Source organism: Scomber japonicus, chromosome 14 (assembly GCF_027409825.1).
Source record: "Scomber japonicus isolate fScoJap1 chromosome 14, fScoJap1.pri, whole genome shotgun sequence".
Lineage (NCBI taxonomy): Eukaryota > Metazoa > Chordata > Actinopteri > Scombriformes > Scombridae > Scomber > Scomber japonicus.
Genome location: NC_070591.1, coordinates 27,887,003 through 28,031,181, shown reverse-complemented (window position 1 = coordinate 28,031,181; position 144,179 = coordinate 27,887,003). Strand labels below are relative to the sequence as shown.

Sequence of the window (144,179 nt, the reverse complement as noted above, 5' to 3'; positions counted from 1 at the left end):
TTGTATGTTAACATCATTCTGAAATATTAAAAAAAAGAAAGCATCGGTGTCTGCACCTCTTGAGTATCAACCTGACAACAGGTGTGGCTCATTAACCAATGAAACACGATCACACTGATGATGCAGCTTTCCACTGAAGCTGTATTCATTAGTGTGATCATGTGAAAAGAGATGAGACAAATTCACTTCTTAATACAATCCAGAGCTGCTGCCTCCACTGCACACACAGTTCAGTGTGACTGAAGTGTAACATGAAATTGCAAGGCTTTTCAATGTCTAGCCAGTTGAAGAGCATTTGACCTCTCATTCAGGGGACTTGATTGTTTATACAACTGCATACAGAAATGACATAAGCAGTAGTGACGGAGGGATGGTGATTGGATGCAGTGAGTACAACAGAACGCTTTATAATTTACAGCTTCGTGGACGATATGCTAGTCTTTTTATAGCATGTGTTTATAACCCTAACCTTCCTGTCCCCTCCTGCTATTGGCCACAACATGTGAATAACTTTCACTTGACACACTTCGGTTTGACTACACTTTAACACAGCGAAGTACAGAAGAGTTCTTCCAGTAAGACATTTAAACTCAATAAAAGGGGAACTTAAAGGAGAAAGGGTCATTTCAACAAACATTACATAACCAATACACAGTAGGTATAATGAATGCATGAAGGCCTGTCCAATGAGATCCTCACCCTACAAACTCCAGCACCAGTGACACATCCAGCTCAGGAGGAATGGTGAATATGGACTGGGAGACATTATCCTTCTTCTGCCTTTTCCCCGCAACAGGACCTGGAGGGGAGATGGTCACTGCAAAGCAGGAAAGAGAAAAGTCAGGAGATATGTATGATATATATATATGTTTCAGTGATGGGCTCTCATGCGTTTGCTGCTATTATGCTGAAAATTGACATCTTTGGAGTTCATGAAGTTGTAGATTTAAATCCCAAATATAATACAAAAGTTAAATGTTTCAAACAAATACGACACAACTAATCACTGTTGGATAAAACTTCTGTTTAAATTTCAAAAATACACTGTTTGACCAACAGATTGTGTTGAGCTTATCTTTAGTATAAGTGCTGATTGGAGCTTTGTCCTACTTGCATTAACATTTCAATTAATTTAATTAAACTTCCAGTGATGTATTAACACAAAAACAAAGTGAAATATAGCATTAGATTACACAAACTTCCACATATGCACAATCACAGCTAAAGCTAACCCAGGCTTGTTTATTTTAACTATGTTACCTGGTTTTGGCACATCCATTCCTCTCTCTTTGTAGAACTTGCAAATTTGTTCTCTTTCCACTAGAACCAAAAAAACAAAGGTCACATTGGAATTTAAATTATATATAATGCACAGTGCATGAATTAAATCAATCTGACTGTATATACAGTATACTTACAGTCCTCCAGGAAGGGAACCATTTTGTAAACAATATCCTGCAGTTGTCTGTCAGGCCTGCAGGGAAACAGAGGAAAACTTAGAGATTCTTAGACATTCTGTTTAATCCTAAAATCTGTTTTTAGGAATCCTCATGTTAACATTTCTGACCTTTGACAATAAATATCGTACATATGAGCAAATCAACGCATTCAAAATTTCTACAATAATTCTGTAGTGTCTGTAGTCTCAACTTAACTATCAAAACCTTGGGTGATAGCCATCTATTCATTTTACAGGTATATAAAGGTGAATCCTACAAGAACGAACAGACCTACCTGATGTTGTAAAGGGGTTGAGTTTGGTGGACTACAATGCTGCATGTGGGACACCTGTTGCTGTAGAAAAAATATTTCACGATGCAGCTTTTGCAAACTGGGAAGAGACAGAAGCACAATTTAAGGCACATGGGATAAGTAATTTGGGAGAATTTCAATTATCTTATAACTTTACATTTGTTTGTTAAAGAACTGTGACAAACAAATACAGTACGCAACATGTTTTGAAGTTGACAAACTTGTCTATCATTCCAGTTCCACTTCATATCTCTGACATTTCTGTGCTGAAATGTCTTGTTATGCATCTGATCATACCTATATACTATACAGTACCTGCCATAGGCTACTTTTGGCTGATAAATTGGCCTAGCCAGGTTGAAGTATAAGGTCTTGTTTAACTGTGAAACATATGGCATGGGGACATCACACTTGGGGTAAAATGTCAATATCAGTTAGGGGCTAGGGGGGATAGCATGTCAACTCAACATCCCCATGACATGTCATTCCTCATGTTTCCCTGCTGTTTCATTCCCTCAGGAGACACCCGGCCAACTTATGACGACTGCTACAAACTCAGTGATAAAGACAAATGGGTTGAATTTAACACCCAGTTCATTTGGAAACCCTTGAAAATCTCTCCTGATATTCCCACAGACTGGTACACTTATGTTCGTACTCACATGTGTGCAGGCACTCTGTGATGGTGGTGGCATCGATGAGGAAGCCACAGCAGAGAGCACATCGGATGTATGGGTAGAACTGATTGAGGGGCAGCTTGGGCTGTAGAAAACATATGGAAAGAACTATGTCAGTGTCAATGGCTATAGCCCCACAAGAGGCATATATCAATACAAGTGTGTCTAAAAACTAAGTGAAAAGCAACAATGCCCCACAACTATATAGTATCTAGACTACTGCTTACTAGAGTTAAGAAAAAAAGTCATCTGTGTTTACTTGCATATATAAAAATGAAATATTTTAGTTCAAAACATTGCAAAAGAAAATGTCTAAAATAATATGTACATAAGAAACACTGGGTGCAAAGACTATTGGCAGTAGTCAAGTTACAATGAATAGAATAATCTATATTAGAATTAAACATCCAGTGTCCAAGTTTTTCAGTCTCACAGGACAGAGACAGAATTCACACACTTCGGTTTGTCCCTCTGTGAAAGAGGACCTGCTTTGTATTCAGATATAAAGGTCTCATTCATCCTAAATGTTATATGTATATAAACATGTTTTGTTCGTTTAAAAAAAATCTGTATCCTATCATCTCAAGACCCCTTTGATTAATCCAGCGACCGCTTGTAGGGATCCCGACCCCCAGGTTGGGAACCACTGAGTTATTTCTTACAGGTGGAATATAATTTTAGTTTTATACTACAGGTAGGATATAATTCTAGTTCTATCCTACAGGTGGAATATAATTGTTAACGGGAAAGGGGTTTAATGACACCTGTAACATGATGATATCACCGTGTTTACCTCGTCCTCTGAGTCGCTGTCTGCTCGGTTTGACTCTTCATGACTCCTGGACCCATATGGAGGCGAGGACATCCCCAACGGCTACTAACGACAGCAAAACACCACTTTCTCTCCAAGTTACCACAATTAAAGTGTATAATTATATAATTCCTTCAAGCGTACAACTCAGCTTTAAACGACTGACGTTACTTGTAGTTTTCAGTCAACTTGTGGTTGACTTAGTTTGGCTAGCTGGCTATGGTTTAGCTGGCTAACGGTTAGCTTCAGTATTATAAGTATCGTTGGTACTCAAAACACCAACATATATATGTATGCGCTAATTATGTGCAGCTATCACTAAGTTACAAATGCTATCTAAAGTGGGTAAACTCGTGCCCCTCAGTCCGTATTGTTGTACGTAGACAACACTTGAGCGCGACATGAGTTAACTTCCTAACTTTATCTGCTCTGTTGTCTCTTGTCTTTCACAATAAATCATATGTCTAAATGTAGTTTATTAAGCACTGGCCCTGACGTTATCCTCCAGCTTTTATTTAATCTCCATCTGTGTAGAAATTAAAATACAAGCTCTCTAAGCCACGACCTGTGTAAATCAAACAATAAGAGAGCTGGATTCAGGCTACAGTACATGAAGCTGTCGATTCTACACATTTATTTTGAAGGTACGGTCGCGTATTTTCCCGCCTTCGTTTTCTGAGCTCGCGGAATCTTACGCGATGACCCGTCCTACTCTGTTCGTCATTGGCTAGTGCTGGTTGAGAAGTGAGACGATTGGATTACGGTAAGAGTAACAGCCAATCAAAGGCAGAGTGGGGCGGGTATTGGAAACATTCCGTCGCCATCCTAGGAAACGAAAGCGTCTAAAAGATGGAATGGGTATCAATTTAGATTACATTTTGTCAGCAGAGGGCGCTCAAACTCAAAGTATACATACGCGGTCAATGGAAGACTTTACAAATAAAATAAAATAAAATAACATTGAATTAAAAGATAAAGATATACATCGTAAAAGTACATGTAATTACAATTTAAAAAAGGCAATAGAAAATGAAAAGTTGAAATAGAATGAGAGATGAAGTACAACGGTAAAAGTTAGAATTCAGAGCAAGAAATGAATCAAAAGCCTCACAATTGATTCAATAAAATGCAGCAAACAGATAAGTATTCAGCCTTGATTTAGAATAAAGGGAGAGTTGCAGTTTTCTGGGAGTTTCTTCCAGACATGTGGTGCATAAAAGCTGAACGCCGCTTCTCCATGTTTAGTTTTGACTCCGGGGACACAAATAAAAAACCAACAGCAGTATTCAAACAAATCAATTCATAATCATCATCCCATAATCTAAACCAGTGAAACAAATTTTCCTGCAGTTCCAAGGAAAGACCAATCATGAGATTTAGGAATTTAAGAGAATGAATTAATCAAAAAAACACCCATCATGTATATGACATGCGGATGTGTCTGTTTTCCTATAATTGCGCATGGCTTAGTACAGTAAGCACTCTGATTAATTCTACAGAATAATAATATAATTCCTTTGTTGTAAACATCATAAAAGGATAACAATATTTCATAATAGAGCATACATGACATCTCTATCTTTCTACTAAGAGCTAACCCCACCTTTGTCTTTGTAGTAACATTTAATGTTGCAGTGACATGCCTGCTAGAGTTGGGACATCCCCTAACAGACAATCCCTGCAGCATGTCGAAGCAGCACAGGCATTCCTCCATCACCACACAAGAACTCATGATTTACATCATTTTGTTAGTGGGACACTGGGAACCTAATCACTGTCTCATACATTAAAATGGTTTTTAAGCTGCAGCTGATGTAATCCATATTCTTCAATTAGAGGTAATTGGCTCATGTTTTTCAGCTGGGGTGTACTGATAATGCTTTTTTAATGGAAGTACAAGGTTCAAATCCTGGTAGGTTTTTCTGGATTTAAAGCACTAAGTTTTATATCATAATCTGTCAAATTATGTGTGAATGATTTCACTGGCTCCAAAAAGAGTCCCATTGTATCTATGAGAAAATGACCATACTTCAAACTTGATTTATTACCTCAGATAACAGTTTTCTAATAAGTTTATGGTTTCAGTCGGTAGTTCCAAGTCTTCTTCAGTGCAGCATGATGTTCATTTTGTAAATTATGGTCCCATTTAGAGTAAAACAGACAATAAAGCAGGGTATGCTTTAGAGCAGAGCGTCATCAACCCTGCTGCTGAGAAGCTACTGCTCTGCATGTTTGAGGTATCACCCCACTCTAACACACCTGATTCTAATAATAAACTCATTATCAAACCCTTAACAAGCTTCAGCTGCTTGATAACGAGTTAATTATCAGAATCAGGTGTGTTAAGAGTGGGGCGATGCCTAAAACATGCAGAGCAGTAGCTCTCCAGGAGCAAGGGTTTCTGACCTGACACAGTTAACCAAAGACTGTAAATGCACAATACTAACCAAGCACAGTGCAGCAGTTAGCACTAGGGTCATCTCCACCCTCTCAACCAGACATAAATTACTATTTAGAGTAGAGTTTTCATACATCTTAAAACATGTCTGGAGGGGTTCTTTAAGTAGTCGTAAAATGTGTGTTCTAATGCTGTTTTAGCTTTGCTGAAAAATATGACGTTGATCACTGAAAGTTTGTAATGATTGACCTTGCATCTACGTGACTCCTGGGAAGTAAGAGGTAGGAATTACAATAGATTAGCTTTTACCATACCACCACAACACAAAGATAATGTAGTTTACACATTTAAAACATTGAAATGTTCCTTTTATGCCAGTAAAAACAATAAAGCACAATGTATTTTATGGTATATTTCCATGTAGGCAAACATTTGTTTCAAACTGGATGGATGCCTGGTTTGTTTTCTGTTAATGCTGTCAACAGCAGGAGTGAGAGAATCAGATCATGCAGGCAGAGGCAGGTTATCTTGTATCTGGTTGAGGATAAAAATCAGCTTTCTTGCTGACTCTGACAAAACAACACATAGTAGCTACTTAGACACCAGGCACACCTGGGAAATGAGACACTCTGTGACTGAAAACCCCAGAGGCGCTTTTGTTTGTACGTGGCACTAGATGGATGCAGAAGACAAGCACAATCAAACTACCTAATGTACACCGATGTGATCTTAATATTTATGTGTCTGATTTAAAAATAAATCCATAATGAGAGCTGTTAAATCTCAGAGGTTTAACGAAAGATGTCAGATCAGTCTTAGTCATCTCCACTCATGATAATCCTCTTTATCCTCCAAACACTTGATGTAATCAGCCAGTTTATGAGCAGAACACTGATATCTGTGACTTCCTCTGGTTGAACATTCAATGTTTAGAGATGTCTTTGTGAGCAAGTGTGGACTTCTTTGTATCTGAGGGGTATGTGTGGGAATAAGAGCTTATCACGTCTGCAGTGTTGTGTTTCAGGGAGTCAAATGGGATTTCAGCCTTTTTAAGTATTTCTCGTGTCTTTGGAAGTCATGTAGTTAGTTGTGATAATGATATAAGATAAGCAATCCTCAGAAACCTTTCATGACACACTCATTGTGTTCCTGTGCAAATATCCTGAGCGGGGAATTTCCAGACATCTGCTCGCTGTTTGTTGTGTCCCAGCTTTGTGTCTATGTATATGTGTGTGGCATTTTAGCAATCATGTGAATGCTTATATTTACACATTTCAGTGACACAATGATCAAATACAGATCATAAAACAGATCAAAAATGCTCATATGTCTTTTTGGAAGTCACTGACAAACTATCTATGTGATCCAACTTTCCTTGTGGAAATGGGGGAAGTCCCATTGAGAATTAGGTGGAGTAAGTTACGACTTCACTATTGGTTTAAGTTAAGCGGTAAATACAGTTCAACAATCAGTGTCTTTTGGGGGATTAGTGGAAATTTTCAGGGAAAGGGAGAAGACAAAGTTTTTCCACCTCATAAAACTGCATTCTGGAAACACTGGACAAAATGATGTGATTGGATTTGTTTTGTCTGGTTTCTGTAGGAACCTGAGCTCAATCTACCCGTGCTTGAACAACTGAAGGTTGAATAAAGAGAATAACCTTTCAGCTTTAATCGATATCAATGAGCATTTTTGTAGAATTTCACTGACCAGCCAGATAATATACCTGCTTTTAATTCTGAACTGCAGGCAGTTTTAGGGGCTATAAGATGGACCGAGATGGTTAAACCTTGCTGAAGTGTGATATGTTCAGATTGAGCCTTGTTGGCTTTGAGAAATGGGGCATCACCTGCTCCAGAAGATTTTATACTTATCAGACAGAATTGAGAATGTAGGCTGGCAGGACACTCAGGAGCTGAAAGAAATGAGGTTGCTGACAACATAGCTGAACTTTTCACGGATCATATTAATCAGCATTTGGTCACAAACTAAAGTCCTGGAAAAAAAACCTATTCCAGTGATGTTGTTCAGTCAAAGTCAGGGGATTACTTACGTTGCTAAGATACATCCTCTGGGAACCATGAATGTATTAACAACATTTTAATCACAATGCAATAGTTGTTTAGATATTTCAATCAAGGCGAAAGTGGTGGACTGATAGACCAACTAACTGTAAGATACCTTAATGGTATGTTAATGACTGTGGAGGGCAGCATTGTCATTGCTGAATTTCATTAGAAGACAACCATCTATTTCAAGACCAACCAAATCCAATCCACATAAAGCAGTGATAGGACACAACAGCACTATCTAGGTATTATGCAAAATTAGAAAAAAAAAGACTTGGATCCAAATGACCTTATTAAAACATGGTTATATTTCTTTTGATTTGAAATTTTAAAAGCATTTACAATTTACAAAGTACTCATAGTATATATTACATGTTAAGTACAGAGAAAGATGCTTTATGGTGCACCTCAATATTCAGACAACAAACCAGCTCAAACAGGCTCTTCATATCAGTGTAGCGTGTCTATTTATATCACTATAGTACAGAGAGGTTCTTAGAAATCAGAAGCTAAGATTTCTCTGTAAACAGGTTGGTTCCATTCTGTCCCTCTGGAAATGTTGACATTTGATTATTTGATAAATGAAAGTCAAGTGTCTTAGCATCACTGAAACACTATACCTTTTATTGAAAGCCAGTTACGATACAAAACACTCCTTTAGAAATAACTTAGAAACCATGTATATAATATGTTATTTTAGTGATTGAATCACTTAGGACCATAATAGTTGTTGTATATCTTGAGCAGGGATGTAATGTAGGTGTCTTTTATATCAGACGCCATATGACTGTCTCAGCAGTCAAGCCTTCACGTTCTTCACTCACAGTCTAGCAACTTGGCAACAGTAAGATGTGGAAGTTTACAGCCCAAACACACCATCCCTACGTCTTGTTGTTTCACAAGAATGTCCTGTTTGCTACATTGAACAGGCCTATCTAATCTATTTTTGATTGTTCCACAACTGCACATCTTTATTTACAGTCTTTGCCTTTCCCCTCACATTTGGGGCAAAAGAAAAGGGCTTGAAATGTTCAAAGCTTGTATCTGGTGGACGAATCTTCTTCTTTCCAGGCTCCAGGCTCTTCAATTGTGATGAAAGATCAAGATACATCACACTCATGTGGAGCGACATGTCATTTTTTGGGGGCAAACTGTAAACAGAGTTGCCTGGAGTTTGTCAGACAAACATTTCTCAGAGACAGAGGTGCTCTGGAGGCAGAAGTCATCTCATTAGCTGAGTTGCAGCATTATCAACTTCCTCAAGCTGCTAATGCTGTAAGTATCTTTTCCTTAAATGTTGAATTTGATTTTTCAGTCTGGTACCCCCGCACTCTCCGAGCTCACAGTAAGACAGCTGTTTTCCTTTTATAATTATATTTCATTCTTCCATATGTGGACAAAAGTTCCAAATACATACATTTGGTCTTTGATGACCAGGTAATGACAATATCAAGTGTGAACTATGTTGAATTAAGGGGGGCAGTGGCCGGCTCACGATGATGCCAATGACATGTTTTTGATGATATAACTAAGATTCTACTATCTTAAGAAGCATATTGAAAAAGGCAAAGAAAAAGCTGTCTTCCTCCTACGATAGAATAGAATATTAAATCATCCATAGCATTCAGAAATGGCATTTTGAAGCTTGTTAATTATTACCCAACAATTCTATATCTATCTATAATGAGCACCAAACTGGGTTTTCAGACATTTATGAAACATCATTGCTGACAGGCTTAATCTCTCATGATGGTATACAGTGCACATTCAGTGTGTTGTATTGTTTTTTTTTAGCAAAAAAGCAGTGTACGTAATATAGACATAACTACTTCATTCCATTGTGAGAGTTTCTGAGGGCATCACACCAAATTTATACTTTTTAAATTCAACTAAATTCTTCTAAAATGTTTTTTGCGTTGTTCTCCTTTAATATTTACTGGGGCAATCTATGCCTTGGTATTTTATAATCCAACAACTTTACAGACTGTCACCAATATGAAGTGGATATAGCTAGCTAACAGTCTATATAACTTAGTCTGACGCTGTGTCTCAAATCACACACTTCTGTTAGTACACTTCTGTGTAGTACACTGTGTACACTATGTGTATGCTTGTAAAGTGCGCACATTTTGACAGGTTAGTGTTGTCTCAAATCAAAGATAGCTGTTGCACACTTACCGGAAATGATGATAAACTAGTTAGTAAGCTAGCATTTATATAAAAAAAAGTCCCCCTTTAAGCAAACAGTGACTTGGCCACTTACAGAAAATTGTTGTTTGGTTTGAAAGTTTGAGTTGTTAGCTTACCTGACAATTCACAGTCAAACTTGCAAAGCTACAATCTGCTATCATGAATACCATGGTCAAAAACCAAGTGATTGGGTTATTATCCTCACACATATACAACCACTAGGAATGACGTGATCAAAGTGTCACATTTATGACGGCTCCATTAGCTGAATTAAGACAGTGAGAGGCAGTTGAAAGCTCGTAAGCGGATCTCTGGAGCTAGGATTATTTTACTCTTACATATCAACATTTATATTTTGAATGTTGATATTTACTTCCTTCACTGAATCACTAAATAACTGCACTCTGGTTCTTTGGTTGGGCACTTTCAGTTTAACTCTCACATTCATATAATTTGTGCTTCCACAGCAGCTCTGCCTCAAAAATGTTTGCATTACTAAAGCTACAACCTGTCGGATGGGGGAAACAGGACCCTCTATAGTGATGGGTGTCAATCAGCTGGAAAGCGTGAGGTGCTGTGTGACATGCTTTCCCCCCTCTCAGACCTCCAGGAGACTCTGTGGCCGCTCCGGAGCTTGTGGGGGGTCAGGCTGGAGGCGACAAATGGGCTTGTTGCACATGGGACAGACGCTACGGATCTCTAACCATTTTAGCAGACACCTAAGAAAAGCAGATGAGAGATAAGAGTATTAGCCGGTCTTGTCATTTCAAAGGAGCTGGTCAACGTATAAACTGTAACAAAGAGAAGTAGCAGACGTTTAACTAGCTGAACTGACAGTTGTTAAACAAGACTTAACTGACAGACATGCAGGATATTTGCACAGTTCAGGGACTGGTGCTGCAATATGTCCTTATAATTAAACAATCAAATAGGTTGAATGTACCAGACACTCCAGAACAACCAATTCCAAAACAAGTCACTTTAAAAAAATAATGATGTTTTATGGTGTAACAATGCTGTGGTTAAGGTCTGGTCACGTTTAGGCACAACAACCACTTGGTTAGGTTTAGGGAAAGATCACAGTTTGGGTTAAAATGACCACTTTAAACATGGTGTCAGTTAATGTTACTACTTAAAATTAGGCAACCTTTGCCGTCATGGTAACAGTAAACACAATTAAAATCTTGGTTACCGTTATTGAAAAACCATCCTGAGTCCCCACTTAGAAACATGAAACTCGTAGTTGAAAGCAGGAAGCAAGCAGTGGTCTCTTGCTGCTAAATCCACTTTTTGCCATCTATCTAACCATCCACCCAGCCCACCTCCTACTAATATGAACATTTTGTTGCCTAATATACACATCAACTTAACTGCATCACTTCTGTCGGTCGTAATTACTACGGCTGCATCATGTGTCGTGTTTGGCAACTGAATAAATGTCCTATACTGTCATTTTTGTTGGGAGGACGGGCTGGGTGATACACATGGCAGACTCAGGCTGTCTGAGGGGCACCTCATACATTCAATACATTTCCCACCATACAGGCATCTTACAGGGAAAAGTATCTCTTGTTCGTCACCAGAAGGGCACTTGACAATATTGTTCTACACCTTATGGCACACTATAGGGCACTTAATCTCTTTTTATTAATTGAAAGGGCACCCAATTCTATATTTCAGTATGTTAGACTTACAGAACCCCTAAATGGCATTTTTTACACTTTGTTTTTTTAAACTAAAAGGGCACCCATTCAGAACCTCTTTACAGGGCACCATCACATTTTCTTTAACTGAGAGGGCATCCATTTGTACACTTTATTCCAGATTGCGACATACAGATGAATTCTATAGGGCACTTCATCCTGATTTATTCATAACTAAGACAGGGATTACAGAACTATGTTTAGAAAGCAAACTGACCTAAAAGTGCTGCTGTCAATGTCACACCTTCACTACAGGGCAAAACAGATCTCAGTTGCATAGAGCATGCTCATGTTCCAACATGCAAGACATAGAGTGTGTTGTCAGGAATTTTCTCCCAGGCAACCTGCTGATGATCCGTTTCTGCCTTTCAATGCTCCTCTGACTGCTTCAGTTGATAAATGGACATCAAAGGTTCATCAAGATAACGTGTGAGTTCACGTCATTCCTGTGAACTGGTTAGTCAAGATTTCTTGACTAAAATACAGGCCAGTTATCTCCATCATTTCCAGTAATGGAGTATGGAAATACGGAGTCAGCTGTCCAATCTGATGGATGTTTGATAATTAATTACAAAGCAACACTGGAGGACTTACTTCTTATGAAAAGCGTGGGAGCATGGACACACTCCCAGCTCATCCCGGCTGCGAAACTCTTCTAAACACACTGCACATGTTTGCTGCAAAGGACAAAATAACCATGATACAGTTCAGTCAATATGCAGAATTTAAACAGTCAGAACAATAAAATAGTCATTCAACCACAACTGTGTTCTTCCTATAATCGACAAACCTCTGTTTGTGCAGTCATGGTTGTGTTGGTTAACAAACCTCTTTTTGTCAACCAACATAACCATGACCGCACTGCAGTAAGTCTATCACTTCCATATTGCATAATATTGTACAGTGTGAACAACTGATCTTAATCATTTGTTGTTTTTGCTTTTACTATACAATAAATAAGAGTGCAGATGTACACTGACATGTCTGACTGATACTTTAGAAGACTACTAGCTGTTTACTAAGTTAACAAACAGGCAACTTAACAATGAGAGAAAAATGATTGTGCAAAGACTTCTTACTTCTTTGTTCCGTGAAGATCTTTTATGCTACCACAGTTTACAGTTGGTTTAATTTTTTTCCTGGATAGCTCCTCTGTTTATACTGTGCACATTGTGTGACAATACTACACAGAAATTAAGCTAATTTAGTTTGCAGACTGACATATTTGATATTCTCACTTTTTCCAAACCTGGTTACTGTTATTATGTAGTATGGAATATGGACACAGCAGAGTATGGTGTGGTTAGATGGTATAGCTAAACCAAATGTCACAAAGGGGTTCCTAATTTTCTTCTTTTCTTCAATGAAAATGATAGCTTAGCTCTGTGATACTGGACTAGCTATTGATTTAGCAGATGAGGTTCTGTTCTTTTGTTTTCTTCTTCATGGTATAGTTCATGAACATCCATTTTAAAGGGAGATTACAATCTGCATTACTATCTGATAGACTTGAGTGGAGATAAGAAAGTTTTGACTGGGATGTCAGTGACTCGTGCAAAGTACATGTGCATTTGGACCATTTTGCCAACAATGTGGATGAAAAATAATTCCCTTTGTTGTAGACATCACTTTAATTTGCTACATTTTATACACATGAAACAGAATTTGTTTTTCACATTCATTTTGTCTGAATAGCCAGATCTAGGAGTCTTAGCATTGCTTATCTCTGTTTCTTTGAACTTTGAATATTGCTTATGCCTACTTACACCAAGAAGGCTGAGTTTCTTCCCCGCTCCTTTCAAAACAACCTGTTGACAAAAATGTATTCATGAAAATATGTAGAAATTGCAACAGACAAATAAATGAGTGAATATGTTCTGAATTATAACTGGATACGGCATCAGCATATTACCTCATTGTAGCCATACTGTTCTCTTGCACCTTGTCTGAGTCTGTGAAACACCACAAAACAAACTTACAATGCTGTAATTTAGAGTCATGAAAATTCTATAATGTGCCTGGCGGCTCCATATCTGTCTTATCTGGACATGTTTTGTCATGCTAGATGAATCAGCTGGGATAGTGCTTCAAGCAGTTCTGGAATTCACACAATGCCAAATTCAAGTAACAGCCTGTACATCGACATGAGCTATGACACTTTCAAGAACACAAGATTTCTGACTGAAATTAGGATTCATTGAGTTCATTGGAAGTTGTTAAAAGCAGAAATAGATTGAATTTGTCCTGGGTTTAGAGAAAGAATGAACACTTTCATACCTAATTAAGATGCAAAACATTTGAGAAGTTTGAAATCTATTGATAATGATTAAATTCACAGAGGAACCTTTGTCTTCACAGTAGCTGTTTGAACTATTCCTCTGAGAGCACACAAAAAGTCACCAACATGACTGATTTAACATATTCTTATTAAGCCATTTTGACTTTTGGCCTTATTCTCTGTCATCGTAGATATAGCTAAAAACAATATCCATCAAATCGTTCCCACAGCCTGCTTTTCCTTAACCCAAAGCTTGGCTATAAACCCAACTTTACATAATGCAATCCTAGAGTCAAATATCTGACTGACAGATATATAAATTAACAATGCTTAAACTCCTTGCCAAAGGTTAAACAGGTTTTTCTAGAAATCCTGGAGATTGACAACAGTACATTAACCTTATTCTACCCCGTGTGTAATTGCTTTAAACAGTGTTCACTTGAACCTTTGTGATTCGCCAAACAACAGACAATGCACCATGTATTTCAATGTAATACAATGAGTCCTCTGCATGGACAGATGACCTGAATCAACTGAGAGCTTCTGCAAGGAAATATTAAAACCCTCTTTGTGTAGACTAGTCAAGAAGATTTCTCAGAGCCATGAAAATAACTATCTGCTAGTCAGCCATTTAGAGCTGAATAGGTTACTTGAAAAAGTGAAACCTGCCCATAAATGTCATGTGAAAGTCAAATGATGCTAAATTGGATATATATGGATGAACCATTCACACTCTGCTAGAAACAGAGAGACTTTTTTTAAATGTTTGAGGAAGTAAATTAGAGAACCTGGGAGAAACTGACGGTTACAGGTTGATGATTTGTGACACTTTTACTTTAAGACAGGGCGAGGCAGATTTCACCTCAGGTTTGACATGTTGCTGAGTGAAATCTTCCCACAGCACATTTAAATGTCCTTTCAGACGTCAATGACTTTAACTGAACGATCATAATATCGCAAGTTGGCCTGTAAAAGTGCAAGTCAGTCTTTGTCGTTATTTCGTACCTGAACAGGTAGCAGCAGAAGATGAGGCTGAGCATGAGTATGAAGAGGCCAATGCCCAGGATGATGATGTAGACATTGAGCGGCAGGTGGAAGAGCTCTTCTGATGTCATCTTGCAATATGGGTCAGAGTTCTGCAATCCTAGGTCACACAGACACCCTACGAAAAACAGACACAATGGGAAAAGGAACACAAATATATGAATAAAGCCTTGTGAAACAGCATTGAGACTATCTAAGCTATCCATTGAATATGAATTTGTGCTATTATACATATGTGGGTGTGCATTATCACACCCACAAATAATATTTCTTAATGAAAGGTTGGTATTAGCCAAGCCTTAATTCATAAAGTGTTTCAAATAGTTCACACTGACGTCTGTCTCAGACTCCAATGTATTTTTGCACAAAGAACAAGACACTCATAAATATAGCCTACAGTTGTTGTCAATGCACATACACTGTCCTGTGTTCAAATATCTGAAAATACTATATGTATGAATGAAAACAAATGCGGTTATTTAACCATGAATTGCCACAGCACACAGAGCCATAGTGAGTTAATTGAGGTGAGGAATGTAGCCTACATAATGTGGCATTTAAAACCCTGGTAGAAATCACAGAGAATGAATATATGAATTGTAAAAATGATGTTTTATACATGGCATTTCAAGACTGTGAATGAATTTGTAACCATTAAGAGATTATGACACGTTATTTATTACACAGACAGAACATATTAGCATAAATGGTTGGCATAATATGTGCGCACATGTTTTTGCTGTTCTTCCCACTCATGATGTTGGGACAGGTTCACATATCAAAAACCTTGTTTCTACAAGTTTTACAAGTGGTTTTAAGTTTATGACTTGGCTGTAGGTTCCAGATTAGGTTTATATTTGGTTTTGAGTGATGATTAAAGTTGGGTGTGTAGCTCTGATAATATTGAAGAGAAATGACTGTATTTTATCCCAATTCACATAAAAGTGGTTGTCCTGACAATTTGTTATGCTAACTTTGCACTCTCCATAATATAGGATTTTGTTATAGAGATAGAGGCAAGCAGCATGAGCCTCCTTAGATTTTCCAATTACATGAATCATTTCAAACACTTGTAATATTGGCCAGAACAGATTAAACACTTGTTGTAATATATGTTTACCTCTATTGAAACATAATTCCATTATATAGGAAACGTTACATAATAAATTAGTACACAGATGAAAAGGCAGCAGTTTGGTTATCCAGCAAGCTGCACATAGCTACAATATCTTCACATATTGGAATGCTAACTCTGAATGGGAATAGAATCGAACACAGGCTGAAAAATACTGGAATTTTCTTGTAAGGAATGACATAATAAATAAAGTTCCCAGAAGGGTAGTGAGACAGGTTTAAGTGTCCATGTGTGTACTGTATCTTTCTCTTATAACAGTAAATTCTTTCACTCTTAGAGGAGAATAGGTCATTCATAGTGCTCTGTTGCTTCAGGTTCACTGTGGTCTCTTTGAGTCCCCTGGCTCTAACAGAACCACAGCCATAGACCTCTATACACAACCCTATCTGGCAGTCCCGCAATTTGCCTGTTTCCACCACCCACTGCGAGGATGTGGGGTTAGATTTTAGGAGGCATATGTGTGTGTTCCTATTGGTGTAACTTGTAAAGCTTGGCACACATGTTCTACACTGCATCTGGGAAGCTTCTTGTTTCAAATTGCAATGTAATACGGCTTAAAATGTAGGGATTCGTGAGCTGGACAAAGTTACTGGGCTCAAGTGAAAGTTTAGATATATGTTTATTACATGTGTAGAGATGGTGTGCAATAACAGCTATAGAGGTGCCTAATTTCTAATTTTGAGTTCAATTAAGGTGATTGACAATGTCTATGTTGAGCAAATAAACCAAGTTAAACCAGTTACCACCTTATTTGTATATTCAGTGTTTTTAGGGTTATAAATTATTCATTATGTAAATCCATAGCAATAACAATCCTATGTACACTTCAGAAGAATCTATTAAGGGAAACAACTCTTTTTTGTTTCTACCACTATTCGCTATCCTCAGGATGCTTACTGGCTTTACCACAAGGGAAACCTTACACATATTTACAAAATTCACAGGTCCCACAGCAAAAACTTCTCTCTAGCACTGCAAAGTACTTTCATGTGAACTTTTACAACCATCCTTGCGTCACACAGGAATGTGTTCCACTTGCTACTTGGCCCAGAAGTACTTACTCGCTGGAGTTTGGGCTCTGGGAGAAAGAAGTGTTTTCAGCCTGAGGGGCTTTAACATGGCACTTTTCATTCCACACAATGCACATCAGCTTTAAACTTCAGTCGATAACACTCTCTTGAGGTCACGAGCAATACGTTATGTTGTGGCGGAGACCTCCTGGTTCAAAAGTTATTTTCTAATGGATGGGGGACATAGCAGGAGAGTGCCATCTCAGTGTATAGTGGGGGGGTTTTGGGGAAGGTTTGACAGGAGGTTTGGGTGAAGGAGGAGGCAGCTGTAATCTTAGCACGATGTTAGTAAATCATTGATAGTGGTGCGCTAAAAGGTAGGCCACCTTGCAAATGGATGCAGGGACTGAGGGAGGATAGTACCTGAACACTTGTTAAACAGGTTGAGTTTTCACATTTTTTGACTGGAAAAAATGTGGTTGTATTGCAGCAATCTTCAGAGGATGTTTGAGGTCATATTTGACACAGAGGTGGTACAACACAGAGACAAAAAACACATTGTGATCATGTTTCTTGTTGGTCACATATATCCGAACTCTATATCAGGATTGGGTTGCATTATCTATTCATAGATCTATTACTAATTCTGTGTGTAAAATCCTTCAAGTTCTTTGTAACTATTTGCTTCTTTCATACTAGTGATTTACTAAATCATGTTGCACCATCAAAACTTGAGAAATATCTCACCTGCTAGGACATATCAATCAAAATCAATCAATTAAGCAAAGAGGTTGTTGCAGCAGCATCACAACTTGCAGCACAACTTCAGAAAATTACCTAAGGAGGGTTGAATCGAGGGTAACAGAACTAGAATGGTTGGTTTAGAAGTATCTAAAACCAGTTGTCCTCAATTCAACCCCTTATTGGGTAACCACCACCATAATTAAGGATCTTCACAAGCATTCAGAACAATAGTAAAATAATGCATACATGGAGAAATACACATTTCAGAATTAGTAGTACTTTTAGTAGTTTTAAAATCTGGGAAATAACATTTAAAATACTCACTATTTACATACTCTGATGTTACTTCTTTTTTTGTCAACATTAACAAGTTGTATATTAGCCAGTTAATATTTGTTTTATCAGTTGTTTGTTCGCTATGACCTTTAACGCCACACCTAGCAATTAATGAAAGTAAATATATAGAACCAACTGATTCCTACCTAACAGGTATTTTTTGTGGTGCAACCCATTGTAATCAAGTGTATGTTGTGTGTGAGCTTCCACTTAGAAAACCCTTTCCTTATACCTAGGCTACATTTGTATTTAGGAAAAGCTTCTGCAACTTACCGTTACACCATTGGACAGGATGCATCAAATGTGTGGATGTTCGGATGGCAAACCCAGGAAATCGTTGGGTTCTTGACCTCTCCAATATCACAAAGTCAACTTTGCTGAGATCTTGTCTCAGACTAAAAAGGACAAATTGAGACGTTTATGTCCAATACTTTTCAGGTTAAGGCTACTTGACCCTGATAGTTGATGGAGTAGATGGGCAGTGAGTTAAATCCTTGTGGCCTGGAGTTAACAGACCTGATTAGAGACTCTCAGTTCCTCAAGAAGACATCACACAAATAACCAGCAGCTCACTTGAACACTGACTTTTCTGTCAGCGGTGATGATTTACCCTAAAAAATTTGATACAAACATCCTTCTTGACCCAGAGTTAGACTCCAAAACAAGACAAAGAAATCTAATTCCTGTCTGTTCCCTCTGCATGACAAACACTAACAAACAGTCTTGAATCTGTGAGTCTTGTGGATAAAAAGACTGACAATGTGAGGAAATACACTCCAAATCCCAACCAGCACTCTGCTTTATGAACCTCTGGCCGAGCAGTCCCTGCTTTTTTGCTTTGTCTCCCCTTCAAAACATTGTCACGAGGCTCTCCCTCCCTTCCTCCTCTTCTTTTCTCTTCACTCTTCCTTTCTTCACTCTCCTTCGTCCTTTCCTTTTAGATCTCCAAGTCGCTTTCCTCCTCTCTGGCTGTGAAAACCTGCCGTGGCCAATTATGGAGAGACAAAGGGAAGGGACATGGATGGATTCCCCGGCAGCACAGCCAGGCAGGCAGCCTCAGTGTTCCTGTGGAAAGCAGCTCCTCATCTCTTCCCTTGCCTTTCTGCTCTCAACACACAACACAAGATGTATAACACAGGAAGACAATGCAGCTAATGTCAATTCAGATTCAGACTGACGCTCTTCTCTCTTTTCCTGTATTTTCTTCTCACTCTCACTCTCCTCCCCTCTCCTTCCTCGTCTCTCCTCTCCACTTCTCGTCTACAGCCCTCAGTTTGTAAACAGATCCATGCTCATGTGATTCGCTGTCTGCATCACAGCTCTGCTTTCACCGCCCCCTCCTTCCTCCTTCCTCCCCGCCTCCCCGCCTCCCTGCCCTCCCTATACCCCTCGCCCCTCTGGGTTTTTCCCTCCACACACACAAGACCCCCTCCCCTCCTTCCTTTGCAGCTGCAAGCTATTATTGAAGTAGCAGCTGAGCAGATGGCAGACAAGCAGATGTGGAAGCACTCAGTGATATGATAGTTATGATGTGGTTTGATTGATTACATGCTATTTGTAGAATTGATCAGTACTAGGGTTAACACTGTGTTTACAGAAAGATTAGAACCTGAATGGATTCACATGGGGAATATTGATCCATTTCCTCTGAGGCTGGACTATCAACAGGGCAAAGCGAACAATGGTACCTGAGCCCTAAACCCTGAGCAGGACCAAGGCTCCAGGTTTTCCATTTGGCAATTAGTTGTGGTGCTAATTAATTGCAAATGATTTTATTTAAACTGTGTGCACCACAAAAGCAGATTATAAACTGAAATGATAGGGACCCCAAAGAATCACCAGCATTATATCCAATCATGAATTGCCATCTTCAAGTTGGCCACAGAATAAAAATCTCGCTTAAATGGCTTTATTATTTCAGTATGTATTGGGTTTATGTGGTACATTTTACTAAATAATGTTGTGCTTAGCATATTGTTGCCCCGAAGCCCCATAGTGAGTTAATCCAGCCCTTATTTCCATTCATGTACATATTTCAGTAGTATCTTTTCTCAGAGGACTTCTCATGCTGATATGAATACAACAATGAGGTGAATGAACTGTGACAGCCCATACTCTACACCTGTAGTGTGCTTGGAGTTAATAACTGAACTTTCTTTTACATTTTCAGTGTTTTGTCCGTGTGGAAAAGGTACTGTCACGACAAAGTAGCATATTATTAGCATGCTAATATGAGTGTTACGCACAACAGCAGCCTCATTGCTGGCTGCTAGCTTGGCTGTAGTTGTGTTTATTGGTACCACATGGTACAGGGTTACTTGGGTACTTGTTCAGTATTAGTAGTAGAATTAGGAGTATTATTAGTAGTATTTACATTTTATGCTATATTTGGGCAGTCAGCAATGGACAATTATGTTACAATTAAGTAAATATTGTACTTTTTACCCAATTTCATTTATCTAGCTATTGTTACTATATATGTTGCAGATTCAGATTTTACATACAAAATACATGTTTATCAAATATTATACATTTCTATATCTAACTATTCAATATCATAAATCATAAATGTGTTTAAAAAAGAGCTTCACCTCAACCAGCTACCACCACATTAAAATGCTGCTTACACATTGATATATCAGTGGTTAATTCATTACTTGTTGATGTATTTTTACTTAAGTTTTCAATTACACAGAGTCCAAGTACTACTAACATTCCTCATATGTACAAAATAACACTGTAACTGGTAGGTTGTATTATAAATCATTAGCATGTTTTGTGATTTTGGGCAGAAAAGTGGTCATATTTAAAGAGAATCAAGATGATACTGCCAACCTCGAACCTTGCTCGACACTATCTGAAACGTCATCAAAAAGAATCAATATAAGATATCAGGAAGCCAAATCTATAAGAACATAATTCATAATATATGTGTATAGGGGGTGAACATCTATGCATAGCTAAGTGTCAACCAGAGAGAGACAGACAGAGATGTCTGCGGGATGTTCAACAATATAGGTGAAGAGTAAAGTAGTCTAGCACTGCTTTGAGAGATAGATGCTAAATATATAAATAAATGATCAGTCTGATGAGATATGAAGACGTGGAGACAGCATGACAACTGGTATTTGAGCTTGTTTATCGTAGCTTCCTTCTTACTGTGGTTATTTGTTTATTTGCTCTCACCTGATGACGGAACTGAGCCAAGGCAGTAAACACTCCAGAGTTCAAATAAACCACTCCACACACACACACACACACACACACACACACACACACACACACACACACACACACACACACACACTTGGTGTGAGTGTGCCCTGAGGTTATGGGCCAGAAAAACTGCATATCTTGAAGTCTGCCAAGTGAGGATTAACTAGAAAACAGTGAGTTTATTTCTTCCTCTTGAGCTGCTTCTAATGTATTTGTGGAACTACAACTACAACTTTCTAAAAGATTTGAGTCAGTTTAATGTAGGCAACATACATTTTCTCTAAGGAAAGAGATGCACTGTATTATGTATGCAAAATATGCTTGGTATGACTAAAATGATATGGAAAGTGAATGGAAATGTGGTAGTAATGTGAAAGTCTGAATAAATGAGAAGAATAAAGAAAAAAGTAACATATTATATAGATATTTAAGATATAAGAAGTATTTTGGGGAAGGCTGTAGCCAAAAGTCTAAAAACTAATAATTATAAAGTTAGAAGGGAATTGATATGAATAGAAAAAGCAGCCAGGTGACAAATATGGGTTGAGAGAATGTTTCTTACATTTTCTTTACTTGAAAACAACTTTCCATCAATTAACTTTTGACAGAAACTGAATTTTCCAAGATAAAACCCTAACTAGTGTTGAAACAGAATGTCAAAATGGTTTAGTGTTTACAGTTTTTAGAGCAACCAAGGCGCCACCTACTGCTTGATGTGCGGAAGTGCAGCAGTCAGGAAGCAGCAGCAATCTTTCCCATTAAGCCAGAAAGCACAAAACTCAACTTCAGACACACAACATTGACTGTGTGTTGCATAAAAAGACCAGCATGATGCACCATTAGAGGTTATTAAGGCTTTTAAAGGCTTTACCACACATTATACTGCCCATGAGAGAGAGTCAAAAGGTTAGTCTTGAATCACAAGCTGTCAAAATAATACTGTGTTTGCAGTATGAATGATATTTGTTCTACCTGTCAAACTTTTTTTGATTCTGTTTTCTTTTCACATATTTTTGTTGTCAGTCTATTGTTGAATGTATTTTTATATACACATTGTTTGCTGTATGTAGTGTAAGTGCAAACATGGTTGTAGCCTATGTATTTTTAATGCAGACCCATGGAAGAGTAGTTGTTGCCAAGGTAACATCCCAATAAACTGTAGGAATAATTCAACGTATAAAACCCACACACATGCTTTCTTGTTTTTTTTCCACATTTGCATGTGTAATAGCTAAGGTGTTAAATTCAAGTCCCTGCCTACAATATGGCGCTGTGACATTTTGTGACAGTTAGATGTTATGACTCATATGAGGGAAAACATTTCCAGATGTTATGCAAGCAAGGTCTGTGCCAATTGGAGCTTTGTTGATCTTGTTAAATATAAATGGGTTTATTTTCAGTAGATTTTTGATTATTCCAGAGCTTCTTTTGTTCCTGATTGCAACAGTGAAGGGTTCTGAATGAGCTAGAGGTCTGATTGCTGGAGATTTCTCCATAGCAACCGCTGCTGGGGTTAACACATACTGTAGTGTCATCTCCACATTGAAGGAAAAATGTGATTTCTCAGAAACAAAGTTAAAACAGTTACCATTCATAAATTCTAGTAACTCTGATGTATTATTAAATTCAGCAGCATTCTGTATTTCTGTCTTAAGTAATATTAAGGCCTCTGTTAAAAGTAAATGTTTAAATATCATTCTGAATTCAGGAGCCCAAATGAACACTAAACATGTTTTTCTTGCTGTAATCATTCCTCCTGTTCATACTCACCATTAGGAGATCTCTTCATTATGAACTTACAATGAACATATTTAAAAGTGAATCTAATGCTAATATGAAGCTTCAGCCGTCCTTCTATCTTTCAACGTTACAGTCTTTTTAGTGCCAAGGTCTCTCTTTGTGTTACTTTACTTCCACCACAGTTCAACAGGGAAACACATAGAGGGAATTTGATGCTATAAAGACTGTAAATGTGTCAGATATCCACTTGATATTACTAACTCAGACTGCTGAATAGAAGCTTCACATCTACTTTTAAATGACTGTATGGATCTTTTAATAGTATGAACAAGAGGAATGATTACAGTGAGGAAAACCTCTTTCACTGTTCATATGGACACCTGACACACTTGAACCTATCTTTTAAATATTAAAGTCCTGAGTCAAAAATACAGTGTTATCAATGGAATATCTGAAAGCTATACATATTGTGTTATTTTTCATGGAGCCATATTATCCAATTTTGTTACCAGTTTTGTACTTACAGAAATCTGACTGATTATAGCAAGTGTGTTACCAAGAACAAAAATCTGTATAAAATTTCAGTCCGTTTTGATCATACTTGTAAATCTATACTTCTTATGTTGCTCAGTCTTAAGATTTTCTATTTATATAATATTGCAATAAAACACCCAACTCATTTTCTGCAGGGATATAAGTATTTATTCATATTTTAATATATATCTGTGTGTTTTGTAACATGTGGAATATATTCTTAACTGGCTGGCTTCTCAGTCTCAGAGACCCTGCAGTACAAAGGGGGTTTAGAGCAGACCTAAGTACTTTTGATGGCCTATTCTGTGTGCTGCTCTGGCTGGAGACCAAGTCACACTTCCATATAAAAAGGAAACACACAGATGTCTGGGGCCTTCATAGAGACCATTTAAAAATTCCATGAGCCGTAACGCCTTGGGGGTGTCAGGAAGCATCACCAGGGCTTTTCTCAGCTCCACCTGTGGGATCATAATGTCCAATTACATGTTGGAATCTGCAGCAACACACAACATCTCAAACTTGTATGAAGTGACTTGAATTGACAGGTTAGATACCTTCTGCAGGATTGCATATGCAGGGAGGAGGCTGAACAGGTAGGACGTTTCATTTATATGTCGGGGCAAGTTACTAATTTGAAGATACACAGGCTGACAAATAGAAACCGCTCAAGTTAGTCTAAGCACTTAAAATGCACCACAAAGCAGAAAAAATGAAATAAATCAAATACAGTTTCGTGGCTTGTACCCAGCTGTAATCTGGTGGTGTGTAAGGTAGATGCCATATAGGTGGTGGCATGGTCCCGAACTCATCTTCTAGGGGACATGCACGTTCACTCAGAAGTTTTGGTCTTTGGCTCTCACAGGTCTCTCTGGCTTCCTCCTTGCATAAACGCCCCACGAAGAAATCTGTTCTGCCGCTCAGCTTCACCATGGCCCTAAAGGCCTCATCAGCCTTAGAATAGGTCACCACGCCACTTGTGACTCCATCTTTCACTATTTTCTGAAGGTATGAGAGGAGAACATCTTGACCTCAATGCTTAGGACGACAAAATAAATTCTTAAGCTGTCTGTGATAAAGTTACCTGAACTCTAACCACACATCCAAAAGGCAAGCAGATGTTGAGCAGATCCTCAGCAGTAAATGTGGTGCCGAGGGTCACATAGATTTTTATACTCTGTCAGGGGGAAGAAACAATGGCTCAAAATTGACATCTGACAGCTTGAAGTGGTTAAGATGAGATTTTCAGAGTGCACTTGTGCGTTTTTCAATCCCTACCTGGAATTTATCCTCTGTACACATCTCCTGAGGATGTCTCCTTTTAATGGTCAGTGGTGTTGTAGCTGATAAGCTCATAGCTGCTGTCATTCTTGATTTTAAATTGATATTCACTTCCACAAGGAGACTATGAATGTTTTAGTCTAAACTGCAGCTTTGTTTTTTTTAAGGAAAATGTTAAATATGTACAAAACTTAAATAATTAAAAGGATATGCTTATGATTAAATAAACGGGGGGGGGGGGGGGGGGTGTAAGTGTAGACAGTTTTAGTTTCAAACATAAATATTCTAAACAGGTCCAAGTTGATTCAAACCAAGCTGTTACCCAGTGATGCAGTTCCACTTCCTGCGTTTGTCTCCATTCATCACTCTGACAGCACTATCTAGTGGACAAATGATCTGCAGAGTTCAAATTCTGTCAAACGGGGAAAAACAACATCTGTCAGGTTAAAGGTACATGATTAAACTCACTTGTGGAAATATGTGTATATCACTTCTGTCACTGTTCCTTTGGAGTTATACATTCAAATAATATCTCCAAAAGCTTAGGTCCAGTTTTGGAAAGTGTGGTATTGGTACAGTATAACATATGCAGAGTTGTCTTTAGAGTTGGTAATAAACAGTTGAATAACAGTTTGGTAAAGTGCGTAGTTGATAGAAAGAAAAACCTGAGCCCAGGTTTAATTCCATCATATAAGTGTCGGTTGGTTTTTAGGTCTGTGGTCAGAAAATGAATTAGAGTATGGTGTGCAGTATACTTGATGAGAAAATGAAATGACAGCTTCCAGGAGTTGCAGAAGATATGGTTCAGACTACTTGGGTCATTATTTTGAGCTCAATTTGCTATACTTACTGAATGGTAAATGGACTGAACATATAAAGTGCCTTTCTAATCTTCTGACTACTCAACATGGGTTAAAATACATGTCAGTACTCATCCATTCACACACACATTCAAACACTGATGGAAGAGGCTGCCATGTAAGGTGCCAACCTGCTCATGAGGATCTAATCCAATGCACGTGCACACACTCACATACAGCTGGTGCAACCATTGGGAACAATTTGGGTATCTCAAGGACACTTTGACAGCTACAATTCAGATTCAATGCATTTGAAGAAAATTGGGAAAGAAAACTATGTTGCATTCCTTTCCTTTCAGTATTCTGTGATATTGAGATGTTTGAAGATTTAAAACTTGAAACTCACGCTTATTTTCTTGATTCACAATGACATGATGATTGAACTAAACCTGGTATTAGTTCCTCACTTTTCTGTTACTGTATACAGATATACACTTTACAGCCATTATTGTTGCTGTTGTATACATCTTTTTTTCTCCATTTCAAATGTCTGCTTATCCAAAGTAGTTTGAGCCCTGAGGGTTTGTGTGCTGCCTGTAAGCTGCCTTGTAAAAGTTGCTCTGCACCACTTCATGGATTCAATCCAATTCAGTCAGTATTTAATGATGGGTGAAAATCTATTATAAATCCACCTGGGGACATGCACTTAGGCAATCCAAAGTACTGCAGCTGATGGACAACTTGTATAAAATAATATAGTAGTAAAATAGTATTCTGTATATTCAGTCAAAAATGCTTTAAAGAGGTCTGATCCTAATGGTGAGTGATACACTGTTTCATAAACATGTGCCTGTAAAGATGAAGAGAGAAGAAGAGAAGAGAAGATGCTCCTACTGGAAGCACTGTAATCAGCAGAGCAGGGAAAACGCTGGCTGTAGTGTTATAATTGTACCAGGGGTGTACCTTCATTACATCTTGTCTGCTCAGCTGTGTTGTGGTGTGGCAGTCTCACTCACAACACCACATTTTAGGATGAACTCTGAAAATGACTCTTCTCTAAATGCTATAGGATCTATGAAGGGACAGACCATATAGTTTTACATTGTTTAGTCTTAAATGACCATTAAAGCAAGCACTAAAACAATTTGTGTTTTGACTGTATCACCTGACAATATATGGAGCAGTTATTATGACAAATTACAATATTTAAATTTGTATTTATTTCGGTCTGCAATCACTAACAAGGTTCAAGATAATTAGGTCATATATATAAATATACACATTTTTATACACACACGCACCCACACACCCACACACACACACACACACATACATAGATATATAAAAAGGAAGAAGATACTCAAATTCCACAGTTGAAAATGACACAATAACACAAATTAAAATGCTGCTTCCAAACTCATCAACAGTAATGCATTATCATTAGTAATCCAAAAATATAAAACACTGCTATAAAACACTTTGAAGCTAATACTGTTGTACTTCCACTCAACTCAAATCTTGAATACATAGTTTTTTTCGAAATTGAGAATTTTTACTACTTATTATTACTATTACTACTAGATATTACTACTTATGTATGTACTTTTACTTATGTAAATGATCTGAACATTCCTTCCTCTGCCTTCTGAGATAACCCAGTGATCCATGTGGATTTTCTAGTTTTCCTTCCTAATTGGGCAACCATAAGTAAAATAATAAGTTGTGTTTATTAGGCTTAAAATTTGTGTGATAAACTATATCTTAAAAAATATCTTAAAACTGAATTGAACAAGGTACATCATCACACCAATGATGCATCTTCCCATACATAATGTCAATTTTCAGTGTTTGTTCACAACTTATGAAGGTGAGTAGTAAGGCTGAAAATAAATACCAATTCATATGATAAAAATACAAAATAAGATTTAAAAAACCCCACCTTTGTTTAATTGTGAAAACAGGTATTGAAACAAAATGAATAGTTACTGTAAATCTGAAGCAAATAAAAAACAACATAGCAAATATGTTAGGAATATACTATATATTGCCTCCAGAGTTTTAAAAAAATATGGCAAGTCATAGACAGAGCAACCACTAACTGAAACCCAGAGTGCCTTTGAGTGTACAGGCCAATTCACAAGTTCACATGATCATCAGAAATACACAGATCAACTATTTCAAGTGAGAAGTACAACAATTATCAAGGTATGATTTAGATGTGTAATGTGTCCCAATAATGAGTATACAGTTCATCCAGTACATCTAATAAATGTTTCAAATCTTATTTCAGTAATATTATGCTTCCAATAATACATGGCTGTTATCTCCCCAGCAGAGGGTGCTCCAGGATTGTATTTCACATGCAGCAATTTGTAAACCCTTGAGTTGCAGAAGATGGCGCTGTTATTTGTTTATATAACGTCCTGACTGAAGCATGGGCTGGAGTAGCAGGCAGATCACAATCACTACTGTTTATTCTAGTCCTAAATGAACAGAAACTATCCTCACATATCAGCACATGCAATGATTTATATCACTTTAAACAGTCAAGGAAACCTATTACATGACTATTTTTCATTCAGTATAAGTAGATTGTGTAATGCTTCTGTAACTGTGCACCAATTTTCATTTCTGCTTTTACTATTATAGTCTTTTACTCTGAGGCGTTTCGTTCAGCCGTTACATCAAGAGTATTGTAGCTGGCACGACAAAAAAAACATAAGTTTTTTTTAGCTTATTGCCACATGGAGGTCAGCCCCCCTGGTGTGGTGCAATGATAATATATGTAAATGGATGGACTGCCTTGCCCCGACCAGACAGAACAAGATTTAACCAGCCTACGCCTGAGTGAGGCTGCTTACCCCCAAACTTCACACGTGCAACAATAAATTCCAGCACTGCACTTAGAGAGGAGCTCAGTTGTGTCGGCAGCGAGAGAGAGGCCGGGAGGCAGTTGACTTTTTGCTAAACAGAATGACACTCTGAATAACATTTCATAGTACTACATGTTATTGGATAGTATCAGAATGATGTAAGCCTTGTGACGTGTGGCTTACTTTGAGTGAAAGGAGTTGGGTGAATGGTATTTTTGAATGACTTGCATGAGTTAACTCACCTTTTCAAATCACTTCACTGCCAGTGACCATTTGATACATTGATACATGCAGATTTATACTTGTAGATTTATATTCATTTGCGCTACACTTATGACTAAATAGGAGGGTATTGAGAAAATGATGATAATAAAATATGCATGAAATCAGACAAGTGTTTTACAAGGACAATATATAAAATCATTATCATAGATAGACATAACAGTGCATGCTTATTTGTTTGCAGTCATGAGACAAAGAAGCGTGTAGACCTGCAGAATATCAACATCTCTCAGCCCATATACTATGTCTGAAGTTGAACTTCAGGGGGCAGCTCTTTCCAAGACTATTGTGTTCCTAAAAAGTGAGCTGACCAGTTTGTGTGTGTGTTTTTTTTACTTTCTCTTTTCTTTAGAGTGCAGAGGATTCGAGGAATGCGACGGTGTCGGAGTCCAAACCAAATGGCATTCATGAATCAACACATAGATAATAGGCTTTGAAATCTTGTTTGTTAATAACAAAAGCTCAGATGTAGGCCAACTGCCTGGAGTGTGAGGCTGATCCAAGGACGGTGACACACCAGCGGCACACATGTAGAATAGGTGAAATTAAAGGTAACTTATGTAATGGGAAATTGGTGTGGGCATTATTAAACTGTGCTGTCAATTAAATGCTTAAGCTTTGGGATCCCACTTTCCTTAGAGAGAATTAAAAGTCCATGATAAGTTTATCACACAACTCTGCACCTGAGCATCATTCATGTATATGATAATGAGAAATCCACCTGCCATGCAATTCAATATGACATTGAATTATGGACTTAACAGCATTTTCTTTGAGCTGCATGATTACAGTGCACTTATTATAATGACTAGGGTGCAACACTATAACTGAGGTAACACCGGGGTTTGTTGCAATTACACATTTTCACCAAATGGTCCATTTAAAACATGAAAAAAGGACAAAAAAGAAATTTCCTCTCCAGTCCAAAATGCCAAATGCGCTTTAAAAAAAAAAATCACAAATGACTTGAAAGGAACAGCATGTCAGCACCAGACTAGTTCATAGAACACCAAATATGACCTGTACATGTTTCTGAGGGGTCGCAGAGACATTAGAAAATGAGTGGCAGACAGTGTTGCTGGGTAAAGACTCAAACGCCCTTCGAAAAATCCTCCCTGAATGACTTTACTGGGTTGTGTACTGTCTCCACTACACACCAAATCCAGTATTTTTCCATCAAGTAGCGCGCTGGACCACGTGACCACAGAGAGCGAGAGGGGGGGGGGGGGGACGCTGTCATGTTTGCATCCTCAATTGACAGCAGTGCACACTTTTATACGGCTCTGAATTAACATGAAGGTGGACAGTGCGGCTGCATTTCTAGTCCCTGCTGATGCTTACACTATATATTAATGAAGTCCGCCGTGCACTTTGATAGTGTTACAAATTCTCCTCCAGGTCGTTTTTCTAACCCCGTGCGCTCATGATCATGTAACCACTCCCACTCGTGGCTGGTGGAAAATTACCAGCTTTACAAGCAACAGGCAAATGAATGGTACTTGCAACAGTGTACCTGCATGAGAGGGAGAGACTGTACTTTATGGATATGTTGCATTAAAAAGTGGTTTAAGTAACAGAAAGGGAGAGTCTAAGTGGATAAAGGCGTTAATTGACATTAGTTTGACGTGCTGTGTTAATGCGCGTGTGCAGTCACGTGAAAATGAATTGACGTGATTAAGGGTAACATGGAGCTTTAACCTTAAAGAATAGCAATAAAAGTGTGTGTTAATCTCTATTCTGATAACCGGAGTCATGCAGGAGTCCACTCTGCACAGTATAGTCTGCCCTCCTTTTTCCTCTCCGGGCGGAGTAGTGGCGTGGGTGCTTGAGCGAATTGAAAGAAACTGACAGGTGGATCATCCAATAGGACGCCAGCTCGGTAGTCTCCGCTAACGCTGCAGCCAATGGCAGCGCGGATGTGGGCGTAACCCCAGTCCAAACTTTACGCGGCGCCATCGGCTGAAAACTAAACCGAGATGGAATCTCCCAGTCTGAACCGGTTTCAACCGGTTGCGAGTCAGTTGCTTGAGAGAGGAGAGGAGGCGCAGACACACAACCTCCATCCCGCCCCGCCGGATATTTATTACAACAACGAATTAATGAGTGAATCAAGGTTGACTTTGTTTCGTAAAATGTACCGGAGGGACGTATTCCTAGGTTTGCCGCGGTAGTAGTTTTTTTGAATCCACATCAGCGGTTGTTCCCAACCAGACATCTCTCTCTCTCTCTATCACTGCTGGAGCTGGAGATACAGTCAACGCTGCTCAAACCTTTTTTTCTAACCAACAGTGATACTCAACTACTCAATATACCTTGTAGCTTCTTTTCAGTCAGAGACTCGGACTTTTAGGTAGGTAACTAGCCCTAAAAGTGCAAAGCTGCAATGCTTTGCTGTGAATAACGTGTATTTATTGGCTTAACCTGTACAGGAAATAAAATGCTATATTTTTTGCTTTGTGTGTGGGTAAAAAGTTGTGTTCATGTGTAGTTTACATCGCTTGTCACGGTGCTACTGCTAAACCAAGCACGCAAGTAGCATCACTGAGATAACCAAGTAGCATGTAACTACTATACTTAATGAGGATTAGCTAGCGTTTGCAGTCCATGCAAAGTGCTTTAGCCTTAACCTGAGTTAAAAAAAGAGTAACTAACAATATCTAGTAACGTTACGTGCTACGCTGCGGATGAATAAGTAACCAAACAAAGCTGTACGGTTTTTAAATCCGTGCCTCTCCCCGCAGCATCAGCAGTGTGCGTGATGTGAGCGGCTGGCAGGTTGATGTAGCTAGGTGCTTTAGCGTTACCTGGTGTTAACTTTATCGCAGCGGACTGTTTAAAAAAGAAAAAAAAAGTAGCCTGAAAGTGTGGCAGGCAAGGCAGCACACACACCCCCTTAAAAGCGTCAACTTCCCTCAACATGTAAGTTTCACAGTGAGTAACATGTCCTTGGTGGGAGTGGTTGTATCGACGCACCCCATGTGAGCTGTGTGTGCGCGCTGCTAGTAATACGGTTTATCTGCTAGCCGCTGTTAGCATGCTAGTCAGTGTCAACACAGCCGTAAATCGAATTTAATGGTTAGAGTCTTTAAGCCCCAGGCTGTTTGCTGTACCTGTGAACTCAGCCACTTTTACAGATGTAAACAACGTGACGTCGACTAGCACATCCGGCACGTGGCTCCGTTAACCTTCTTAATATGGTCTTGTGAAGAAGCGACTGAGTAGTCGATGGTCGAGTGTGTGCAGTGATTTGACCGTGCAGTAACTGTGCTGGTATCAGTGTTTTCAAAGATCGATTTGACCCAATCAGTGTTTTAGTTAAAGCAGTGTGGTGCCACTCTGGTGAAATCCCTCCAATGAAATTGAGGTTACCTGAGGGGTTTGAGATAGTTTTACAGTTGCATTCAGGTGTTGCCAACCACTGGGGTGAGATTATAATTCACTTAATTTGTCTTTGCTGTAAGAACCCCCTTCCTCTACCAAATCCTGACTCCTGGGGTAGACCAGAGAGCTGTGCCTATAATTTAAACACAATCCAACTGGACAACAACAAAGCTTTCATTTCCTTTTGTAAGCTTTTTTTTTTTTTTTTTTTTTTTAACTGTGGCACAGGCTTGTGGCACCAACTACTTAGAATGACAGGCCACTGTTGGGCCGAGGGGATGTTTGTTACGTGGTCAGCTGTTTGGAATTGTTTCAAAACACACAGTTCACATGACTTTGCCTGTTGAATGTGTTCGGTGCTCTCATGACCCCCCCCCCCCCCTTTCCCCTTTCTCTCTCCTCCCCCTTGCTGTCCTTGTTGCAGAGCTCTATGCCAGCAATTATGACAATGTTAGCAGACCATGCAGCACAGCAGCTGCTGGACTTCAACCAGAAACTGGATATCAACCTGCTGGATAATGTGGTGAACTGTCTATATCATGGGGTGGGACCACAGGTAAGATGTGAAGCAGATGCAATGTTTTATAAGCTGTGTGACACTAAATATGGTTTTAAGCTTTTGTGCTTGAAAGAAAAGGAAAAGATTTCATTTTGTCAAAGATTTTTTGAGCATTTTTTTTAATCCATACCTGAACTTAAGTGCATTGTTTGTATATTTGCTCAATTCCTTTTAACCACATCTATCAATAACCATTTCATGTAATGTTTATCTGTTTGCTTTGGCGTCAATACTGCAATACAATCAAGTCTAGAAATAACTGCCCCCTCCTTTTTTTTTTACAACAAGGATTTACAAGAGTCTTCATGGCACCTGAATGTTAAATCTAAAGTGTCATCCATATTTGTGTTGCAGCAAAGAATGGCGCAAGAAGTGTTGACACACTTAAAAGAGCACCCAGATGCCTGGACAAGAGTGGACACCATCCTGGAGTTCTCCCAGAACATGAACACAAAAGTAAGTTAGCTCCAGCCCACAAAACATCAGTGGGAGGAAAAAAGAAAACTTTCTTGTGCTTTGAGGAAGAAGTGTATGCAAAATTTGTGAAGAAAGAAAAGCCATAAGATTACACAAAAATCAGCGGTTTGCAGATACAACATACTCAAAGCAGCTTTCTGTACTATTGTGTGTGCACACGGACCCAGTAGAAGTTGACTACGTAGTCCTGGTGGCATTTGCGCCATGCCCTAACTCTTGAGCTATGTGGGACCTCTGTCCTTCAGATAAAATGAATTCTGCTGGATCTGAACCTACCAGACGGACAATGGACTTTGCCTGTCAGCTACTGGTGGTAATACAATACAACACCAAATATGCCTTTTTAAAGTCCTGACCTGGTGGGAATGTGCTTCTATTAGTTACCTGATCTTCCGTAATAATAGAAATCTGATGTGTCACTATCGTTTACTGCTTTCTCTAGATATTTAGATTTTTAAGTATTTGACATGTAGACAATCTTGTAAATTAGGTAGATGAATTATAATGAACACATGTACAGTACCAGTCAAAAATTGGGATACATCTACGCATCCTCTTGAGTGAGAAAGTGTGTCCAAACTTTTGATGGTGGTGTATATTTAGTGAGTCATAAATGAGCAGTTGGTTAAATGACAGCTCCTGTGCTGCTTGTTATTATTTAATAAATGGAAATGCATAATTTAAAAGCTTAATTCTGCACAAGTTTCATGCTTTGCTGGACATTATTTCGATATGAATCAAAAGCAGAGCTGCACGTCCCACCCATATTGTAGTGGTTCAAAATGGATTGGACCTGCAAACGCCAACGCCACGTAGAAAAATGAAATGCCCTGCCCCCATACTCTTAACTTTTTATTTACATATTTAGGCATATCTGTGTGATCAAGGGTGAAATTATGTGTAGGCAGTTTCTGGAACTTAGTGTCTGTTAAAAGAAAAATAGATGCATTGGGTAAAAGTTTTCAGCTCACCACCTTCATCACGTATATCAGCAGCAGCTTTTCTTGTCTTATAAAAAAAAAGCTGTTGTTGTACCCACACATGACCTGTGATCACAGTTATCACAGGAGTACCAGCTTTTTGGTGCATGTCCGGCTATTGAAAAAGTTTCACCAACACTGTTGCACCATTGAGCATATGTCAATCTATTCTTAATTGACCAATGTCAAAGTAGTGATTAATTGATTATTAATGAATCATCAGCATCCTCAGTGTTTGAGGTTTTGTCTGTTACAGTACGTCTGCTGATAAGTGTGCACTGACACTTGATTCAGTCTTCAGACACATGCAGAATATTGTATGGATGCTATATTTATAATGATTAAGTGTAATTCCATGTTCAAATAATAAACAGCAAGTGTTCACATGAAGTCAAGTGCATTCACTACTTCCTCAAAGCAATTGGTGACATTTGCCTTTTTTCTTTGTTGCTTGCCTGTAAGATTGCTTTTAACACTGACATTCATTACTAATGTATCAACAGTACTTTTTTTTTGTAGCTCAAAATTTGTAATTCTCTAAAACTAAAACTAAAACTAAAAACCAGGGATATTAGAGGAAAAGAGGAAGCAAAAGGTAAACACCTCTTGAATTCTGCATTTATCTTGTTTGATTAGTCTTATAAGTGCATACTATTGAGAGCACTTTGAGCATTTGGCTTGTTATTCATGATTACAGTGATCATATTTGAAGAAATGTAATGAATTCAAGCTGTGACTATTTGATGTTAATGACAATGTTCCATTATGTTTATGGCTTGTAATAGGAAGAAAAGGGGTGTGTCATCCTGTGCATCATGACACAGCTAGGCTTTGACGGCAGGCCTCCACAAGGTCTACCCTTTTTTAAATTCCCTTTGACTGAATTCTGTTCATCCGTTTCTATTGCATCTGTTTTATTGGACAGAGGGAGGGCGCAGGCAACAGTCACTAGGAACCATAGTAGAGACACAATCTGTCGACGACTCGATTTCACCTGTAGGGATCATGGCTCAAGCTTCCCGCCTCTGCCTTTCTCTCCTTTTTTCTCTCTCCGGTGCATCCTCTTCCTCCTCCCTCTCTCCTCTGTCCCCACCCCTCAGTTCTTCAGCCAAGACCCCCCCTTTTTTTAATGACGTGCTTTTGCCAGCAAAAAGAATTGCAAAACATTTGTCAGGCTTCCTGCTGATAATTTCTCTCTCTCCACCTCTAGCGGTGGTTTGAGCACAAGCGTAGCAGTTTTATAAAGGTGAAACAAAACAAGTCAGAAATGTGACACCTGTCAGCGAGCCAGCAGCCACAGATTTCCCCTCTAATCTTTCCAGCATCCATTGTCTGTTTTACGCTTTGATAACATCCTAAACTACAAGCCACTCATGACTCTTTTTTTCTTTAGTTTTGTAATCATTGTATCTTTTTTATTATTATTGATGATCCCTACAGTTGAAATAGTCAGTTGAAGTAACACTAGATCAACAACTAACTTTGAAATAAAGTTTTTATTTTTTTTGGTTTTGACTTCATGCTTCACTATAGAGCGCCCAGAATTGAAAACAGGGGCGTAAACCTGTGGTTGGTCTTGCTGTTCCTTATGACACACCAGAGATATATACTCTGTTATTTTTGATTGAACCATAATCTGTGTTTTTTTTTTTTTAGTTGTAGGATGATTGAGTCACATGGGTTCAGGGTTGGGTATCGATGACTTTTAATTTTTTTATTGGTTTGAATTCTGCTTTAATGATTCTGGTTCTTATTAAGTTGATTATGCTCATTTAAGATTGTTGGCATGCTCTTTAAGTCATAAAAGAAGCCAAATGATGAAGGTATAAACCACCTTGTGAGGAAAAAAAACAAGATAAAGATCGATGTTATTATTCTGGGACGTGGCAGTATTAGGTAATTTTAGGGTGTCACGACTACAGCTGCATTCTTAGAGGGCATTCAGACCAAAACCAGCCTGCAAACTAAAAACAAACAACAACAAAAAAACCTTCAAGATGCCACATTCCTTTCAGAGAGACGGTAAAAATACAACCCAAGAGGTCCAGTTCATAAATCCATGTGTTTTCGAAGGATTATCAGACAGTAAATAACTGCACTGCTGTTTACTTCCTTGGAAAGTTGTCATGGCGACAATGACTTTTATATTTAGTTGTGATGCAGAGTAGAGTAGAGTAAACTTTATTGTCCCTGAGGGGAAGTTTGTTTTGGGCACAGCGCTACAGTCCGTTGCTCCATATATAAAAAAACAAGAGAAACGTTTGAGACAGGTGCGTCACATAAAAACATATTTAAAAACACGAGAGATATTTGACTTTAAATATCATATAGCTAACTCAACAGCTTTTAAAAGAAATAAGAATTACAGAGCTTGTGTGTTTATGGTACTGAGATTTAGCATTAGAGTTCAGCAGGTGGACGGAGGCTGGAACAAACGATGGCTCGGAGCGCTTTGATTTGCCCTTTTGGCACGCACCGTTTTCTTCGTATTCAGAGAAAAGGGCACGTTTACAGCCCGCGGTCATTTCTGCCGCTCGTTTCCTGACCGCCTGCTCGTACAGGCTCAGAACGGGATCATATTCTTTCTTCCCCCGTTACCTTCAGAGCCGCTTTGTGCATGCTGGCAAAGCTTTCGTTTCAGCACTGTTTGGTTGCCAAACCGTGCTGTAATTCCATCTCTAATGATGCTCTCTAGGATTGCCCTGCAGAACATCAGCATGATCCGACCGCTCACTCCAAACACTATCGATCACCTTAGAAAGTAGATAATATATAGAAAGTAAACCTTTCATATAGATTAGGTTTATTCATTTACCAGGAGTTTGAGCTTGCATGTATTTGATTGGCTGGAGCCTTGCAGGATTGCGTCACATTTGCAGTGCGACAAAAGTTAAGTCAGATGAACTTTTGACCAGGCGACCCTCTGCGTTGACATTAACACCAAAGTTGGTGTGAACGCTGTCTGACTCCCCCTCTCGCTAAAGTTAATCCTTCACTGTGCCACACCGAACTTTTTCTTGCATGTGATTCTACTTCTGTGATTCTATTTCACTGTATCAAGAGTCATTCAGCAAAATCACAAAGCATGTTTCTTCACAATAATGATGATACACTGGAACCAGCTCCAATTCAATCAAAACCAGTCCTCGATGCCCAACCCTGCATGGTTTATGTAGCGTAGGTAAAGAAACATTAACACAGACCTTGTTATTTCTCAGAGCCCATTAGACTCACCCTCGGAGCAATCAGAGCTCAAAGCCGACTAATGGATTGTTTGATTTTTTTTTTTCTGCTGTCTTGTCTGGTGTGACGCTGGGAGAAACAGCAGGACTTCTGCAGCGTTCCAGCTTAATGCTTGTAGAGATTTATTCATAAAAAACAACACAAAAACATCTTAAAAGTGAATTTTCTGCATGAAATCTGTGGTTCAGTCTGATGTTTTAATTTAGAAAATACAAGTTATTCCAGGCTGGCCCACTTCATAGTGTTTTTTTAGTTTCATATTAAGATTACACTGTTTGTTGTTTCAGCATGTTGATGAAGGCTTTAACCTAATGCTTCTCCCTCCTTGCATATTACAGTACTATGCTCTTCAGATTCTGGAAACGGTTATCAAAACAAGATGGAAGATTCTTCCCAGGAATCAGTGTGAAGGTAAATGATTACCGTGCATCACCACCGTGTTTATACCCTTTTCACCAATACTCCAATTCTACACCGCCCCCCCCCCCCCCCACACACACACACTTTAGTGCCTTTTTTTTCCTTCTTTTTAATGTGTTTAAATGTGACGTGCGGTTGCCAAGTTGAGGAGTACTCCCCCACTAAGCGCGCTGATTTGTTTTCTGCTCGACTGGCTCGCACTGGCTGCTGCAGAATGGTTTGGATCTGGACTTGAAGCAGTTTTAGACAGGAAACAATAAAAAAACAAAAACAGCCCAGCACTGATTTTTAAAGCTTTGAAGAAGTAGAGAAACTTTAATTTATGACTTCTCTCGCTTTTAACATGTTTGTGTCTAATTTTTATGTGATTGTATGTTTGAAATGATTATAAATGCATGAAAAAAAAGGAGATGGTCCTAATGAAAATCAATGTAGTCAGCCTGTTTATTGTACCTGTGGGGCACAGCTGCAGGGGGAATGGGCATGCATGTCTTTTTTTTATGCTACCACTAGGCGCCGCCAAACTGAGACATTCAACTTTTACACACAGGGGCTTTAATTACATATTTTCTGTGGAAAATTTTAACGGATTGTAACTTCATAATTATTCAACTTTTTTAAGAAAAGGTGATTGGAAGAAGTGTTGAGGAAGTATTCTGTATGGATATAACAAATGTAATGTTTGAAATCCTCTGTAATTCTCACTTAGTTACTGATTCTGCTTTAGTTTATCTCCACGCTCCCTTGTTTAAAAACAACAAAAATTGAATTAATCTCAAAACATTTTTAAACAGAAGATTGTGGTTTGAGCAAATAAACAATAATTCTGAAATAAAATGATCAATCATGTGCAAATCAGTTGATTCTGCTCCCTTCATTCTTCTATATTTTGCTCAAAATTCATTTTTTTCCATTGACCTAAGACCTTCCCTACTTCTGACCGTAGATGCCTGAATTTTGTTCAAGTGGCAAACCCCAGTGCAGGGCGACCGGCAAGTATGTCTTTTCCCCCCTTGTGTCAGAGTATTGCCTTGTTTTCGGCTCCGCTCACTACACCCCACCACATCAAGTATTCAGACAGTACAGCTACAGCCTTAAAAAAACAGATGCGAGGGAGCTGAAAACACAGTTGTTTAAAAAAACCAAAAAAAAACCCCATGCTCTGCTCACATTGTTGGCTTGTTGATGAAAACAACTCGGGGTAATGTAACTTCCACTGAACTGATCAAAGATTTTGCCACCCCCCCCAATACAAGTTCAGTGGTAGTTTTTTTTTTTTTTTTTTTTCTTTCTTTTAATTAAAGAAGGGATATAGTGGGATAAGATTGGCAGATTAGTTACGAGCCAGCAGACTGTGTAGACTAAGGTGCTCCAGGCAACTCGTCATGTCAGGATATGTTGAGGTTTACACAGTGTACTGTTGCATGCTAACAGCGCTCTCCTTCTGATATCGTTGTGTTTTCGCCAGGTATAAAAAAGTATGTTGTTGGTCTCATTATCAAGACTTCATCAGACGCTTCAAATGTGGAGGTGAGTAACACATTACACTTCAAAAATCAAATAAGAGGGGTAGCACTAGCACACATTTAGTTCTGAAACATCCACTTAATATTAAGGCTTTATATGTAAGTTATTTCTTTCTATACTTAGTCTCTGTTCAATTACAATGGGCAAAGATTTCAGTGTGAACTTTACACTCCTTTGACTTGGAAGGTGTACTGACCACAACCCATATTAGAGAGTCCACTGTCATTTCTCATAGCCAGTCTCAATATAGCCATGAGTAATGCTGGTCACTGTAGTGTTGTGTAATTCACAGCGAGTGTGGTGACCTCACTTGTTTTGAAAGTGTTTTTTAAGCCAATTAACCACTCAAACAAGTTAAGATTGAGTTTAATGAACACTGACAGCAACCAGGGAATGCAGTTTGGCGACTTAACAGTTGTTTTTTTTATTTTATTTTTTTATTGTTGAGTGATTTATGAGCAGTCCACCTGCAGACACACATCTGCATAATTGAGGCAGCAAGTGTACAGACAGCATGTGGTTCTGTTGTACAATGAAATGAATAGGAATTCAAATGTGTTAGTGGTTACACACATTTTGATGTGCACAGTGTGTTTACCACAGGTATGATTCTAGTGTATGAACATGACACAGCAGCAGGAGCCCATGTTAACTCTGTGTGTGTGTGTGTGTGTGTGGACAATCCACTTCCATTCATATTGTGTGTTATTACAATTGATGAAAACATGCAGAGACTGAACAAAACTAAAACTCATTTCCAGACATAAAAAATGAAAGTGAAGTGAAAAGTCTCCTGAAAGCTAAACTGGAATTGAAATCGGAGCAGAGCGCAGCACAGTGTGTGTTAGCAGCTCTGTGTCATGAGACAAACATGTTTGCTTTTAACCAGAGGACGACTATTTTCTGGCTGATGCACGTAAAGTGACAGACTGCTGTTAGCAGCCAAATGAAAGCGCTGTCTGTCTGTCTCTCACTGATAGGCTCATACACTTCCACTCAGCTTTTAGGATTTAATATTTGACTTCCTGCTGAGAAGGCAGCTTTCAGCCATGTTGCAGGTGTTTGCATCATTTTCAAGTATGATCAAAACTTTACACATTCAGTCTAATTGCAAAAGGTTGACCACATGTTTTTTGGCGCACTGAGTCAATTTAAACAGCTCTGATTCCTTTTTAAATATGAAATATAAAAGTTATGATCACTTTTTGTTCATTTAAATTTCAACATGTTTTTCTGTTAAATGACGGGACATGCTGCTGTCTTTTAGAGCAGTGGATCTCAAACTTTTCCCATTAAGGACCCCTAAACTGACCCGCATTAGACCACAGACCCCCATCAGATTAGATTTTGTCCCAAGGTCCCTTATCTGATAAAGGTTTTGCTTTCAGATGTTTTATTACAGTAAGCGTATGAAACCAAATGATGACCGAAATAGTCATTTATTCTGTCACTGTATTGCTCATAATGGAAAATAAATGATTCCCTTTTTTAGCTGGGAACTGCCTCAGGAACTCCCAGAGGTTCCTTTGACAACCACTGTTTCAGAGTGTTTGCTATTGACATTGTTCAGTGTTTTAAAGGCTTTAGCTATGTGTTTAAAATGTGTCAAGTTTTAAATAATGGAATACTAGTCATGTGATGAAATGAAAGAAAGCTTTGACATGATGTAATCAAGATAAATCATTTTGTGTTTATTTTTACTTTTCAGAAAGAAAAGGTGTACATTGGGAAGCTGAACATGATTCTTGTTCAGGTAAGCTTTCAAAACATCTCCCAACTCACCGTTAAAGCATCGCTCAGCTGTTTCTAAAGCTCTCACTGTCTGTGGCTGTAGAATGATAAACACTTGACACTGTTTAAACCATTTAATACATCACATGTGTGAGAGCTGTCTGTAAAACAACAAACTTTTTAACACAAAAGATGCTAAATTGACATTATTGATGTGTCAGTAAAGCATCTGGTGGTTGTGTGTGTGTGTGTGTGTGTGTGTGTTCAGAACAGGATTGCAGCGGTTCAGATACCTCAGGCCGGTCTACAAGCGTTTTAAGAAAAAAGTGTGTTTATATGAAGCTTGACCATTATTGTAACCCATCACAGTGTGTGTACAGCAGCGGTCAGAAACGGCTCATTGTGTCCCGTTACAATGCTGGAATGTTTTCCTCTCAACCTCACACTGCTGCACGCGAGTGAACCGTGCAGTGGCACAAAGGAAGAGGCAGCAAACAGTTGGAATGAAGATATCCACACTGACAGCAAGAGAGCACACCGGAGCAACCAGCAGCTCACACTCACTCACTGAAAGAGTCCTGGCAGGTTATACTGACAACAATGAATAATACACACTATACTGTACAAAGCAAGGCACATTGATTTGTGTAGCACGTTTGAACAGCAAGGCAATTCAAAAAGCTTTTATATAAAACATCAAAGGCATCAATACAGGATATAAAAGCAACACATGACAAAATAAAAAAGACATTTCAATACAATTGAAAGGGTTAAATTGGAAATACCATGAAGCTAAAACAATTACGGATAAAAACAGGAGAATAAAAAGTTTTGAGATATTAACCCTTAAATTTGATGATCAAAAGTAGTCACAAACAGAGAATGATTTGAAAAATTCCCGGCTGAGACATTAAAGTAGAATTAATATCATTATTTAGTTTAATATTTACAAGAAGATCATATGGTAGATTATCATTGTTTGTATTCTAAACAAATATAAAGTATAATAAGCAAAATGCAACATGATAGCTGTATGGATCCTGTTCTCTCTCACAGGTTAACTGTAAGCTGGATATGATTATAATAAATGAATGTACAGTAAAAGACTATAAATAGATGAAAGAACAAATGTAAGCTACCAGAGGTGAACTTTATCATTGCATCGGTGTGGATAATGAATCCTGATGTTTCTTTCTGTATCTGCAGTAAGAAACAGTAAACACTGTATTAGTCTCATCACCCTCTCTCCCTCTGACCGCTTAGTTTAATGACAGTTGAGTCATGTGACACCACCCAGCGCGCATAAACAGAAACTGATGTGTCAACGCACTCCATTATCCTGAAAGAGCGTCTTCCTCCTCCTCAACTATTCCTCCACTTTTTTGTAATGATCCTTTTTAACCTGAAGATGTCACTCTCAATTAGACTCTGAACCCGGTGTCACTTCTGCCCTCCTAGCTCCTCCATTAAATATTCAACTAAATATTAATATTAATTCTACTTGAGCAGCTGATGGTTACAGAGCGTTGCTGCGGCCTCGTGACTGGAAACAGGATCATCTCAAAACATTAAAAGCTGCTTTCTAATTGTTTATATTAAGTCAAGTCATTATTGATGTGTGTTTTAGGTTGTTTTTTTCTTTTAAACAGCAAAGCGGGTCATTAATAATGTCATTATTTAATAAATGGTGTCATCGCTAATCCCCACCCCCCCACCCCTTCGCTCCAGGAAAACACAGAATCCTGCCAACACTCAGCTGTAAGACGTAAGCAGCTCCGTCTCATCAACGACGCAGCGACGTGTATCAGAAAGAGACAAGACACATTCATGTCTTCATTCTGAATTCTGCCTCCCAATGTGAAACAGTTTGATACCATCCCTGTGTGTGTGTGTGCATGCGTATGTGTGTGTGTGTGAGATGTATATTCACAGGAGGGAGAGAAATCAGCTCACCGGCTACACGAGTGACTTTGCATTAATGCCAGTGAGAATGAGTCACTGCTTGCGTCAGCCGAGCTAACATCATTTTGGCCTTCGGGGGCCGCGGAGCTCCAGATTCCACATTCGTCCTCAGGAGGCTGCGTTTTTTTTTTTTTTTTTTGCTTTCTTTCTTATTTTTTTCTAAATAAATGTCTTCACGCATGTTTGCATTGGTATCTCTGCAGGGTTCGCTCGTATCGCTTTGTAAACACACTTTAACAGTCTAACTGCTCTACTGCTGTGTGATTTATTTTTAAGTTCTCCTACAAAGAAGAAACAGGGGCACACGCTTGACTTGAGATTTGAATGAGGGGCCGTTATTTATAGCGAGAGTCACAGATTCATCCCCTCAATACTTCACACGTCCTCCTCGCTTTTTGAGTCAGCTTAACATTAATGTTTGTGTACGTGTCCCCCCCGCCCCCCTTGTGTCTATAGATCTTGAAGCAGGAGTGGCCCAAACACTGGCCCACCTTCATCAGTGACATTGTCGGAGCCAGTCGAACCAGCGAGAGCCTCTGTCAGAACAACATGATCATTCTGAAGCTGCTCAGCGAGGAGGTCTTTGACTTCTCCAGCGGCCAGATGACCCAGGTCAAAGCCAAGCATCTAAAAGACAGGTCAGCATCTTATTAACCCCTTCCCCCCACCCCTCACCTCTGAAAGCAGCAAGCTCACTGTAGGAAATGTCAAACAATCAGTATCGCTGGTTCTAAGTGTCAAAAAATGCCAAAAGATTTTTAGTGGAATAAGACTTTAAAGTGAAGATTTCTAAACAAGCACTTATCCAGCATCTGCCTTTTATTAAGATCTACAGATTTATGAGTTTGTCTTACTCCAGCACTGTCAGCATTACAAAATATGTCATTGTGTTGGCATGTGAAAATACTGCAGCAGGCAGTTAACTCAGTGATGTAATGCTGTGTGTGATCACTATCTAACACGCTGGAAGACAAACTGGCCTGTAGCTGTTTACACACACTGGACAAATCTATCAGCATCGTTATAACTATTATGTAACAACTTCCTTAATGCTGTCTTAATTAGGGGAAGTTTATGTGTGTGTGTGTGTGCGCACAGCCTGCTTTTATATATATATATATATATATATATATATATACTTTGATATAAATAGTTTGACAAGCTTGAACTTGAATCTCTCTCAGTATCCATTAAATTGTACATGAATGACTGAAGTTGCACTTTATTATGAAGGAACATGATGTGATCTAACTGGATAAACAAGACTTCTAGTGAAGGGATTTGAACTGTGATTGGATCATCCCCCCACAGTCAGGGTGAAGCCAATAAGCAGCTGTAGTGATAGATGTTAGGATTTTATCTTGTCAGCGCATTTCTTTTATCATAACTAAAGAATTGTTTGTTTTTTTAAAATCATTTTTAGAAAGAATAAATTCAGAACAAGATAATATTTGATTTATGTTTAAAATACAAATCTCTAGTCACTATATAAACTCAATAATATATCAGTACAATGAATAATACTCCTGACATCACAGACATTAGTCAGTATCAGTCACTCCTCCTGTCCTCTGTCCTCCTCCTAATGCTGCTGTGATTCACTGCTGCAGGTACTGCTGGTAGAGAGAGAGAGAGAGAGAGAGAGAGAGAGAGAGAGGGAAGAGGGGGGCTGGTTTGTCTCCCGTCAAAAATAGACAGTGCTCGTATGTTTAGTGGAGCGGAGAACAGCTTCTGGGATGCTTCTGAATGGCTGCGGCACATCTGGTTAGATCACAAGCATCGACTAGACCGGCTGTAATCAGCCTCGCCGGCTGCGCCACGTTCTGGCTGTGCCGCCGCCGCCACAGCTGATTACAGCCCGGCGGGATCAAGCCTTCAAGTCTGTTACTTTACATAAATTTGCCAAATTTTAAGATTTGTGACAAACTAACAAACAGATTACATACAGGCAGCTTTCGTTTCAGCTGGTTTGTAACAATTCCTTTAGTTTAATCAGCGTGTTGTGGTCGTTTGAAACATGTCGACTGTGAATGAAGACAGTTGAACACATGACTTTTTAAAAACTTGTTGAACAGCTGGTTTAATAAAGTTTAATATTGGCGTTTGACTTTTTTTTTATCACACTCACAGTAACGAGTGTTGATGTCGTCAATTTAGGTAATCTTTGAATTATCTTCACTTCACCTGGTTCACTGTGTCCACCATGACCTCTGCCCTGGTGTGTGTCTGTGTCTGTGTCTGTGTGTCTGTGTGTGTGTGTGTCTGTGTCTGTGTCTGTGAGGACAGAGCAGCAGCACAACCATAAATGATAGAATAGAAAATCAGTATGTGGTGGTCAATTGTGATCTTAAATAACTGAATCAATGTATGAGAACAACTTCTTTCATAGAGAAGAAGCCACATGATAACAGGATGAGGTGATTGTTGCAGTCAGCTCAGAAGATGACAGGGATTTATCAGTCACACGGGTTGTTGCTCAGATGCAGGTTGTGATTGTATCAGAAGTTCCTATTAAATAATATCATCTTTTATTTCTTTCAGCATGTGTAATGAGTTCTCTCAGATATTCCAGCTCTGCCAGTTTGTTATGGTAAGTACATCTTGATCTTCACTTTTGAGTTTTCTGGTTAAAATATGCTGTTGTGTTAGTCCTTCAGCTGTTTGTTTTCTTATCTGTCTCACCTTTAGGAAAATTCCCAGAATGCCCCCTTAGTCCACGCCACTCTGGAGACCCTCTTACGTTTTCTCAACTGGATTCCTCTGGGCTACATCTTTGAAACCAAACTGATCAGCACACTGGTGTATAAGGTGAGCACACACACACACACACACACACACACACACACACACACACACACATAATGTCATGTACCAAGTTTCACATGAAAAATGAATCTTTATGAATTGTTTTTTTTCCAGTTCTTGAACGTCCCCATGTTCCGTAATGTGACGCTGAAGTGCCTGACAGAGATCGCGGGTGTGAGCGTGAGCCAGTACGAGGAGCAGTTCGTCACCCTCTTCACACTGACCATGTGTCAGCTCAAACAGGTGAGCTCGTCAAACACACTCGGATAAGACAACACCGACCTTTTCCCTTCCGTCTGCCTCCGTTCAACAATTTGATCTCTGTTCAGATGCTGCCTCTGAACACCAACATCCGTCTGGCCTACGCCAACGGGAAGGACGACGAGCAGAACTTCATCCAGAACCTCAGTCTGTTCCTGTGCACGTTCCTGAAGGAGCACGGGCAGCTCATCGAGAAGCGGCTCAACCTCAGAGAAACGTTAATGGAGGCGAGTCACAATCGCACTTTCTTAATACACCGATCAAACGGATGAATCCACAATCTTACGCTTGTCTTTATCCTCCTCCAGGCCCTCCACTACATGCTGCTGGTGTCAGAAGTGGAAGAGACGGAAATCTTTAAAATCTGTCTGGAGTATTGGAACCACTTGGCGGCAGAGCTCTACAGAGAGAGTCCCTTCTCGACGTCCACTTCCCCTCTGCTCTCCGGAAACCAACACTTTGACGTGCCGCCACGCAGACAGCTCTATCTGCCTGTTCTCTCCAAGGTACAAACAACCAATCACAGTTACATCAATTAATAAGAGAGTTCACACACACACATAATCCTGATTGACATGCTTCTTTTTAGTCACATGACATTTTATTCGCTCTCAAATTGACATAATATGACAAAATAATCTATTTTTAGGACGTCAACAAGCTGACAAACAGTTTTCTCTGTATTTGAATTGATAAGCATCACATTTCAATGAAGTCAGATATTTCTTAGAAGGTAGAGATGGTGCAGCAGATGAAGAACAGTGTCAGTTGAAGTATCAGCTTGCAGACATGCTAGAGTCAGTTGGCAGCCGTCGAGCAACAGGTGGCTGCCAAACTGCTGCCAAAAGAGTCGCCAGTTACAACCAGAACCCTCAGCCAGCAAAACAGAATAACTCCTCTGCCGTAATAAGATGTCACACGCGCACTGTGCGTGTGTGCGTGTGTGTGTGTGTGTGTGTGTGTGCGTGTGCGTGTGAGAAAATAGCCTTGAGACAAGCACCTCGTTGTATAATTATGCCCACAGAGGCTACACTGTGAATATGAGAGGGGGGGGGTATGTGTTATTCTTCAACGTGTGGAAGTGCTGATGGTTGTTTATCTGTCGCGACAGGTGCGTCTGCTGATGGTGAGTCGGATGGCCAAGCCTGAGGAGGTGCTGGTGGTGGAGAATGACCAGGGCGAGGTGGTCAGAGAGTTCATGAAGGACACAGACTCCATCAACCTCTACAAGAACATGAGGGAAACACTCGGTATGGCTCAGGAATGAATCAGAGCTCTTATTTCTTTAGTGGCCTGCATGTTCTCCTAGAGTCAGTGCAGGTTTCCACAGGGGGGCTCCTAATTTTGTCCAAAAAACCTGCAGGTTAGAGGAATTGGAACCTGTCCAGGAAAAAAGAGCTCCATCGGCCTGTGACCCTCAGCAGGATAAGCTGCTCATAAAACGGATGGATGTAGCTTTGATATTTATATTCTTGACTACTGGATGCTTGTATCAGTTGGCTGAAATGTAGTAATCCTGATCGCTGCACTCATAGCAGTGACCGCAGGCTCATAAAACGGTAGCAGTAAAGCCACTGACTGCTGGTGAAATAGTTTTTTGATGGATATATTGATCAGCCACAACACGCGCACACACACACACACACACACACACACACACACACACACACACACACACACACTTTGCCTCTGTTTAATGTTATGTCCCGTTCACAGCTGTACAGAGATGTTGCTTTTTTGTTTTTTTCCCCCTCTGATCACACACTGACTGATCCTCTGCCGTCCCCCCCACAGTGTACCTCACTCACCTGGACTACGCAGACACAGAGCGCATAATGACAGAGAAGCTCCACAACCAGGTGAATGGCACCGAGTGGTCCTGGAAGAACCTCAACACACTGTGCTGGGCCATCGGATCCATCAGCGGAGCCATGCACGAGGAGGACGAGAAGAGGTTCCTGGTCACTGTCATCAAGGTATTAATAAAAATCTTTTTTTTTAAAAGGCAGCACAGAGCATGTGGTAGAAACACAACCGACATCATGCTCATATTTAAATATGAACTAGAAAAGACCTGACTCTTGTGTTTGTGTCAGGATCTGCTGGGTCTGTGTGAGCAGAAGAGGGGAAAGGACAACAAGGCCATCATAGCCTCCAATATCATGTACATCGTCGGCCAGTATCCACGCTTTCTCCGAGCGCACTGGAAGTTCCTCAAAACCGTGGTCAACAAGCTCTTTGAGTTCATGCACGGTGAGAGATAAAGATTTTTAAACTTTAAATGCATCAATTTGAGTTTGGGAATGTTGGATTTATAAATAGCATGCTCTTGAACGATTTGTGTATTTTGTCTTCTCTTCATCAGAGACCCACGACGGAGTTCAGGACATGGCGTGCGACACGTTCATCAAGATCGCCCAGAAGTGCCGGCGTCACTTCATCCAGGTGCAGGTGGGAGAGGTGATGCCATTCATCGATGAGATCCTGAACAACATCAACACAATCATCTGCGACCTGCAGCCGCAGCAGGTCAGCACAGAGACACTAATCACTATTTCTTTCACTGCTTGTTCCCCAATCTAGGTTTCCCACTGACAAACTCTTTCTTTTACCAGGTGCACACGTTCTACGAGGCAGTAGGTTATATGATCGGAGCTCAGACAGACCAGGCTGTGCAGGAACACCTGATAGAGAAATACATGCTGCTGCCCAATCAAGTGTGGGACAGCATCATCCAGCAGGCCACCAAGGTAACAGACTAATACAATAAAGCAATCTGGATCATTATAATAAAGAGTTGTGTGCCATTGAACACATTAGCAATATTGTTAATACAGTACAGTAAATGCACATTTTTTAGAACTTGTTTAGCTGTTTTGAATATTATGTAAATTCATGAACGATTCAAATGGTCTTTAGAGTGAAGTCGCTAAATTTTATTGATGAAACTCCAAACTACCTTCAAAAATCTGGCTGTTTAATTTAGCCTCCCTAGGAAACATGTTTTGTGATTGTAAGTGCCCTTTCTTCAGCATTAAATGGTTGACTTATTATGTTTCTAGTAAAATGACATTAAACCAGCAAGCGGTGCGTGTCAGACCACAACACAGTAGGGAAGGACAGATAAACAAGATCCATGTGTCTATCTCTCTACCTGCAGAACGTGGACATTCTGAAGGACCCGGAGACGGTGAAGCAGCTGGGCAGCATCCTGAAAACCAACGTCCGAGCCTGTAAAGCCGTGGGACACCCCTTTGTCATCCAGCTGGGACGGATTTACCTCGACATGCTCAATGTCTACAAGTGCCTCAGCGAGAATATCTCTGCTGCCATTCAGACAAATGGTACGGGAGGTGTGTGTGTATGTGTGTGTAGATGAATCTCTTTGCTGTTCACACTGTAATGTCACTGGAGACATCCTGTATACGGCCTCTTTAACATCTCCCTGTGTAGGATATAAACATATGAGTCCTCAACACTGCTGAGTCATAACTGCTCCTCTTGTTTCAGTTGTTAAATCTACGTACAGTCGCTCCATTGTTGTTCAGGCACATGCCTTGTCCTCTGTGTGGACAAGGCATCGTGTCAGCGTTTCTTCTTCACAACAAATACCCCAAAAGCTTTAATACCCCCGTCTGTGAAGATCACTCACTGACACACACGGCCGTGTTTTTCTTCTCAAACGAGTCTGTCTCGATGACTCATCTCCGAGCTGCTCTGTGTCTAATTGAGAGGAGCGATGCCGTCTGAGGTGTGTCAGTAACGATCATGTATCAAGGCCTTTTGCTACTAATTCTCACAGTACACACCAGTGACTGTCTGTGCTACTGTCACCATGATCTATGTAGGAGGAACAAATAGTGTTGCTCTCTGAGCTTTGGTTCTCTGCTGGTACTTTGATACTTTTCTGTCTAGAAACAGAATCAGCAGCGTGGCAGAGATTCACCCATATTGCTGTGTTGTCATATATGTGTGGATGAGCTAATCTAATAAATAATATAACTGACAAATGAAGGTAATTCATTAAATTGACACAAAAATCCTGTAAATCTGCTCTTGCTATAAAGCAGCCCCGCTCACCGATTTGCAACAATGCCAGCAAAGCCTTGTACAGTTGTAGATAGAGTTGCAGCACCCTGGGAGAAAAGATTTAGCAAAGGGCTTGACAGATCTGTCATCTTGCAGTATAAAATTTCGTATCACCCAGTTTTGTGTGTGTGTGTGTGTGTGTGTGTGTGTGTGTGTGTGTGTGTGTGTGTGTGTGTGTGTGTGTGTGTGTGTGTGTGTGTGTGTGTGTGTGTGTGTGTGTGTGTGTGGTGACTGTGTGTGTGTGTGTGTGTGTGTGTGGTGACTGTAATGTATGGCAGATAAGAGGATAAGTAGATCTGCCTATGCTCTACAGTGGCATTCAGTTGAGGTTTCACACATCTTCTCAAAACTCAGTCGCCTGCACGGGTGTAGTGTTCCCATGATCTGCATATGAAAATGAGCTAACAGAGCTGTAAATGTTATATTATTCATGCGTCTCCTCTTTGCGTTGCAGGTGAGATGGTGACCAAACAGCCTTTGATCCGGAGCATGAGGACAGTGAAACGAGAGACCCTCAAACTGATCTCGGGCTGGGTCAGCCGATCAAACGACCCACAGATGGTGAGAAGTTGTACTCCAATGAAAATAAAGGATGTGGTTGTGTGTCACTACATCAACATTTTCAACAGTAAACCTGAGTGTCAAAGTTCATCGTTGACCTTTCCTAGATTCCAGTGTCTTCTCAGTCACACCAGCTGTTGTTAAAGACTGTTGGATGTTGTTGAAAGCTCCGGCTGAAGCTTGTGAGCAGATCTTGAGTTAGTTCTTTAATCTGTTTTGAGTGTTAGGATGGTTATTAAATTCTAAATTCATTTGAGGAGAAGGTGAAGTGGTTTTGAGCCAAAAGTAGTGATGTATTTGTGTGTGTGTGTGTGGGTGTGCGTGCGTCCTCAGGAGATACCACACACTGATGTTTCATTGATGGCCACCATCAATGAAACAGTTGACAGTAAAGAAGTAAAACTAATCCAGTTGGTATTTTTAGATAACAAAGATTTCATTTCCTCGGGGCCGTTTCTGCCCTCAGTTGTATTTTTATCTGCATCACAATTAATATTCATAGCTTCTCTGTGCACTCGAGTTTTAAGACATATGCAATATTTTAGCTGCACTTTTGTAACGTAGCTGTCAAAACTAAAATCCTCACTTGTATGTTTTTGTAGCTCATGTTTCTCCTCCCTCACCGTTCATCTCTCTGGTTGTTTTCCAGGTCGGGGAGAACTTTGTCCCACCGCTGCTGGACGCCGTCCTCATTGATTACCAGCGCAACGTCCCCGCCGCCCGCGAGCCAGAGGTCCTCAGCACCATGGCAACCATCGTGAACAAGCTGGGCGGACACATCACCAGTGAGATACCCCAGATCTTTGACGCCGTCTTCGAGTGCACCCTGAACATGATCAACAAGGTACTGTGTGATCTGTGGATATTAGTGTTTTACTATTTTTCTGTGTGTGTGTGTGTGTGTGTGTGTGTGTGTGTGTGTGTGTGTGTGTGTGTGTGTGTGTGTGTGTGTGTGTGTGTGTGTGTGTGTGTACTGTTTAATGATGATTAGCACTAGTTAAATACTATAAATTGATCTTATACCGCCTCAGTGAAAATCAAAACATCTCCAGTGTAGTAAGGAAGTAAACATTTCAGTCATTAAGAACACAAAACATCTGACTAAGCAGGTTTCATTTGCTCACAGATCAGCAGTCTATCATGTGGCTTTCACAGGAAACTGTTGGACTGATAATGCTTGGGCACATTACAGGTCCTTGTTAGTAGAAAAGCAAGATAAAATGCAAGTAAAGAACCAATCAGCTGACTGCACTAAAATAAAACTAATGGACAATCTAATCAGAGGATTATGATTATCTGTAGAGTTGATTTGATTGGTCGAACACTGTAATTGTACAGAAAATTGATCTGCAGCTATTTTGTTTTAGTCGTACCATATTTAAATCAAAATGCAACGTTAGCTGGTTTCAGCTTCTTAGATAATACTAAACTCAATGTGTAGGCTTTGAATTGCTGATGGAGGAAAGTAATGTCATTTTGGTACTTTTAGCTCTGTGAGGCACATTTTTCATGGAGCCTTTACAGAAAGAACTACTGATGAAAAGCTGCTGCAGGAACATCAGCCATTTGAGTTTCTTAACCGTTTGCTGGCGATCATCTCTGATGCCACGAGGCAAACCAGTTGCAAGCCTTCAGAGAGCTGTTGCAGAGAAACTTTCCCATGCTCTGTTATGTTTGAAAAAAACAAAAACCCAACATGAATAGAATGACAATCACATGTCCAAAGGAATAAAACATTCTGAGTTATGCTTTGTGTAGTCAGACTTCAGCCACATGTAGGTCAGACTGGTCATCTTCTTTTCAAAATAAGCCTCAAAATAAGCCTGTTGTTTTTTCTGTTAGAACTTTGAGGAGTATCCTGAGCACAGGACCCACTTCTTCTACTTACTCCAAGCTGTAAACTCCCACTGCTTCCCTGCATTCCTCGCCATCCCCCCAGCCCAGTTTAAACTGGTGCTGGACTCCATCATCTGGGCCTTCAAACACACCATGAGGAATGTGGCCGACACCGGTAAGACTGCTAGGAGACTCATCCCCATTTTACTGCTTTTATTAATGTTCTTATTGAGCAAGAACGCTTAGAGCAAGAACGCTAAGTGATGTAAAACACAATTTAAGTGCTTTGTTTTATACCATGACCTCCTGGGGATTGGGGACACAGGTGGGGATATTATATATAATACAATGTTGCTGTTATGACTAATGTGAGTCGTGTCTTTGTGCATCCAGGACTGCAGATTCTCTACACGTTGCTGCAGAACGTGGCTCAGGAGGAGGCAGCGGCTCAGAGTTTCTACCAGACATATTTCTGTGATATCCTGCAACACATCTTCTCTGTAGTCACTGACACATCTCATACTGCTGGTGAGTTCATACAGATAACCACAGAAGGCACTTTACTTCACAAAAACTGAATTCATTTGAACGTAGATATTAGAAAGGCGATTCCAGAGGTGATCATTCTATGTGAATGACAGCATGTATAGTAATTGTGTTTGTGTGTCCTGCAGGCCTGACGATGCATGCATCCATCCTGGCCTACATGTTCAACTTGGTGGAGGAGGGGAAGATCACCACAACGTTGAACCCCAGTACCCCAGCTAACAACCAGGTGTTCATCCAGGAGTACGTAGCCAACCTGCTCAAGACTGCCTTCCCTCACCTACAAGAGTGAGTAAAATACACACAATGAACACACAATCTGCACTGTAGTAAAAACTTGTTTGTTATCGCTGTTGAGTTGTTCTAAGCGTTTGTGTGTCTGTCTGTTTTTAGTGCTCAGGTGAAGGTGTTTGTGACCGGGCTGTTCAGCCTAAACCAGGACATTCCTGCCTTCAAGGAGCACCTTAGGGACTTCCTCGTCCAGATAAAGGTGAGTTTATCAGCGTATAAATGGCATACAATTGCTCTATTACACTCATTGAACAAAACCATTGACTGCTGCGACAGTGCAGCTGACAACCAGGGAAGCACCTGTTGATGGCCCACAGAGCAGGGCCGGCGTGGGCTAGCAACTCATGCCAGCAGCATTCATTGCTCGTAAGTGTGTTGTATCCACTTGTCTATTGCTACGGAAACTTAAAGTCCATGTAAAGTCAATTCATTGATTTACTTCTAAACACATTATACACGTTGGAAAATGGTTACAGAAAACATGTGATAACATGCTGATAACTATGCAGTACTGACTTGTGGAGATAGAGCCTTAAACTGTTTTTCGGCCATGCTCACAGCATTTGGGGCAGAGAAAGAGGCTGATTTTTACACAACTTTGAAGCCTAATTTCATATATTTGGCAATTTTTTTTTTTTTTTTAATCATTCAAATTTGGCAGGGTGGTCACACTTTTCTGTGGTATGTCAAACTCAGAACACATTTATTCTTACTTTACACGGACTTTAAATACAAAGAATATCCCTTGAGTCGGTGAGAGTAGGAGTGCAAGATGGCACACTGACCAACCATTCAATAACAGACCCTGGAACGGAAACCGCAATGAATGAGACGGCCAGCATGTCAGTTGACAGAGCAGCAGCACCATCAGGAAAAGCTGCAGAGCTGCACCTGTGGCTGGACAAAGATAACATCAGAAAAGGGTCTCAAGATCCACTAGGGCTGGAAAAAGTGCAGGACAGGACAACTGCAGCCCACAGGGTATCACAGCACCCCAGGCAAAATGTTAACCGAGTACAGACTCACCAACAGACAAGAGTACAGAGCACAACCAGCCATGGCCAACTGAGGAGGGAGGAAGATGGAAAGCCTCAAATCATGAAGCCTAACGAGTCCCAGAAGCAAGAGTGGGAGACCATTAACCTAGACCTCATCCATCTTCTAGAAGGTCTGAGGGAAGGTGTAGAAAGAAAAACTGTAGAACATGGGAGACACCATATGAAGCTATGGGGGGAGATCTGGGGTGATGGAGAAGAAACAGATGACACAGAAGGAACATTCAGTCCAGCCCAAGGTCAGGAGACAGCAGGAAATCAAGACTTGAGAAGGAAATAAGACAGCTGAGAAAACAGTGGAGGAAGGCCACAGACGAAGGAAGGAAAGCACTTAAGGCACTACAGGAAGAAGTAAAGCTGTCCATGGTAACGCTGCAAAGAGCAGAATTCATGAGAAAGCAACTTAAGAAAGAACGAGTGAGAACAGGCTTTTACAGAGTTTGTCAAAAGCCTGTTTGTTGAGGAGAAGAACAGGATCCTTAAAGTAACTGTAAAGTAAAGTAACTGAGGCATGGTTAAGAGTGGGAGGGATCGTAATGCCTAAAGTAAAGAAGTCTTGCTCATGTAGAAGAGCAGATTTCCTTTGGTGTGGTGGCCCAAAGACACAGCAACAACTTTTTCAATACATCAGTGCAGAAAGCAGGGATATATGGTTTCTCAGGATGTCAGGAACATGCAAATGTCATCTGGCACCAGATACAAACTTTTCCTAGATCTTTACAGTGTCGTTGGTCGTTGGCTCACGAGACTCTGTGGACAGCTTTCAACCACACAGCTGGTCAAAACTTACTTCTAGTATCTTCAGTTCTGCGTCACAACATATGACAACACCACTGCCTGCAGCCCCTTGAGACAGGCATTATGGTGGGCTGTACCATTTGTGAACTAGCATTCACGATGGTAATGGAGCTCATCATCCAAGCATCACAGTGGATGGTTGAAGGGAAATACTTACAAACCCACCAAATCCTGCAGTATTCCTGTTGTCAAAGGCTGGCTCACCAACGAATGGTTCCTTATCAAAGAGCCAATACCAACAGTCCTGGAGAAGCCCGTCAAAAGCCTCGGACGATGGTACAACGCAGAACTCAAAGACAGCAGTTGGAACTCATGCAGAATACAATCAGCAGCCCCACTGCTCTCCCAGGGAGGCTGAAGTTTGGTGCTTTCTATTCAGACTGCTGCCCTGACTTGTGGCCAATTACCATCTACAAGGTCACTCTATCTCATGCCAATCAACTGAAGAGACTGGCAAACTCACAAGTGAGGAAGTGGCTTGGGCTAACCGAGATGCCTCAGCAGCATAGGGCTTTACGGGAACATAGCCCTCTCGCTGCCAATCCCCAGCCTGGTGGAGGAATACAAATGTGCCCAAGCAAGGCTGAACATGACACTCACATATGCATAAATCTCCACTTAGTTATTCTAACTCAGGCTAAGTTAGAACTCAAGAACAGCTGGTGTGACCAGATCAAACGTCACAGGAAATAAAATTGCAAGTGCTTCCCTCACTCACACTTTCTCTGACGCTCCAACAGCTTTCAGCCATTAAACCCCAATTGACACTTGAGCTGAATTTAACTAATTTCAACATTTAAACGTCAACTGACATTTCAACTGGTTTCTTCTTACTCCTTAAACCACAATTCAACTCCTGTGATGACTTCAGTTTTTACACTCAAACTTCTTTCAGCGCTTCCATCATAACTGCTATTTCAGCTTCTTTCAGTGTTTGTGTTTAGACTCCAACAGTTTGTTTTTCAGCTTTCATGTTCCAACAGCAACACTTCAGCAGGGAGCAACTAGCCTTTTTTCTAGTTTAATGTAATATATCTGAATAGTTTGTTGAAGAAGCAGTACTAGTAAGACTTCCTGGTCTTCATGTTGTTGATCATGTACAGTGTATTTGCAGATAAGCTGAGCTAAATTGAACAAGGCCCTGCATAGCTCTGGCTTTGCTGTTTGTTGTCTGTGCTGCGTGGGCTTTGTCTGTTCTCATAGAGGTTATCAGTGACTGCATAGCGAGCTGCTTAGCTGTTGTTTCCATAAATAACATTTTTCCTACATGGCCAGGCTGTCCTTTCTAAGTATATGGAAGGTTTGTGGTTGCTGTGCCAGATTTCAGTGAACTTGTGCCCAACATTTTGGCTCCACAGTACTTTTATGTTTAGTTCACTGATTGGTCTGGTTCTCAGCTGTCAGGTGCCATTGATTCACTGCTTATTTTCCTGGCAAAAATCTGGACACGGAGGTTAAAATGAAGCTTTACAGATGTAGTGAGATTTAATCGGTTTGCTTCTTATCTGTTGCTGTTCCAGGAGTTTGCAGGCGAGGACACCACAGACCTGTTCTTGGAAGAGAGGGAGGCATCGCTCCGTCAGGCCCAGGAGGAGAAACACAAGATCCAGATGTCGGTCCCAGGTATCCTAAACCCCCACGAGATCCCAGAGGAGATGTGTGACTGAGCACCAGCTCATTCAAACTGTACAGTACTCCAAACAACAAACAAAACAAATAAACCCTAACCACAGCAAACACAACAGAACCCAAGAAAGGCACTTGAGCGTGGTGGGAGGCCCCTCACCCTGTGCAGAGCGGGTCGTCCCATTGGATGTTTGTTGACCAAAACAATGCCAATAATATGTAAATGATTACCGCGTCACCCTGTGGCCCTTTTTACATAATATGCGTTTTCTATGGAGACTTTTTGTGTAATATCTTTCCAGAACTGTTAATCCAAGCTTACGTTTTGTTGGTCTCTGGCCCACCCAAGACCTGCATGATGAGGTTGTAACGATTAGGACAAGTTAACCATCTTTGTTTTTGTTCTGTTCCCTCCACCCCCCATGTTCTTTTCTCCCCACCATATATTTGTTTATATATAAATATATTATATATAGTCTGAGCAGGGTTTTTGTGAAAAACGGCATATGTGTCAAGTCTGCATAGAGGCTTCTAGACCTGTATGTGACACAGGAAGTGGTAAGGTCTTTTAGAGGCGCACGCACCGCTTGTCTGGTGCCCCACGGCACTGTGGGAGAATGTGAATCTAACGGATAATGAATGAAGGCTTGAGAGATGCTGCTTCATGTATCAGCATCTCTTGCTCTTGAGTTAAGCTTAACCTAAAGAAGTGTTTGGCTGCTGCCGGGCCAGAGGGTTTTTTTTAGGGAAAGCAAAACCGAATATGTGCATATCATCCCAATTGTATAGCATCTTTAATACCATGGGAACATTTTTTTCCTTTTATTCTATTGTTTCTTTTTGTTGTGGGTGTGTGCGCGTGTGTGCTGTCGCCTAGTCGACATCAGCGTTTTGTTTTCCTCTAAGAGGATTGTTGCTCATTTGTGAGCCTTCATTAATGGGATGTTTTAAGGAAGTGGCGGAGGTATTTATGGGTTCTTGGTTGGTTGCATCTTTATAACAACTCCTGTTTAACTCAGATGGCTTTTAAGATTTTGAATTGTACTAATTTAGATTGTTTACCATGCAGTAGTGCTTCAAGACACTACCTTTAGAGCAAAATGAAAATAAAACTGGGTTTACATTTAATTTTGTATTTTTGCATTTTTCATTTGTACCTGTTTGAGTTCTGTCCAAATAAACAAAAGGCTTTTTGTCCACAGAGCAAATACATTGCCAACGAGTTTAATTAGGAAAAGAATGTATAAATCCAAATAAGTACCCAATCTCTAATGGCAAATTTCCCTTCTCAAGGTGTTACATTTGTTGTGAACTTTTTGAATTGATTAAAGTTGAGAATTTTATAACCCTGCCTTTGCTCAGATTTCTTTATTTCACAACAGACTCCTTTCCCTTTTAACTTTTTACAGTATAAAACTCAAACATGTTCCTAGAGGCATGAAGACAAATGGGTAATCCATCATGGGGTATTTAAGTCAGGACAGAGGTGCAACATCATTGACTTTCATATTGAATTGGTCTGGAAGGTTTGGACTGAATGAACTTTTAAGTTTGGCAGTTGGCCTGAAAATGTATTTTTATCCTGAGATATGGACAAATGTTTTATATTCTAGGCTTCTATCCATCTTGATTAAGAGTGGAGCAAAACATCTTACAGTGACACTCTTGTCTTGTTTTTCAGCTTCTGACACACAATAGTACAATTACAAAGTACACTTCAGATTATAAACATGTTAGTTGTTAACCATACTGTGATTAAAAACATTTAATTCATTTACTGCATAAAATGTGTTTTCAGGCATTAAATCAGAAATGTATCTTATTACGACAACATACTAATTTAAGAGTTAACGAATTATGATTGAATTAATGATAGGTATTGTAATGGCCATGTAAGAGAGTTTGGGATATAACAAGATGGACTAATATTTTGTTACAAGAAAATGACGTATGATGTAAAAGGGTAGTAGATAGATAGAGATTTTTTTATCTTGTGCAAACAAGTTTATATCTTGTTTCTTCAGGAGCTATGTAGTACGTCATAAAAAATTATTATCAAGGCGGCAGAAATATGGCAAATATTTAACCTTTTTACACCTGTTTGGTTCACAAATTTGATTCCCGCCAAAATCCAAGCGAGTGAAATCTGAGTGAAATCCTTCAAGAGGATTTTCTGTTTGATTTACTTAAAGAATCGTATAAACTACATACTGTACACTGACACCTGGACTGGCCTCGTCTCATGTGACCCAGCTGTCTGCAGGTGGACGATGATGGATGTCCTCTGTCACACACAGCACTCCTGTGGTATCCGGCCATTTCCGCTCAGACATCTTTGGCCTGGACTGCTGCTGGGTTATCCGACCCTGCCATTAATCCCTGTTAACATACTGGTATTACGTTAAAGGTTATGATGACGATCTGCCACTGAAAGCTAAAACACTCATCTGACGCAAAACGTGTTAACTCCTACGCAACCGCAAAAGAAGTCGTTACAGATCCCCGTATTTAATATTCACACCCCCCCCCTCTCCTCATTGAAAGTCAAGTTCTTGCTGATAGAAGTTATATTTTGCACGTCTTATAGTCTTCAGTGCAGTCAGCATATCTTTCATCTGGCGTATTACTAGTTAATATTTCTGCTTTGATGCTTTTATATCTGATCATCTCTGCGGGACCATAATTCAGTCCGGCTGTAACTGGACCCCCTTCCCTCTTCCTGACCCAGATCCAGAGATCCTCAGCCATTCTCGGCATCTGCTGTCGAGGAGAAGAGGGAACAGCTGGGGTAGACCCCCCTGTACTAATGCCCCCCTTTTTTTTTACGCCCCGCTCTTCCAAAACTTACACTGGCAGACGAAGCAGAGTTATTAATATACCCCTGTGCTGTGAGTGAGTCAAAGAGGAAGAGCCAGGTTAGCCCACCCCAGTGCCTCTCAAACAGAGGAAGGTGGATGACCCTCTATCCACCCGGTGGCACATACCAGGACCCCCCGACCAGGACTTTCTCATCCCATTTCTGTTGTTTATTTCACAGCTTTCGTTTCAATTTCGTTTTCCTATGATTCGATTATGACGTCACCCGGCTGACAGTTGATGCACAGGTGACAGGTTGTGGTCAAACTGGGGCAAAGTTGACCACTGAGAGCCCTCTACCTGCTTTGAGGTGATATACTGCCACCTGGTGGACAAAAAAACCCAAAACATGTCAAATAGAGTACAGTCATGAAGTTCATTCATGTTTATTGGTCCCAGTATTGAACAGTACAGTCACAGATAGGAATGACTTGAACTATATCTACCAGAACTGTAGGGGGCAACGTGTGTAAATTGGCATTGGCGGAGAAGGTTAATACAAGTCAGTTTAATGCAGTGATGGGACAGTGATCAGCAGGTTACCTGACACAAGCTGAACTGTGTCAATGCAGTAAACATTTAACGTTAACTCTTTCTAATCTGAAACTAGAAGTCTGTGAGGTTAACTGGATCCAAACCAAGTCGACATTGTCAGGTAAATGTCAGTCTCCTTAAACAAGCATTTCCTGTGTTGTCCTCTTGTCTGAGCTCCAAAAATAAATCCTAGAGAAACACTCAACAAGTCAGTCGAAGTTCATTTCCTAAGAGCTGGATCTAGATCCAGAAAGCTGCTTGTTTTTTTTGTTTTTTTTTTGGACTGAGCACAGCTGCACAAATATAATTTAAAAAAAAAAAAAAAAAGAAAAAGCCTAGCTGAGTGATGCGGGATGCAATGGATGGTGATCCGTACGTAGTCACCTGAGTTAAGCACAGAGGGGGAAGGAGCAGGATTGGTGAGGGCTGAGGGTGTGGGGAGGGTCCGTGCTGGGTGGGCTGATGGAGGCTGAAGCGCAGCTGGGGGTATGGAGCTGGAGCGGCGCGTGGTGCTTGGAGGCACTGCCCACGATATGTTACTAAACCCTCCCAGAAGAGTTTTCCTGCTCATCCTTTAATAAAAGTTCAGCAGATTTTTTTTCTCTCCTCGTAGCATCTTCTAGGTTGTCCGGATCTGAGCGTAGCGTACTTTAGTTCTGTTGGGGGTCAGAGAAGAAGAAATGAGTTCAGTATTGAATGGAAGATGAGGATATAGGTGTGTGTGTGTTGATGTGTATGTGCAACAGTATAAGGAGTACCTGGGTGTCTTCTCTGAACTCTGTCTGGCGTTACTTTTGAATTGCACTTCCAGTTTGGAGTAGATTCCCCCTGCAGGCTGTAACCACACACACACACACACACACACACACACACACACACACACACACACACACACATACATAAGGGAAAAAAGAAGCTGCAAAAACTAGGAAAGGCCATGATGTATATAAATCCTGCAAAAAAAACTACATTTATCAGTTCCTTCCTACAGGAACTGATCATACCACAAACCTCCACCTGCTCCAGGCCTCCAGTACTAAGCCACACACCGCGGGGGCTCGACCCTTCTGCTCTGCTGCACCACACATGCGGAGCAGCCTTTCAAACCCCAGACTCTTTCTTCTTCAAAAAAAAAATCTAAAACCTTTCTATTCAGGAAAGACTTTGTCATCTTAACTCTTCTTAATATTCTCTTTATGTAGTCTGTTTTATGTTATTAATACTGCAGCACTTTGAGTTTCACCAAGAATGAAAAGTGCAGGACAAATTCAATGTATTTATTTATTTATTTTTATGTATTTCCAGCATCCTGAAGCTAAATGTCATTTTGACTGTCCCGTATCGGTCTATCGTATTTGATTTGGTTTATTTTATAGTATTTGGTTAGTAGGAGTAGTCAGTAGGAGTGTCTGAACACTCTTGTGATTTTGGGTGTTTTTGGGGAGAAATAAATTCCTGAGGAGTGAAAAAGTCATCAGTGTCTTCCAGCATCTTTACTGCACAAATAAACAGAAACATCTGTCAAGTAGTTGAGAATTACTGCTGTCACAGATGATGAGCAGAACTCCAAACTGCTGGAGAAAATGATTCTGAGTGCTTCCAAGAGTGAGACTATGGGACAAATGTCTGATTTACATCATGTTTTAATGTCACTGTGTTATTTCATTTCTTCAGGACAAAGACTTTAAAGATGAGGACTCTTCTTTTTATTGGATTAATAGTGACTAGGGGAAACTTTCCCAACAGGATGAGTGTGTAAAGTCTTTTTCCACAAACAGCTGTTAGAGAAGGGTGGTGGGGTTGGGAGGGGGGGGGGGTTGTCCTGTATTGGGGTCAGTACAGGATATTAGTAGACACTCACCTCTTTAGTATCCTTGGATTTACTCTGCTCCTGATCTCCAAACCTCATCTTGGTCAAGTAGCCGACGATCTCCACCATGCGACGCTGGTCTGTTACACACACATATATATTATTTAAAAAAAAGATATAAACACAAAGAATTATGTGTTCATTTATGTTAAGAGCACTTCAAGTGTGTCCTCCTTCACCTTCTTCTCTCTGAGCGTCCTGGTTGTACCGCATGGAGCGAGAACTGTCCCACTTACTTTTCTGAAGGCTCACCCTGCAGAACACACACACACACACACACACACACAGAAAAAGGTCAGACACACACAGATTTACATTCAAGATACTCCAGTTATATCAGCCTGAGTATGAACATGCAGAGTTTATGAACAGACTCACGTGAAAGGTGTGTTGTCTCTGGACTGTGACTGCTGAGACAAAAATCAGATGTAGAAATCATAATCATAACACAGCATCACATCTGTAAGTATATTTCCTCTGTTTCTGCTCTGAATATGAATCAAATGTTGACGACATCATTGACTCACTTTCTCTGGTTTGTCTCTGCGTTGGAAGTTTGGAGAGGACAATTGTTTTTTCAGAGGTCTGTGGGCCTTCTTGGCCTTCTTAGCAGCTGCAAATTAGAGGAAAAAAAACAGCAAAATATAATGAGTGTATAGAAAGCTTCTGATGCCATCTGCTGGCCAAACTCAGCAACTGTTTTATTTTCTAGCATACAGCGTGAGAGGTGGACATCTCAAAAATAGAAATGATGAAAATCCAGAGTGTAAATAGTGAAGTCAGTGTTAGGATGTGCTATAAATAAAGACGAGTTTCATTATCTGTCTTCACTTCATTTATATCATTCAGTCTTCAGCAGTGATAAGGGTCAAATTCACTGAAACATTTATTGCAAATAAACATGACATTTACTGGGATGATAAAATGACTTGAAGGCATCACATGTTAAAATGATACACAGCAGTCTGAATCATGCTACATGTCTTCTTATGAAAAAGAAAATGTATTATAACAGAATCAAAGTGAACTTTTTCAAATATATTCCTTATGATCACCCTGTTATCTATATTTTCAGCATCAATGCAGTCAAAACTATTAAGACTTTCAGTCTCTGACAATCATACCAAATATTTGGCTAGAAAAATGCTAATATTAGCTTGCTTTTCTTTATTTTAGCTATGATGATTTTTTAGGGTTATGCTAATCAAACATGATTTTCTATATTTTTCTTATTGTCAACAAATCTTATGCTCAGTGTCATCTGCCTTGTGCAGAACTGCTCTCTGGAGAGTGAATATGTGAATGTTGTTATTAATCTTTGGAACTGTTTCTGCACAAACTACCAGATTTGTTGACAAAAAGACAAATATAGAAAATTACCAATCTTATCCTTTAAAGGACTACTACCACATTTTTTCAGGACATAATTATTTGCTTACTTGCTCTCTCTCTGACAGAAGATAAATGTCTATGTGCTGTTACTGTAATGTGTAATGTACAGGCTCTGTTTAAAGAGAAACATGCAAAAAACATGCCTGTCACTTATCAACATGTTGCATCTCTTCCTGCTGTTGTCATGGTGAGGTTAGGCCTGTTTATTTCTGAGACAATATATCGTTGAATAAAAGTATAACTACTTTTATTCAACGATATATAGATTGCGATAAACAATATCATTGTCATTTGAAGATAATTTTATACCACTGATATAATGATAATATAATAGCATAATAATACAAGGGAGACGGGGTGGGAGTGGAGAGTGGGTGCTACGCTTTTTATGGTTGGCGAGAGTTATTTACCTTTAATTCTTCTGCAGTCTCCACTCAGGACGTACATAGTGAGGAATGAAGGACACTACTTGCTTAGTCAATGTGACATGAATAGAGTCTTAGCTGCTAATGTGGACCTGTGACAGGTCGGGTTTGGTATTATTGTGTCTGTGCAAACACTAAAACCAAAACTTGCTTTTGCTTGTATCTGACAACTTGTGATACAAGCAGAGACAATGCTCACATGTGCGGGACAGATGGAAAATCTGTTGTTTGTGTAGAAAATAGTCTCCTCATGTTCCTCCCACTAAAATCACAGCGTGTCATTGTTGTGCATTTGTTTGTGTACAGAATGTGTTAATTAGTCAGATATAAATGTGTTGGTAGATGCATTTCAAATCTACCCATCTCACTCTTTCTCTGAACTTTAACACAATTTGGAGCTGGAGACTTGTTAATTAGTTACGCAATCATTTGTCAGAATCAATGACTATCAGACTAGTTCTGACCTCAACACAGTACTGAATGAGCAACTACCAACGTCGTATGTCACATGAAGCTGCTCAGCTACTCCACCTTGTTTCTTGGACAGCTCCTCTTCATCCCCCACCTCATCTTCAGTGACCTCTGACCCCGTGGTGTACTCCTCATCCTCTGACAGCAGAGACTGTTGCCTCTGGAAGGGCAAAGCATCATTTACAGTTTGCACACAGCTGGATCCAGAACAGAATATAAGCAGATGTAATGAAGCAAATGAGAGGAAAGTCCTACCAGTTGCAGACTCCAGTTTTTCAAAAGGGAAAACTGGTTGAGAAAAAATAAAAGAGAGAGCAGCAGAAGTCAAAACCAGAAAAAGAGACTCGTAGAGGTAAAAGACAATCATCAGATAGAAAGAGAGAGAGAGAGAGACTTACTGTGCTGCTGTCTCCCCTCAGAGGTCTGAAGAGGGTCGGCTCCAGGAGAACGTCACAGTCCTGAACCTTCTCTGCACCGGTCGGACTCTCCTCCGCACTGACACACACACACACACACACACACACACACACACACACACACACACACACACACACACACACAATCAGACAGTATTTCATCAGAACATTTAGTAACAAGTGGTTGTGTGGTTGTGTAAACCTGACACACACACACACACACACACACACACTGATGCTTACCTCTCTGCAGGCGGCGTGCTGGACAAACACACAGCGTCTCTGTGCAGCAGCAGGTCGTTCAGGACTCTGGTCTGAGCCAGCATGGCCTCGTCACAGTTCTCCTCATCCGGCATGTTCACTATGTGGTCTCGCATCTTACAGCCCTGAACACACACACACACATTTATACTTACTTATTTACACTAATCTGTATTTCACTTCTGCAGCTTTTTTAATTGTTTTGCGGTTGTGTTTCGCCCTGTTGTTGCACATTATGATATTATCACACAATGTGGATAAAGTGTATGTGTGTGTGTGTGTGTGTGTGTGTGCGTGTGTGTCCATACCTTGGGCATACCAGTGGGGTCAAATCGGAGAACTCTCTGGTTGCAGCAGGGGTAGATTCCTGCACCGTGCCAGCCTTTCTCTGTACCCAAGCCGGGGTACAGCACACTGTCTGGATGGTACTTGCAGTGGGTTAGCTCTGCACACACAAATTCCTGCACACACACACACACACACACACACACACACACACACAGAAACTCAAACATGTCACATTTACAGAATCAACTTATTTTTTCCATCTCTTCTCAGATTCCCACTGTTATATTTTTGTTATTTTCTCATTATGTAATACACAACCATACACACACACACTGTATATACTCTCTAACCTGTTGGCATCGTGAGCAGGTGAGATAGTTGACTGTACCCCAGATTCTCCAGTAGACCAGGACCCAGGATTTGAGCTCCTCATACAGACCATTGAGGTAATCATGCACATCCCAGTTCTTCTGCCTACACACACACACACACACACACACACACACACACACACACACACACACACACACACACACACACACACACACACACACACACACACACACACACACACACACACACACACACACACACATACACATACACACACACACAGATCAAAAACTCAAACAAGTAGGAAGTGAAGAAGAGAATGTTACAAAGGCTTTAAAAGGTTTCCGCTCTCTACTGTTTTAGGACCAAATCAGGTGGAGCAATGGAGTGCTGCAGGATTGAGTGGAGGTGTGTGGAGGTGTGAGGGTGTGTGTGTTTGTGCTCCGTTGTGAAACCATCAGAAAATAACATTTTATTGATCTGATTCACCGGCTTTCGCACTTCCACCAATCCCTCTCTTCAGTCACTCTCTAGCTCACTTGACTACAGCTGTTCTCTCTCGGTTTCTCTCATATTTTTCAAAAAATGAGTCAGGAGCCCAACGTTACTAATAACATTATCAAATGAACAGAAATGTCCTCCTCTTTTCCTAGCAGTGTCTTTGTCCTCCCTCCCCTCATGGAAGGGTTTTACAGCTCTGAGTAGTCTGATCGCCGGCTGTGATTGGCCACTGCAGCATGATGTCAGGTTACAGTTCTCCAAAAAGTAGACCATAGTGGCCGAAACAGCGGCAGAAAAAAACGCCTCATCCCCATTGAAATGAATGGGAGGACTGGCCTTACTGCTGCCAGCTAAACAAACACAGGAACCACAAGTAGATGAATGTGGTCTGTGTGCAGTACAGCGCTGTGAGGTGGAGTCATGTTGAACAGCTGCGATCATACCTTGGGTGTGTGTAGATGATCTCTCCACGCGGGTCGATGTTGATTTTCCCTGGAACGCAGGAGATCTTGCTCTCTGTGTCTTTGGTCAGTATTTTAAGGCACAGGCCACACCTGAGATAAAACACACGGAATATATATAAAAAAATAAGACGGACAACAAGAGGAAGAAGATAAAACAAGCAAACAGAAAAAATGTAGTTCACCAAGTTAAATTCAAGACACACTGCAGCTTAATACTGAGGCCTAGCATTCCATATTATATAACACTTTTCAGTACTTCTCAGCAGCATATAATAATAATTCCTTATGATATAATTCATTAAATTAATGTGACTTGAAGCTGGACAAGCAGCAGAAAATAGATGGATTAACCACTGACCAATTCATTTAATCCTTCCATACTGTTCATATTCTGACCCGCCACAGCATTTCCTCATAATTAGTCTCCATCATTAACACTTCACCAGTCACAGATAAATGGCCGGTTAATCCTTCATGAGGCTTTCAGAGAGCAGAGTTTACTCTTTGGTTTTATGCTTTTTGTTTATTGAAAAAAACAATCACAATCACACTATATAATGTAATTGTCCTTTAAAAAAACAAAACAACATAAAACAGGGGAATAAAATGATTGCAATAATGTGAAGAATCCAACAACATGTTTGAATGTCTTTAAAAAATATGGGTCAAACAGTCTCTACAGTATAAAAATATTTCCTCTTGTGTTTATCCTGGGTCACATGAGGAGAGGTTATCAAAAAATTTGACACTGAGCAGTATGAATATTTGTTTTCTAAAACCAACACGAGCCCATAATGAGATAATGAGCTTCCAGTGTTTGCGGCAGATGTGATGATGACTGAAAAGCCACAAAAAAAGGAGTAAAAAGTGCACGATTGCATTTTTAATTAATGGGTATATTACATCTCCTGAATCTTGCATCTGAATACAAAAACATGTTCATTTAACTGTAACTTCATTGCCTACAGCAGAAAATAGACAGGTGTTTGGAGAGCTGTATACAGCCTGTTTGTACTCACCGATAGAGAGAGGAGGCGTTTCTGGGTGAATCTCTGCTCTGGTAGTTTGGGTCGAAGAGACGCTCAATTTTCTTTTGAAACAATTTGCTTTGAAAGTGAGAACAAGAAAAACAGGATTTTTTTTTAAATTTTAGCACTTTTATGCTGAAGTGAATTAAAAAAATAAAATTCATGTGTAAGGATGACATCATCTCTCTCCTCAGCTACCTGTATGGAGTTCTTTTCCTATCTTTATTCAAGGCCACGGCATAGCAATTTGAGAACATGATTTATTAATGCTTGTGCAAAATGCACCCCCAAGAAGGCAGGGATAATTTGATTGGTCAGCAATACACTTGGCCTTCTTTTGGTAGGGGGATTTTGACAGAGTTGTTGCACAAAAAAATCTGCGAGCAGAGAAGAAGAGCTGAAGCTTGAGTGCAGGAAATCTGTGCAAGCAACAATATAACTGAGTGCAAGCAGACAGTTTGAGCAGAAGCAGCTAATTTAAGCACAAGCAGAGGCTACTGGAGTGCGAGGGCATGGTTTTGAGAGATAATATTACAAAATCTGAGGGTGAAATCAATAAACCATGCTCTCAAATTGATATACCACGCTCTTGAATAAAGATGGGAAAATATTTCTGTGCTCCCTCCCTCCGTTCTCACCTCTTGAACTTGTCCTTTTTATCCCTGATGTCGTCGGCCTCGTTGTGGTTGAAGAGCTCGGCGATGCGCGTGGTCAGGTTGCTGTTGATGCAGTTCATGTTGCAGGGCGTGGACACGATGGCACTCATGTGTTTGTGGCAGTACTGGATGCACTCCTCCACCTGAGTGTGGACCAACGACAAACAGCTGTCAGCGGACCTTTCGCACTGAGACGCTTTAATTATGCACGCACACACACACACACTGATCAAACACCACTGCTACAATGTTACTAATAAGACTTACTAAATAACTTAACATCCATGCAACAAAGCTGTATCTGTGGGCCTCTTGTTTTTTCCCCTCAATTATGAGAAATGATTAGTTTTAAAACAGAAATTCATTGTATTATAATAGGCCTGTCACAATAACTACTTTTGTTGGACGATATATTGTCCCACAAATAATCACGATAAACGATATTATTGTCATTTAAAAATAATTTTATACCACTGATATAATGATAATATAATAGCATAATAATGCAAGGGGTGCGGAGGGTGGGATTAGATAGTGGCGCTACACTTTACACTGTAAAAACACAGACTGCCAGTATAGTTGGGGACAGTTATTTACCTTTAATGCTTCACTCAGGAAGTGCAAAGTGAGGAATGGAGGACACTACTCACTTAGCCAATGTGACATGAATAGCCTCTTAGCTGCTAATGTAAAGTGTGGTTATATTGAGGTAATGTCCATGTATCATATGATAATCCATGTACAGACATGATGATGTTGATAATTACGTTACTGTACAATAAGTTGATAATTATTGTGACAGGCCTGTATTATAAATCTAAATATAATCAGACATTTTAACTACACTCCAAGTTCTCCTCATTACTTTGGGAAAAACGAGGGGCCCCCCCGGAACCACATCACCAAAACCAACCCAGCGACGCACGTCACAACACTTACTAACGTATCCATCTTCAAGAACTCGGAGGAGATCAGGATTGAGATCACATTGCTGGGCTCTGTAACCGACAAACACCACGTGACCAACCAAGCAAAACCCGACACAACAACAACAACAACAACAACACAGAACACGCAGCCAGTGACCCACCAAACACACACCACCACATCGGGTGAGCGATTAAAATCAAGCACCGTACACAGACACACACACAAGTAAACGTTCAAATGTGTGACTTCTCAGGCATTCCCGTGTGTAATAATGTCATATCTGTTATGGATGTTACACTACTTCCTGGGTTTTTACCGAGCCGGGGTTTGTCCTTGTTTCCCTCTCCGGCCGAGTTCCTCCTGACGTAGTTCATGAGCCAGTCGAAGATCTGGACGTCGCAGTGGACCGAGATGTCCACCTCCTCCCACCTCTGGGCGTCTACGGACAAATACTCGGCGAAGTAGCGCATCTCTTTCACCAGAAGATCTCTGGGACAGGTGAAGTCCTGCTTCAGGTTCTTGGTTTCATCGCACACGTGTATGACCATGTTAGGACTGTGTGGGAACATTTTACATGACTGAGTGTCACTTTAAGACTGAGGAGACTGTTGTGTGGAGAAGTATGAGAAGTGTGTGTGTGTGTGTGGGTGTGTGTGTGTGTTTGTTTGTTGGCGTCACCAAACTTACTCTCTAGGTTTCTGAGGTTTATCATCCTCCTCCACTGAGGCTCTTTTCTCCCTCTTCTCCACAGCACCAGTCCTTCCTGGCCCTGTCGATTTGGAGCCTGTTGAGACAGAAAATACATGAAATATAAATAATTATAGGAGCACCCACACCGCTCTCTCCTCAACATATTTTTGAGCAGTCTACTCGACTATTCTCTGGGAGGAGATGCAGGGTCTGCTTGTGCAAGTACAACCGTTATAAACATTAATTTGTCACTTTATCAGTAAAACTTAATAGCTGCTGGAGGACACAGAGGCAATTAGATACCGGCTGCTCTCCACTGTTTCTGTGCATCTTTGTAAAGCATGTAAAGTGATTATATTAATTATCAACTATCAAATTAATCTTAATTATTTTATATTTTATTAACTATTTAGATTTAAAAAAAATAAAAGATAGATAGATAGATAGATAGATAGATAGATAGATAGATAGATAGATAGATAGATAGATAGATAGATTGATTTCTGGGGTTTTTTGTCTTTTTTTCAAAAATGTCCAAATTCTCTGATTCCAGCTTCTCAAATATGAACATTTTCTAATTAGTAGTAGACTAAAAGAAGACATAGGAAGGCATCGTCTTGGACTTGGAAATGTTTCACCATTTATTTTACACATATTTTATAGTGCGAACATCTAATCAACTAAGTAAGAAAATAATCAACAGATTGACTAATAATGAAAATAGTTGCAGCCCTAGTGTTGTTTTCTAGTAGCTTGAAGGCATTTCTGGTACTATGTTTCATTTGAAACAAGCATTTATTGAATGAAACATTAACAACTGCAATCAAATAAATAAAAACGTTCTAGAAGTTGAAACAGATGTTTAAGTCAATAATAAACAGACATTTTTAATACCAACCTCTAAAGCAGTTATCTCCAACCCTGCCCTGCATGTTTTAAGTAGCTCACCACTCTAACACATTTGATTCTAATAAATAACTCATTATCAAGCAGCTGAAGCTTGTCAAGGGCTTGATAACGAGTTATTTTGGTTAAACTGACTGAATCAAACAATCTATTTAAGGTGGCTCGGACTTACCTGTTACTTTGCTAACGCTCTGGCTGCTTCCTGTCTCCACCACCTCCCCGTTGTGCAGCAGTGTGGACAGCCCGTCTTCAGGCGAGGTGTTTCCCTCTGTCAGGTCATTACACTGGTTGTCAACGTGAGGGAAACCCCCGGTGCCTTTCAGCTCCTCAAAGCGACGGGCACACTGCAACATCACATCAATGTAACAGTATTATTTCTAATCAGACCTCACACTGTTAAACCATGACATGATAGATGGATGGAGGAGAAGGCACTGACGGAGGAGTGGATGGATGGAAGCACTCATAGTTACCCAAGCATTCCAGTTACCTCCTTTGGTGTGAATCCTGGAACCAGCTTGGCTACGTTGTCCCAGTTTATGGGTTGGGGCACTCCCCACAGAGAGCCCAACACCATGTCCAACACCAGGACGTTGTTGTCGTAAGGGAAGTTGTTGTTGTCCGAACAGAAGCGGCTCATCTCTGCAGAAACGGAGGACAAGACACAAGAAGTCAACAATGAGCTTAAACGATTGGTCAATTCATCAAGCAACAGAAAACTGACATGCAATTGTTTATTTGAATCATTTTCAAGCTAGAATACAAAATATTATTTTGTTTCAACTTCCTTAATATGAGGATTTACTTCTTTTATTGATTATATAGGTTGGGCCACTTTTTTGTGTTTTTCTCGCTGTTTATCTATCGAATGATTCATTGTTTAGCTAAGAAAATAAGCTGCAGATGAAACAACAATAAAAATACTCATTAGTTGCAGCTTTAATCTAAATTATTACTGATGCTTAAAAGACTACTATATCCTATCTGAGGCTAATTACAGCACTATTACTCACACACAAAATGATAAAATCATTATAGGAGTATTTTTATTATTCGGCTGTGGTCACAACTGAGGATGTAGCTTATGGAAGGCAATTACTCTGACTTAGTTTAGCCAGTTTCCATAAAGTTTAATTCAAACTGTCATCCTAACATAGTCCCTAGGAGAGAAATTAACAGGCAAAATCACAATAAGTGACCTAGTTTAAATGAGTCTGGTGATACAGTAATGTCTAGTGATACAGTGATGTCTGATGCTATCACTCACTGGAGGTCAAAGTTACCACCATCCTTTCCTGCCACTAAATACATCACTGCAGGACATATAACATGCTGAAAGCTCTGCAGAGCTTCAACCAAACAGTGCTGGTAACAGAGGATGAGAATGATTTCTATACACATTTTCTCATATATAGAGTAATGTTATATAATATAAATTCTACACAGTAAGTCAGTAGTCTCAGAGTAGTGATGCTAGCACAGGCCGAGTCGCTCTGTCCTCCTCCCGGCCGCACCAACATCCAACGCTTTTAGGTCAAATTAAACGGTTATTTAAAAGCTCTCTGCGACGTATATTCAAACAGAAAGAAAGAAAAAATACTGTTAACATACTTATCTGGTGTTGGAGATATCCCTCTCCTTCGTTTCGTACAGAAAAATAAAGTGGTGGGTGTTTTATGTCATTGTGTTTAATGATGCTGCGGTCTTCTACCGGCTAACTGCATCCACAGCTACAGGATGTGCTGCCTTCATGTACTCCTCCTAATAATCGTCTAAAGCTACACTCCCTACTAAAAACGTGCTTACTTTTACCAAGTGTAACGCACGACTTTGTTGAGTCAAGTATGATATCATTTACGGAAATTGGAAATTAGTAAATACACCTTGAGCTAAGACTGTTTGTCATACTATATTCATGGTCAAGAATCAGTTCAATACAATTATCTTCCGTAAAACAAGAATTTACGATAGTACCCGAAGGCAGCATTAGCTTCAACCAGCTAGTAGATAGCTTCATAAATATACATATATTGTCTCACAGTTGCAGTGAGGCAAAGTTATCCACAGGCTGTTGTGTCATAAAGTTTAAGCTGTTAAATAACTAAGTAAGCTGTTACATTTAAGTATAATTTAACAAAAAGAAACTCGTTTTGTGTGGTTCGGTCGGTAGAACTTAGCGTTGACTCGTACTGTCGCAGACTGCAGCAGGTGGATCGTAACTAGGCGTCCCGTTGCTTAGAAACAGCAGCCGTAAATTTAAGGTTTCTATCACAAATCATTCCCCAACAGTCTGAAACTATAACTGCAAGAAAAATACTTATTTTTAAAAAAAACTAAATTTACTATTTATGTTAGACTTTTCACTCTTGGCACTTTGTTTATATTGGAGTTTTTTAATTTGTAAATTAAGCATTTTTATGAGGAAATGCTTGAGTAAAAGGTTGTAAGCAATGGTTATTATATATTGGTAAATTAACCAATGGATTAATCTACTAATCAGAAAATAACCCATTAGACTAATTAATTAAAAAAATAAGTAGTTGCAGCAACAAATTCAATTAAATTAGCACCTTGGGTTTAAGTTTGCTCTTATTGAACTTATTCAATCTTTATTTATATATCGCCAAATTACAACAAAAGTCACCTCAAGGCACTTTACACATACAGCAGGTCTAGACTCATTTAATTTAGAGATCCAACATTCCAACATGAGCAGCACTTGGCGACAGCAGCAAGGAAAAACTCCTAACCTTTTTAATTGGAAGAAACCTCAGGCAGAACTGGGCTCTAAGTGGACTGAAGATATCTGCAACTGGACAAACCACTGATTTTTGAAAATATTTATTTTCAAAATAATTATATTAAATATTTACAAAATTACTTTGCGTAACTAATGAACCTTTGAAAATGTGCAAAATCAGCCAGCTCTCGTTCTGAATGAACCATTGTCATATTCTCTACAAGGAAAACGATACACACAGAGGACCAAGCCGCTTACCATCCAAATACAAGCTTACATCATTAATGACATTATGAAACAACATACTCTGGCTTTGTTGCTTTCAGTATACAGATGACATCAGTGCCATTCATTCACTTTGACATGAACTAATCCTTGTTGCCGAGCGATTTCTAAAAGTTACATCTGGTATCAGACGTGATCTTAAGAACAGTGGTGCACCATATTACCAGCTCTCTGACTACAGAAATGTAAAGACTGAAACATGCTGCTTCTAAATAGATCACTCTCTAAACCATTAAACCACCGTCAAAAGTGTGTTTGAAGACTGAAGTACTTTATATAAATATGGGAACTACTTCGATCGATTCTTGAAGATGTCCATGGTGTTCCCTTGAATATCTACAGTCAGCTGTTTATTAGTGGAGCTTCAGAGTTAAACATTTCAAACGCACACACAGACTTTGCATACAGAGACGTACGCCAACATCACAGGTCTATCTTCTCTGGGATGTTTAGCACTGTGCTGGAGGGCAAAGTGAAGCTGGCTGAAGCTGGTGTTTCTCTGTACACAGACTCCAGCAGCTCCTCTGAGGAAGCAGCGGAGGCTCCTGGAGTAAAGCCCGGGGTGTTGTTGGGCTGTGCGGGTGCGGCCGAGGGGGGCTGGGTGGTCGGCTGGTTCTCATGCCGTAGCTCAGCGAGCCTCTCCATCTCTGCGTGTTTACGGCCCCTCCTCTTGCCGAGGACCTTCACGTAGTTGGCTGGGACGAGTCCTGAGGTGTGACCGTCCACGCTGGCCATCAGCCAGCCGCGGACCCTGGGCTGTTGCTCTGAATGCAAAAAGAAAAGGAGAGAGATTAGCATTTCAGCAAGTAGGAACAACTTTTGTGGCACAAGTTAAGCTAAGAAAACTGCCACAAACAAGCTCATCACTATCTCTGTTCAGTCTGTTCTCTTTCTCCATTACTGACTAGTTGTTTCATAATGAAAGCGTCACTAAAAATAGCTGTTTGACTGATGACATATTTGCACAGCTGCAACTGATGATGTAGCAATTATTTTGATAATTATTGTTTGTTATGTAAAAAGAAATTGCTGTTTACAGCTTCTCCAACGTCATGATGTCATGCTTTTAGTTGTCATATATGATTGTAAAGTGAATATATTTTAGTGGTGGATTGTTCAGACAAAACAAGACATCTGAAGACGCCACTTTCGACTCTGGGAAATTGTAACAGTCATGTTTCATAATATTCTGCCGTTTTATAAAACAAATGATTAATCAGTTAAGGAGTGATATCTCACTTCTCCCTGCAGCTGTCTGACTGTACAACCAGCACTGCTCCCAGTACAACCAGCACTGCTCCCAGTACAACCAGCACTGCTCCCAGTACAACCTCACACAGCCCTGACCTGGACAATTGGACAAACTGCACTTTTTAATGTGCACTATTGTGTAATGTCAGTATTTCAATAACAATATCAAACTCAGGTATATTAGTTACATCAATATTATTCTATTATTACTATATTTTTTGTAACTATTATTCTTTTTGTTGATGCTCTTTCTATTTTTACTATCCACTTGCTGCTGTGCTGTAACACTGTACATTCCCCCACTGTGGGACTAATAAAGGAATATCTTATCTTAATCAAGGACATAATCAGCTGATGAATCAATAATGAAAATTACTTGCTGCCTTTTTATCTTTGCAATTAAAATACCACATGGAAAAATAAGAACAACAATGTTTCTTAGTATCTCATTTAGCTGTTACCTTGGTTACAGCTATACTTCCTGGGGTTCAATATTACATACGATAAACAACACATATTTACACTTTGACTACATTCAGTGCATTGTACAGTTCACTATTACACCAAACACAAAATATATTAAATCCAAACATATGATATACAAGACTTTAATTATAACTCAAAACAAATAAAATAGAAATTTTAAATTCTGTGATAATGCAATGAATCTCAAATCAGACGGATGTCACTTGGTTATCTATAATATTATGTGTTTATAGAGTATTTTAAAATGTATGTATACTGTAGCCATGTAGCAGTAGCAGTAATGATATCCCATATAATCTAACTGTGAAACAGAGTAGCAGGATTATGTTTTATAATTATAAATAAACACATTTCTGTATGAGCGTGTTGATGATAGTGTAAGTCTCACCTTTAGGAGCCAGGTTAAGCATGTCTCCAGCACGCAGAGAAATCTCCTCCTCAGTCGAAGCTGCAAAGTCGTACTCTGCTCTCGCTACAACATGGTCATCCTCCCCGCTGGCCCAGTTCGTGGCTGAACAAAGAAACACAAATTATCTTTACTACCAGTGCCATTAATACATGTATATTCCAGCTCTTTCTAACATTGTCATATTTGTAGTTTTTAGGCATATAGAAGAACTTTTGATGAATTATTGGAGGAACACTTGCATTAAACAAATCCACCACTACTTGTTGACATACATCAGTCTCTTGGTTCTCGTCTGTTTGCCACTGAGCCAGCTTTTATTCCAAACATGGAGTCAGTTTATTTTGGTGGAAAAACACTGGCACAGTCCTGTGGAAGTTCACTATCTCATCTTCGAGTACTAAATCTTAAATATAACCAAATCTCACCGCTTTCCTCAGATGCAGGGCTAGAGCTCAGCAGTTTCCAGATGAGGTAGGGTCCACCCAGCACTACAGCGAAAAACAGGATGATGGGCCAGGACTTAACAGTGGGATCCTCAAACCCTGCTCCCTGCCCTCTGGAAGCACTCGTAGCCAGGGCGTCATTAGCGCTGTCTGCCCACAAGTCATCCACCTCGGCGTCTGACCTCCGCCCCAGCAGCCTCTGTAACCGTCTGTAGAGGTACCTCAAGGTGCGCACCAACGCAAACGCTGACAGAACCCGGGTGAGGTGAGCTCGCAGCCTTGTCAGGTGGTTGGCCACGTCCAGCACGGCTCGAAAACTGTTATACACGGCTGAGAATGTAGCGTCCAGCATCATGCTGACTGAAGCGAAGGCTTGGACAATGCTCTCGATGGACTGGAAGGCACCGCGGCTGCTCTCCTCTGCTTGCTGCACAAACCTGCTGGGGGCGACCTCTTCCGTTTGGGGTAATCGGCCGTACCCTCCGAGACTGTGGACACCACCGTAGCCGCCGCCGTAGCCGCCCCCGTAGGCACCCCCATAGCTGTAGGGGCTGTAACCTCCGTAGATGGAGCTCCCATAGGGGCTGTACGAGGAGGTGAGAGAACCGTAGGACGGACGGTAGGACTGCTGGACGGGACGAGGAGGCACTGGGGGGGCCATCCTGGTCAGGACAGGGGGGCCGGTGGACATAGAGGAGGAGGCAGATGGGGCAAAGTCTGTAGACCTGTGAGGTGAAAAGGTGAAGACAAGACAGGAGATTTAAAACATCTGGAGTGACTTTTTAAATATACTTTTATGATAAATCAAAGCTCAAGTGTGATCTAGTGCCAAAGATCTAATGTTTAACTCTAACTTTTATGCTGGTTGACTCTTGAATGGTAAGCTTTGTCACTAAAAGATTTGTCTTTAGTTTATGGTGGGGGGGGGGGGTCTCTATAATGATTTATTAATTCCAAACCTCTCGCAAGTCATGATATGCTGTTTTTAGCTTATTTTAGTACTAGTTTCTCTGTGTATTTCAATATGTTCTTATGTTTATGGTTTTATTATTAGTATGTTGGGCTACATGGTCCCAAACAAAAAGGGGCATTATTTATTTTCACTGTAACTCCATCAGTAAGTAACACAATAACAAATAGAGGTCCATGGTGTAATTTGTGTCAGTTCAGTGTCCTTGACGAGATCACGTTTAAAAAAACACTGATTTATCATAACGACACTGCTCACAGTCACAAACAGTATCTGTATTATCTGGAACCTCACACACAGTAAAGTTCAAAGGTTACAAAAACACTTGTGTCGGTTTTCTTTGTAACGTTACAACTGTGACATGTTTTTAAGTGAAAAATTACATTTAATGAACATTATGAGGGTTACTCTATTCATAAGTACTATGACAAAATGTGTAAAATTTTAAGTGAAGTTTGGTGAGAGAAGGATACATGAGAAGGCAGATAGGCCTCGTTGGGCCCAGCACAGCTAGCAAGTTTTACAACCATTTATTAACTATATAAACTGTCTTTAGGTGGCTAGAAGTGACGAGACAAATGGAAAACAGTTGGAAAACTGTGAATAATTTCTGCCACTTGTCGCTGACTTCATTTTTTGGCTGTCATATCATGCTACGACATTAGCAGCAGAAGCTAACAGCAGCTACGACGAGCAAACACACAGCACTTATAAAGTGTTTACCTGAAGTTCACAGGTGCGCTCATTGATCCTGGTATCCGCCGCTCCCACGGCTTAGGAGGAGGATGTGAATCCATCGCAAATGTTTCACCAAAAAGTGTGAAAAATAATGCGGAAGCTATCCTGAGCTGCTCCTGGATCTCGTTACTACTCCTGCTGCCTTCACGTACGGTTCGTAATCTACGTCACTCAAAGTCAGCTTCCGATTCGTTGTTAAGGGGAAATCGGAGAATGATAAATAATGATATGTTCCGTTTTTCTCCACAACTTAAATTTCGGAAAAACTGTTATACATCGTAGAAAAAGCCTCAATCCTGCTTCAACCCACTTTCAGATTTGTGAATCATTTATTTTGCTTATGAAAACACAAAAGGGGGCGATTTCACTGATATTTAGGTATATTATACTATACTTAGAAATCTGAACTACATTACAAAGGAAACTCCAGATACTCATCAAAACATTCAGATTTGTGAAAGCTAAAAAAAAATTTGTCTAATGAGGTCTGGATGAAGATATATATATGAATGTTTTCAGGAGCAATAATAACCCCGAATCGGAAACTGACTTCAGCGTAATTTACTATTTCTGATGTATTAAACTCAAGGGGATGAGGATGAATACAATAGCCCTAAAAGGAGTGATTATAAATAAGATGATATATCATATTATTTAGTACATATCACGTTGTTTATTGGATGTTAGCAGGGCTTTCCCTAAAGAGACCTAATAAGATTAGGTTTCCAGGAGCTGCTAAATCTGAAATATCCCGACAGCACCTAAAGGCGCCAACATCAGGCTAGACTAGAGTAATCGAATCAAATCTATTTGTAATATTTTTTTCCACATACGATTAAAACGACCTGGATTATAAACAATAAGATGTACTTTTCACTTCTGCCCAGCAGAGGGTGCTGTAAGTCATGAGAAAAAAAGGCCTGATATATCTTTACAGTCTACAATATTACGAATAAAAGGGGAATTTCCCCCCTCTGAAATACACAGTGGATAAACAAAGAAGCCACATTGTTAGTTAGCAGTTTACAAACTAATGTTCAGTTAGTTTAACTCCATTACTTTTATATTCCCAGTGACAATGCTGAAGAAGCACATTGACACTTTCCCGAGGTTTGGACTTTTATTTGGACAACCTGCATTAGGTGAAATGTGACGTGAGCTGAATGAACAGACCTCTGTTATCAAGTCAAAATGCTGCAAAAGAGTCAGCCATCTGCATACTAATTCCCCTTAATGATTTTCTCTACTGACTACCTGGCTGTAAGGTGTCATCTGCAACAGCTGCTCTCTATTTAATTAAAAATCCATTCTAAAAAAAAAGACATAACATGTAATCAATCTTAAACATTTCATCATTTCACACAGTCAGACCACTGACAATCAATGGAGACTTTACTTGAGGGGCAGAATGCTCATGAATCAAAAATATATACAGTGAGTATTAAAGCTATTGTCTAGACTATGATGGTCTCATTTTATTGTTGACATAGCAGCAGACTATATAATGACGTGTGAATTGTATTTGACGATGGATTCCCCTTTGTGCTATCATCAGCTCTTAAAATCAGGTTAAGTGTTGTTCAGTTAACACTGTACTATGGCTGTTGAGGGGGCGACTGGTGCTTACGCTGCTGTAGGCGTGAGGAGAGCTCCTCTTGAGCGCAAGCACTGAGTGCAGAGGTGTACTGTGGTTTTAGGAGGGAGTCCTGTGATGTCAAGTGTTGTGTGGGGGGGACTGTGTACTGAGCAATCACATCAGATTCCCTGGGGTTAGGGCTGCCTAATAAGCCTGTGTGATGCCGCAGTGTAGGTGTGTGAGGTTTAGGCTGCCGTTAGTGACACGATGGTGTCAAGTATCCCGCACCAAAGGTGGGAATCCAAAGTGTGGCCTGTGATGTCGCTGTGCGTGGGACGATCTCATTGCTGATGATGGTCCTGGTATTTGGGGTTCATGTTGAGTACCTGTGACCTTTTGCACTGCAATGACATATGGCGGTCAAAGACAGTATAGGATTATTACATTTACGCAAATATGTAAAGGTCAGCTTGTTAACACACTATCAAAAGCGTGATGATACGATGTTAGTGAACATGCAATCTGCTGCAAACAACATTCTACAACATTGTGGAACGCGGCTGCATAAATTTGCTGCAACACAAGAGAACTAATGAGGTCGACCACTGATGTTGGGTGATAAGGTCTGGTTCGTATAGTTTAAGTTCGACACAAAGGGTGTTGGATGGAGTTGAGGTCAGGCCTTTGCAGGCAAGTCATGTTATTCTACATCATACTAATAATACCGTTTCTTCAGTTCACTTTCGATAGCTGAAGGGGTAAAACAATAAATCTGAGGGATTGAAAGGTGATTGACAAGATATTGCAGCAAAATTTTTGTCCTACATTTTTTTGCTTTTTCTTTGACCTTTTCATGTCTGTACAAACTGTTAAAATGTAACCTAAGAAGGGAACATCACTGGTCACAACTCATAGACATATAGAACCTATAAAGTGGGGTCATGCGTAGGCATGACTTTGGTATGAAGAGCCTCAAGCCAATTAAGTTGGGAGCCAGTAGTCTCAAATGCCATTGTGTACTGAGAGCATTTAAATAAAGGAGCTGAACATTTTATTTGAATTCTTAGTTAGATAAGGTAGATAAAGTTAGATAAGGAAATCGATTCCTCTAACGATCTCGCAAAGAAAACAAAGAAAGTGCCTTTCCCAAAATGTCAACTGATTGAAACTACGGGCCTGAGTCAGACAATTGAAAACACTGATCCCACGCAGGGGAATTGAAGAATTTAGCCATATGAACCTCTTCATGCAAGATTTCTCAAAACTTCCTGAGAGAAACAGTCCGATTTTCTCCTGCCACGCAAGAAATCACCAAGACAACGTTGAACCAAATGAATCACATTGGTGTGCTTGCTGTGTATTGCACAAGAAGTCTCTCTAAAAGCTGTCAGATATTTTTGGGATCAAGGATTACCGATAATTGTCGCCAAATCTGAATGAAATGAGTAGAACAATTTCTGGGGCTGCCACAAACTTACCCTGTATATTCCTGTGTTTATACATCTACAGTTGGTAGTGATCATAAGACTCTTTGAAAGAATCCCTAATCTTTTCCTGCCGCCCCATATCTGTCTAATCTCTTTCTGTTTCTAAGTACAAATTTAGTTTGCTGGTCGGACCAGACCTATGACATCACTCTAAGGCAACATTCCTTCTTTCGCTCTGAAATTCCAGTCTTCCTAACTGGTTATATGCTGTATTTTTGCTGGGCAGCACGCTGGATTGGCCGTAAAGTGATGTGGTTACTTTAAGACCCAGTTCCTCTTTGCCCTACGTATGTGTATGTGTGTGTGTGTGTGTGTGTGTTCTCTTTGTATTGCGTATGTGAGTATTGCATGAAGTGTACTTGACGCAGTACAAAAGTGGAACTGTCGAGAGAAAAATATTGATGGAACGTACAGTTGATGTTTTGTGTGTATTTAACACCTGTGTGTGTTTACATAGCTATTTGGCTGCTTGTCAAAAAAATGAAATAGAGAAACGGTCTTTAGTGATAAGCTAACAACTGTAATGTCCATTGTAATGAACATTGAGGAAATTTGGTCATGTAACAGTGAAATTGAGAGGAAAGGGTTTTAAACTTGAAGGGTAATTAGTCACAGTGTTTAACTTAATTTTATCATATTTCATTATCAAATACTGAACTCTGTGTTTGGGCAATCTAAGTAGCAAGACTACTTTATTGGGTGTTACGTTTTCTCCATTTTGATAGCTACTGTCTCATTTTTGTGTGGTTTGACTACCTCAATAACTGAAATGTTTCTAAGATAATTTTTCAATCAAAGGAAACAACACAAAAAGTCAACTCCCGTTAGTTAAAGTTAGTCACCACAGTTCAGCTTTTACCTTTGCTTTATCGTTCTTGCTAATTGTAAGGTTAATTACAACTTTAAAAAAAAAAAAAATGTCAAAACCCTGTCTTAATGCAACAAATACATGTGTAATTGTTGTGTTTTGGCTTTGTACCGTAGTGTATATGTGCTGAACAAGTGGTTATGCAGCTTATTCCTATCCACTTACAACATTTGCATAAGTCAACAGGGAGTACTCACTCATCTATAGAAGAAGATTTTTTTTAAAACAATGCTGTAACACACAGGTATACGCTATTCTGGTCAAACATTCACAGTAAGAGCGTGGTGGGATTTTCCCTTCTCTGAAACATGAGTTAGGTCTTGCATGAGGAGCCTTGCTAGCTACACACAAGGTACAGTACCTATAATTAAAATGTGCTGCAGGAAGTTTGCAAATTGTAGGATCAGGGAAATTGCTCTCAGAGAATGGAAGTAATAACTGTTCTCCATAATTCATAGAGAGGTGTTAGCTCAGTGATCTTACAGGTGGAAAGGATGACTATATGAGGTTATGACTTTGTTTAGGCATCATCTCACGAGTTGATCCAGAAGTAGATAGATAGTTTTGTTCCTGAAAAAGGTGTATTGCTGTATGCAGACCTGACATGTGATAAAGAAAAAGAAAAAAAAGAAGAACAAAATTATGTATTTGAATCCACGGGGCAGATATCATATTATCCTCATTCTGGTTTATATTATATTAAAATCACTGCAAAAGCTGTAGGTTACATTTCTGTTAATATGTGAATACATACAGAAAATTCACTTGAATGAGAAAACTTTTGATTGGTACAGTTTATGGGTGATACCATCAGATAAATCACTTAGTAATGATTTTAAAAAATAGAGGAAGCTGACAAATACCATTAAAATCTAATTTGCTATTGTCAGTGCAGTGTCGTTTGATTGCATCAATGCCAAGCCTAATTTGGTGAGATAGTGATGCGTTCATTCAGATGCAGTGTGACCGGATGCCACTGTTTGCTGCGAAAGAGGGTTTCAGAGCTTCAAAGGTAGTGGAGAGAGGGGAAGGAGGGGAGTGGAGGGAAGGGGGAGGAGACAGAGCAGCAGAGGTTGGGCATTACTGGAAATAGGTGGCTAAACAGGTCTAGCTTGCCTTTTCCAGGACATGGTTAGGAAATATTGCAAGACACACACTGCATCGAGTGTCTAGAACAAACTTTCATCATGTATACACAGAAGCACAAACATGGCTGCACATTTGGACACATCACACAACATACTGAACCTGCATGTGCATCCACACACTCATGCAGTTGGTGACAACTTTCTGTCTAACCCTACATTGATAGAGTGGAGTTACTTGCAGAAGGGAAATGTCCTGACTGTGGGATAATTACTTCATTGTCTTTGTGAGGACATGCAGTCCTGTTAACATTTACCAACACACTAAATGTATGCTGCAATACCTTGTTTCATTACATAACTCAGTGCTGTCTTAAACTCTTAAACTTTCACACGTGCATGGACTAGTAAGCACTGGGTTAAGGGTTCACACTTAAACATTGAAGCCCACAGTTAACAGTTTCATGATGCTATTTTAGAAATGAACCTGAAAATAACTCAGCTGTGAGAAAGACTTTAGCTAGGCTAATGATAAATGTGGGGCATGTTGCAAGTCTGAAAAGGAATTGAAATCTCTAGACTGAAACTATTGCTTGGTCATGAGTGGCCAATGTGTCCACTCATTAGCGGGGTCCTCATGGAGCCTTGTTGCCCCTCTTATGTGATGGCGTTGTTGAACATGTCACATTTAATTCCCCTCTCTTGCCCTTGTGTCTTGGGTGTATTCATTCTTAACCTTGGTATTGCCATTCTTTCAAGTGTACGACGTGGAACGAGCTGAACTGTCACGTAATGCAGGTGTAGTAATCTCACAGATCTACATCTTGTCCCTGAACCTTTGAACTGATGCTCTCTCTGAACTGAACTGTCTGAACTGAATGTCAAGAAAGACATTACGCCAGCGAAGTTCAGATGTCAAAACAATGTTTTGTCAAAAGGTTAGTTTAATAATCTACAGATTAAATGCAACAAAAGACCAGGAAAACATTTGATTGACCACTGTGAACACTGGTACTTTCTGGTGGTGTTTTTGCTTATTTACAACAGATAACTTTACAAAATTTACAAAAAACAGGTGTCTTCCCTTTGACCAAATGTATTTGTGTAATGTGTAAGCAGTTTTAATGTCTTTCAACTCATTTTTGTTTTACTCTTTCCAACCATACCGAAAAAGTATGTATGCTACATATCAAGACTAAAAGGTCTAACGGACAAAGTCTGCAACTAGCTGGTGAAGAGAGCGGAACATTTAGCAGCTAAGGCAACCGATACATCCTTTTGAGATGGTGGAGACCAAATCAGAGCAAAAAGGAGTGAATAGGAGTCAGTGCAATGTTACTCTATGTGTCTTGGATAGTTTGCTAACATTAGCAACATTAACATTAGCCGTGTAGACTTTTTAAAACAATGTAAGTAAGTACATTGTTAGCTTTTTTGTTGTTGTTCTGACTAAAAGTTGCTTTGTCTAAGCTATTCTGTATTAATATTACTCCAGACATTAGAGATTTGAATAACTGATTATCAAGGTCATTGGGGTTCTTTCGGGTTTCGGTTAAACCAAGACAAATACAATGAATTGAAACTTCAATAACAACTGCTGTCTGCAAAGAAGTCGGGACGAGAGAACCAAAACCAAAAGCCAGTGACAAGATTGTACACAGTATCCTGTGCGCTAAATCAAGGTTCACTGTGGTTCTTTTCAGACAGGAAGGAAGCTACATACAGCATTTCACCTCAGTCTCCCAATACAAGAGAAAACAAACATCTCCAATGTAGCACATCCTGAGTTCCTTGGTAATGACGCTTCAGGACATACTGCTTGTAAATGTGCGTTGTTGATACAGAACACAGAATTTTTCAAGAAACAAGATTAGGATCAAAATATACACTTGAAATCAACATCCATCACCTTATTGTGAAAATGTGAACAAGACTGATGTGAATATGAAACTGTACAAACAAATTCACGTCGTCATCACCATCATTAAAAAACAAATTTCACCAGTGCAAGAAACTTTTTTTTTTTTTGCATTTGCAAGAAAACAATTTCCTTGTCAAACATCAAAACTCATAATATAATAGAAAGCCACAACATGATGACTTATAACTTTGATGTGTATTCAATCTTCACATCTTCAATAGTCAAAGCTAAAAAAAGGCACTTCAAAAAAAGGTGTTGGTTTTCTAGTCTTTTCACTGTCATGGGGTGCAAAAGTTATAAGAACAGCAGGCTAAATTCAGATTTTTAAATGTAATAATACCTTGCATGAATAGTAGCTCCACTGTTTAGCTAAACATAGAAATGTGTCACACAGGTAATCTAAATATCTTTTAACATCAGTACGTTGAGAAAATAAAACCCCTAAATCTCAGCATGCTCCAGCCGCAGACTTCGGGAAGATATTTAACAGGTAATTCTTCATTACTGACACAAGACTGTTAAAACCTTGAGGTGACTATCAGTTTCACATGTGTCAGAACGGCACGTCAATTCATGTAAAATGACGTGCAAAGCATCTAGCTCAGTTTGATGTCCAGTGTTGAACACAACAGGAGATGACATAATTGCTTTCTTTTCCTAGATTTGATCAGTTATTCATGTAAGTCATAACAAAAGCATGAGGTAGATAATCATCTGTTTGTGGCTGCAAACATGGGAACATTTCACACAAATAGAAAATGTGAGTTGATTGATTTCAAGTAAGTTGTTCTGTGATATGGTATTTAAGAGGAACTAAAAGGAACATCTCTAGAGAGCAGTTAGGCGTGTCTGCAAGAGTAATACAGACTAAAGGAAACAGCCCTTTGTTTGGTAGTAAACATGCAGCTGCTACTTAAAGCCAGAACACCTGCATGTATTTAACTCTAATATTAAATGTTTCTTCTAGTTGATTTTAATATTAAACATAGAAGAAGAAATCAAATATTTAAACATGTGATTTGGTATATGCTACAAAGTATGTTTCATATATAATGTATCTTAAACTTCGAAATAGAAACTAAAAAGTACATAAGAGGAAGCCTTGTTAATAATAACAATGTAGAAGTTTAAGAAGTATTTGGGATTGACACAGTATCCACTTACTCAACCATTATTGCTCAACACTTGCAACTATAATTGCTACCACATTTCCTTTATTGAGTAACTTGTGACTTCTAGATTCAGCCTTGTTCTACACAGAAACCTGATAAATCAGAACTTAAAATAAAAGTTAAAACACAATTTTCCCACAAGATATTTGTCTCTGGCATAATAGAGGACACATTATCTACTGTAATTGTATCCAGTATTCAAACTTCTACAAGATTCTCCTGTGATTGCTTTTACTAGAAGTCCCACCCTCTAATAGGTAGTTAATAAGGATTTAGGATTTGCTGAACATTTTTGATTGTGCTTAAGTAGTTTAGTAAGTTATTGTATAGTTTTGATATCTGGACTGATACTGTTTTACTGGCACTTCAGCTTCTGCTTCCTTCCTTGGGCAGATTTCTTGCCAAACTTGATGTGGCACAAAACATGAAACACAATCTTGAAGGCAGCAGAGGCTTACAAATGTAAGACTCAAAAGTAAAGTAATATTGTAAACATGAGTAATGTTAAAAGCACCTATCACTTTTCACATTGGTGCATGGACATGAAAACAATAGGTTTCACAACTGTACTAATCAAGCGACAGTAAACAGGTTTCAGTCTGGCTTTGGATTTTTTTATGTTATTTCGCCTGATTGAGAAGAAAGGGAAGATCATGTTTCACCCATGACCAAAATAATCATGCTGAGAAGTCATCTGAGGGCAGGCCCAATGAGGCTTAAACTGAAAGTGCAAAGTCATGGGGCTCAATGTACTCATCACTTTGTTTAGACTTGTTTGAGTCAAAGTCATGAAGACATGCTTCACTGTCAGGCTTTCAACACCTTATTATCTCTAACAGAAAAACAAAACAGAAAAAAACAATACACCTGACAGCCAGAAGTGCCTTCAGAAGTGCATTTTACACACTACTACACACATAAACTATTGTCTCTAATGTGGTGGTATTGTTTACTGTCTGGGAATTTAGCTTCAGTGTAATACATGGCGAAACACCTCACGTACACCCATCCCACAAATGGGCTTGTTTTCTGTATTTGATATTAAAATGACATAAGTCATGGCCTAATTAAGGTTCAGTGACGGTATGTGATAGCTTCTTGTAAGGGAAAGTGTGTTGTATTAATTGATGACGTCATATAGGTCAGTATATACAAGTCACAGGTACCTTTCAAAAAATAAGGGAAAATCCTGTTAATACTACTGGAAGCTGTAACAAAGTAGACCTTTAATAAGTCTAAATATTCATACCGAAATTATGACTAACTAGGTGAAACTAGTTAGTCTCAAATTTAATGTTGATATAACGGTAAGTCATTTAGAACAACATTGTATAATTTTTCAAAAAGTCAGGTATTTGAGATGTCATGGATTTTGGTAAAGTTTAAATTATTATGCATTTAGACATGAAAACCAGCCACAATGAGCCACAATATCTTCATATGATAATTTAGTACAATGTTATTATGTATACGAAATCAGTATGTGAACAGATCAGTCATGAAAAAATGCTTTGTTCAGTGGCACGACATATACCGTATATATATATATGTAACCGCACTCTGGTGTCCAAATATAGAAAATAATGCACTCTATCATTATGATCTTCTATCAGGACACATTGTTGTGCTTTATCACTTACATAAATGTTATGTATCTGTGCCTGGGCAAATAATGTACATAGTGTAAAAAATATTGTATACAGATAATTATTAAATGACAAAAGATCTGGAATAAGACAGAGTACATTTATTAAAAATTAATCCTGTAAGAAAAACAAACAAAACAAATCTTACAAAGTCGTCATCAAAATATTTACTTTCATTTAAGACCAAAAAGGATCCTGGAGGGGATAGAATTAAAATACATCACGTTAGGATGAGCTAGGCTAAAGATGACAGAGGAGCCCTGCAATAGAACCAGTGTTTGTTCATCATCAGCCTTGTGTCTTATCTAAATGTCCTCAAGCAAGACGCTCTGTGAGGCTGAATGAATAAAACAATAAAATACAAATCTGACATATGTATCTATAAAACATCTGTTAGAAATGCTCTGAGAACTCTGAATAGCACATGTGATCACTGGTATGACATAGTCATTACAAAGGAAAGACACCACTCAAAGTGCTTCCTCCCACTTCCTCAATGGAAATTTCAGTACTTGCCAGTTCTTGAGTGCTTCAGCATGGTTGTAGCTTTCACTCTCAACTATGGCTAACATGTATGTACAGAGCACACTTAAAAGCAAAGGCTCTGATAAAAAAATCAATAAAACAGTAGCACAATTTAACTGATGTGTAATATGTAAGAATCCTGTACAAAAGCAATGAAAAATAAACCCATAACAACAAGAAATTTCTTCTGATGTACTTTCAATATCCCCAACATCCAGTTACCCACATTTTACTATTCAAGATTAAACACCCAACCAAAACATACATTACTATACAGTATATTTCACATGAATCCAAAATGAGAAAGACAAAGAAAGAAAGTACTACATTCACTTCTTCAGCACGTTTGGTTTGGAAACCATCAGTGTGTCCTTTGAGAGATCGTAATCATCACAACCTCACGCATCATTAATTGACATACAAATCTTAACCTTGCAGAACTCCCGTGAACTCCGTTTTCATGACTAGCCTGGAGAGCATCTACAGACAATCGACTAACACCAGCAACTGGAAGCTGAACCAATCAGTGAATTAAGCAGTGTGATTACAAAGATCGTTAAACTTTCTACCTCTTGAAACAGCCCAACAGCTGAGATGGTAAAAAGTTGAGGTGGAACTTGTACAGAATTGAGTTGTAATCGTGAATTAGGATCACAAACAAGGCATCCTTGATATGAAATGAAACAACATTGTGAAACTGCACGTTCTATTTGTTGTCTCCTATTTACCAAGAAACCACATTTCTTGGAGAAAGGTGTCTTTCCAGATTAATAATTGGTAGCAAAGATCAATAAAAACACAGCCTACCAAGTGCCAACTTTGCCCAATCAAAGGTAGGAAGTATTCTTGGTGATACCTTTACAAAAGAGGGAGTAATCAGTTTTACCACCTAGAAACTAGATGGTTCTCTGCTTGTGGGTCCAATTGGCTGCAAGTAACTTTGGCAGGAATTTACTAAACCAAGCAAATGTCCACAAAGCCTTAACAAGTGGGCTAAAATGTATTGCCTTAACAAGACCAATGTAATCCTTGGCACTGCTTCTGTTTATTTCTTGATGCCAACAATGTCATTCCTTGTATTCACTGTGTCGATCTGCTTTGAGCCAGTCCGTCAAAGTTGCATAGTGGCCATCGGGGCCCATGCCATTGTGTGAGTATGGATTCTGAAGATTTTTAAGAGACTGGTTGTTTCCACTACCATCCATGTTGATGCCGTTGCTCATAGTACGAGGAAGCAAGTTGATGTACGTGTTTCCTTGGCTTTCTCTCGGGGACTGCATGAGGGAAGCGTGAGACTCCTGCCCCACTGTGATCTGGGGCTCTTGCTTCAGCTGGAAGCCAGTCTGAGGAATACCTCCCACCAGGTTCTTTAGAATTTCATGCCCCTCCATTCCCTCTAGAAAGGGAAAGGAGGAGCCCAGTCCCTGTGATCCTCCTCCTCCTCCTCCTCCTCCTCCTCCTCCTCCTCCAGACCCATTGAAGGTGTTCTGAACTGGATTGGAGGTGCCGTAATTGGACCACATAGTTTGGAGACCCTGGTTCTGACTTCCTAGGTGGTTCTGGACTCGGGTGTCAGAGATGAGCTCTTCTCTTTGCTGCTGCATGTGGAAATGGTGCTGAGACTCTGACTGGCCCTGGGGGACTGTGTCCAAGCACTGCAAGTCCCTCATGGAGAGCTGAGGGAGGACGTTACCCTCACAGGGGTTGTAACCAGAACCTGATGTTGGCTGCTGTTGCCTACTGCTATTAAGACGTTGCAAATTGCTCACGGCACCAGAAGGGTTGATGGTGACCGTATCCATTGAGAGTCCTGGGTTGGAATTTGCCCATGTATGGTTGACTGACACACTAGGAGCCTGTGATGCCATCATTACACCTTGGGGGTTTGGTTGGTAGGATTGGCTGAATACAGGAGGTTGTTGTTGCATCAAAGGTTGTTGCCTTAGGTACATATTGCTGAGGTCTGGAAAAAATATAATGGCTTTGAGTGTGATAGCAGGACAGGATTATCCTAATTTGGATGAAATGTTGTATTTGTCTTAATATCTCATTATTTGATAATCGTAGGAAATCCAGTATAAACCAATTACCTTTCTGCATGTGATTCATGGTACTGTGTGCCACCGCCTTTGGCCTGTTCATTGGCAAACCAGCAAAATGGCTAGCTATAGGCGTAGAAAGCAAATAAATCCTTGTTATAATACATAAATGGGTATTGACGTAACTAAGGATGTGCGCATACATAAGGTGAATAGCACTTTACTATATTCAGTATCATAACTCTTACCTGACATCTTCATCAAGTTTGATCTTCTTCGCTTTTTCTCATTATTGCCATAAGGATCTAAAGGAAACACAAAAATGATCACATATACCGCATATTGTAATCAGTATGAAGGACATGTGGTATAAGATCTACCCAGTTGTACTACCATTGCTAAACTTTCCACCGATCAGCCTGAAACTAACTGAGAAACTGGCCTTTCTTCCTGGATACTATCAGACAAAGAGAAGCCCAAGTTCTCCAGTCACAAACTGAAGATGATGATCACCGCTTACCTTTATCGTCGGGCAGATATCTGAAATCCAGTGGTTCACTGACTTCCTGATCAGATGGTCGGCGCAATTGCATGTGCACAGTAAAAGAGTCTGTTATTGAGGTGTTATAGAAGGGAGGAGTCTTGAAGACAATGGCCACTTGGCGATGAACATCAGCTTGGGAGAAGGAGCCTTTGGCCTCCCAGCCATCGTTGGAGAAGAATCTGACCTCAATGTCATCTGGAGGAAAGAGGGACGATGGGATGACAGGAATGGGATAATGAATGAACATGCAAAGAAATGAAGCACTATAGCTGAGAAAATGATTGGATAAATGGATTGAATGAAGAAGAATAGAGATAAAATAGAAACAGAATAGATAAGAAAAACCTGATTACATTTTAAAGAGAGCATAAAATGCTTATCAATTAATTCCAAATGCATTCAAGAGATCATGTACCTTTCTGCACTTTGTCACACAGCAAGAAGATCTCATCCCCTCCCTTTACACAACCACTGTTCCTGTTGACCCGACAGATCCTCAGTTCTGCTGTGTTTGGGGCCCCTGATGATGCAGAAACACATATTACAAACACGCAACAAACCTCAACAACAAAGTCAAATTATACTCAAAATAAAGTGAGACTTCATTTTTTTCCAATGTAGGAAATGTCAGAATCTGCCTTTACTTTATCTACTTTGTTAATGTGTTATGATGACAAATGGCTGAAGTGGCTGGGTGGAGTTGGTTTTAATATCGGCCTCACCAGGTTGAGTCACATGTCACATGCCTGCTCTCAGAAGAGGAAGTACTCCATGGTAACCGTGTTGTTTGAGCGTTAACTTCCCCTTTCTAGATGTTGTGTGAGGAACACTAAACTAGTTCACAGTGTGTGAGTGCAACACTTGAAACAATGTTGAGAGAATATTGACTGGACACACGCACTGGTCTTACAAAAAACACAGGTGTTCATAGACTCTGCAGCTCTACAGGAACACACTGTACACTGCAGGTGTGTGATCACAGTCATGTGCGTCACTTGCACTATTGCATGTTTTATTACTATTATTTCTAGTAGCAATATCATGGGGTTCAATGGCAAGTTACAGTGTTTTGTTATAGTCTTAATGCTGCTTCTCTTTTAATTTTAACTAAATGTCTTAACAGTAATTCTGGGAAACATGCATGGTAATTGGTCCAATTAAAGTGTCGAGCAAATGTACATAATCATAAAAGACCAGCTATTTGCAGCTTTAATTAATGAAACATTATCATCAGCTCCAACATCAATTGAACTTTAAGGTGGACACACCTAACCTGAGACAGCCTGTATTCCAGTAAGGGCAATTATATGGCAATTACATGATGTTCTCATCACTAGTAATTGCCTAATGTGAGATCATTATGAGCACAGTTTGTTGCGGACAGATTTCAGCCACTCACTGTTGTCGTAGATGGGGTTGGTGACAATAGGGTTGAGCGCTCGGGTGTAGTGGCCTGAGTCGTCTTGAAGGGAGACCTGAATACACAGGCGGACCACGTTCAAGTCGTATTCTTCTGTCTGCAGCAGCTGCTCTTGTGGCACTGAGGTCACACATACACACATATAGAGACAGGTGTCATTATAAAAGCCAGATGAGAGCGCAGTTACACATGTAAAAACCAAAGTTGTTTACAGTTCAGTACTTAAAAATAAGTATCATCATCAAAATTTAACTAAAGAAGTAAAAGTTCTTGTAATGTTAAAACTATAATGGCCTCAGTTTTAATGTATAAATATCTATATATATAGTAAACAGTGAATCTACAAAAATGCATCATATTGTATTTTATATTTAGATGTTTACAGTGGAATAAAAAATACATTTCCTGATTTAGTGTAGTAGATGTACAAATATGCAATACATGTACTAATACACGGACCTGAAGTTTGTACTCATCAACAGCACTTAAATAAAGTTGGTTACTTTCCACATTATTATTCTCTCGTTATTGTGAATAATCCACAGACCCTGCAGGAAAGGATTTTAAATCTAACTACTTTTAACTGAAATGATAATCCCTATTAAATAAGGTAAATGCAAAGTCTGTGAATTATCTTCAGTAACCAGAATACTGTTTCTGGCAATACAACTTATTTTGACCACCTTAAACAAATGAGATGCAGATGTTTTAAAGATGGATATCTCAGAAATGTATGAACTGTCCCTTTATTATCTCTTACGCTCCAATGGAATTTTCTGGGTTAATTGGGTTTAGGAACAATATAAGTATGCAATGAATATAACTAATGATAATAGATCATGACAGAATTCATATAATAAACCACATGTGGTTAAAAAGACACAGATGACTGACTAATGTTCTCATGTCATGGCCGAGTCAGTAAAACCTGTACGCTGGCCCCAAAACCTCAACTTTGGATCAACATAAACACGTCACAGATAAGCTTCTACAAGCGTCCTCAGCCTACATTCTCATCTGCACACACTCACATACATACACACACACACATACACTTTCAAGCGTCACACATACCGCCCCCAGGGGCAACACACACAAACACACACCTTGCAGGGAGAGCTTTAACTGAGAGACGCCCACACCCGACACACACACGCACACACACACACACACAGACACACCAGGCTTTCACATCTGCCTACTTTCTCTTCCTCCATCTCTCAATTCTATCTTTTTGCTCTCACGTCGAGGCCATCCCCACCTACAATTTGTCGCCACGGTGACGCTAAAAGCGACGTCACCTCGGGGTGGAAAGAAGTGTGTGTGTGTGTATGAGAGTCTGCACAACATAGAGGTAATAGTTGAGACTCCCGACATGAGTGACCATGGTGCCTCCTGACGTGTATGAAAGTGGTGGGACAGGTTAACTAGTTAAATGACAGGTTTTAAACATAGTTGCATAATGGCTTTCTCCTAAATGTAATTCTGTTTCAATATGTGAACCAACCCTAACCCTAACCAATAGCACAATATTAAAATGTATCTTTTACTGTTTCAAACATACTCCATGGTGATAATATGTGCATATTTATAACACAAACACTTAAACATACAACAAAACACAATGCAGTCACACATGAGATATTGGGAAACTCTGACTCTTTACTGATTGTGTTGATTGACATGTTCAGTACAAACATTTTCCCCTTGCTTTGTCTCTGCTTGTGCTTTTGGCACCAGTCATTCTTTCTCTAAAGATTCCAATTCAAGTGAAGTCACAAGTCATTAGTGTTTCTGCTTAGTCAGAAGTGATCAAAATTGTGTTTACAAGCCCTCATATTAGATCAAATTTAGTCAAAACATGTCCGCCTAGCTCTAACTTAGATAAAAGTACTCAAAGAGCTAGCCTGGCGCCAACAGTTGATTTGCCATATCTCATTGGTTATAGAAGTACAAAACTGAAGTGTAAAAATGCCAAGTTGCAGTTTTTATGATGAGTAATATGCTGAATTCTTTGCTGACCAGGAGCAGTGACTTCCTGAAGATATACAATAACCCTTTAAGTCTCAACCACAAAGCAAATTCACCACATTTGTGAACTACTTCTGTAAATTTAAGTACTTGAGAGCTTTAAAAGAGACTTCTTAATAGTGCAATCTAAATCATTTAAAGAAGTACTGCGTGTAAAGTATGTAAGAGTAAGAATATGTAAATTCACGATATGTCATTACTGGTGTATGCAGCATTTACCGAATAAGTAAATGAGTTCCTTTTATGTTTCAAAGAAATGGCTTGTCGTTCTCAGATAAGAATAACATAGCTTTACATCACACTTCTGAATTCAGCGATTGACCGAGATAAACACCATTCATCACAAAATCAGCACTTCATTCTTATGAGGAAGTGCCCGTTTTTTTTTTGAACAGCTGCCAAACAATCTCATACATAAATCAAATTATTATATCAAACCATAGCAGGCGCTTGCTTTCTAACAACATGTGAATTATTTAATATAGTGTCATTTGCCCTGAAGTATGTATGGCTGAAACTATGTCTTACAATATGCAGAAATGCTCATTAAGTGGAGGAGTTTGAATGTCTTGAACAACAATGATGCTGAGAGGGTTAAACCTAAAGTTCTGGAGGGGTCTTATGGTCTCTATAACAGTAAAATCATGCTGCTACTGCTGCTGCTGCATGCAACTCTTTTCTATTTCAGATTTCTGTTTGGTCATCAGGTTTATCTGCTGTAGGTGGTGCTGAGACAAACACAGTGGAGAAACTGAAGGAGGAAGAAATGAAGGCTTGCTCGTGTATGAAAGCGGAACTCTCGTAGCAGAACACCCATGGAACATACTAAGTTGGTCTACATGTGTGCGTGAGTGTTTGTGGAGTATGTTATTAAGCGACACAGATGCCGGACAGGTGCAGGAAAGTAGGTTGGTAGGTAAGAAAGAAGGTAGCGATGGTGAAGGAATGTATGTGTGTGTGTGTGTGTGTGGGCCGTCGGAGTCATCGGACAGCTTTGGCTCCAGCTGCATCGGAAGAGACCATTGACTACGGTGGTAAATGGTAAATGGGGACAGTGATAGCTCCGGGTGGTCGGGAGTGGGCGACTGGGGAAGGGGGGTGGGGGTGGGGGTGGTTGGTGTGAGTGTCGGAGCAGAATGTGAGAGTGAGAAAGGAAGGGGAGGCAGGTGCCATACCTCACCACAAACAGCGTCTCCACTGCATGACTCACAATTTAACCAAGTTGACATGCAATCTGATATTTGCATGTTTTACTGAAGCTGACAGAGCGACTCCTGAATCATTATAGTTACATAATACATATAGACATTTACTACACTGTAAAACTCATACGTGTAGAATTTGGAAATCTGTAGGACTACTTTGACAGCATATAGGGAATTGATGTAGAAGTGTTCTGGCAATGGTAGCTGATACAAATACTAAAAGGTCACTGGAAAAACTACCTCCAACAAACAGAAGAACAACAAATAGTGATATCCGCTTTGCAAATGAGAGCATTTAGTTCTACGGAACAGTTTTTATGGAACTTGCTACCTCTACAAATACCACTCCATCATTATCTCATATAGTGACGTGACACAATTTTTGATAGCATTATTATACACCTACATTTTTGAAGCAGCTTTGGACTGCTTGCTCAGAAAGACTTCTGGACTATTACTAACTTAATACTCAGTAATAATGGTACTCTCTCTTGGTTGTACTTGCAAAACAGTAGTGGTGTAAATGAAAGTGCAATAGTACATCATGATAATATTCCTCAACAGCACTGTTCAACTAGCACCCATGCAGCTCTGACTTTAAGGTGGTGGCCAGCAACATCTGAATAAAAATAATACATATGTATGGGTTCAAATGAGGGTTAATAACATTTGGAGCTTGTGGAAGCTGAGAAATGGAATGTCTATCAGCTTTTATTAACCTGTGAAATGACTGAGGAGAAAGTGTGTGAACTCTTTAAAGTGTGTCTAGCTGTGTAACAGTGTGAGGAGCGTTCAGCACTGTACTCAAAACTACACATCCTCTCTACACCGTCACTGACTTGTATTTCTCATGCAAGTCTATAAGTGCTTTCACAGGTTTACAAAGGAGCTCTTTTCACAGGTTTACTACAGCCACAGGCTGCTTCTTTTTTCAATCCGGAAGCAAAAAATCTTTTTGATCCTTATTTAAGCCCATAAAGTAGCATCACTCTCTTACTCTAATATATATATAGGTTATGAAACTGCTACCAACTGTTTGTTCCTCTCCTGATATGAACAAACATTTGCAAGGTGGTAAAATCTGGTAGGAATAATAAAAGAGCTTTAATAATACGTCACGCTTTGGGGACATTGTAGGCGGTCGTGTGTCATCGCTGGCACAGGTGAGATCAGACTCTACGTTTAGCTATCTACTAATAGCCAGTGATCTCATCCAGTGTGTAATCTCATTAGACCTCAGATTCAATTCAAACCTGCGAGTGCACCGATGCGGCTCGGTAGCTTGAAGAGAACGAGGTGTTTGTGTAAAGGTGGTGCATGTGTTGTTGGGGGTGTGTGGAGGGTTATGGTGGAAGGAGAGCAGAGGGGGGGCGGGTGTGTGTGTGTGTGGGGGGGTACTTATCTCCCCCCAACACAGGAAGCAGCTGAGTTTCACAGCAGAAGTGAGCTAAAGAGAGGGGAAGGTTTGAAGCTATGTGGAAAAAAAGCTTTCAATCACACAGTGTGTGGTGATAAAACATTTGATGGGTGCCTGCTGTGGTGAAGCATGTCTACCTGCAAACCTGACCAGCAACTTTATACCTTACACTTTGCACTACAGCTGTTTTATACCAATTGTGAAGACTTTCTTCGGCTTGTTTGCAATGTTAGTTAATCTAGAAATTAAAGCTTATTCGCTCAGTTTGAATCAATCAGACCAAAAAAGAAAATATAGGTTGTCTTTATCTAGCTTTAAACTCAGTGGCCCCTTTCCAGTCATGCTGGATGACGACGGCGAAGTTCGATTACCAGAAATGACTCTTCTCGGAAAATAACATTAACAAAGATTTCTTTTATGATCTCATCTATGTCGGAGGTCACCGCTCTTGTTATCTGCTCACCTCAGACTGGCCTGTGCTCCCTTTATAAATAAAAAGCTAGAGAACACGCCTGAGAACACGAGGATAAGCACTCAAAATTAGGAAGTCTGACCTATTACTCACACTTTTGATTCATCTTATAAATTCCACTTGTACTTGTAACTTATAAACACAACCGCTCCATTAAGGAGTGGCGGTAAATGTTGCTACAAACACATCCAAGTAGGTAAATGTGCATTTTGTGCTCTTTATATGCAAGAAATCTAACATTTGCTGTTAGTCCCCAAAAATGAAGCAGCGCCAAAGGGTCATTCATTTTTTCTAGCTTCTGACTTTGGAAGATAGTAAATATCGAAGACTACAGCGATCCTGCAGAGCAAAGTTTTTGCATGCTCTAATACAAAAGTAAAGCAGGGTAACGCTTCTTTAACTGCAACTTGTCGAAACTCAAATTAGTTCCGTAAATCTATTATAGCGAGCGGATAAAGAATAGAGATGTGGTTATCTTATGGTAAAGGCCAGAAGTCAGAGCAAGAGACTAAAAATGTCAGCTAGACCTACGGGTTAACGTTGCAAAGGAGCTTTTTTATGTTTCTTTTGAGACTTTTAGACTCTGTACTTTTTTGGCTCAACTGAAATTAAAGGGGCACTCCACCTGATTCTATACATGAAGATTAGTTTACCTGTTCTACTCAACCTGCAAAAACTGTTGCATAATGCCCTTTGTGGTTTTAAAGGGGATTTTAAAAGGTGAGACAATAACTCTGATGATGTCATCGGGGGTTATCTCGGTTTGGGCTTGAGATGTAGGTTTGGAGGATCTACGAATGATGCAATTGGACATGCATTATGGGTAATGTAGGATCCAGCGTTTTTGGAGCTTGAACTACATTGGGGACTAAAAATCTGGATATGCTGGCCTCTGCTGCTCCCTCTTTGACTGTTCTTTTTCAAAATCTGTCTAAGAATGAATGATGCAAAATAGCCGCACTGGCCCTTTAAAGTGGAATGAACACTTTTGCAATTATAGTAGGTGATGGATTAAAATAAATGAGTGGAATTATAAATATGTCAAATCTGTGTGATTTACAGGAGACTCTTTTGTTAATAAAATTAATTCAAACAGTTTCAGTCACCATTCATCGACATTCAGACCTGCTAACATGCAAATTTGCCTAGTGCAAATGTAAAACTATGCAATATAGTGTTTCATATCTATAACTACATATGTATGGATCAAACCTGGTAATAAAACTTCCATTCCTTCTCTGCTTTTACAGACATGTAAAGTGCCAAACCCTACTTTTATCATCATCTCTCTGAGAGCTGGGGAACCCCCCTTGGTTCACCCTCCCCCTTTTTAATGAATCCTGCATTCCCAGCTCTCACGTGGCATCCTGCACTGTGCTGAATTGAGCAACTGTGACCAAGAATGGGGAAGTAGCTCAACGCCTGTTTGTACACGAGAACCGCTGTCTGTCTGCACAGGAGGGACCGCAGAATGAAAGCGCTTAGAGGAAATGGCAATACTGTAGATAGTGCGGTGACAAGAGAGCGGATTTTTGACTTCATGTTAGGAAAATCTTCTCAACTGCCTGAGAACTGGGTCAACTAAAGTTTGAAAGCAATTCTTCTGAATTGTTTTGAACGTTTTTAACTGTAACAGCAGGAAAAGCATCACCAACACACTGACTATAACCAACAGCAACAGTAACAACAACTCTACCAATAACAAGAGAATGCACTTTTTCAGATATTTTACTTCAATATGCATCCATGCTTTATAGGCTTAATATTTATTCATATTTGACCCTGTTTTGTTATTGGTTTGCTGCTCTGACCAAACTGTGGGACCCTCACACACACTAATGTTACACAGGCCAGTAAGTTCTGTTACATTTCTGACTAAATAAAGAAATGTACCTTTGCCAATTTAACATTTTTGTTATATTTGTGCTGTTATTCAATTATTATTTAATAATAATAATAATAATAAGCTAATTTAATAAGTAAAAAGAAAGTCATAAGGTTAGCAAATTGGCACAACTATGCCAGTAAAAGCCCTGAGCAACTTTATTGTTAATAAATATAACTTCATTTTTAGGACTAAGATTTTATTATTTCCCTTTTTCCCCCAAAGTTAAAGCTGGTGTTATATGGTACTATATAAGCAAGTCTAACTATAGAGATGGCACTGTCACTACTAAGTTGGTGCATCACTTCCCTCCCAATTGAAATATCTGTACAGCTATTAGATTGGTTGCCACACACTGCACATACAGTCCTGATCATTGGTGGTGTGTTAGTATGGTACATTTATTAATATGGGAGTTTGGAGTACTCACCGTTGAAGGGATTGATTTTTCTGCCCACTCTCTGTAGGATCGCATCCTTCACCTCCCTCCTCCTCACGCACTGGATCCCCAGATTCTGGAATCTGTTGGGAATAATAACACAAACATGACATGAGTAAGTGACACCGCTGCAGCAGTGACAAGTCATATCACACAGTGTCACACGCTACATACTGAGACACATGTGAAAGTTATGGTGCAACCCATTCTCACCCATCTGGTTTTGTTAGTTGTATTTCAATTTTACTGCTTTACTACTTCGAGGTCCATGAGGGAATTGCAAATTATACACGCACACACACACACAAAAAAAACAAAAAAATACTGACTCATTCACACTCTCACACACACACACACACATGCTCAGGCACACACACATACACATATACACATTTTACACACACACAACCTCTGTTTCTCTCTCTAACACACAGAAAATATGGGTGATGTCATTTGGGGAATTCCCATATTGCCAGTCTCATCAGAGACATGGTTTGACAAATATGCTTTGTGTGAGTGTGTGTGTGTGTGTGTGTGTGTGTGTGTGTGTGTGTGTGTGTGAGTGTGAGTGTGAGTGGGCGTGTGTGTGTGTGAGTTTCTTCCTCTGTATCTGAGAGGTCACCAATTTACACTCCTTTCGAAACCGCCAAGTGAAACACGAAATACTGTTAATAGAGAGCACATTGATTATGTTTGTGGTGTGAGTGTGTGTGTGTGTGTACGTGTGTCAAGGGGTTAGCGTGTGTTTATTTATTTCAATGACGCGATACGCTGATTAAAACCGAGACCGAGGCGATAATGAGTTTAAAGTCAGTGAGTGATATTACAGTACGTTGTTGGACAGAGGTGACTGTGGGAGGTGTACTCACGCGATCACTCTGCGGTCCGGGCCAAACTCCGCCTCATAGAATCCGTCTTTACAGTCTTTCCCCACCAGGTCGTGCGGATGCGGCCGGTAAGGCTCGTTCTTTGTCACCAAAAAAACACGAACCTTCCCCTTGCCGCAGTAATTCAGGATCTAAGGATGGAGAAGAGGATGTGGTTTTAATTGTCATGGAAACAGAGAATTGGCTGCATCTCTATACTCAAGTGACTCTTTTGCTGTTTTAGATGCTGAGGTTCAAGCTGGCTGACCTGCAGACTTGGGTAGGTCCTGTTGTTGTCAGAGCTCTTCTCACCGGGGATGCTGCCAGCAGAGCGACCCTCACACTTGTACCTGAAGCGCATCCCCCTCTGCTTGGGCTGCTCGAAGATTTGGATATTTGGCTCAGCCACTATAGAGAGAACAGATGATGGGAACGGTCAATGAACAGATGTGGAGAAGAAGGGTGGAGTGGATGGGGAAGTTGGAAGATGATGATAAAGCAGAGTTGAGTTGAATCAGCTAAAATGAGTTTCAAGCCAGTTTCAAGCAATACCTCCCTCAAGTTTTCTGTAGATGTGTCTGATAAACTAGGTTTGGTTGAGCTTGTTCTGTAAATACTGATTCTCCAAATGTTTTTGTTAAAACTGGATGAAAAAGGCCTTTTGAGGAAACTTTGAAACATCACAGTAGGAGAACATAGGTGTAAGTGATGCACATCATTATTAATGTTATTAGTAACACCTGTTGCTTTTGAAGTGAACAACCAGAAACCCTCTGCTTACTCCCACTATCAACACCCCATAACAAACATGACTTATTCTGTTCTTTAACTAGAAAGATGAAAGATGAGGCTGAAAAGGAAAGAGACACTGATAAAAAGCTCTTTTTTTAACTCATGCTTCTTCATTTCTCCTTTTTTGTTTTCTATACTAAGGGGGGTGTTGGCGCCAAAATGTGTGATGAACTGTACCGCTATGAATGTCTGCGTTCAACTGATGACCTCATCCTACACCACCTGTTGTTCAGCTTTGAATGATTTGAATGTTAAAAAAAGTAAAGGTCACCTTGACAACTCTGAAGAAATGTTATAAGACTATATTTAGACTTGCATACATTTACATGTAATATAAGACTATAATAAGACTTACATATAGTTACATGTAATAAGACTATATTATAAGACTATAATAAGACTTACATATAGTTACATGTAATAAGACTATATGATAAGGCTATAATAAGACTTACATATAGTTACATGTAATAAGACTATATTATAAGACTATAATAAGACTTACATATAGTTACATGTAATAAGACTATATTATAAGACTATAATAAGACTTACATATAGTTACATGTAATAAGACTATATTATAAGACTATAATAAGACTTACATATAGTTACATGTAATAAGACTATATTATAAGACTATAATAAGACTTACATGTAGTTACATGCAATAAGACTATATTATAAGACTATAATAATACTTACATATAGTTACATGTAATAAGACTATATTATAAGACTATAATAAGACTTACATATAGTTACATGCAATAAGACTATGTAAAAAAGGATTTTTCAAAGTAAAATTAAGCTTCTCATTGAAATTGTTTGCTAACACTGTTGAAACTACAGTTAAACCAGCAATCAGCAAATCAGCAATTTAGTTCAGTCGAGCCTCAAAGCCTCCAAAACAAAGCACGAAAATCAGTTTTGTCAGTCAATCTTTGATCCTTTTGCACGAAACTAAAGCTTGCTCACATGATGTCTGTGTGAGAGGAACTAAAACTGATCCGGGAAGTGTTTCTGTTTTTGCTGTACAACACAAGTATGTTGTTTTGTGGACTATGGCGGTAAGAACGACAAGGCACTGCAACTAACCTGCGGGGCCCTAACACACACACACACACACACACACACACACACACACACACACACACACACACACACACACACACACACACACACACACACACACACACACACAGACACACAGACACAAACACACTCACAAATGCTATATAGGTCAATAAAGAACAAGTCTTGTTACATATCTGATATAATTAAGAAATGTGCCCTTGCCAAAAAAAGCAGCTCAGCCATGTCTTGCCCCTTCTCTCATTTTGCAGAGAGGAAAAAACAGAACTGAGAGATGATGCAGCACACACACACACACACACACACACACACACAGAGAGAGACAGACAGACATTTTTAACACACTATAAAGCCCTTCACCACAAAGATGGTGTTCGGCTCTCACAGGTCTGAAAAAAGCAACAGCTCTTGCTTACCAATAAAACAAAAAAAAAATGAGGAAGTGCAAACACACACTGCAAACACATTCACTGATGTTTTTGGCATTTTTTGGCGCTTATATTCTCTGACTTGTGGAGACAAGCAGCTTATTTTGACACAAGCCACATCAAAATGTACTTACTGAGGTGTGGATCGTCCCCCAGCATGGAGGGCATAAGAACTGAGGAGGAAAATGTTGACAAATAGGAACAAATGAGGCAAAATCAACTCATGAACATGCATAAGGTACAAAATCCTAAAACATAGTGGTGATAAAAACTTTAAAAAGCGATAATGTAGCTTTTGAAGTGGTTTGCATAATCACTGAGTTCTGCGAAAACTGTGCTATAGATACTGACTCTGACCCCAATAACAGTCAATCATTGTAACAAGGAGAAAGTTAAAATAAACCTTACACATAGTGCCATATAGTATCATTTCACTTAGGAGTTACTATTCTATATTTAAGCTTAAAATGAATCATCCATATGAATTACAAAGTTACATATGAGTTATTACATGTTTTTAAGCATCACATGCATGTTTACTGCTATTTCATTCTATCTTCACTTCTCATTCTGCTATTCAGCATTGTTACTCTAAAGGTAAATAAAGGTGTTGGTACTCACCGTCCATGGTACACACTCACACACACACTCTCACACTCTCAGATGTATCACAGGTTATTGTCTCTTGGAGAACCCCGAGCTGAATGAGTGACAGTGGACAGGATAAGCAATATTTGTCAGAAAAGAGACTAGCCGGGAATTCCCCTCTGTCACCGCCCCTCCATCTGAACTGACCAATCAGAGGCACGCCTGAGTCAGAGCAGAGCGTTAAAGGGCTGGGAGAGGATTTCACTCCCCTAAATACTGTCTGTGTCTTCAGTGTTACAGCCTCCTGGAGTAATAGGTGTTGCACGTGAGCGTGTAACCCCTAGGATTAGACTGAATGTAGGGAAGTATGGCAGCTCAGAGCAGTATTTGAAGAGGTTGGTAGTGGAGGTCACATGGCAGCAGTTTTCCGTTTGGAAAAAGGTTGAAAGCATGTGGAAAAGTCAAGCATCCTATGGTCTACTGGATGTATATTCAAGTGTAAGCAGGGCTGTAGATCTGCTGCGTGTCACCACATGCATCAAGTAGCACTATACTCACTGTGAAGCACTATCATACATACCTGATGTCAGCCAACACCGACAGTTAACACGCTATACCATATAAAACACTTTTAGTTAGTTAATATTCCACAAAGAGGAAAAAGAACCAACTTTTTTGATATCATCCAGACTTAGTGAACCCCACGCTTTCACCTGTGGGCCTCATGTAGTTGCATTATATATGAGTTTAAGAGCTAATTATCTGTTTTTATCTGTTTTGTTTTAACATACTGTATACCTACTGATCTTTAAAGGACCAGTGTGTAGAATTAAGTGGCATCTAGTGGTGAGATTGGAGATTGCAACCAACTCAATAAACCTCCCCTTCCAAGCATGTAAGAGAACCGTAAAACTTCAGAAAAACACAAAAAGGTCCTCTCTAGAGCCAGTGTTTGCTTTGTCTGTTTTGGGCTACTGTAGAAACATGGTGGTGCAACATGGTGGCCCCTGTAAAAGAGGACCCACTCTCTATGTAGATGTAAAGGGTTCATTCTAAGGCAATGAAGACAGAACAATTCTTAGTTTCAGGTGATTATACACTGATTAAAACATATTGATGGTATATAATACTCCATGTTCGCTCGATGCCACTAAAATCTATAACACTGATCCTTTAAAAGCCCAGAAGCTTGTTTACATGAATAACTTGATACTTTGGAAAATAAATGTGTTTGGTTTCTTGATGAGTGTTAGATAAGAAGACTGGTACCGATGTTACACAGTATAAGTAAGATAAATGGTGCTGGGGCTAGTGGTGCCATGCCATTGTTTAGCAGCCCATTATTCCAAAACCCTGATAGTTTGAAAAACTTCCAAAGCCCATAAGTCCGACAGCCCATTATCCCCCCCACCAAAAAAAAAATCCCACTGCTCCTAAGCCTAATCGAAACGCCTAACCATAACTAATGGCAATGCGACCATCGGCCATCCCATTTTTTTGTTCAGGATAATGGGCTGTTGGACTAATGGGACATTTCAGAATACACTTAATTCACAAAACTGCAACAGACTACAAAAATAACATGAGGGAAGTCGAGGAAAGGTGTTTCTGTTTCTGTTCATGCCAGTATTAAGGTACGCCTGTTTTTTATTCAGTTGTATTAGCTGCATTATGTATTGTATGGCATGATATAGCAGATTTATGTAATGGTTAGGGTGGATTTGGTGTTCGGCGATAGAAGAGGCTCTCCTATTGACTGTGCTGAAGAGTGAAGACTACTGGCCTACTTTATGCTGATTTATCTATGAGTTTGCCAGGTGAGCTAGCTGATAAGATGGGGCTTTTTTGACTTGGGCAGAAAAATCTCCCCAAATGAGCAGAAGAGGAAGGCTGAGGATAGAAATGAAAACAAAGGAGAAGGGGGAAGAAAAGTGAGGTCAGTTAATGCCAAATGGTGATCATGTTATGAGTGGCTTGTATTTGATCCAGAAGAAAAAAACAAAAAGCATAATGTACTGTCAGGTTTGCCAGATCTACATGTCTGCAAAACACAAGACGAACCATTTTGTGTGTCAGTGTGGAGGAAAATAGAGCTATTCTAATACCCATGTTTAAATTGATCTAGTGGCTCTGATAATTTGGCGTATTTCAAGTGAAACATATTGGTGGGTTATCCAAACATTTTAAAACCTGACTGGGCATGTTATACAGACCATAACTCAAGAGTGAGACCATCAACCATGTACTTAATCCTACATAAGAACTTCTTTCATTTTGAGATTAATGGTTAATTCTTTCCTTTGTTTAGCTACTTTCTTTTTCCCTTTTCATCTATGAGATCCATTTAGAAACCGTTCCTGACCTTTCAATTGTATTATATTGTCTTCATCAGCAGATAAGTTTGTCCATTTGTCATAAAAATTTTCATATTGAAATAACCATTGTTCAATCCAGTATTTGCATGTTTTAGGTATTTCCCCACTCTGACACACCTGATTCTAATTATTAACTCATTATCAAGAAGCTGAAACTCTTCAAAGGGCTTGATAACGAGTTAATTATTGAACATGCACATTTAAAATTCAGTCCATTTAGTTTCTCGTGGTAAAAGAATGACATAAGGAACACTTTCTTGAGAACTATTTGAGATATTTTTTGTGATTTGGAATTCAGAGAAACCTTCCTTACAGTCTTACACATAACTAAAAATTAACGCAAAACATGCAACAAAAAACACCAAGAGACACCTTTGTAGTTTTTTTAGGGGTTTAATGGGTGTACGGATTCATTTAAAGGAAGTGATAAACACATACAAAAATACCCTTTCAATACATTTTAGAAACAAACATCTAAATGACCTCTTTTTGTTAAATGTTTTCCGAACAGCAAAACATGGGTTGTTTGAAACAGAGTGGTGCAGATTTCATTCAAAAAAGACCTACCTGCTATGAATGCTATTAAAAAAAAGATCACATGGTACAAATATGCAAATATAAATAAAGTGATAAGAAAACCCCCAATAATGAAGAATATGCCTTTTTGAAAAAACTGTTCTCTGTACATTTCGTTGGGGAAACTGATGCTGGAAAAACAAAAAAAACAAAAAAGAGCCTGTGTCCTTGCGTCCTAACTCTCACCTTGTTAGTTACACAATGCAGCAGCACATGTATATATCCTCTGTGCTGAAATCCACCACAAAGATACCCAGCTTCAGACCATATAGATGGAGGGTTGGGGCCCAAGGCAGGAAAGAAAAAAAAAAAGGAAAAAAAAAAAAAAAAAAGTTGTCTCCTGACCCCCCCCTCCAACCTGTGGCCCCAGGAGATGCTTTTTTTCCTTTTTAAGAACCTCCACAGGAGGCGCAGAGGGTTAATACCCATATCTTGAGGGAATTCTGTCTCTCTCCGACACATAATCAACCTTCTATGCATGCACGCTCACACACAGTCAACCACATACACATGCGTACACACACAAACCAGCACACAACTTGTCAAAAAAAAAAAAGAAAAAAAGAAAAAGAAGAAGCTTCGAACCATTTTTTTCCTCTTCTTCACAAAAAAGCACCACAAACTCTTTCGTGGATGTGACACACGCTTGCGAGCAGGTTCGAGCTTCACTAGCTGACGGACCACGGTGAAATGATGGAGGTGGAGGTGGGGGGGGGGTCAAGCAGTAATCTGAAGAAATGACTGTTTAGCCCTCCTGATGGCTGGGTTTGTTTGACATGAGGATGATTTCACATGTAAAACACAGGTATGTACTCTCTTTTACTGTGTCTACCACAATGATCTGACACCTAAAGCTTGAATAAACCATGAAAAAGTAGGCAGATAATGAATAAACGCAACTTTTCTTTTAATCCAAGACAATATGGTTTCATCCATCGTTTCGTACGGATCTTTCCGAGTGCTGAACAACTTTCAGAAAACGCCTGACCGTTTTTACGATGTTGTTTGTGAGGATGATTTTCTTGCTCTTAACCGGCACCTGAGAAGCACTGCTGTCACTTTACCGTTTTTTTCTGTTAAACAAGGATTTGGATCATATAATCTTCTACACACTGCAAGTCCCATACTAACCTGGAATCCTCTGTGGGTAGTCTTGGTGGTCTAAAGAGTCGTGGGTTACGATATCCAAGCAAACCCTCCATAAAACCTCCCTGCATCTGTATCCAAACCTTTACGGTGTTTTTACCAGAAAAATATTCAGGGCTGGAGACAATTTTTTTTTTTTTTTTTTTTTTTTTTTGGACAAGCAGTAGAGAAAAAAAAACAAAATTTACAATTTTTTAAACTTTTTTTCACGTTTTTAGATAAAACTACAATAGAATGATCAAAAGACTTAACAGTGATCTTTTGCTTTTTTTTTTTTTTTAAGACAAAAGTTATGTACATCAACATTTACTGTACAGGTTTCTGTTTGGGAGAAATGAAAATGAAGAAGAAAAAAAAAAATCAGCATACACCAGAAGTGTGTATAGCAAGCGTCGATAAATGTTCTGAGCTGTTTTAAAACATGTTAACTCGAGAGAAAAAAAAAAGAAGAAAGAAAAAAAAAAGAGGAAAATGAAAAGAACGGCTCATTTTCCGTCTGTATTGCGAACGATTTTAAACATTGAAGGAGAAGACGAGTAAAAAAAAAAGAAAAGAAAAAAGAAACTGTCGCTTTAGTTCTCGTGTCGGATTTCTCCGTAACTGTGTTAAATGCTCTCTGGCTGCGAGTGTGACCGAAGAAGACGCAGACGACATCGTGGTTTTGACCGAATCACCTATCCACTGGCAAATCTGTAAAAAAAAAAATCACTGGAGATCTGAGGTGAGGTGAGGTGTCCAACCCCCCCTCCCCTGTCCAACCCCCCCTCCCACTGCTGCTGCTTCACACATGGGATTTGTTCTGGAACTGAACGCGCTCTCTCTCCCACTCCCACGTGTGAAGTTGACTTCTCGGTGTTAGACTTTTAAACAGCAAAGCACCACCTCTGGGTGTTTATATATGTATATATGTGTTTGTGTGTGTGTGTATATGTCCAAGTCTGTGAGTTGTGTGTTCAAGCTATGTGGATTCTGGCCTTCTCTGTTTCTTTCAGCCTCTTGGCCTGTTCCTCCAGGGAGGGAGAGTGGGGTCTCTTTGAGGGCGCTCCGTTCAGCGGGTCGGCTCCTCGGCTCACTAGTGTGGGGATGGAGCTGCCGACGGGGGGCACGACGGGTTTGGATGCAGTATTTTCTACACAAAGACACAGAGACAAAAAAACCTCATTTAGATTTTATTTTTATTATTTGACTTTTAGTTTTAGTCGGCAAAACTGAAGACATTTTAGTCTAGGTGATGCAACTTAATCAGCTTTTGAGGAGCTGTAGAATATGCTGTTTATTAATTAAGAGCTACAACAGACGTGTTTCCATCTGATATAAGTGTATTTCATGCAAATAAAAAGTGTTTTCTGTAATAAAGAAAAAGAAGTAGTAGAGGTTGCAAACTGGAAACTAAACCAGTCACATTTGGCCATACAGGAAAGAAAAATGGGAAGAGGTTTTCAGGAAATTGTTTCAGATTGAGAGAGAGAGGTGTAACTTATTGTGTCAAGCCATAATTGGCAGAAACAGCTGATCAGTCATGTGAGTTAAATGTTCACTACATCAGGACTTATTTGGCAAAGGTGTTTCCACTTCCTGTTTAGTGCATTAACTCTTTTTCAAAAAAGGCAAGCTTTTCAGATGTTGCTGTTTCCATCAATCTTTTTTAATGTGATAAAAAAACACTTTTTTTTGATACATGTAGGAAAAAAGACTATTATAGGTCATTTCTCTATTCAGTCATCTTTCACTATATTGTTTAGTTAGTTACTGAATTTTATTTTGACATGATGAGATGCTTGATGACTTTTAAGACGTTTTAAGAAGTAGTGTTGAAGAAACAACAACACAACACTCACTTGAGCCAATGACAGGAATGGACATGCCTTTTTCTTCACTGCTGGGGGGAGCGTCAGTGGTGAGGGTTCCCTCGAACACTGGGGGCTTGGGAGGTGTGATGCTGCACGACATCGAGACAAATGCGTCAGAAACACAACCAAATAAAACAGGGGTTCAACTGCTCTGACAGAGGAAGGAGAAAAACAGCTGGAGCTCACTTGTGGCGGTTGAGGGCCAGTTTAATGGAATTTTTCACCACGCGGCAGCTGTTGCTGGCTGGAAGAGGCGAGGAGGCGTCTGGCAGCTCCATGCTGGGAAGTCTCTGGAGGTGGGAGACGGTGACATTTCATAAGCCAGTCATTTATTAGCTGCTTCTATGAATCCCCATGGTAAGATTGTTATTAAAAAAAAACAAAGAATGTATTACCTGTGTTCTTGAGGTATCGATGGTTGGAATGGGCTTCGCCTTTGATCCAGAAAGAGGAGTCTTATAGTGGAGAGAGAGACAAATGTCAAACTGCGGATATGTTTTCTTTACATATTATAATGACAGAATCAGACAGTGAACACTTACAATGTTGGGTCCATCTCCGTGCACATGGGGGTCAGATGGTGGATATGGCTCTTTGAAAGTAGAGTCGTCATTGGAGACCTCCTGCAAGAAAAAACACAGCGGAGTGTCACCAGACAGTCAATTTCTATTAAACTGAAATCAAATACTGAATGTATTTCACACACACAACACACACACACCTCTGTGTCTTTGTGCCTCTTGGCCAGGTCCTCTTGTGTAGGTGAGTGCGGTCTCTTGGCTGGAGCTCCGTTGACAGAGTCGTCCAGGCCGTTGGGCTCCTCTTTGGGGCTGCTTGCGGCGTTGGGCTTCACGTTCCCGCTCGGCGCAGGGGGGGTGACGGAGCTGCTGGCTGGTGGAGAAGAAGGTTTCACCACTTTTACTGGCGGCTCTGTAGAACGCACAAAATCAGGATAATTTGTTCTTATCTTCTGACTTTACAGATACCAGCTTTAATGTGAAAGTGAGTGGAAAAATGAGACTGACTTGAGCCGATGACAGGGATGGACATGCCCTGGTCTGTTGTAGGAGGAGCTGCTGCTGCTGCTGCTGCTGCTGCACTGGGTGCTGGAGAGCTTTCCACAAAAAGCTGCTTGGGAGGGCTGACGCTGCAAAATACAGAGCAAAAATGACTTCAATACATACACTCAGCATCGTGTTGAGACTTTCAGCTGGTTCATGGTAAAGATTGAGAAGCTGTATTTATCGTACCTGTCATCTGTGTCAGACGTGGGCTTGGAGGGTTTGCTGGTTGGGGAGCAGATGGGAGTCCCTGAGTCTGTGTCTCTGGAGCTGTCCAGGTGACTGCTGTCCAGAGACATCCTCTTAGAGCTCCCCCCGTTAGAGCTGCGGTTCAACTCTGCTATGCTCTGCAGAAAAAGAAAAAAGGAGAAGCAGGTGAGAAAACTGAGCATTAAAAAAGAACTAGGAGTTGAAAGATGCGATGACTTTTAAAGTGACATACAACTTCACTGACCCTCTTCTTCTTCTGCACCAGTTCAGCAGGAAGGTACTGGTGGAGCTGCTTCTTCTTTACATGCGTTGCTTCGATCTTCATGCCGTCCTTCAGCATGTTGATGTTGTTGGCTTGTCTGTACACTGCAGGAAACCAGAGGACATCATCATGCCATTCACTATCCTGACTCTTTGGATATTGAACATTCTACTTTAGTGCACTGATATTTTTAGACACTTCTTGCACAAGGCTCTGTGTACAACAGCCTAAAGAAAATTATATTCATGTTAAATTGTTAATGTTTAACCACAGAAGTTATTTTTAATTCCAGCACCACCTACAGTTAGAAATAAAGTCATGACATGTTTAATTTTTGGTTTACTGAGAGTAAATGGTGCCTGTGATTAAGAAAACACTGGATCAATTAAAAAGTTGCTAAGACAATAAACAAACTGAAATATTCACGGTATGATTTTTACAGTATAAGTACCAACTAAATATTTATTATATACAGTCACGGTTGGCAGTGATGCTGGTTCATTTTATTCTATGTCATGTTTGACCAGATTTAAGCAGTGTGTAATATTTGGACGTACCAGTGTCTGTGAAGGACTGGATGTCGTACGTCAGGTCAATATTCACACTCTCTGCGTTCTCCACTTTCTTGAAGATGATCCCGATGAACCACATGGACACAAAGTCGTTCCTGTTGCACAAACACACAAGGAACTACATGAAAATGATTCCTAAACCAAAAACGCTTAACATTGGGTTAATGATTTTTGTGAGTCTTTGACAACGTTCACATTAAACAACTATTACAGTAATAGTTAACAACAAGACCTTTGACAGCGATGACTTCATGACTCTCTGACTTGTACTAGCAGTACATGTGAAAAAGAAAAAAACAGACTTGCTTAATGTGCTTAAAAAAGGTTTAATGATTAGCAGGTTTCTCTACAAGGACAGGCTGACCAGCCAGTAGGAAAAAGTAGCCTGTTATATGGGCCAGGCAGGAGCTGGAAATCATTATTAGTAAAAAGGAAAGTTAGGCCTTTTGTATGTTTTAGCCCACACAAAACTTTAGTCATTAAGAATCATTAGACCCTTTTCTATTATTTATTTATTTATTGACAGCTTCAAGACATGCCACAATGATAATGTGTTGATTTAGAAGAAACATATTAGGTTCTTCTACCAAAATAAACATTCTTTTTAATCTCATGTCTTATCTAGCCTATGTATTGATTTTAATTTCAATTATTTATAAAAAAAAAATCAATCTGCGCCAAAAATCTCTCCATAAGAAATCATGTGAATCTAGTCATCTTCGTCTTCATTTTCTTCCTCACTACCAACCTACATCTTCATTCTATAAACACAGGTCTGTTACTTTGACAACACGGCTTTATTTACTTTGTGTTTGCAATGCGTCACAGACATGACCCTGTTGTAAAAAAAAGTGCAATGTAAATAAACATTCATTAAGGCTGTAAATGTCTGTGTGGTGTTACTGGTGTGTGTGTGGAAAATGTAGTGCGTTCACTGGACTGTGAAACCAATGGAATCCAACATGTGTTTTGTCTATTAATCTGCTTATATTTGTCAAACCCCTGACGATGACTCTCTGCTCTCTACTCAGCCACACACACACACACACACACACACACACACACACACACACACGTAGAGCATGTAGAGGCAGGACTATTTCTCCATCATCATGCTTGCACTACTTGGAAATATACACTCACAGTGAATCACAACTTGTTAATCAGGACTATTGTATTATAATCGAAACATTGGACTGGACTTAAAAGAGCAGTCGTCAGCTGTTTGGATGATGGAAAGCTTTTGCCCTCCTCGCTCAGCCTGTTTCTTATGTGTGGATAAAACTGGACTTACTCATTGCGGTTCTCTTTGGACCCAGGGAAGGACTGTGGGTTGACGTGAGCCAGGGTGATGTATTCATTCCTCTCCAGGTTTCCCACCAAAACGCGGATCTTTGACTCCACTAGACCGATCCTGAGGGAAAACATCAGAGTCTATTTACCAAAGTGTTGTGTATAATGTCACGCAACTTATCTTCACTGTACTGCAGGACTGTTTCCTGACTCAAGGAGTTTTTCCATTTAGTAATATATGTTCCTTGAGTGCATGATGATAAATACACTTAAAATATCAATGCGCAGGCTCAAATTTTTTTTATTTTCAACATAAACAAAATAATACAAAGACCTACAGTTAAGACAAGACGTAGAGAAAACAACACAAAACGAAACACTGACAAAAAGGGGGGAGGGGGGCTGTACAAGAAGTCCCCTGATATTTTAACCTGGCATTACAATACAATTGAGGAGTGTGTAAGGGACTGGTCCCCAGTAGCAGTATACCTGGAAGAGGAATGGTCAAGTGATATGTTGACAAATATAACTGCAGCAATCACAATATAGTTCTCTGATACTGTTTGGGTTTTTTTTTTTTTCTTCTTTCTGTTAGTGTTTACTTTTGTGTTTTTTAGTATTAGTCTTGTCCAAAAAAACAAAAACAGTACATATACTAAACGTAGAATAGGAAAGAGTAGACCTGTTAGAAGTACAGACTTTAGCACTCACCATTCTAAGTGGTTTTCTTCTGTGGATGCACTGGCAGTCAGAACGATGTAATGCCTGCAACACAAAAGAGAAAATATGCAAAAATGTTAAACAGACTTCTTACTAAAATACTGGTCATAAACTATCATACAAATCAAATGCATCTTGACTGAACATATCCCACATACAAATACAACATCTACTTAAAATGTAAAATAACTGTCAGACTCAAGATGGACAGATGAGCAGAGAAAAGGAGTGAGCTACAGGGTCTGATAAACTCACTTATATTTTCTCTTTTCATTTTCAACCTTCAGCCTAAATTGATATTGCACAGCTGGGAGGCAAAAAAAGGCTGTATGAATCTTATCATGAGCTCCCAACACCTAGAAACACACTACTGGTATTTTTACATTATTGGAAAGTAACAACCTGTAACCTGAAGCTTCCTTTGGTCTGAGCCCTGAACCTTTGAGGAACTTTTAGGGTAAAAACAGTCGGTTCTGCCTTGATTTTCCAACAGCTGGACAGATGTGGTCATCATTTTGCATTATACCATACCATACCATACCATAATAGTGCCACCTCTAGAAGGGTTCCTAAATGATCTACATTAGCTTGTCTCTATAGCGATCGGAGGACGGTGACAACCAAAGCAGAGTCCTGGACAACAGCTACGAGTTCAGTTCCCAGCTGGTAAATCTCAGTTATGGAAAAACACCAACAGATGTGTTAATTTGATGGAGTTCCCCTTTAAGACCACATTAGACCATAGTGCAGACCCACTGTATTAGAACCAACACATCAATCTAAGAACTTGAGTTGTGTAAACATGTGATTCAAGTCATTTAATTGGATCATTTCAGCAGCGTTTTGATCATCGTATTGTCTGTGCTGTACAGAGGAACAGTGAGCATGTAACGCTCATAATCAGGCAACTTAATGTAGCTCGAAAAGGTGGAGCAGCAGCAGAAGCTGGGATGGAACTGCGTTGAGGCACATGAACAGCGTGGGAGGGACTTTCATAAACAAAATGAGTCGACCAAAACTCTGCTGACCACAGTTAGGATGAGTCAAATCTGCCTAAAACCGAAAAAAGTGAAAACAATAAGTTGGCAAGAGAAAAAAAAAAAAAAGGAAAAAAAAGTCTTCATCTGGTTTTAGTTTATGTACAGCACAAATACAGTGTGTGGCTTGCCAAAAATTTTTAAATGTCACACAAATAGCTAATTTCCTGATGTATTATGATGCTTCACTTTTTTAAAATATGTGGTCAAAACACATTTTCCAAACTTGCGTGTTAAAAGATTATTATCTGGGTTCAAAGAGGAAATTAGAACTGACGTTTCTGTCCAAATAATACAAGCCTACAACACTTATTGTTTTGGTTCATAAAACATACAATCCATTTATATTTGTGACTATATCGACACCTACTTGTACTTTTGGAAGAAATTAGGAGGCTCAAAGAGCTTGGACCATTCTGCTTTTCCCTGAAGAATCTCATCTGTGACGCTGAGACCTGAACACATCACACACACACACACACACACACATATTAGACTTAATTCAATATTTAAAGTGACATTAAAGTGAAAGTCATGTTTTCTATTAACTCTATAACAATAATGTGTCAGAGTGATCAGAGTGTGATATTTTAACGTTACCACTGCTTTTCACAATACTAAACCAGATATGAGATTTTACTGCAGTCTTTATTACCGTATTTGAACTCCTCGCTCATGATGGTGCGTGTTGACGTGGAGACGTTGTATGTGGAGTTCTGCTGGGGGTAGGCAGGCGTGATGATGGGCATCAGGTGGTATCTGTCAGATGGGTTGACCTAAAAAATATATGAAAAAACGAAAAAAAAAAAATACTGCAAAAAGGGACCACAATTGACTGCTGTGAGATCGACACTACACCCACACTACACCTGACTGCAGTAAAGCGACTTAACGCCCACACACACACACACAAAAAAAAAGGTATCAAAACCAAGAGTGTGCAGGCCTCTCCCACACACACACACACACACACACACATACAGAGAAGAGAGGGTGCATCCCAATGCCCTTAATTGCCTTCACGTTTCCCTCATTTGCATGTTTCCTCATGTTTGTGGGAGAGACTACGTAGGATGTAAGGAAGGCCGACACATGAAACGTGCTTCCCTCTCACATATCATCTCCAGTGAGGTGGCAGTTTTTGATAAAGGTTGCACAGCTAGATCACCTCTCAGTAAGAAGAACTAAACCCTAGCCTAACCTTATATAGAACATATTCTGTACTGCCTAAACAGTGAGAACACAGGCACTACTGTTAACTTTGACTTAAAAACAAAAAAAGGATTAAACTCAACCCACACAACAAACTATTTCAACTACATGGAGATCAGTCCGACCACAATTACTGAGTTTATTTTACATCAACAATTAGTCTATTTTTCAACAGTTGCCAGCTGTTCTTGGAGGTACACTCCCTGCTTTTCCTTTTTTAAAAGAAGGGCTAAAAAAACAAGACAATCATTATTTTGAGGTGAGAACACAGATGGTATTTTGAGTAGCTGATGGACACTAATCACATGAACAAGAAACCATTTTTATCAAGAGGAGGTCTGTGCCTTCTGGTTACTTTTTTCTACAATATAAAACCCTCATAGCACACAGAAATAATAATGTATTAGCCAAAACATCTGGGGCAGTTAAACATTATATGTAAAACTGCACTTACTGTCCAACGCACAGAGACGGTTGGCTCTACTTTGAACGGAAATGACACCAATACACAATTAAAATGTGTTTATTGCTGAAGGAACATAAACATGATAGCAATTACACCAGCTAGAATAATTTAAACAATGTCTACAGATGAATTAGTTTGGGTGATTTTCTTGTTAGAAACATAATGGTAAAAAAAAGAAACAAAGCACTGGTCTAGCATTAAAAATGACTACATGTAAAAAAATAAATAAATAAATAAATAAAAAGGTATCTTAACATATAATGTCTCAATGTTAAAGCTGGAGTGCTGGACTTTTGTCTCCCCCTTCTGGCATTGAGAGTAAAGGTGCTGTGATAACGTAACTCATGCACATCCTGAATGACACATACATAGAAAGGTAAAAAAGGATGTGTTTTGACACTTTTGTACACTAGCACACTGGGATTTGTCCCAGTATGGCTGATGACCAGTAAACCAGTGGGCTGTAACCTACTGCTGCAGCTGTAAAATGGTGGATAAACTGTTTTGAGTGTCACACACCCCTGTGAAATGACTCATTTCACTATCAGAATAACATTAGGAAAGTCTAGAAGAGCCACACGATTATAGCAGCCAGTGCGGGAATGTCGCTCCCAACACGAAATTTTGTAAGTCTGTGTATTGTGAAATACAAGAAGATTTATCTGCTGGTGAAAAGCTTTATCAGCATTGTGTGAACTTGGTTTGACAAAGAGCTTTAAATGTAACGGATGCTCATTTTCATGTAAAAAGTCCTGTACTGCAGGTTTAAGTAGCAAACAGCTGTTGGTGCCGTTTTTTTCCGTTGGTATTTATCTTTTTCTTTTTTAGATTCAGTTTAATCACAGTCTGCCATATCGGGTCAGCTGCACTATCCAATTATTGACACATCTCATTGAAAAGGGGGGGGGGGGGAGTGAGTCTGCCTGATAAAAGACGTCCATGTAGGAAGTCTTCCTTGCTCCGAGCTGCTCTGGGAAGCCCCCTCTGAGCAGAATTAGGAGCATTGGAACTCATGACGGGAGACCCGAGATCCATGTCCAGGTCACATGAGGACAGAGAAGCGAAGGAGACATGAAATAAGAGAAGTGAAATGTACCTGCGTCTGTTTAACACCAACAAACTTTACACAACTGGGCCTGTTAAGCTGTGGCCAGATACGTGTTTACTGTTCCTGCACAGCACTCCATGTAATAAACACATAATATCTTAAAACACATGGTTATACTCACTCTGGGATCCCACACAGGTAGATTCAGATTACTGTCCTCAGGTTGTTTCAATAGCACAGGATTCGGCCATTCCCTGCAGAAAAAAAACATGACAAATATGATGAAAACATGTTTACGCTGGTTTGTTTATATAAATGACGAGATACTGTCACGCAATGTTGTGAAATACTGCCATCAAGTGGAAAAATGACAAAAGTGATCAGATTCTAACCATTTGGAGAAAACAAGGAAGAACTTGTGGACGAGCGTGGCTGCCACAGCGTTTGGGTAGAGCTGGCAGGTCCTGGCCACCAGCATGGCCCACGACACTCCACCCAGAAACCCCAGCATGTTGGAGTAGATCCCGCGACCTGTGGGTGTAGGGAATGTTACAACAGGGAAGTGTGCTGCTATTAACTAGAAGGGGTTTAAACTAGCTTACAGGTGCTAATTTTACACACAACTGTGTAGCTTCAGTCACTACAAAGATCATGTAATTAACATTTGATATTTTAGATGTTTAACTGCAACTACTGGTTCTTTTTTTTGATGGCTCCTTTAAAAACGTGGTAAAAGCAGTCACAAAAAGCAGAGTTTCTAAAGTGTGTCAGACATTTGAAGAACAGTTTAAATCCACTTACGCTTCGCCCACAGTTTGATGGCTCTCAATGTCAGTCTGAAGTTTTCTTTGTTTGGCACGAGGTACAAAATTTCATCAGTCACTCGACAGCCTGCGATAAGACAAAAGATAAGAGACCTCAAACACTGTCGGATCAGTATTACATTGTTTAACACAGTAAGAGGGATCACAGCACTCCCGTTCTTGCCTCCCTACACTGGCTGCCTATGAAGTACAGAATTGTTTTTAAACGCCTAACAATTATTCCTAAGGCCTTGAACGGATATGCTCCTCTGTATTTAACAGAACTCCAGTCCCCATACCACACTGACAGAGAACTAAGGTCATCTGGTCTTTTATGTGTTCTTCCTCTGTGTGAAGCACTTTGAATCAACCATGCTGTGTTTAAAGGTGCTATATAAATAAAGCTGAGGTTGAGGTTGAAAACACTGTTACACCTGCCGCGACTGGCTGCAGTAAAATGTGATGAGCTATTTTACTATGAGCTATTGTGTTACTAATTAAACGTCACTGTTAAAAACAGCATCAGGCCTTCGCTCAATATTAACTTATCTACTGTGTATGTTGAATCCAACTGAAGCCATGTTGTGTACCGTTAAGGCTGCGGATACAACGAATGTCCAAGTTTCTCAGGATGGAGTCCCCCCTCAGGTCCAAGTTGTCTGGAATGGACTGTAAGGCCAGTCTGGCAAAAAGCAGGTCAATCTGTACAGAGACACAGAGAGACAACATCAAACAGGCTGGCAGCAAGTCACTAGCTGAGAACTGAGTAACTGAGTTGTACCTCACAGTGACTCACCTCTATTCCGTCAAATTTGAATTTTATCACCGGTACAAAGGCATCCTCGACGGCCTTGAAAAAGACACCAAGAGAGACCACATCAAAAACAAAATCAGGGACAAGGAAAAGTCACATGACTCACTGACATTGTTGTATGAAACAAAGGCCAAAACAACAATGAATGAGAATAAAACACTGTAAAGTAACACCTCCAGCACACCACTCCTTCACAGCATCACCACTGTGTGTATCGGCGTCTGGACACACACACACCTTGGGAAATGAACAGTATTTACAAGCAGACCTGGCAACACCACAGGCCTCGCTGCTGATTATTGTTCATCTCTTGAGAGTCGCGACGTTATTACTCTGCTTTATTAATCCTCTGCCAACTCAGCAGATGTAAACTCTGCCATACAAGAGTACAGTGAACTGTGGAGAGCTGCGTTCTCTCCCAGGAGCAGTGATGTAAGCCTCTGCTGCTCTTGCTTCATCTTCTACACTGACGAGGTCTCTGCACGCTATATGAACTCAAATGTAATGCTTTTCAAGACCTCGAAACAGAAAGTTAAAAATCCTTTCAGCTTCATGTTAGACATCAATTTGATGGTTTTAGTATGGATAGTTTTCAGAGTTATTTTGTTTCTCTGTATAACAATCATATGTGAAATGTCTCCCACTGTTACTCTTTACATTAGATACAACTTTTTTATTTATTTAAACATTTAATTCATTACAATTTGCTTGGAACTGTTATTGCATATTGTAAAACAATAAGCCTGTTGTGGTCGTTCTCACACTGAAGAGTGAGCTGTAGTTGATTCTCCTCATTAGCCCACATTCACATTACAGTACATCTACCTTTCATCTACTTTACAGCCCAATAAATCTGTAACTTTCTGATAAATGGGTAACAAATCTCAAGTCTGCTCCTCTCCTTCAACTTGGCCTTTGTGGCTCCAGACTACAAACATTAATCTACAGATTCTAACAACTGTCAGAAATAACAGAGAGCTCTGTGTCTCCTCTGACCCCCCCCCCCCCCAACCAACTGTGTTTAACTAAACATCAGCTGGACTGTTTATTTTACTTCTTTAAGCCTGTTGCCAGAGTAAAAAAAGAGCTGAACCAGACCAAACTATATTTAAATGACCTCAAATTTAAGACCTATCGCAAATGAAAATAAGACTTTTTGAGGATTAACAGGAACCCGGACTGGAAACCCTTTAATTCAACAGTGTGACTATTCAAGGCTCGGGTGAAACAGGGGGAAATGACCAAACATGGTTCTTCTAAATGAACTGTGATTTGTGTGATTTTGTGTGCTGAAGCTTGTACACAAACGTATTCCTTGTCTTGTGCTTTCATGACATAATGACAGAGACTCACCCTCAGGTCTTTGATCTCTTCGTGCTGTTTCAATTTCTCGAAGAAAGACTGGAAAAAGTCGCTTCTCTCTACGTGGCGCGGAGCCACACATAAGGCGTCAATATCGGCTCCTGTAATAAACAAACAGTCATTTCGGATCAGTGCAGTCTGTGTCACACAGTGGGTTAAATGCTTGTGATGACTTAATGACAACCTACACAGAACAAAGTGGCTGCAGTCAAGGTTAAAGAGTTCATGTGATTAAAAAACTATGTGTAAACAGCTCTGATTATGAGCTGAAAAGATCATGAAGAGACACTAAAAGGAAAACTGGGTGAGAGACAAGCACAGAGTCAAACTGCTGTTTAACTGATAAATCCTACACTGCTTTAGACAATCTCCACCCACTGAATAGTTTAGATATTTAAAAACAAAAACTACACTTCAGGGCTGATTTGGCTTGACAGTGATGACCTCCTGAAGCAGGAAGTTTTTAAGACTGCAGGTGAGGTGTTAATCTTCCATCTGCTGACGTGACACCATTTACACACACACACACACACACACACACACACACACACACACACACACACACACACACACACACACACACACACACACACACACACACACACACACACACACACACACACACACTCTCTAATGTTTGTGTGTCTCAGTGTCTCAAATTTTGCTCTCAAAAAGAAAAGGCCACTTAAGACTGGAATTAAATCCGATGTCTTCCAAATAGATGTGAAATCTAATTAAGATGGTGAAGTCCAAGTTTTATCAGCTTTTAGTATTTGTGTATACTCAGACTCATATTTATATTCTGCAATAAATTTAACATTTTTAAATGCTGAACAAACTGAGCCACTTTTATTTGTTTGTGCTTCTCAGCGGTTCACTTTTCTCACAACTGTAATACGAATGGATTCCACTTATAACAACAATGTGGCAATCAATTAATAAAACAACTAAATCAGTACAATGACCAACTTTGTACAATAGCTTAAACATTCTTAATTATTCTGATTAATTTAAGAGATGAGTTTCATTTTAAAAAGAATGTTGTGGAACAAATTGTAAAAAACAAACAAACATAGAAATCCATTTTTCTATTATATGTATCTTTTAAATCATTTTCAGTGTTTCAGCTTGTGTTCTCACTCATTGTATTTGCTGTTTCAAACATGTATGTAGTCAGACCACATTCCCACTAAAGCCCTCTGTCCACAGTGAGCCAGTGTTTACTGTTTTTCACACATCAAAACTAGGCTTTTCAAAAACTCTTTCCAGCGCACACAAATACGACAATGCTGGCCTCTCGCTTTAGTGTGGAGAGGGAAAAATGAGCTTTTCAAAAAACAATGACAGGTGCCTGCTTGGACTGGGTTGAGTGTTGTGGTGCTGGTATTGTTATGAAATTTTCTTTGCTTTTAAAAACACTCTCTGTGATTTGTTCAGTGGAGTATCAGTATTACAAATCACACTACAGGTGCTGCCACTGACAAGTTCCCAGCATTAAATAATGATAACACTGCGAGTAAACACATGAATAAAACTAGGCTTACCTTTTGTGTGCACTCCAAGACGGTATGAACCAAATGTAAATATCTTGCCCCCGACACAGCTTATAGCTGATGGTGGAAGGTTCTGCAGAGAGAAACATGAAAAGTAAAGTCAGATTATTGTTCTTCCTCTATACGGCATAACAGCAAGCTTTGAACTGCTTTAGTGTCTTTAATTTAACAACTCCATACTGCATAATATACTATTTCTTCGATTTAGAAAGGCATCCGGCATCATGACAGAACCTACCTTTAATTCACTGATCTCTGCGATCCATTCTTTAACAAAGTTATTCAACTTTCCAAGAACTGCAAGTCTGAAAACAGACAAGTTTGGCAAATTCAGTTTTATAGATTTGCATTCAAGCAACAAGGCATACACATGGAGTGACACCACAGTCATCTGGACACATGTAAAATAAAAATCAGTACTACATTGACACGTTAAGTTTCTACTTGGGAAGTGCTGAATAAAGGCTAAGTACATTATGTTACACATTAGTGCAACCCATGCATGTACTAATGTTGGAATTCCCATTTGCAGCCAAGATGACTTATAATAGCCTAGAGGTGTATAAACATTTCTAACCTGTGGTTCAATTCCTCTTCGTCTTCAAACACCCCAAAAGGCTTCATAGCATCACAGAGCTTCTTGGTGTACTGGTGGTCTATTTCTCGTGGGGGTGCGAGGCTAATGGCAGAGGTGATGCCATAGTGTCTCTGAGGCTGTTGCCCACCAGGCATGGCGCTGCGAGGGAAACACGACAAGACGCAATACATTACATGACAGCTTCAACGTGACGATATTTAGCTTTACTGCGTTACTTTTTTCATGTGTCAGCTTCTACAACTCATTCACAAAAAAATTAAGATGTAAAGTGACAGCCTCCCTCCATTTAGATGTTTTTTTCTTCTTGTTGCTTTTGTTGAATGTTTGAGCTTTACAGTGCAGAATGAGTTTGACACTAAAAAGGATGTTTTCACACTCACAAAATACAATTTCAAGCATGATTTGTGACATAAAAACTAGATAAGCCAATCATAATACTACAGAAGTGTGATGTGGAAACTTAAACAATCCAATGCACATACATTAAGAATGGACTTTACAGTGAAGTAGGAAACATTTTATGTACAGTTATAAAACTTTACAAATATAATACTAACAAATTCATGGATGCTGATTTTTTTTAATGAGGGAGAAATGTCATTTTAATTATTTTAACATTATATTTATAAAAAAACTATATACATATTAAAACAATAAATCTATGTCAGATATTACTGTTTTAAGCAGAGTATTTCTTAGTATATGTGTGGAGGGGAACCTTAATTATAAGACATTTCTCAGCAACAGTGCTGTGTTATTGTTGCTCCTCTCGTCACTATTACCGTGAATCCATGTGTACACACAGCTTTGTGATTAATATGCATTACCTGGTAGACACAGGTATTAATAGTACTATAATAGTGTGTCATTCTAAGTCTAACAGGCACATACAGCAACAATGTAGAAATAGGTGAAATTGTGAAACTATTGCGCCTCAGCTAGCGCCAGACGCTACAAACAAGCTGGAGCCGCTAACAAACAGGCTAATTTAGCAGGTTAGCAAACGTTAGCTGCCTGGTAAGGAAGAAATGGTTTAATTACTGACCCGCCTTACTGTCACACTCATTTGAGAGTTGACGTTTCTCAAACTACAACAAGTGAAGTGAGTTTGCTTGGCTCGTTTGCAGCGGAGCTACCTAACAGCAAACAAGCGGGCTAGCCAGCTAGCGGCGGCTGCAGGCCTTGTTTGGTTGTTAGCCTTTTCTTTCAGGACTCTCTTCAAACGCGACAAGAAACGTTCACAAGCGGAAAACGCACCTCATGCACGACTCACCTGGACATTTCTTTCATGACACTGTAAAAAGCTTGCTCTGTTCGTCCCGCTGTAACGTTAAACCCGTAAAAAAAAACTAAGAAAGTCAGCAAGTGGAGGTGGTAACAGCCTCGACCTGATTACAACAATGGTCACTTTCCAGAGAGTTCAAACCTGCCACTGAACCGGAATCACTTCTTATAACGTAACGGAGCCGTTCGTAACCCTGGAAGCAGGGTCATAGCCAACTCGTTAACAAACCACACGAGGTGTTTGTGTGATATTAACAAAACACGCGTTTAATTACTGTTAGGTCCTCTCTTTTTTTTAATCAAATCTACAAACGTAGAGGCGTTTGCAAGCAGCACGCTGGGTAACCACCGTCAAAAGAAGCACCGCCCCACTGTGGGTACACATCACGTGACCACCGGGCCCTGAAGCTGCCGCTCAATTCAGCTGCAACACACCTCCACCTGTCTCACTGGGTGTGTTTCAGGAGTAAAATACATATATTATATACATTTTATAAGGTAAAGCGACGGTTAACATGTTGGAATTAAAACTACACTTAATTGACATACATACAAATATCCTAAAATAGAGGTTAAAACCAGCAATAAAGGATCATATACGCAAAACTTGGCAGGAGTAGTGAAATTTAGCACTTTTTTAAATCTTTCATTTGCACTGTCTTTTTAATGATTTTAAAGCAAATCATTATTTTATGCTGCACTCATATATAATGCTCTATTCTAATCTGGTTTTTATTTTATTTTTCTCTCTATTTTTCTGTACTTTTATTTTTATTATTAGTTGGGTTTTTAATGTTTTCAGTTTTTACTATTATACTATTTTTATTTTTCAAATTGTATGTTTTTTGTTTCCGATTTGTTTGTTATGTAAAGCACATTGAGTTGCCCCTAAGTATGAAATGCGCTTTATAAGCTAAGCAGCCTTGCCTTAGCCTGGCACAGTAAGACATCTGTACAGTATTCAAAAGCATGTTCGCGTTGGTGAAATACTGGGTGGGAGCCAAAGGAAGAGATTAATCACCCTGCTGGATTATGTACACACTATAATTAACCGGAAACTACCAATCATGTACTGTCAGATTGCAACAGGTATGATGAAGAAAGAAGGGAATTCATATCTGTACTAAGTAGTGAAAAACACAATATTACACTAGGGAATATGCTAGGCAAGACACCAAGTACGCAATCTTCTAAGGAATTACTCAAGAAGTAACAGGAATAATGGAGAGAATGTATTTTTTTCTGCTTATATGCTGTTTCACTCTGTAGTCCAGTAGGTGGCGGTAAATACACCTTTAAGGTTTGCCAATTACCATTAAAACTCGAGAAGAAGAAGAAGAAGAAGAAGAAGAAGAACAACAACAAAAGAAAAAAACACATAGATCATAATAATCACTGTGTTGTGTTTATTGGGAGTACCTTCACCAAAAAGTAGGATCAATTAATGAAAACAAAATAAATATGTGAAATAAAAACTAAATTCAATTGCAGATGCATCGATATGTAATGTTCTGGGGCTGATAACTAGCAACTAATAAAATGTGGAGATGGTGATAAAGACATATTTTACACTGTCATTAAACTGTTGTAAATACAAAAAGGCTCATTGATGTTGTCTTCTTCCCTCAGTGTCTTAATTTTATCAATTATCAGAGAATAACATCAGCAAATGATTGCAACGATAAATTCAAAGCACTGTGTAAGTAAAAAATGAATCTGGATGAAATAGTAGAGGTAGCAAAAGAACGCCTGAGGAGCTTCTTTGGATGAGTTTAGTATATACATGTTGAGGATGGCAACTTTTGCCCTCATCCTTCTTTACATTGTTGCTGTCAGGGTTTTCCCCAGGAGTCCTTAAATGTCCTCTCTTTTTATTACTATTAATTTGGACCCGGAGGTCATTTTTCCCTCCAACAAAGCATACCCTACTGATAACAGATAAAAGCTGACAAAAGGTTACTTCTTTAACTCAAACTGTGAGTCATCTAAATATCTAATGTATGTATTCAGTTAAGAATCAGAATTTGTCTGGTAATTTGGCAGCAGTCAAAGTAAAATAGCCAGATATTTTCATTATGAAAACAGGAATTGTGGCGGTCCTCTATCTATATATCTATAGATCTGTCTATAAAGACGGTTGTCTGCACCTGAAGAGGGAGTGTCTTCAGGAGATAAAAGGTGCTGTTGTCCTTGCAGTGTCCTCTTTTGCTGAGCAGACTTCCACATCGACTTCCCTTCGGATTAGTTACCTTTTGTTATTTTCTTTGACCCCTACAACCCACACTTCACTCATCCACACATGCATTACACCACTGATGCATAGCATTACCATATATCATTGTGAGTTGTTAAGCTATTGCTCTGCATAAATAACGGAAGGCAGGTATTAATTCCACTGTTTGTCCTTGTTAGCAGTCACATGCTGTTAGTCACATTCAATAAGAATATACGTTATATGAATATATTTTCAATATTACACTGCAAGTTGCAAGTTGTCTATCATGAGTTGAGTTACTAGAAAACTTGTTGCTTTATCTAATCTTAGCAGGTTAAACAGCTGCATCTAGTGGACAGTTTAAATAATTGCATCTAATGTAAAGATACCCCAAAGTAAAATCCTATTGTGGTATTCTCATTTCTCATGTTAATACCAAACAAACCTAAAACCTAGCAACAAATATATATAATATAAATAACTATAGTGTGTTTTATGTTAAATGTATGTATTTAAGGGACATGTTTTAGACTAAATATGAAAATTAGTTGTAATTGGTTAATGTGCTCTTTTCTAAACACTGTTTTTATGACAGCATATATCCTAAAAATGAGAATGTACATCTTGATATGTATAGTAGGCTAAATAATAGGTTTAAACTTTTATTCTTTAAATAACCATCTAATACATTACAGTGCTCTGCTTTTTGCTTATCTAGTGTTTGTATGTTATTGTCTCACAGGAATTACTCATAGCATAATGACCTTCAGGTTCTACATCCTTCTGTACCTCTATGAATGCTTTCCACAAGAAATCCTAATAAGAAGTCACAATATCAGTTTCCAGCTTGGATTCATGATTGTTGCAACGGGGTCTCTGCAGGACAACTCTGTTACTGATTGTAACTGCTGATTCAACCTTTCACCGGCCTACAACACAGAACTCCTCCCCACGCCTACACACACTTCTGCTTTTTGGACTTTCAGTGTCAGAGTGTCAGTCAGATTGTTTAATCTAGTTAAAGCAGACTGTTCAGAGTGGTTGAATAGTGCAGCAGAGAGTCTGAAGAGATTTTAACAATGAGCAACAATCCTCTTCTTGTGAATGTGGAAAACTGGATTGCAGAGAACCAGAATGCCTTCCTGCCACCAGTGTGCAACAAGCTCATGTGAGTAATCACCTGTTCTTTCATATTAGCTGCATAGTTCATTTGTGTGTAATTGCAGTGTGTTTTCAGGTTGTTAATCTCTGCAAATCACAACAAGAGTGCAATTTCCTTTAATAGTCAAATGAGCGACTAATGGATAGCACATGACCACATGAAAACATACAGTGAGTACATGAGTGTCAGTACATGCTTGTCAGTACATGCTTGTTTTCTCTCTTTCAGGCACTTTTCCCAGCTGAACATAATGTTTGTAGGAGGTCCTAACACCAGGAAGGATTACCATATAGAAGAAGGAGAGGAGGTAAACAAGCAGCACTCATTTATCTATTTATTTATTTATTCACAAGGTTTCACTTCAATCATTAACGTGCAAACTTGGCTTAAGTACAAAAAACGTGAATTACTTTATGAGCATAATATAATTAATGTTTTATTAATTGTGAGCATAACAGAGGCTGTTAATTGAGCCTTCAATTTCACAATTACTCTAATATCCTTTACATCACAGGTGAGTCCCCACTTCTAGTTCCCCATTGAATGGCCCCCTGTTAAAGCTGAACTCTTCCCCCACCAATGAGGGCAAACTCCAGCACTACGTTGCAGTATTACCTCTATTTACTCTGTCTGGGTCCTATTGTTGCTGGCATCCTTTGCTGTCAAAGTGGTCAGCTGACATGCAACAGTGGCACTTGAGTAACAGTTTCAAAGATGTCATAATTTTCTGCTACTTCCCTGAATATTATTTTTAATCATGTGAGATACTTAAAAGATGTGGTGTTATCGGTTCTAGTTGACACTTTACTAACCCTCTCTGTTTCAAATAGCTGTTTTACCAGCTGAAGGGGGACATGTGTCTGAAGGTGATTGAAAATGGCAAACACAAGGATGTACACATCAAAGAGGGCGAGGTGAGTTCTCAAATGCTTGTATATACTCCACATGAGAATAAGATGCTCCAGTGCGATTTGGTCAGTAAAGGTTGGATGATGAACATTTCTCTCACCGTTCTTAGATGTTCCTGCTGCCAGCTCGGATCCCCCACTCCCCCCAGAGACAGGCCAACACCGTGGGACTGGTGGTGGAGAGGAGACGGCTGCTGACTGAGACTGACTGCCTCAGGTTAACTATTCTTCTCTCGTCTTCTCTCAAAATGTTTAGCAATGTATGACAGGAAAACCACAGCAACAGATTTAGAGAGAAAACAGGAAATCAATATGAATATAAAGTTGTGCAATACAAAGACTTCCTATTCTCAAAAGAACACATTTACCAAATAAACCACAGGATTCATGCTTTTAATCAATAGTGCTCAAAGCCAGCATTAACACTTAAGTGTGTTGGTGCCTTCAGGTACTATGTGGACAACACCACCAACATCCTGTTTGAGAAATGGTTCAACTGTGAGAATCTAGGGACCCAGCTCGTGCCGATAATCAAAGAGTAAGACACATTCTCTCTTCATACACAGTTAAACACAGTCCTCATCTTTCTTCATTTGTTTTCATGCACTTTCTTGTTCTTGATTGATGTCTTCCTGGCAGGTTCTTGGCATCAAACCAGCACAGAACAGGGAAACCTGATCCAAGTGAGTTTTTTGGGGGGATTTCTTGTATTGTTCATTCCAGGACCGTATACATTTTTAAAATAGCTTCACAATTGTCTTTGGTTGAACAGATGACGTCTTCAGGGAGCCTCCGTTCCAGATGAACACCTTGAATGTGATGTCACCCTTCTGCTTTAAGGACTGGCTGGAGAAACAGAGGCCGTTCCTGTCCAGCGGCAGGCCCATCGACATGTTCGGAGCTCAGTTTGAGACAGAGGTACGAGGACATGAAACCACATGAAACCACATTAGCAAATGTGGTTTCAGAGGTAGCATTACAATTTTTAATTGTGTTGATAATTATTGAAACTTACATATTCTTCTGTCAAATTTCAAACCATGACTTTGGGTTTACCTGGAAATATGAAATCTGTGAACAGGGTACATCACGTGACACTTCAAAATTGAAATATTTAAAGTTCTCCTGCAGATATGTTTCATTATATATACACACACACACACACACACACACACACACACACACACACACACACACACATACTCTGCTAGGTATAATAATTTGTCTGTGATATGGTTTTTGGCTGGACTATAACCATAATTGTGCGTGACGGAGTGACTGAGTGATGAAGTTACTACATTGGTCAGCTGGTTAGGTGTTGGAGTTTCCTCATTGGCTCTTTCAAAATAAATCTGTGTGAGATGATGGCAGAGCGACTGTTTCCTGTCGCCAACATCTCTGCATCTCCTCTACCAACGATTTTATGCAAATGTTTTATATCTGATGTTTTCACTTGACACATGATTCATTACAGCATTAAAACACCAGTCTCGCAGTTAAAGCATGCAGTTCATGTTCAGTTATGTCAGTTTAGTGTGGGGAGGCTGCTCTGCAGGTGTGCTTGATTTGAATGTAACTGTAGTAACCAGGCAGAGATAAACTTTTTGGATTTGCACCAACAATGCTGTCAAAACTTTCACTTATAATTTTCACCACACCTCTGTGATCATCGATTGGGAAAGACCCAAATTCAAAATGAGAAACGTCCACAGAGTGAAACAGGTGAAAGGGGAGTGGGAGTTAACGGATAATTAAAATGTGTTCTTTTTCAAATCAAACATTCCAAGCACATATTACTAGGACTGTGCTGTAGGTGATGATCTAGATACAGAAAATGCAAACAAACAATAATGGGGAAGTAATGTCTGTAGTTTTATTCTAGACTGTGTGCTTTTAAATCTTTTTTAGATATTGCAGTGCACCTTTTGCACAATGAGCATTTTATTATTATATAAGTGTTTTTAGTTTTTTCCACTGGATAGTCAGAGATATGTTTCTATGTGATGTTATGTGTGGCTGTCTTAACTGTTGATGTTGCTGCTGTAAACCAAGCAATTTCCTGTGAAGGATCAATGAAGTATCTATATATCTATCTTATGATCCTCACAGGCCATGCTGTTTGGACCCGGGTTAACAGAGATGTCATTACGGCAAAGTGATGCATGGATTTGGCAGATGGTACGTCTTCTATATGTGCTGTTTGTTCTTTAGGTCATACTGTACCAGCAGTCTGTCAGTGCTGTTTAGATGCTGCAGTCCATACATATGGATACATGTCTAAATCCTTTGTTTCCACTCAACCAATCTTTTTTTTAAATTCTTCTTTTCTCTCTTTATCCATCAGGAGGGATCATCAAGAGTAACTATGAATGAGCAGGAGTTTACTCTTTCTGCAGGAGACAGTTTAATCATTCCTGAACAGAGCCAGTGAGTCATTATTATGAATAAACGCTTCCTGTTGCAAAATGTGTTGCAATTCCAAAATATTCCCATTAAGGGGGAGTTTTAAAAGGAAGTGATTTGGCAGTAAAAAACTTATTTCACGTCTTTTTCTTTTCTAGGTACAGGTGGCAGAGAGATGAGGGGACTGTTGCACTGTTCGTGGCTCAAAACCCTGAGCGGAAAAGATCCTGAGCTTTGGCACATTATATATACAGTATGTTGTATATGTGGGGAGGATAACTCCTATTCTGCACCTATACAAAATCAAAGTGTCCGACTCTACTACTACAACACTCACTATCTGGATCTGATAGACTGCATATCATTACATATAGTGAGTGTTGTAAATCACACCCTCATTTCTTAAAGAGGATTCTGTTATGTGTTAATGCAAGTGAACTTTGACCCTATTGATAAATACCAGAAGCTGCTGAAGCTAAAACTGTGAATTGCACTTTGTAGTAGTTGTGTAAGTTAATTTTTTCACGGAAATATATAATGAATATATCAACATCTATATTATTGAATAAATATCTATAGTGAAAAAATGTGTGATGTGATCATTTTGCTTAACGCACATTCACTGTTTTATGATTTAACATTTTTTCACTTTCAAGTTTCAACAAGTTTTAGCAGTAGTCAGCTTATAAAATGATATTTGTGTGTGGCATGCCAAGTTCAGCTTGTAATTTCATGTTCAACATCATATCTTCTCTGGCCCTTTCCCCAAAAACCCATATCTGTCTGAGTCTGGGCCAGATTACATTGCTGACTTATGAGACACAATAGAAGGTATTTTCCCACTGAAATATAAAACTGTGTTCCAGTAATGGGTGCAATTACAGATAAAGGCACACAGGTAGGTCAAATTCACTGGAAACACAACTCCTTATAACTTATAAAACCATCATTTGTTGTTTTTATAGTCTGCTTTTTGTCCATGCTGTTTCCTGTTGCTCTGTAGATTTGTGTTAAATTAGCAGTCTTCTGACTGTAGCTTCATATTTATTATTCATATTTATGATTTTCTCATCTTACTCTTCGCAAGGGCATATTAGTCTTATTTCTCAAATGTCAAATAATAATTCAGTGTGTAAGAAATGTGTCAGATTTTATATAGGACAGCTCACAGAGGTTCAGTATGATCACCAATTTTTTTTTAATATCAAAATGTCAAAAACTCACAACTGTGGGGTATTGATCCTAAAAACAATTTTCATAAAATACTTTGTGGCTGTTGTTGGAAGCACGTAATCCAGATCACAGTGATATTAGTTCAGTTGTGCAGTCTTATCCTCAGAGTGTTCCTGATCACATGCTGCTCTGCTACAAAGGCAGCCACAGTCCAGGGTAGTGCATACTCTAGTGTCACCAGCCCTCCGAGGTTGTACCTATAACCTGAGTAGTCCCAGGGACAGGCCCCCAGCAGCCTCAGCCCTGCCCCCCAGCTGAACTCCCAGAGGTAAATGAACGCAGTGTAGGCTGTCAGACGCACAGGTAGTGGGAGATGCTGAGCCAGCAGCCGGCCTCTCAGGCACTCCATGAGGTAGATTGCGATGGCGTACATAGGCAGCGCCCACAGGCTGCTGTGTCCCGCCAGCCTCCTGTCTTGGGTGCTGCACCAGTCCAACACAGCAGTGAAGGCCACCTCACAGAGGCAGCCGTGCAACGCGTACACATAGAGACGAAGCAGAGAGGACAGAGGACGACTGGAGACGCTCCCGTGTGGCTTTCCTGGGACATCGTCTTCAACATCTGTCCCTGTCACAAAGAAGATGAATTACTGTGTGTAGTTGGCATGTAAAGTTGACACATCCTTTTTTTTAAACTTAATTCTTATTGAATTGTTTTTACTGTGGAATACAAAAAATAACAAACATGCATCAGAACACAACTGAAAGCAGCAATGTAGGTCAATGAATCACATTTGTATCATGTGTACAGTCATATAGACAGTGTCACTCTCATGAAGTAACCATTCCAGTTCATACACCTCATGTCACAACAACTTTTATTTTTCATGGTAAATCCAGCCATGTCAAAGACACACATGGGAGTACACTTAAAATAATTCTTGCAAAGATTATTTATAGTTTAGAATAAAAAGATGAATCTTAGGTGACTTAATTGTGTTTGGACAATAGGTACATCATGTTAAAGTTGCTTAACCTTCCGTCCCAATATAAGTTTAGTGCAGAGGTTACAAAAATAAAGGTCTGAAGAAATGTCTGTTTTTGCCAAATTTCTGTAGTTAAATAGATGCCAAGTAAATCTCTTAAGTAAAAACATGCTCAAGGTTCTAAAGAGCAAAAAAGTTAAATTACTGACAAATAATGCACATTTTATGCAGTGTTTCTCAGTTTCACTTCTGTGTTTTCATATATTTGAGTATGTACACACACACACACACACACACACACACACACACACACACATACACACACACACACACACACACACAAATACGTACGCAATCAAATTCTCCCGTCTATAGTCTGTAGATATAAAAGTATAATAGTTAATCTTCAATTTCTTTCATGTGGGAATAGTCGATCTTTATCTTTCATTTTCTTTCAGCACATTGTAATACCTCCAGTGTGTATCGTTGCCTTCGTCCATCCTCCACACAGCATAGTGTATGCGCTCTAATATGGATTAACAGGCTAATAGCCCTTCTTAGCAAGTGGAAAGCTTAGGGAATCTTCAACAGGTTTTCACTCTGCACTAGAAAATAGTTTCATGTATCAGTGACAAATTAACTGGGTTGACTGTCCCTTTCTCCTCAAAATAAAATAGAATTAACAAAAGTTCCACGGTAGCGTTGAATCCTCCAGAAACTTCACTAACTTCAACTGAGATTAGGATGCAATAAATGTCAGATCAACCCATAAAGTGCAGCCTTCTGTAGCTGTTAAACATAATGTAAAACTGTCATTAACAGACATAATTCTCACCTTGGTCATCATTACCTTGTGTTTTCCTCGCATTTAGCTTTCTCGCCTCCATCCTTGGGCAGCATATGGGTCTCTGTGCCTTTCTAATCCCTCTGCTGTGTGTGTATATGTGTGTGCGCCCATGTGTGTGTGTGTGTGTGTGTGTGTGTGTGTGTGTGTGTGTGTGTGTGTGTGTGTGTGGAACCTAGGCTAAACATTAAGCTGCTCCATGTTATCAGAGTGAGACAGTGATGTCCCTGTCACAGGCTGAGGCTGGATAACTGTCCTCTTTTAAGCACACAGTAAGAGTATTGATGTGTGCTTTCAGAATGCAAACTTGGGATAGTCATCATGCACAAGCTCCATTTAATGCCGTGTTTGAGTCATGTTTTGGGTGAGTTTGGAGGTTATCAATGGACCACAGTAGCTGGGTGTGTCAGGAAGCTCCTCAATAATATACACATAGTGACAGATGGAAAAACTGATTGTTGGCTTACTCCTGTTAAACATATGAACATTACATTACTGTACATTCACAAACACATACTTTTGTACTGTTATAAACCATTTTACAACTTTACCAGCATTAGTGATATATATTGGACATTCATCAAATCTCTTTATAATTAAAATGGATGAATGAAGCGAATTCTTAGTCACAAAACACCTGATGACACAAACATCATCATATGTCTGATTTATATACTGTGTGCATGATGAAGTCTGTGATAGTCCATTTATCCAGATGTAGATATGTGTGTTTGTATAGCCTATATGCAAAATATTACAAATCATTTGCATAGTCATATTCAGGCTATTTTTGGAATGGGTGTCCAATAAAAACCTGTCTTCTATATTAATTGTTCATCTTTGTTAAAACATTGTAATTGTTGATTTGGTTCATTAAAGCAGTTGAATGTCTTGGCTACCGTTTAGAGTTTTATGATACCATCAGGATCATTATCAGTCATTTATCTATGCCAACACGCACATGAACACATACAGATGGATGCCGATTTGTACAGTTTCACACATGCACAGCGTATACTGTTGCTATATAAAGTGTCTTTGAGAGCAGGTGTCACTCTTGACCTGAGTGCCACTGCTGGGTCCTGCATGTTTGTTTTGTGTGTACTCTAATAAAATTGTTTGATGAATGGTGGACCTCCAGATCAGAGTCCAGTGATTCTAGCAAACACACCTTTAGGACTAGGAAGGGGGACTACACCGCTGCATGGGAGTCAGTGACCATAAAGTTAGCAAACTGACAAAGGTCGGACTCTTCACGCAGTGGAGTTTTGTGTACATGTGTGCAGAATGTGTGCGTTGCATATTGATGCATGCTAAGTGGTAAAGTAGCAGGAAAACCTTTGCTTATCTTTGCAGGTCATTAGCCAGATAAAATGTAAGTCATTTAGAGAGAAGATGACTTGATATGAGATGAGATGAGTTAGTCAGTGAAAAATAATTGAGTGTTGTGGATTTTTATACATATATGCAGCCCATACATCAGTGGAGAAAGTGTACAGGAGTTCAAGATGTCTTATGCCAAAAAGGTTTATTGATACTTGATCAAGGAGAATGATAATAATAGTCTTATAGTAAGCCACACAGATAAGGCCATAAGTTAACCATTCCCAAATATGGTTGGGTCCAACACACCTACAGCATATAGAAATTAGTCAATTGGTCTACAGATGAGGACAATGTCTGGGAATACACCTCAGCGCCCTTTTCCTCCATTCCTCTACCTACAGTTACCTCTGCTCCATTCAGAGAGAGACAGGCAAACACATATCTGGCCCTGGCTGCCATAGCAACTCTATCAGGGTGCCTCCTGATAGAGTTGCTGATTTTGTCTCAATGACCACAAGACCTAGTTTGACATAGACATTGTGTAAATTAGAGTAATGGAAGTGTACAGAAGACAATTGGCAATATAATATAATACAAGATACATATAAATGTGTGCCTTTACTTTAAAAGTATGCAATTATTTGTTTTCAAACTGTAAACTTATATGTATGTATTTGCATCAACACATTCTCTCACAAGAATTCAGTTTTTTAAATTATGAATTCCAATTTATCAATCCAGCAGTATCAAACAATTTACAGCACTCCATGACAAATTGTATTCACTAAACTTGTGTAAAACACAAAAAGACCTCTCTAGATCAGTGTTTGGTTTATCTGTTCTGGGCTACTATAGAAACATCTCTGAACATAAACATAAACATACTTTTGAATATTATATTCAATTTCTTGTTCCACTAGACTCCACTAAAATGTAGACTCTGGTGCTTTAAAAGTTATCATAGAGCTGTGATCTTGAAGACTTGACACACTTAACCCACAGCTTGTTTACTCAGGAACCATCATGTTATAACATGCCGTCAGAGGATGCTGGCAAGGAACTTATCTCACTACTATTGTCACCCTCAAAAGTCTGATAAACCAGCAGTAACTTGTGAGAAGGAGTGTGTGCAGGTTTCTCAGCGAATGAACAGATTCAATACTAAAAACTATAAACGGATACGGGTGAGTACTGAAATTTCAACTTTTTACCTATTCTGTATGACATTTGCATTAAAACTCTTAAAAGGTGAAATTCTGTTGGCATATTACATGATAAATAATATATTGTTACTGTACTGTATAACAGTTCTTAAAGAAGGTGTTCAGTGAAAGTGTAACTTTGTAACTTTGTCCGACATATCCCTTTTCAGCTAAAAATGTATTCACAGTTTTGTCATGTATGGGATATTTAGATTAAAAGCAAATTTTGACATTTCGATGAGAAGATTGGTACCACTGATTGATACCATCATATTTGCCCATTATGTATTAAGCTACAGCCATTAGCCGGTTATTTTAGTTTAGTAGAAAGACTGGGAAAAGTGAGCTTGGCTCTGATCTAATAAGTTGTTTCCACTGGTTGTCTGGCAATCTCATATAGATCCCAAAATACAAATCACTACCTTTTCCAAATCATTTTGTTCTGTTCAGTCCAAAGATTTGTAGTCACTGACAATGCCAATATCTTGTTTTATATGGAGGCACTGGTAGGCAGACAAAGCCAGGCTTGTTTCCAGTCTTTATCCCAAGCTAATCTCACTGGCTGATGGCTGTAGCTACATGTTTAGTGTATTGTAGAGATATGGTTGATCTCCAGAGAGCTATTGGAGTTGACGAAAAATACTCTCACTTCAGCTGTAGTTTTATTGAGGCAGATGTTATTGTGGTACTGGTCATGGTTTCAGTGCTCCAAACCATACTTTTAACACAAAATTAGGTACAAGGTTTATACGTGCATGTTCTACCATTGACTTAAACTCAGACCTCTCAAAAGCGGAAGTGTAACGCCACTATAGACATGCAGGTAGTGGTCCTTACAGAATGTGAGTGTATTGCCCAAAAAATTACTTATTAAGGTGCAGTATGTCGAATTTAGTGGCACCTAGCTTGGCAGAAACTGAATATAAGTAGGTTTTAATTTGTGTATAATCACCAGAAAAAGGGAATCCAGGTCCTGATGCATGCATGTCCATGTTGCAGTGCCATGTTTCTACAGTAACATGCCCAGAACAGTAGCCCAGAACAGGCAAACCAAACACTGGATTTAGAGAGGGTCTTTCACGTTTTTCACAAGTTTGGCCACCATAAGTTCTCCTACACACTTGGATGGGAGGTGGAGGGAAGGGGTATTCAGTTCATTTCAATCTGCAACCTCACCATTAGATGCCACTAAATTGTATATAGTAGTCCTTTAACTATTTGTATAGTTAATTTGTATAGTATAAAATACTTTTCTCTGTCCTTTTCTCCTCTTCAGGTTTCTGCTGAAAGATCTGCTAAAAAAGGAGCAAAAACCTGAGAGATCAGACTACACTCACCGCTGAAATGGCTTTGGTGACTGGTATCCCCAAGGTGATGAATGAAACCAACACTTTCTTGCGCTGCCCCCCCATCCAAGGTGGAGACATGGCCCTGATGTTCGTCATGATCATTGAATTGATAGTGGGCTTGCCAGGCAACATTGCGGCCATTTGGATTTTTTGCTGCCGTATGAAGTTCTGGAAACCCCACACTCTTTATCTCTTTAATCTGGCTCTAGCTGACTTGCTGCTCCTCATCAGCGTGCCCTTCCGTATCCACACCCACCTGCGCTATGATGATTGGGTGTTTGGACAGGTCTGGTGCCGCATCAACCTCTTCATGCTGGCTGTCAATCGCTCTGCCAGTATTGCATTCATGACAACGGTGGCACTGGATCGATACTTTAAGGTGATTCATCCACATCACAGAATCAGTCATATGACCTCAACTCAGGCGGGGAAGATGGCAGGCCTGATCTGGACTATTGTGATTGCCTTTCGGGTTCCGCTGTTGTCCGTCAACCTCTTGCAACAGCACGGTAACCTCACCCTGTGTCGCAGCTTCAGTTCTTATACGGTAACTCCTGTGGTGATAAAGGTGCACTATGTGGCTTACACTGCAGAGTTCTTCTTGCCCTGGTTCTTGTTGCTGTTCTGCTCAGCCAAAATTACCTACTACCTGCGTCGACGGAAGATGAACCAGCAAAAGAAAGTTCGGAGAGCCATCATAGCTGTAGGGGTGATCAGTTTGGTGTTCACCATCTGCTTCCTGCCAAGTATAGCCACAGGCCTCAGTTTTTTATACATCAAGAGGTTCTACCCCAAGGACTGCAAGTCCTACAAACCATTGATCCAGCTCTTTATGATTTCGATCAGCTTCACCTACCTGAACAGCTGTTTGGACCCCATCATTTATTCTTTCTCCAGCTCCATGTTTTGCAACACCTTCAGGAGATCCATGAGACACCTGGGCATTGTGAAGAAGAATGTCAAAACAACAAGCAGGGAAACCAATGACTGCTAGTATGAGTGATGTAGAGCCCCCTTTCTTGTAAGGGTTTGTCTATCAGAGGCAGTGACAATCAGTATTATCCAAAACAATTTAATGGAGGAGTTTTGTTTTTTTTATATTGGACATACAAGGGTTGTGTCCAACAGCAATGATATTTGAACTGAATAACATTACAGTTTTTGCCCATTGCTTGAAGACTATAGACCCATGCTTATACTTAAGTAACACAACTTGAAGCTTTTGTTACCATACCTCAAACACATGTACCCATACCTTAAACAAAAGCGCTGCCTTGCACTCTAGTTGCAATTCTGCAACACACTTACTCCTTTATGCAACACACTTGGTCCCAGAGGCGGTCCTGGCTAGTTTTGCGCCCTGGACGGACCGACCGGGGGACTGACCATCGCCCCCAACCCCCCAACCACAAGCACAATATTAACTATTTATGTTATTTTATTACATATGTTATTAAATACAAAAATTAACAAGAGTAGAGAAAGAAATTAAGATAAATAAATGACATGTAGTATGTTAACACCAATGTGTGTTTTTTTTTTTTTTTGCATTTTATTATTTTTTAATTAATTTTATGAATGTATTACTATTTATTTGGAAGCAGCAGTTTGTGTTGTGTGGCCTGGGATCATAATCATCACAGGTCAGTCTATCCCCCCCCCACACACACACAACCTGTATACATGTCTCTCAGCAGCAAGTTGACGTGATAGTAGGGGCGCCTCATCGCCCACTGCACCAACTTGATGTGGAAATGAGCAGTATTAGTCTAGAAAACTGTGGTTTTTTTGTTGTTTTTTCTTTTTTTTTTGAGAGTGCTCGTGTGCCCCCAAGTAGATTGCGCCCTGGGCGGTTGCCCACATTGCCCATAGCAAAAACCGCCCCTGCTTGGTCCTGCTACTACACTCTATTTCATACATAAGACACTTTGTTCAAAAATTAAATCTCAGGGTGCCATTTGGAAAACACATGTATCCAAAATACAAAACACATCGGGTAATTGCAACCACTCAAATACACACGTGAAGGCACTTACTTGCAAAACTGAACACCAATCAGCCAGCTACAAAAAGCCCTCAGTTTAGCCATTTCAAGAACTTTACAAGCACGGATGGAGGGAGAGCGAGAGGCAGAGGTAGAGCAAGAGGAAGAGGAAGAGGAGGAGGAAGAGGAGGAGGAGGAAGAGGAGGAGGAGGACGACGACGACAAGGTCAAGGTCAAGGTCAAGGTCGAAGAGGCCATGCACAGACCCCTATTTCTGATGATATAAGAGCAACTTTTGTGGACCATATCATCAACCATGGCCTGACTATGGGGGAAGCTGGGCAGAGAGTCCACCCACATCTAAGCCGCTTCACAGTGGCATCTGTAATAAGAACATTCCGACTGGAAAACAGGTATCTCTTCAACTCTCTACCTTCTACTCTACTCATATGTATTTACAGCACTGTACTACAGTATATCACATTATCACATCACGTGTACAGGGTATTGCAGGGTGCTAATGCTCCTTTTGTAGCCAAAGTGGTAGTTTTTGTGAAACATACCATGATTACTTATATTGAGATGTTTCAGTACAGTGGATGATACAGTATATACAGTAAAGTGCTGTAAGAAGAAGAAGCAAACCGATGACAATTTGTGGTTGTATTTCTCTAGAATGACTAGAAGACCTTCTGGGGGAGGACGCCAACGCCTGTTCACACAACAGCAGGAACTTGCCGTTGTGGACCTATTTAGGGCAGACAATGCCATCCGTCTCCACCAGCTACAACAGAAAATACTTGCAGACAGGCAAGTGTTCAACAACATAAACCATGTGAGCATCACCACCATCAGACGCATATTGGGAAAACACAACATCACCATGAAGCAGCTCTACAGGGTCCCATTTGAGAGGAACAGTGTCAGGGTCAAAGGACTTCGGCGTGAATATGTACGGGTAAGTGTAACTGTCCTTTGCATTTACATTACAGTATTGGTGAAATCCAGTAGCAGCTGAATATGTACCATATCAGTACCACATGGATCCATTCGGAGAGTTGCACAGGTACCTGTGTGATGGGGTGGGGGTTCTGTATGTGTAGCACTGTAGTAATTTTTTTTTTTTTGTTAGAGAATCTTGGCCATGGATGGAGCTGCACAGCCTCATGAATTCATTTTCATTGATGAAGCTGGATTCGACCTGAGCAAAACAAGACGACGGGGTAGTAATGTAATTGGCCAAAGGGCAATTGTGCACGTCCCGGGGCAGTGTGGGGGAAATATCTAGTGTGTGGCCATAAGCCTTCGAGGGCTTCTGCATCATCATGCAAAACTAGGTCCATACAATATCCAACATATACTCACATTTCTATATGCTCATAATATAGTTGTACAGAACAGATCAGATCAGCCCAGGTTTGTGGTGGTATGGGATAATGTCAGTTTCCATCGGGCTGCTCTGGTCCAAGCCTGGTTCACCAACTACAATCAATTTGAAGTGGTATACTTGCCCTCTTACTCACCATTTTTAAACCCTATAGAGGAATTGTTTTCGGCTTGGAAATGGCGTGTATATGACCGCCAACCACATGCCCGCATGCCTCTTCTGCAGGCAATGGAACAGGCCTGCGGCGACATTCAGGTGACGGCAATCCATGGATGGTTTCGACATTTTCCCCGGTGCCTAGCGGGAGAAGACATTGCTTGCGATGTCGATGAGGTCCTGTGGCCAGACCCCAACAGACAGCAGGATCCATGAGCCCATGTATGCACAATTGCCATGATTTTCTGTGTTTACAGTATAGTGTTTTTTTCTATTATTATTATTTTTATTTATTTTATTTTTTTTGCTTTATCTGAATTAATGTTACTGCAATGTACAGTGCTGCAATGTACAATATTGAGTAGGCCTATTTGCTTTTTTGGTTGCTTGAAAATGTGCCTCCTGAAAATGTGCCTTCTGAATAAACAGTGAAAATCAAAGACTGCAGTGTTTTATATAAGTAGACTAGTGTGTTCCCCCTGATCTGAAAGTGTATGCATATGATGCAAGTATGTGTCATTTTGTCATCAGAGTTAAATTTTGACAAAGGATTGTTAGGTTTTGATAGAGTTTAGGTTTTGATAGTAGAGTTTCAATTTGACACAGATGTGAATGGTATATTTCCCAGTGTTGTGTCATGTTTACTTGTGTGTAGAGTTTTGGCAGAATGAGCGAAGTTTTGCAAAATGTGTTAAAGTAACGGGCAAAAACTGTAACATGAGAAAATACAATATGACCCGCGGAGTTCCTGCAACTATTCAATATTTATCCTTAAAGCTGCATCATATAAATGTGAACACAAAAAAAGGCAGCAAAGTATGAACCTGTGTTGGTCTGGTGGTATTGGTTGTATCTGTTTGTTTCCATACACAGTAGAGGGTTTACTGGTGTATTTCTCAGCTGTATTTACATTATGGTTACACATAACACATAGCTTTGCATTGTAGAATCACACATAATTATACATGCACACACTGGATTATGGATTCCAGTATGACTACAAAAAAAATCATTGTTGATAAACATGTACAAAGGGAAGGAAGGTGACATAAAAGTTAATAAGTAGTTAGTCAGTTAATAGATAGATTATTATCCTTTTAGTGGATATTCTGCTCCAGTCAGTTGCTGCTGTACACCGACCACGTCAATACAACCATGTACACATTAACTATGTATTGAACAATGCTTCCCCACATGTACAATCTGTACAGTGGAAATGTTTGAAATGTGTAACAGTGTAACACAATGTGGCAGTGTGCCAGTGAAAATAGGTTGAGAAACAAAAGACAGACAGATACATGATAGTTAGAAATTAAGCTCAAAAATGTACCAGACATACCACAATGTTGTAATTGTTATTTGTATCATGTCCATCCCAGTCTTGCCATTCCCCTTCAAAATGAATGAATGTGACAGTATGTGTCAGTATTATCTCCTAACATACAAGAACAACTGGTGATCTCTATGACTGTTGTCTGTGCCTGATCTATTACTTGGTCTAAAATAGTTCTCATACGGTGCGTTTGTTTTATAAATAGCAATATTGTCTTTTATAAACTTGTGGTAATGCATGCATATTCATTGTTATGACTTGTTATACAAGTCTGCAAACTTTCAATAAATAAACAAATATGTTCAACAAATACTGTTTCAATAACCTTTCCTCATGATTGACAAAGGAGTTATAACATTTGGCCTACTGGGTATATGAGCAGATATTAGGTTTAGTTATTAATGATCATAATCAATGTAGCCTACTGTTAATTAACTTCATTTAACCTGCCCCAATATGAAAAAAGCTACTTGTTGGACATGCTATAACATGCTGGTTATAGGAGGAAGAAGGCACACTACAAAGCTATGGGTAACACTTTCATATATTTGCCACACTACATCATTAAGCTGAATAATTGCAAAGACTTTTTTATTTGAAACAAAAGGTTCAGTATTGCAACAATCAGGTATCACAAGTGCAAATTATCATAAAACGATAGATACTATGAGTGTTTTCACCCCCTTGGTTTATTTATAGAAAGTGTCGCTTACAACATATATTACAATAATATACTTTCAGTTTGTTGAGACAGACATCAGGGCAACAGGACAAATTGTAAAATAACTAATAATAATTATAATATAGGCTACAGAAAAACAACAAATCAGAAAAGGTAAATGTTCTTGGAGCTGTATGTGCTCATTTCTTATTGTTTATACGTTGGATACAATCTAAATACTCTCTAAATTAAATCATGAAAAGTTCAAACAATGGGTCAAGGAATTAATTAAAATTAATAAATTGAGATTTGCCTGTTTTTTGTTTTGATGGTATAATATTACAACCTTGGCTTCCAACTTAATTGAATAGTTGGAAAGAGTACTACAATTTTTTAATCTTGTGATGATTATAGGCAGTATGAATCAGATAATTTCTGATAGGAGAAGAATTCATTCACACCAGTCTGGTATCTCCTATTTTTTAATTATTCTTATTCTTGTAGAGTATACATGTAGGTACTCAAAATAATAGTTTATTTCAATTAGAAATAACTGAAATGGTGGGGTTGTTTTTGATATTTTGGCTTTCTGGTAAAATGAAATTAAAAAGGTTTACAAAGCAACAAATATTGATTAAAAATAACAAACAGGTAATAATAGGCCTACTTTTTTCAATACAGATCAGTGAAGTTGTGGTTAAAAAACGTACTCTCTCAAATCCTTCCAAAATAGTGGAGTATTTCCCATTTCCTCATGTGTCGGTTGTGTATGACGTCCATCCACGTGACCCGGCCTCGACTGCCAGCCGTTGAGCAGCGCCGCTTTCCGCCCTGTTCATCATCTGAGGGAAGCAGGGGGTCCGGGAGGTCATGGAAAGTCCTTGGTGACACATCATTGAACCACAAATTGAAATTTTAAGCCATAATGTCGTTGATTGTTTTATTCTTTTGTGTTCAACGGCGTTTCGTGTTACAAATCAGCTGTCA

At 39.6% G+C, this 144,179-nt stretch overlaps 10 protein-coding genes across 13 annotated transcripts in view; 3 read left to right on the top strand and 7 right to left on the bottom strand.

The window, feature by feature from the left end:
* pcgf6 (polycomb group ring finger 6) overlaps positions 1–3,611 on the bottom strand; it is a 7,271-nt gene extending 3,660 nt beyond the window's left edge. The window contains exons 1-6 of the mRNA XM_053333702.1: positions 3,223–3,611; positions 2,415–2,514; positions 1,735–1,831; positions 1,419–1,474; positions 1,261–1,320; positions 700–817 (exon numbers count right to left, since the gene is read on the bottom strand). Coding sequence (XP_053189677.1) covers positions 700–817; positions 1,261–1,320; positions 1,419–1,474; positions 1,735–1,831; positions 2,415–2,514; positions 3,223–3,294 — 503 coding nt within the window. The 5' untranslated portion in view covers positions 3,295–3,611. The remainder of the gene's footprint in view (positions 1–699; positions 818–1,260; positions 1,321–1,418; positions 1,475–1,734; positions 1,832–2,414; positions 2,515–3,222) is intronic.
* A 6,481-nt stretch (positions 3,612–10,092) lies between these two features.
* Positions 10,093–19,260, bottom strand: LOC128372855 (RING finger protein 122-like). The gene is made up of 6 exons (XM_053333041.1): positions 18,421–19,260; positions 14,884–15,040; positions 13,513–13,552; positions 13,367–13,408; positions 12,195–12,277; positions 10,093–10,616 (listed from the first exon to the last, which is right to left on the bottom strand). Exons 1-6 carry the CDS (start codon positions 18,443–18,445, stop codon positions 10,496–10,498), a joined length of 468 nt encoding a protein of 155 aa, XP_053189016.1. The 5' UTR covers positions 18,446–19,260; the 3' UTR covers positions 10,093–10,495.
* An 11,601-nt stretch (positions 19,261–30,861) lies between these two features.
* Positions 30,862–58,369, top strand: xpo1b (exportin 1 (CRM1 homolog, yeast) b). 3 transcript variants are annotated; one of them, XM_053332581.1, is made up of 25 exons: positions 30,862–31,220; positions 32,676–32,807; positions 33,165–33,266; positions 37,849–37,921; positions 39,399–39,460; positions 41,166–41,210; positions 43,607–43,788; positions 45,692–45,740; positions 45,839–45,958; positions 46,070–46,198; positions 46,285–46,443; positions 46,525–46,722; positions 47,328–47,466; positions 48,011–48,192; positions 48,313–48,469; positions 48,582–48,745; positions 48,832–48,966; positions 49,377–49,560; positions 50,760–50,866; positions 51,516–51,710; positions 52,709–52,877; positions 53,096–53,230; positions 53,377–53,536; positions 53,642–53,738; positions 56,913–58,369. In XM_053332581.1, the coding sequence occupies exons 2-25, from the start codon at positions 32,682–32,684 to the stop codon at positions 57,057–57,059; spliced, it is 3,216 nt and encodes a 1,071-aa protein (XP_053188556.1). In that variant the 5' UTR covers positions 30,862–31,220; positions 32,676–32,681; the 3' UTR covers positions 57,060–58,369. The 3 variants fall into 3 exon arrangements, with proteins under 3 accessions (XP_053188556.1, XP_053188555.1, XP_053188557.1); XM_053332580.1 differs by having other exon boundaries at positions 49,377–49,569; XM_053332582.1 differs by lacking the exon at positions 30,862–31,220 and adding an exon at positions 38,854–38,926 and having other exon boundaries at positions 32,786–32,807; positions 49,377–49,569.
* Positions 58,370–60,971: 2,602 nt separating this feature from the next.
* sanbr (SANT and BTB domain regulator of CSR) lies at positions 60,972–71,679 on the bottom strand. The gene is made up of 20 exons (XM_053333062.1): positions 71,530–71,679; positions 71,212–71,383; positions 70,131–70,227; positions 69,760–69,998; positions 69,453–69,511; positions 68,496–68,656; positions 67,849–67,935; positions 66,809–66,919; positions 65,882–66,005; positions 65,552–65,704; positions 65,226–65,368; positions 64,965–65,061; positions 64,822–64,854; positions 64,627–64,726; positions 62,806–62,891; positions 62,657–62,685; positions 62,458–62,531; positions 62,270–62,358; positions 61,167–61,243; positions 60,972–61,064 (listed from the first exon to the last, which is right to left on the bottom strand). The coding sequence occupies exons 1-20, from the start codon at positions 71,677–71,679 to the stop codon at positions 61,028–61,030; spliced, it is 2,118 nt and encodes a 705-aa protein (XP_053189037.1). The 3' UTR covers positions 60,972–61,027.
* Positions 71,680–73,707: 2,028 nt separating this feature from the next.
* pex13 (peroxisomal biogenesis factor 13) lies at positions 73,708–78,507 on the bottom strand. Its single transcript, XM_053332816.1, has 4 exons — positions 78,347–78,507; positions 76,636–77,378; positions 76,190–76,312; positions 73,708–74,828 (listed from the first exon to the last, which is right to left on the bottom strand). Exons 1-4 carry the CDS (start codon positions 78,418–78,420, stop codon positions 74,488–74,490), a joined length of 1,281 nt encoding a protein of 426 aa, XP_053188791.1. The 5' UTR covers positions 78,421–78,507; the 3' UTR covers positions 73,708–74,487.
* Positions 78,508–88,240: 9,733 nt separating this feature from the next.
* Positions 88,241–103,968, bottom strand: rel (v-rel avian reticuloendotheliosis viral oncogene homolog). Its single transcript, XM_053333244.1, has 11 exons — positions 103,896–103,968; positions 103,409–103,447; positions 101,228–101,367; positions 100,963–101,111; positions 100,085–100,176; positions 92,624–92,764; positions 91,640–91,744; positions 91,201–91,419; positions 90,929–90,985; positions 90,732–90,806; positions 88,241–90,604 (listed from the first exon to the last, which is right to left on the bottom strand). The coding sequence occupies exons 1-11, from the start codon at positions 103,900–103,902 to the stop codon at positions 89,709–89,711; spliced, it is 1,920 nt and encodes a 639-aa protein (XP_053189219.1). The 5' UTR covers positions 103,903–103,968; the 3' UTR covers positions 88,241–89,708.
* Positions 103,969–106,610: 2,642 nt separating this feature from the next.
* papolg (poly(A) polymerase gamma) lies at positions 106,611–124,434 on the bottom strand. The gene is made up of 24 exons (XM_053332774.1): positions 124,094–124,434; positions 122,800–122,958; positions 122,461–122,527; positions 122,214–122,295; positions 120,661–120,770; positions 119,290–119,343; positions 119,084–119,195; positions 118,492–118,581; positions 118,083–118,221; positions 117,872–117,944; positions 115,620–115,740; positions 115,335–115,419; positions 113,919–113,972; positions 113,209–113,328; positions 111,900–112,009; positions 111,325–111,446; positions 111,060–111,217; positions 110,835–110,956; positions 110,531–110,739; positions 110,352–110,432; positions 110,205–110,264; positions 109,996–110,099; positions 109,798–109,898; positions 106,611–109,088 (listed from the first exon to the last, which is right to left on the bottom strand). The coding sequence occupies exons 1-24, from the start codon at positions 124,108–124,110 to the stop codon at positions 108,913–108,915; spliced, it is 2,526 nt and encodes an 841-aa protein (XP_053188749.1). The 5' UTR covers positions 124,111–124,434; the 3' UTR covers positions 106,611–108,912.
* Positions 124,435–127,323: 2,889 nt separating this feature from the next.
* haao (3-hydroxyanthranilate 3,4-dioxygenase) lies at positions 127,324–131,266 on the top strand. Its single transcript, XM_053333086.1, has 10 exons — positions 127,324–127,487; positions 127,710–127,788; positions 128,312–128,395; positions 128,500–128,606; positions 128,838–128,927; positions 129,029–129,072; positions 129,162–129,307; positions 130,499–130,567; positions 130,734–130,816; positions 130,951–131,266. Exons 1-10 carry the CDS (start codon positions 127,399–127,401, stop codon positions 131,021–131,023), a joined length of 864 nt encoding a protein of 287 aa, XP_053189061.1. The 5' UTR covers positions 127,324–127,398; the 3' UTR covers positions 131,024–131,266.
* A 693-nt stretch (positions 131,267–131,959) lies between these two features.
* LOC128372775 (transmembrane protein 229B-like) lies at positions 131,960–133,893 on the bottom strand. 2 transcript variants are annotated; one of them, XM_053332937.1, is made up of 2 exons: positions 133,786–133,893; positions 131,960–132,592 (listed from the first exon to the last, which is right to left on the bottom strand). In XM_053332937.1, the coding sequence occupies exons 1-2, from the start codon at positions 133,835–133,837 to the stop codon at positions 132,108–132,110; spliced, it is 537 nt and encodes a 178-aa protein (XP_053188912.1). In that variant the 5' UTR covers positions 133,838–133,893; the 3' UTR covers positions 131,960–132,107. The 2 variants fall into 2 exon arrangements, with proteins under 2 accessions (XP_053188912.1, XP_053188913.1); XM_053332938.1 differs by having other exon boundaries at positions 133,801–133,876.
* Positions 133,894–137,666: 3,773 nt separating this feature from the next.
* On the top strand, positions 137,667–138,665 carry hcar1-3 (hydroxycarboxylic acid receptor 1-3). The gene has a single exon (XM_053332661.1). The coding sequence runs from the start codon at positions 137,667–137,669 to the stop codon at positions 138,663–138,665; it is 999 nt and encodes a 332-aa protein (XP_053188636.1).
* The last annotated feature ends 5,514 nt before the right edge of the window (positions 138,666–144,179 follow it).

Excerpts from the sequence above, each read along its gene's own strand:
- LOC128372855 (XM_053333041.1), bottom strand. The coding sequence starts at position 18,445 with ATGCATCCTGTCCAATGGTGTAACG. Across the intron at positions 15,041-18,420 it reads TCCTGTCCAATGGTGTAACG|GGTGTCTGTGTGACCTAGGA; the intron begins GTAAGTTGCAGA and ends TGTTTTTCGTAG. Across the intron at positions 10,617-12,194 it reads TCCCACGCTTTTCATAAGAA|GTGTCTGCTAAAATGGTTAG; the intron begins GTAAGTCCTCCA and ends TGCTTTTCTTAG.
- xpo1b (XM_053332580.1), top strand. The coding sequence starts at position 32,682 with ATGCCAGCAATTATGACAATGTTAGCAGACCATGCAGCACAGCAGCTG. Across the intron at positions 46,199-46,284 it reads CCATGTGTCAGCTCAAACAG|ATGCTGCCTCTGAACACCAA; the intron begins GTGAGCTCGTCA and ends ATCTCTGTTCAG. Across the intron at positions 48,193-48,312 it reads TCCTGGTCACTGTCATCAAG|GATCTGCTGGGTCTGTGTGA; the intron begins GTATTAATAAAA and ends TGTTTGTGTCAG.
- sanbr (XM_053333062.1), bottom strand. The coding sequence starts at position 71,679 with ATGAGCCGCTTCTGTTCGGACAACAACAACTTCCCTTACGACAACAAC. Across the intron at positions 69,512-69,759 it reads CAAGGACAAACCCCGGCTCG|AGCCCAGCAATGTGATCTCA; the intron begins GTAAAAACCCAG and ends TGTCGGTTACAG. Across the intron at positions 61,244-62,269 it reads AATCCAAGGATACTAAAGAG|CCTGCAGGGGGAATCTACTC; the intron begins GTGAGTGTCTAC and ends GTGTGGTTACAG.
- pex13 (XM_053332816.1), bottom strand. The coding sequence starts at position 78,420 with ATGGATTCACATCCTCCTCCTAAGCCGTGGGAGCGGCGGATACCAGGA. Across the intron at positions 77,379-78,346 it reads AGCGCACCTGTGAACTTCAG|GTCTACAGACTTTGCCCCAT; the intron begins GTAAACACTTTA and ends TTCACCTCACAG. Across the intron at positions 74,829-76,189 it reads GCTTAACCTGGCTCCTAAAG|AGCAACAGCCCAGGGTCCGC; the intron begins GTGAGACTTACA and ends TTTTGCATTCAG.
- rel (XM_053333244.1), bottom strand. Across the intron at positions 101,368-103,408 it reads GGGGGACGATCCACACCTCA|TGGCTGAGCCAAATATCCAA; the intron begins GTAAGTACATTT and ends TTCTCTCTATAG. Across the intron at positions 90,986-91,200 it reads ATATCTGCCCGACGATAAAG|ATCCTTATGGCAATAATGAG; the intron begins GTAAGCGGTGAT and ends TGTTTCCTTTAG.
- papolg (XM_053332774.1), bottom strand. Across the intron at positions 118,222-118,491 it reads CATCAAACTGTGGGCGAAGC|GTCGCGGGATCTACTCCAAC; the intron begins GTAAGTGGATTT and ends CTACACCCACAG. Across the intron at positions 111,218-111,324 it reads TGGTGCAGAAGAAGAAGAGG|AGCATAGCAGAGTTGAACCG; the intron begins GTCAGTGAAGTT and ends CTTTTTCTGCAG.
- haao (XM_053333086.1), top strand. The coding sequence starts at position 127,399 with ATGAGCAACAATCCTCTTCTTGTGAATGTGGAAAACTGGATTGCAGAG. Across the intron at positions 127,789-128,311 it reads ATATAGAAGAAGGAGAGGAG|CTGTTTTACCAGCTGAAGGG; the intron begins GTAAACAAGCAG and ends TGTTTCAAATAG. Across the intron at positions 130,568-130,733 it reads ATGCATGGATTTGGCAGATG|GAGGGATCATCAAGAGTAAC; the intron begins GTACGTCTTCTA and ends TTTATCCATCAG.
- LOC128372775 (XM_053332937.1), bottom strand. The coding sequence starts at position 133,837 with ATGGAGGCGAGAAAGCTAAATGCGAGGAAAACACAAGGTAATGATGAC. Across the intron at positions 132,593-133,785 it reads ACAAGGTAATGATGACCAAG|GGACAGATGTTGAAGACGAT; the intron begins GTGAGAATTATG and ends TCTTTGTGACAG.
- hcar1-3 (XM_053332661.1), top strand. The coding sequence starts at position 137,667 with ATGGCTTTGGTGACTGGTATCCCCAAGGTGATGAATGAAACCAACACT.